The sequence below is a fragment of the Pristis pectinata genome, chromosome 4, assembly GCF_009764475.1.
Source record: "Pristis pectinata isolate sPriPec2 chromosome 4, sPriPec2.1.pri, whole genome shotgun sequence".
Taxonomy (NCBI): Eukaryota; Metazoa; Chordata; class Chondrichthyes; order Rhinopristiformes; family Pristidae; genus Pristis; species Pristis pectinata.
The window spans coordinates 25,298,307-25,442,485 of record NC_067408.1 but is presented as its reverse complement, the minus strand read 5'-3'; the positions used below and the strand labels follow the sequence as shown (position 1 = coordinate 25,442,485).

The 144,179-nt window shown below is 39.5% G+C and overlaps 4 protein-coding genes across 5 annotated transcripts; 2 read left to right on the top strand and 2 right to left on the bottom strand.

Moving 5' to 3' along the window:
* Positions 1 to 28,291: 28,291 nt before the first annotated feature.
* LOC127569177 (RYamide receptor-like) lies at positions 28,292 to 44,076 on the top strand. Its single transcript, XM_052013567.1, has 5 exons — positions 28,292 to 28,432; positions 35,414 to 35,647; positions 36,562 to 36,771; positions 38,117 to 38,324; positions 43,986 to 44,076. Exons 1-5 carry the CDS (start codon positions 28,292 to 28,294, stop codon positions 44,000 to 44,002), a joined length of 810 nt encoding a protein of 269 aa, XP_051869527.1. The 3' UTR covers positions 44,003 to 44,076.
* A 3,635-nt stretch (positions 44,077 to 47,711) lies between these two features.
* camlg (calcium modulating ligand) lies at positions 47,712 to 58,077 on the bottom strand. 2 transcript variants are annotated; one of them, XM_052014257.1, is made up of 4 exons: positions 57,682 to 58,074; positions 53,729 to 54,198; positions 50,009 to 50,074; positions 47,712 to 48,985 (listed from the first exon to the last, which is right to left on the bottom strand). In XM_052014257.1, the coding sequence occupies exons 1-4, from the start codon at positions 57,848 to 57,850 to the stop codon at positions 48,794 to 48,796; spliced, it is 897 nt and encodes a 298-aa protein (XP_051870217.1). In that variant the 5' UTR covers positions 57,851 to 58,074; the 3' UTR covers positions 47,712 to 48,793. The 2 variants fall into 2 exon arrangements, with proteins under 2 accessions (XP_051870217.1, XP_051870218.1); XM_052014258.1 differs by lacking the exon at positions 50,009 to 50,074 and having other exon boundaries at positions 57,682 to 58,077.
* A 13,865-nt stretch (positions 58,078 to 71,942) lies between these two features.
* Positions 71,943 to 122,088, bottom strand: sec24a (SEC24 homolog A, COPII coat complex component). The gene is made up of 23 exons (XM_052014364.1): positions 121,747 to 122,088; positions 115,063 to 115,653; positions 105,321 to 105,491; positions 103,119 to 103,196; positions 102,306 to 102,448; positions 101,130 to 101,311; positions 100,915 to 101,017; positions 100,492 to 100,618; positions 97,585 to 97,694; positions 96,168 to 96,280; positions 90,617 to 90,735; positions 89,402 to 89,457; positions 87,349 to 87,555; positions 86,976 to 87,099; positions 86,000 to 86,158; positions 85,571 to 85,744; positions 83,405 to 83,515; positions 82,349 to 82,533; positions 79,321 to 79,458; positions 79,131 to 79,235; positions 76,175 to 76,267; positions 75,821 to 75,924; positions 71,943 to 73,287 (listed from the first exon to the last, which is right to left on the bottom strand). Exons 1-23 carry the CDS (start codon positions 121,811 to 121,813, stop codon positions 73,173 to 73,175), a joined length of 3,375 nt encoding a protein of 1,124 aa, XP_051870324.1. The 5' UTR covers positions 121,814 to 122,088; the 3' UTR covers positions 71,943 to 73,172.
* A 1,810-nt stretch (positions 122,089 to 123,898) lies between these two features.
* sar1b (secretion associated, Ras related GTPase 1B) lies at positions 123,899 to 142,158 on the top strand. Its single transcript, XM_052014394.1, has 7 exons — positions 123,899 to 124,054; positions 132,067 to 132,154; positions 135,995 to 136,114; positions 137,828 to 137,893; positions 137,991 to 138,094; positions 140,074 to 140,205; positions 141,580 to 142,158. Exons 2-7 carry the CDS (start codon positions 132,085 to 132,087, stop codon positions 141,694 to 141,696), a joined length of 609 nt encoding a protein of 202 aa, XP_051870354.1. The 5' UTR covers positions 123,899 to 124,054; positions 132,067 to 132,084; the 3' UTR covers positions 141,697 to 142,158.
* Positions 142,159 to 144,179: the final 2,021 nt, after the last annotated feature.

Genomic DNA, 144,179 nt, shown 5'->3' with positions numbered 1-144,179 from the left:
AAGTGGATGCAGTGATAACAATTGTGCGAGATCAATACTTTATGTGATAAAGGTAGAGTTCTGTGGTTTTAATGCACAGGAAACATCTTTTTTTTAATAAGAGGATAACTATTGCTCTAGGTGTATGCAAAACCATTATTTATAGTTTTAATAGGAGAAGAAACAATATTGTGGAATTTAGTCTGTAGAATATGGGTAAAAAATCTTAATTCCATTTCAAACAGTATTTAGCTACAAATAAATGATCATGATTATAGCCATGTGAATTATGGATTATTATCATCAAAAACCTCAGGTAAATTTCAGAATGCCATTTACTCAATTACTGGGAATCTTTAGCTTCTGATTATAGGTTCAAGTTCATTACTGCAGCTTTGAGTGACCGATTTTATTTTTGTCACCTTTCATCTCACATCAAGAGATGAAAATGCTGATTGCATTCCTTTTGACAAATTATATGGCAATTTAAGATTATTAAAATCACCATCTATGGCCTCTGAAATAAAAGCAACATTTCTAGCAACACCTCCGCCTGGTCTTTACATCTGGCAGCAGTGCCTGAAACAAGAAAGGTTAAAAAACCATTGTTGCTAGTTGCAAATTGTAGTAGGATTATAGATTTTTGTATAAGAATTGAGAATAGGAAAGGCTTTTCTGTGATGTCCTTTATAGTTGTATATTCCAGTAAAATTCACTGCAAATAAGACATGCAAATAATCACCAATTCCAGAAGAAACAGATGGAAACATGCCCCTGGAAGCATGAAGGGCGATAAAGGAATAGCATGTGAAATGCATTTTGAACACTTTATTCAAACACATGCAGAAAAAAACAATACTCCTGAGTAATGAAATTAATGTTCAATGATTGGTGTTCTGTTTATACATCTGATCATTTATTTCTTTGTTGTTCTTCAAAGCAACATGACAATGAAATTTGCATTGTTTTTTCTAAGCACGTGTGAGGAAATCAGCACTTACGTGTCTAACATATGCTAATATTATGAAGGTGAGGCAATTCCTAGTGTACAATAAGATTTGGTGTCAGTGCTGCATTTTGGAGCACAACCCTCTTGCTTAAACCTTCTCTTAACTAACATCACAACCAGAGGAGGAAGAGCTTCCAACATTTCTTCCCCTCTTTCTCACCGCTGCCATTCAAAGGGATCATTCCCATTTACCGATTAATCTTCTGATTGATTTCCTCTGGCTGTCATATGTCTTGCACTTACAATTCTACTTTTAACTTGACATACTCTGCTAGGAGTTGTGTGGCAGGTGCTGAAGAACAAATGGCTTCTCCACAAACCATTTGTCCCAAAGATGGGTGCATCAGTAGCCGCTCCCCATGTAGTTTAATACAGCTGGGAGAATGAAAAGAGAGCACATAGGGCAGGACAACAGCTGGAAGTGGGAGCAAAAGTGCCAGAAATGGCCCTCAGCCCAGGTTTTTATGGAAATTCTCTAACCTAAACCACAATGAAGAACATTGTGTGACATATCTCTGCAACAAGGATGTCCTCAATGAAATCTGCTACTGGCACAATTGCAACCTTGACACAAACCAAGAACTGCATTACCAGTGGCTGTCAAGGTGACCATGACAATAAAGTTTTATTCATTTGGCTCTCTCTGGGCCAGAGCTAGAAATATATTCAATATCTTGCAGTCTGCCATCATGATTATATAAAGTGGGTCCCTAAACCTTGCTATTCAAAGGGAGTCAACTAATTCCATTCATTTTTGCCAAAATCCAACAGCCACCAAGAGCACATTGCTGTTCTAGGGTTACAGGGTTCCACCTGTCACAAAGAGATTGTGCAAACTACACACAGACAGCACCCAAGATCGAGATTGAACCTAGCTCACTGGAGCTGTGTGACTTCTGATACCCATCTATACTCCAGCTACTATAACTGAATGCCATTGAAACAATTGCCACAGGATCACCAAGAGCCTGCTGAAAAATGCCAAAGGGTTTCTGAAGATGCTACTTAGGACTCTGAGCCCCCGAGATGTCTTGCAGTACTCTCCAGAGAGATCTTTCAGCAGTGGGACAATGGAGATGAATGTTATGGAGGAAGCAGATAAACTGACAGAGTAGATGGCAGAAGATGATGATATTGGCAGACAACAATAAAAAAAGTTTACCATGGGCATACTGTCAGAGCCAACTGTATGGCTGGAGGTTCTCTTGACAAATCCACTTCAAAGGCTGTGTGCCCAGGCAGGGGAGAAATGACTGGGGAAAGGATAGTTTGTCTTAACACCACCTTGCTTTGGTGTTCAACTACCAAGGTCCCATGCCGAGATGTTACTAAGTAATCCCTATCTATGCTTCAATAGTGGTAGACTTCATCAGCCATTGTTTCTGAAAGCCATAACCAATGTGTACTGTCAAAGTAGCAATAAAGTTGTGCAAAGCTGACCACAAGGCCCTGAGCATTCCTTGGACATCTGTGCAGCACCAGCAAAGTATAGTGAGAGAATTGGTCATTTACCTTGGAAAAGATTCTTCGCCTTAAATTGTTCTGAACTAATGAAAGGTGCCAAAGTGATCTGTAGCTCTGCTCATAAGATTTTCTCAGCCTATCCAGTGAAATCATTTAGTCGAATCAAGTACCTTCATTCAGATTCTTCGAGAAGTGCTCTGATGCAAATTTCCACATCTGATACTGGATTATTATCCAAAAGATCTCATCACTGTACAGGTCAAGTTGGGAAGATTTTAATTCTGCAACTTCATATGCAGAATGGACCCAATAAAACAAGTGGCCTCCTGTTCTGTAACCATTCTGTGATGCTTGCCTGTTCTGGGTGGCATGATATGGTATCCATTATCTTCTCTTCCTCCTTTGTGGCAGAATTGTGTTATCCTGCAAGGTGGCATAGTCATAGACTCTACAAAGATAAAGATAAGAAGAGTATTGTAACGGTGATTGCAAGGCCCAAAACAGATACAGGGACAGAATGTCTATTGTTGTAAGGGATGGAGGCATGTTAAAGGTCCTCTAGATACTTCTGAACTTTCTATATGTATAACATCTCAGTTGCATTAGGGGTAACAATATATACAATCCAAAGCCAACCAGGATACCCTCCTCCAATCTACTAAACCTTTGGGATTGCAGGTGCTCCCCCTCTTTTGAGGCAGGCAGATGTTTTGGGTTATTTTATTCTGTCTGTGCTATAGAATAAAAGAGGGCCATTTACAGGCTGGGGCACATATAACAATTGACATTGGATTTCAAGAGAAAAATATTGTATATTTAATCATTATAATCAAAAATTAATAAGCTAAAGGCAATGTTGCCCACTCAAAACTTGCACTGGTATTTGTGAATACCGAATCTGACCTGTACTGGCATGAATAAACATGGATTAACCAGGCAATGAAGGTTCAGTGCTCCTGCTGAGGAGTGATCCAATTTCATGGGACCAATGTTCTCATCAAAATCAAAAAACTGCAGGTTTGATCTACAAGGGCAACAATAATTCCCCATCCCACTCCTACTTCGACCTCTCCGTCTTTGGCATTCTACACTGCTTTGAGAAAGCCTAACATAAACTCGAGGAACAGCACCGTATCTACTGTCTGGGTATGTTGCATCCCTCAGGACTCAACTCAATAATTTCAGATAACCAGCCTTTTCTGGCCGCTTTTAATACAAGGCCGTCCACCTGTAACATTTTTTTCTCTCTGAACAGTTGTCACTTGATCTGTTAAGTATTCCAGCATTCACTTTCTAGCAACTACCGCGCTCTGTTTCAATATGTTCTGTTGTTTTTTTCCACTCAACTGACCACATTCATCTTCTTTTATTTACACTTCTCAGGAAAGATCAGCAATGATTAACAAGCTCTCTTCCCTCTCTCTCAAACAGTACCAAAGCCATTGTGTCACCTGGATGGTTTTGGTCTCCACCCAACACAGACATTCTTTGTTCTCTCCACACTTCCTCCTATTTCAGTTCTGATAAAGGGCCATTGTTAATTTTGTTTTTCCATAGAACCATAGAAAACTACAGCACGGAAAACAGGCCATTCGGCCCTTCTAGTCTGTGCCGAAACATTATTCTGCTAGTCCCATTTACCTGCCCCCAGCCGATACCCCTCCAGACCTCTCTCGTCCATGTATCTATCCAATTTACTCTTACCATTTACCACATCAGATGGCAGCCCATTCCACACTCTCACCACTCTTTGAGTGAAGAAGTTCCCTCTAATGTTCCCCCTAAACCTTTCCCCTTTCACCTTAAAGCCATGTCCTCTCGTACTTACCTCTCCTAATCTAGGTGGAAAGAGCCTACTCGCATTCCCTCCACAGAAGCTGAGTTGCTCCAGCATTTAACACAAAATGCTGGAGGAACTCAGCAGGTAGGGAAGCATCTATGGAAGGAAGTGAACAGCTGATGTTTCAGGCTGAGACCCTTCATCAGAACCCTTCATCAGGTCTCGGCCTGAAACATCAACTATTCATTTACCTCCATAGATGCTGCCTCACCTGCTGAGTTACTCCAGCATTTTGTGTTCGTTGCTCCAGATTTCCAGCATCTGCAGTCTCTCTTGTGCCTCCAGCATTTTCTCTTTTTATTTCAGATTGTCCTTGGTTCTTCTCATTATCAATAGCAAACTCAGATTTAAAGAATAACCACTTAAGTGAGCTAATAGAGAGGTTCTGGAGTCCATGAACACATCAGAGTTACCTCTTTCAGTAGAATGTAGAGGAAAATAGAGGAAAAATGAAAACATGAATTCTATTTTCACATGTTCAAAAGCTTATTGGATGATAAGAGTAAGTGAAATTCACTTTATCAATGGTTTTCTCAGAAATTCTGCAGTGAACATTGATTTCACATTTTCATGATGTACTAACATTTTTGGTAAATTTAGCAAGACAAATTATAACTCAAATATACTCAAGGAAAGAAGCCAATTGTAATTATATATCTGAGTAACATTGCTGACATCAGAAAGTCAATTTTGGTATATTATTAAAATAATCTTGAATGACAATACACCAGAGAGTGAGTTCAGTAATGATGTCTGTAAGTGTGCAGTCTGCATTCATAAGTTTGATTAGACTAAATGTTGCAGCTTTTAACACTGTATTGTGAAAATATTATACAAATTACTAGAAAGGCTGTGTAAAATGTAATAGAATTTTTGATTCTTGAATAGGAATTAGGTTTGATTTGTGATGATTCATGCATAAAGTTCACCTGAAAATAAATTAATTTACTTCAAAACAAAAACATAGGTGGTGCCTGGAACATTATGAGCTAATTATGCAGGTGTTGATTGTCAAGAATGCAAGACTAAACAGAATCAGATTTTGCTTCTTAAGGACATACTTAATACAGGACCATTTTGTACTAATGCATCACTCTGCTAATAAGGAAAAATATTAATCCTGAATTGAGTTAAGAATGTATAGAAACTGCCAATAAGAGGGTGTTTCAATTACTCATCTGATAACATAAAAAGCAAAAATAAAACCAGCATGCAAATAATCTAAATAAATTGAATGCCATTGTGTTTTACCCAATTATAGGCAAAGCAAACACAAGAGGTAAAAGAATCGATGAAATGAAATTTATTCTGATAAGATATAATAATGGCAAATGCTAATTGTAGCTCTTAAAAGCTACTCTAACCATCAATACTGATTCCAATCAATCGAAAATGTTGCCAGCTATGAAACTAAGAATTTATAGGTTTATATCCCAGGATGGTGTGAGTACACCAGCTCCAGTGTTCCACATCACTAACAGTGCTCTAAGTGTGCACTCCCTGGTCATCCAGCAATGATTACGTCACAGTGATAACTCTCTAGCTCAAATGATTAGGGACAATTGCATTGAGCATGATGTTTTTGACATCTATTATAACACATGCTGCTGACTAAAAGATGATCTAAACCAGATTTTAAAAAATCTCCAACAATATCACAAGTATCAATTCACTTGGGCAGAAGTCCTTTCAAGGCTATAGCTTCATCCCAGGGATCAGATGACACTTATAAATGGTTCAAGCGCTTGGTTTTGAAATCTGTCAATCCAAAATGTTCTAGTCCGGTCTTACTTCTTTTATATTAAATGATCATTGAATATTTTAGTTAGATTGCAGCTTCTTAACTCTGTTTGGCTTCCCATCCTGCTCCCTGCCCACATCAGTTGCAACCTGGCTTGCAACTTCCTTATTTTACCTGCACATCCGCTAATCTTGACAGCTGATAAATATACATCAACCTTTATATACAGAATAAAGATAAAATGTAAGAATTTCACTAACTTATCAGTCACCTCCAATGGAACACTCCATCATTTCTTTTGAAAATTGGTATTTTATTGGTTGCTTCCTTTCTATAATGTCCAATGACCCAATATTAATGATGTAAAAGATTCACAAATTCCTTCCCTGGTTTCTTTCAGCACTCCAGAATAAATCTCAACTTTTTTCTAGAAAATGTTGCTTTTAAGACTTTTTGTGCATGTAGGTTTGGATTGTCCATTTGAGGAAGTCATAATACATATTTTGTTGTGAGCAATCATTCAGAATGATGAATAAAGTCACGTATCTTCTAACCCATTTGCACATTTCCTAGTTCTCTTCCCTTACTGCGTTCTTACTATCATGATCTATTTTTAAAAATTTCACCCTTGTATTTTCTCCTGGAAGAATTGAATTGTTACAGCATTGGAAGAAGGCCATTCAGACCTCTGCAACAGCAATCTACTCAGTCCCACACTCCAGCTTCAAATGATACCAAAAACATTTAATTCCATGTCAAATTTCATTTTCCAAGTGTCTACCCATTTCACCAGTCTGCTAATATCCTCTTGAAGTCTATCACTATCTTCCTTGCTGCTTACCTGTCTTCCAATATGTGGCATTACTGCAGAGCATCCTCCAACCTCAAAAATAACTATTCACTATAAGCCTTTGCTTTCTGTTTCCAAGACAGTTCTGTATCCACATTACTACTACCACTTTTATTTCACAGGCTTCTGTTTTGTTGTCTAGCTTATTGTGTGAAACTTCCAGAGTTGTGTTAAGAAAGGCCTCTCCATCCCTCCAGCCATTCTTTTAACATGTCTCACCACGTCCACGTATCAGTCCCAGTGAACCACATCCTCTTCTCCTTGAAGATTTTGCAGAAGAGATTATCCTTCTGTTGCGGTACTCTTCAACAGCCTCTCTTAATTCATCAATCGCTAGAAAAGCTTTCACGTCTTTTTTAACCCTCTTCTTACCTATTCCCAAGTCCAGTTACAATTCTTCCTTAAGAAAGTTTCATTGTCAAGTTTTTGGTAATTTTCAATTAAGTGTTTAATTTTGAGATGCTTTCATTTTGCAAAAAAGTAGCAGAAATGTGTTTCAAGATAATCAGAATAATGGCAAAAATTGTGGAGAATGTGGTATCTAAGCATTTCATAATTGTAACCGAACATTTTTGTTAACCACCAGAACTAATATTTTTCAGCTTGAAACATTCAGCATACATTTTGTAGGCCTGGTTAAACTTTAACACTCAGTAGCTCTTGTTGACATTTAATCTTTAAAGCACACTGGAGTTCCAAAATCAGCTAGTGGGACGAGGAAGGTTACAGCTTTTGTCCCCTTGAACGAACAGATTAGGTACAGCTATGATTTATTCTTCCATCAGCACTATGAAATCTGTGAATAAGTGATTTACCTGATGACTTTCATTTTATAGGTCACAGGACTGATAATTTTCATATCCAGCTGGCATGAAATTAATTCAAGCTAAGAAATAATTTGGCTGTGCAGCCCTGTTGTTGATCACCACCAGTGCTGGCCTGTTTCCTATATGGTGACTGACACTCATGCATGCAGTTATATCACCCAATGCACAATTCTTATGTCTCCATAATGTCTGCTAGTAGTAATTTGACACCAACAGTACCAAATTGGAGTTCAATACTCCAGCTAACACCAAACAGCCGAAGGCATGTTTAGCACTGGAAAGAACTTCCACCTTTTGCTATTTAAAAGGATCATCAACCAAGTGTAGGTCAGTTACTGATTAAATTCTGCTGAGTGTTGCTTCAATTCAATTGGTGCCTGCTGTTTCTAGTCTACAGGGGAAGGCTGTACATCTCGAATTGTCCTAGTACTGCTTAAAATAGAAAATCAAAATAGTTAGCAGGCGAAGGCAAGCAAGACAATACACAAAAGAACTCAGCAGGTCAGGTGGCATCCATGGAGTCGATGTTTCGGGCTGGAAAGGATCAGGACTGGAAAGGAAGAGGGCAGAAGCCAGGATAAGGTGAGAGGGAGGGGGAGGAGCACACACAGGCAGGTGAAAGGTGAGTTCAGGTGATAGGTGAGTCCAGGTGAGAGGGGGAAGGTTGGGGGAGGGGGAGACGATGTGAGAAGCTGAGAGGTGACAGTTACCGGAAGTTAGAGAAATCGATGTTGAGGACATGAGGTTGGAAACTCCCAAGGTGGAATATGTGTTGTTCCTCCAACCTGTTTGGCCTCAACATGGCAGTAGAGGAGGCCGTGGACAGACATGTCAGTATGGGAGTGGGATGTGGAATTGAAGTGAGTGGCCACCGGGAGGTCCTGGCTGTTGCGGCGGATGGAGTGAAGGTGCTCGACGAAGCAGTCACCCAATCTGCATCGGGTCTCACTGATGTAGAGGAGGCCGCACCGGGAGCACCGGATGCAATAAATGACACCCTCGGACTCACAGGTGAAGCGCTGCCTCACCTGGAAGGATTGTCTGTAACCCTGAAAGGTGGTGAGGGAGGAGGGGTAGGGACGGGTGTAGCACGTGGTGCAGTTGCAGGCATAAGTGCCACTGGGGTTATGGGTGGGGAGGGACAAGTGGACAAGGGAGTCGCAGAGAGAGCGGTCCCTGCGGAAAACAGAGAGGGGGTGAGGGGAAGATGTGTCTGGTGGTGGGATCCCGTTGGAGGTGGTAGAAGTTGCAGAGAATGATGTGTTGGATGCGAGGACTTGTGGGGTGGTAGGTGAGGACAAGGGAAACCCTGTCCCTGTTATGTCAGCGGGGGGAGGGGGTGAGGGCAGACGTGCAGGAAGTGGCGGAGATACAGGTAAAGGCAGCATTGATGGTGATGGAAGGGAAAACCCGGTCACTGAAAAAGGAGGACATTCTGATGTCCTAGAATGGAAAGCCTCATCATGGGAACAGATGTGGCGGAGGCAGAGGAACTGGGAGAAGGGGATGGTGCTCTTACAAGTGACAGGGTGGGAAGAGGTCTAGCTAAGGTAACTGTGGGAGTCCGTGGGTTTGTAGAAGATGTCTGCGGTTAATCTTTCTCCAGAGATGGAGACAGAGAGATCCAGAAAGGGGAGAGAGGTGTTTGAGATGGACCAAGTGAATCTGAGGGCAGGGTGGAAGTTGGAGGATGAAATTGACGAGCTCAGCACGGGTGCAGGAAGCAGCCCCAATGCAGTCGTCAATGTAGCGGAGAAAGAGTTGGAGGGAGTTACCGGTGTAGACTTGGAACATGGATTGTTCCATGTAGCAGCCTTTAGTAGGGAGACAGAGTTTCCATGATTTTGAGGATGTGATTTGTGCGTCAGCGTTGTGAGAAAGGTTCTTTTGGTATCCTAAAGATAAAGGTCTCGACACAGTCTTTGTAATTTAAAAATGGTTTATTAACAAAGACAAACGCGGGGACAGAATGAATGGGAACAAATGCACACTCGCACACTCTCAAGCAGGAGATCACGAATCTGGAGGAAAATCGTAACAGAGGGTGAGGCACACACACACACACACACACACACACACACACACACACAATAACTGGGTACAAATGATCAAGGAATAAACAATACAATGTTTGGACACCCTGATTCTGGACAAACATTGGCTCTTTGGTCTCGGGAGTCCTTAACTAACTGCCCTGAAGTAGTGCACAGCTTACCTCAACATCCTTGGAGACAGAAAAGAGAGAGAAAGCCAAACATACAGCACTTTTATGCTGCTGGGGGGCTGGGTAGACCAGCAAGGACAAAGGTGTTTAAACGGGCCAATAGTAGATGTGCCCAGGACAAAGGTGCTGGCACAGACCAATCCAAGTGGTCCAGCAAGGACAAAGGTGTTCACCTAGTGGGGTGGAGCCAAACCTTGATTGACAGTGGTGTCGTTTTCGGCCATGTGCTCAATGATGTCATCTCAGCCAGAGGGGTTAGTGTTGTCATAGTCACATGACACCCATGACCTTTTACACTACAGTCAGTGCACCAGCTTTTCCTTGCGAATAATATTAGGTGGACCCTGTAACTTTCAGACCTTGCAATTTGACAGAATTCTTTGTGAATCCTTATACATTTGTGACCAAAGATATTTTAACAACCTTTGTATGGGCCTGATGCAATGTGACAGTGACATAAGCTAATGGAGCCAGCTTTAAGTGCAATGTATGTGCTAGGAACCTCAAAGGTGGGGAAAAATTATTTTGATCTTCAAGCTGAATGAAAAAGAAAAAGGGGAATGATGACTTCAAGGCAGTGAGGTGGGCAGTATTGTTCCATGGCAGTGATTCAGCATCTAACGGTTTGTTCCTTTATGTGTGGTGCTTTGCCTGGTGTGCTTTGTAGGTCCATCAGTGAGAATGATAAAAGGCTAATTAGCTGTTCTCCTTCTCAGTGAGGAGGACAATTTATTCCTTTTCTGTCATGTGTGCCCACCATTCCACAAATTGGGTTTCCGTCTTTGAAATGCTATAACTTAAGGTGCAGGCATTGACTTCCACCAGCAGTCATCTAGCTTCATATTTTGTGCAAAAATGTGTGTTGCTGGTTTTATTTTCACTCTCACTGAAGAAGGCCTAAAGGAGACTTTGTAGAAGTTGTATTAAAGTTTTTGATAAGGTGAATGCAGCCTCTTGTGCCTCACAAACCCATTCATTCTACCAGTGATGGCTGCTAGAATTCCAACCATATAGCCTCTGCTTTTCTATCTACCTTTCCTCCTGAACTCAAAACCCAACTCTATGATCAAGCTCCTAATATAAGCGACGTGTGCTGGACATACAAACTAGTCTGGGTCATGCGTCTTTGTTTCTTCCAGCACTATGACATCCAAAATCAATTTTACCTGGTGTAAATAGTGTCAGCTATCATTTCTGGATAAAATCCTGCCAAGTGCAAAACTGGACTAGGTATTTCTGGTCACAGTCCAGGTCAGCTCTTCTGACTAATCCCCTCCATTGGATGCGGAACTAAGAACATCAACCATTGGGCAATGCAGTTTTCAACCCTCTGAGATAAATTTGACCTCAAGACTCCAGAATATGATAATCATTGAGCAGTCATGAGGAACACAACACACTTGCCATCAGTTAAGGAGCTGCTCTGCAGACATCAGGACCCTTTGCGAAGCAGCTCCAGAACTGACTACAGATTGTTGAAACAGTATCTGGGTTCCAGAGCGTGCTCCCGCAGGCAGGGGGCACTTGTTTCAGCAACGGACTGTGAAGCAAGTCATTGAAAAAGTGCTTCTGTGGCCACAACACTGGCAGCAGTTCATTGCAGGAAGCTTTGGGCTAGGCATTGCAGGTGACTCGGGGAGTGTTGGGCACCAGGGACAAGGAGGCACAGAATTCCCCATATGTGATGACCATACAACTGGAGTCTAAACTCTTCATTCTTGCACACTGTTGGATGCAGAATACAAACAGGGCAAAGGGCGAGTATGAGAAAAGATTTACACGTAACACAAAGAATATGGCCAAGGAATTGTTCCATTATACATTTTTTTTGTATTAAAACAATGCTGCAAGCTGCTGTAAAGCTGTTTCATGAAAATTTTATGAAGATAAAGAAGTTCAATTGCAACGTTCACTGAACAATGTTATCAGGTTTGTTTGTATAATGCTGCATTGAAACTGTCATTGTATTTTTCAAAATGGCATTTCCTACTGAAGTTTTGTAAACTCCTGCAGTTGTCAGCATGTAACCCAGTGGGTGTAAACTTTTCAGCCAGTTCTTAAACAGACGTACCACATGCAAGCAACACTCTTCCAGCCCCAGGTGAATGTTGCTACTGAATGAATAGACCTTGCAATGGTAGGTATAGGTGACAACTGGCAATAAGTGCTCTCCTGGGGTCAGAAGGACATGGACATGCTGGTGAAGAATAATAACTTGGGCTTGTTGCAAAGGAACTTTGAAGACCTTGCAGGTTACAAGCAGATAGGCCTTCTCATGTAAGATCACCCTTTCTTGAGAATGAGGCTCGGGTGACCTCCCAAATGCAGCAGAGAGTAGCAAACGGTGAGATGTGGTAGAGATCAGCAGCAGCAGCCTGGAAGGTGGGAGTTGTGACGCTGACTTCCATGGACAAAGTGGTCAAGACACAGGTAATATTGTTTCAGTAAACTTGGAAGCTCAAAGGAGGTAGTAAGAATAAAGAACGTAGTCCGAGTTTTGGCCTTTGAAATAGCATGGTTCAAGAGGAAGTATGGGCGATAAGACTTGGTTGTTCTGTGTATAATTTTCAAATCAGTGACATTGACAGTCTCACAATAAGCAAGTGTTGCACTATCATTGACATCACTTGGAGAAGTTTTACGGCAGGTATATCAAAAGTCCTACAGAAAAATGGAGGTGAAGTTCCTGACAGGCACTAAGACCCCAAAGATGTGTGCTGATGTGCACTGCTCCAGGTTAAGCCGATTTTCAACAGGACAGAGCTATGTTTTTCCTGGAGTTACAGGAATGAATTTCTAGCCCCATACATGTAGCAACCAATAGGGTAATTAGAGGAATGTTAGAGACCATAAATGAAACGTTGTGGTGGCAGAAGACATGGTCCAAGGAATAGCATCATTTTCAGAAAAGAGGAAGATTTAGTGTCAGAGGAAGATAGAGAATGTAGCAATATTGAAGGATAAAAGTAGATAGAAAGAATGTAATATAAGTCAGCATCACTCAAAGTTAATAAGTAATTGATCCACATCAGATACCTCTTAGGTTGCTGTGAGAAGTTAGGATGGAGTTAGCAGCAGCTCTGACGGCTTTTCAGTCTTTCTTGGATAGTAGAATTATGCCAGAGGATTAAGGGATTTCAAATGTTGCAACACTGTTTAGGAAAAGGGAGGGCAGTAAATGTGATAGGTTTAGCCCAATTAATCCAACATCAGGGTTGTGTAAACTACAGGCAACCTTTGAAGCAGTATGTCACAACCAACACAGGTTTGTTAAAGGAAAATTCTGTCTGACTAACCTGTTTGCATTTGTGGAGGAATTATTAGAGTGTTGATGAAGGTAGTACAGTAAATGGGTGTACAAGTGGCATTTAATAAAGTACCTCAACAATCAGAAATTTGGAGCAATAAGTTTTAAAGACGCAGTAATGATTTGGATGCAAAATTAACAAGGGATAGCAGGAAGAGCAATGTGGATGGCTTTTTTTTTCCTCACAGGTTCCACTCTCTGGCATTTTCCCCATAAACCATATCCCTGTATCAAAGTTCCTTCTATGAATGACTTTACAAACCAGCTGGGATTTCCTAAAAATCTGGTTGTTTCATAAGAACATAAGCAACAGGAGCAATAAGAGGTCATTCAGCGTCACAGTACTGTGGATTTGGAGGACTGAGCAGAGAAAGTGTTGATGGAATCTCTTCAGTGTCTTGAGCTGCTTGCTGTAGGTAGTTCAAGTCACAGAAGTGCCATCCAAATCCACTGGCAGGATAAGTTAACCAACATTAGTGGCCTCTTCCAGGTCAACATCCCAGCATAGAGAAGAGAATTACACTTGGGTTTCAAAATCTCCCTGAGAAAATGCAACCTTCCCACTGGGAATCCCTGGCCACTCAAAGTGAAGAAGCAACATTTAGGATGACACTGAGAACCTCGGCCATCCATCAAGAGCACACAGAAGCCCAGTATAAATGGTGGAAGAAGTGCAGCACCTTCTAAGCTGCCCACCTGTCCAATTAGACACTTCCTGTCCCATCTATTGTAGTCAGTGAGCTCCACATTGATCCTATCAGTCATCTGCAAAACTACAGTGGAATAAGTCAACTTCGATCCCAAGGGGCCACCTATGAAATAGAGTCATACAGCACAGAACCAGGCCCTTCTGCCCAACTGGTCCACGTCAATGAAGATGCCCATCCAAGCTAGTCCCATTTGCTCGCATTTGGCCCATATCCTTCTAAACCTTTCCTATCCATTTACCTGTCTTTTAGAAGTTGTTATTGTTTCCGCCTCAACCACTTTCTCTGGCAGCTCATTCCATATACCTACCACCCTCTGTGTAAAGAAAGAAAAGTTGCCCCTCAAGTTCCAATTAAATCTCTCCCCTCTCACCATAAACCTATGCCCTCTAGTTCTTGATTTCCCAAGCCTGTGAAAAAAAAGACTGAGTGCATTCACCCTATCTATGCCCCTCATGATTTTTTCACCTCTATAAGATCACCCCTCAGTCTCCTATGCTCCAAGGAAAAACATCCTAGCCTGTTCAACCTCTCCTTACAACTCAGTCTGTTGAGTATGGGCAACATCCTTGTAAATCTTTTCTGCATTCTTTCCAGTTTAATAACATCTTTCCTATAGCAAGATGACCAAAACTGAACACAATACTCCAAGTGTGGCCTCACCAGCTTCTTGTACAACTGCAACACAACATCCCAACTTCTATACTCAATGCCCTAACTGGTAAAGGCCAGTGGGTCAAAAGCCTTCACCATTCTGTCTACATGCAACTCTACTTTCAGGGAACTATGTGCATCAACTCTAAGGTCCCTCTGTTCTACAGCACTCTCCAGACACCTACCATTTACTGTGAAAGTCCTACCTTGATTTGACTTTCCAAGATGCAACACTTCACACTCATCTGAATTAAACTCCATTTGCCATTCCTCAGCCCACATACCCAGCTGATCAAGATCCCACTGTAATTCTTGATAACCATCTTCACTGTCTATGACACCACCTATTTTTGTGTCATCTGCAAATTTACTAACCATGCCTTGTAAATTTTCATCCAAGTCATTGATATAGACGACAAATAGCAATGGGCCTGGCACCGACCCCTGAGGAACACCACTAGTCACAGGTCTCAGAGAAACAACCTTCCACCATCACCCTCTGCTTCCTACCATCAAGTCAATTGTGTATCCAATTAGCCAACTCTCCCTGGATTCCTTGTGATCTAACCTTTCAGAGCAGTGTTCCATGTGGAGCCTTATCAAAGGCCTTACTAAAGTCCATATAGACCACATCTACTACCCTGCCCTCATTAACCTTCTTGTTCGCTTCATCAATCAAATTCATAAGACATGATCTCCCACGCACAAAGCCATACTGACTACAATAAGACAATGACCTTCCTATACTCACCCCATATTCATTGATTCCCTTAATATCCCATATCCTTAAATTACTGGTAGCCTTTTATTCCAGATTTAATTCATTATTTGATTTTAAGTTCCCCAGCTGCCATGCTGGGATTCAAACATGTCGTCAAATCAATATTCCTGGCTGCTGGACACTAGTCCAGTAATGTGACTCCATGCTACCATATCCAACAGAAGCATTGTGGCAAATGGCCATTTCTTTCAGGTCTTCGCTTTGTTTTGTCTACTTACTGTTCTTGCAAATCACCATGCCTCTGAAGTGTTAATTATGACAGCAACCTGACTCATGAAGTGACCAGTGTGGTGATAGTGCATTGGGAGAGCAATTCTGCAGCACTATCCTTCCATTAGTTAAATTGTGCTATCAGAGCATTTGCAGGCATTCTGTGCAACTTACTAAGCGTGAAATGGTGGTTTCCCTGTGCTTTGCATCAAATAGGGAGGAAAAGAGGGAACAAGAGTCTGCAGCAGGCTACATGCAGGCACCACCCGAAAATTTTGCCAAGCCGCAAAATCTAAAAACCACTGAAACCCTGCGATTGATGCATTTTCCTCCTAACCCTGTGACGGAGAAATTCCCACTGTTGGAACCTGACTTGCAGCCTATTTTTGTTTTACAGAGGCACTGACGCAACTGTGGCTGTGAAGGTGACAACAACATGCAACTTGTATACATCCGGATACTCACAACCAGTAGCTGGTGACAGTAGTGATAGTCAGACAGCAGTTCATTGCATTATCAAGCACCTCATAGATCTCTGGTTAAGTCAGTATCATCAATCAGATCCAAATAGATCAGAGAATTTTCTGCTTACCCACTTCTTACCATACCTCTTGCTCATATGCAGCCCAGAGGATGGGTATATTGCACACTAACAGTGGCTGCTCTAAACTTTGACTATTTTGACAACTGTTTAAAGCTTTGATCTGTGTGTTGAGGGATTCCTCATTAACCTCTCCGAATGTGCCACTTCCACTATTATTAGCAGAAATCTGTTCCAAATATTTTCATTTACTTCTATAAACTATGCTATTTTAAGAAGAAATTGAACCAGGAACATTTGTAATCCCATGGTTGTCACACAAAGTATTGAAAACATTGTTATGTTTTTCATTAATCATTTTTGCTGCATTATAAATTGACAAGACCACTTGTCAGCCACCAGACCCACTGAAGAGTGTCCCCTGATGCAAGTATTGTAATCAATCAAAGCCATGAGTTGCTCAACATGTCTCAACAGGGAAGCCCTACAGTTCTATGCTGATTAATTGTAGTGAAGCAAGAATTATTTTCACTAGATTTTCTTTTTATTTCTTCAGTGCAGTAGGGGATTGAAGTGAGATTAACTTAATGTCACTGTACTTGAGGGCAAATAGAACATAGAATAATAGAACAGCACAGCACAATACAGGCCCTTCGGCCCACCATGTTGTGCCGACCTTTAAACATCGCCTCAGACTATCGAACCCCTTCCTCCCACATATCCCTCTATTTTAAAATCCCCCATATACTTATCTAGTAATCTCTTGAATTTGACCACTGTACCTGCCTCCACCACCACCCCAGGCAGCGCATTCCATGCCCCAACCACTCTCTGGGTAAAATACCTCCCTCTGATATCTCCCTTGAACTTCCCACCCATTACTTTAAAGCCATGCCCTTTTGTATTGAGCATTGGTACCCTGGGAAAGAGGTGCTGGTTGTCCACTCTATTTATTTCTCTTAATATTTTGTACACCTCTATCATGTCTCCTCTCATCCTCCTTTTCTCCGAAGAGTAAAGCCCTAGCTCCCTCAGTCGTTCCTCATAATGCATACTCTCTAAACCAAATGATACTAATTTCAGATCACCGGTAAGAAGGGATTGTTTTAAATTTATTTTTTTTACTGTAATGAAAATAATTTTATTTGCAGTGTAACTGCACAAGTTGCCAGAATCATTAAGTATACTTCTGACAATGTTTGGACTCCAAGAGTATGATTTTCATTTTGAGTGCCTACAAATGGCTGGTGGGCATAGTGCATGTTGGTCTAGCTGAAGCTGGAAGTGTGTCATTTTTTGTTTTCATACCTTGTTCATATTAATTCAGTGAGCTGTGAGTATAAGTCTCTTCTGGAGTGTGGTACTCTGCTGAGGCATCTGATGTTGATGAGCCTGTAACTGCATCTTAAAGTGCTGGAGTGGGAACACCTGGAATAAAATGAAACACCAATTTTAAATAGTCAGCAACATTTTCACAATGCCTTCAGCACCACAGATATTAAAATGTGGAAATATGTAAGCCTCAAATACTTCCAGGCCATTGGCACTTTAAAAAATCTGTTATAACTGCAATCAACACTAACTGACTGCAGCAAGGGATGTTCTTAAGGGTTGCTTAAAATGGCTGTTTCCCAATCTCAATGGTTGATCAGAAATGGTGATCATGCAGGAAGAATTGAGAATCATGCAGAAGGTGACATTGATTAATATAATACTCATGAGGCTGAAAGCTGATAAGTATTGACGAGAATTCACCTGGAGTATTGTGCTGGTCTTCCCACCAAAGAAAGATATACTTGCAATAGCGGATGTATATCAAAGGTTCACCAGATTTATTCCTCTAACGTATTAGAAAGATAAATAGTGCATTGGTCTTTATAATGGGATACGAGAATAAAGCTACCTCAGTATAATTATATAGGGCCTTCCATCTGGAACATTGTGCACAATTTTTGTCTCCTTACCTAAAAAAGATGTACTTGCTGCACAGGGATTGGTGAGTATATTCACCGGACTGGCTCCTGGGATGGCAGGTTAGTCATATGAGGAGAAACTGTTAAAAAGTTTTACACAGTTGCAACACAACTTCCCAACCTTTATACTCAAGGTCCCGACTGATGAAAGCAAGCATGACATATGTCTTCTTTACCACCCTATTCACTTGTCTTGCTAATTTCAGGGAGCTAATGGTCTTGCACCCCAAGATCCTCCTGTACATCAATGCTCCTAAGGTCCTGCCATTGTACACCTTCCTCTTGCATCTAACCCCCAAAATGCAACACCTCATATTTGGCTGGATTAAACTCTATCTGCCATATCTCCACCCAACTTTCCAACTGATGTCCTGCTGTATCCTTTGACAACTTTCCTCACTATCCACAGCTCCACCATCCAATTTTCATGTCATCTGCAAAATTACTAATCAGACCCCCTACATTTTCATCCAGATCATTAGTATATATTACAAACTGACGTCCCAGCACTGATTCTTGCAGAACATACCTCCAGTCAGAACAATACATGAATGATAGAGAAATGGGAGGGAAGGGTTAGATAGATATTAGTGCAGGATAAAATGTCGGCACAACATTGTGGGCTGAAGGGCCTGTACTGTGCTGCAGTGTTCTATGTTCTGATACCCCTCTACCACCACCCTGTCTTCTATGACCAAGCCATACAGCCTCCCTGAGAGATATCACTGGGCAGCTTGACTTCTGACTAAGCTTTGTAAAATAATAATAATCAAGAGACTTTTACAGTGGAAGTAATTAAAGGTGTTAATGGAAGACTTGTGGGATTAGCTGACAGGAAAATGCTCTTGCTGGTACAAGCAGAGGCCCAGAAATTGCAGTGCTTGGTTCAGTACAGAGACAAAGGTCAAAAAGCTGCAAAAACAGGCTCAAGAGCTCAGCTTGGTTTCACAGAAAAAAAACATAATTCAGAGGCAATGGGAGGCAAGGTTTACTTTAAGTGCATAGAAACATTTTGGTTTTGCATGGCCTTTGTTCAGAAGGATACAAAATGAGCAAAATTCAAGTTGGGCTCAAGATCTGTATCAAATAGTTTCATAAAAAGGGAGCTGATAGACACCAGCTCAAGCACTATCTTTAAGGTAACAAGGATACGAATTGACAGAGATAATTAAATCCTCCAAGGACCGATGAATCATGCAATCTGATGCCTTAGTCTGGACACCAATTGCTCACAGCAGTCTCAATGAGTCAGGCCGAAATCTCCTATTTAATTTCTTGGGACGGTTGAACTGATTGATCACCTCCTGAGTAGTCCATTAGAAGGAAAGTGTCTGAAAGGATCAGGAATGATAGACTGAAAGGTTTATCTTCTTTGATATTCTATGATAAACCTCCCACTTTTAACAGCTAATGGCAAAAATCATAGTGAACGTAAGATCTGGAAGCAGGCAAAAGCAAGTTGTCCTCTCATGCCTTCTCCGCCATTCCATAAACTCATGGCTAATCTGTAACCTAGCACTATTCTCCTGCATTAACCCCTTATTCCTTGATTCCCTTAGTATACAAAAATCCATTGATCTCTGTCTGGACTATACTCAGCAAGTGAGCCATTATAGTCTTCTTGGGTAGAGAATTCAAAAGATTCCCAACCCCCTGAGTGTAGAAATTTTCTTCTTATCTCAGTGCTATGTGGCTAACCCCACTATTCTAAGACTGTGACCCCAGTTGTAGACATCCCAGCCTGGGAAAATCTCTTCACCGCAAATTTTGTATTTTTCAATGGGATCTAAACTCTAGAGATTACAAGCCTAATCTGCCCAATCTCTCCTCATAGGGCAAACCTCCCTCCCCATCCTAGGTTCACCTGACTGATTCCTTCGCTGCACTCCCATGAGACACAGTATAGTTTTGAGTACATTTCATTTGTGCGTCACTTTATCCTGATTTTCATTGATAACATGCTGATAATCAGATGACACTCTAATTTCAGAAACCTTCAAGAAGGAAAAAAGAAGAGACTGCTATTGGTGGGATTCCATAAAGAAACCCAAATCCACCAACATCAACATGGAGTCATACAACATCTCGCAAACCATGACAAATGAGACACATTTAATAATCCCAGATGCAGCCCACTACATTATTGTCATACTATATGCCTCGGCTACCTTTCTGTCACTGAGTGGGAATTTGCTGGTCATTTGGGTTTTGACCATGGGCTGCAGGACCAGAACAGATATCACAGTGTTCCTCATCAACCTCGCTGTGGCAGACCTGACCATGGCCATTTTTTGCATACCCCTCACATTTACAGAGGCCCTCTTGCAAAGGTGGCTTTTTGGGGAATTGCTCTGCCCTTTGGTTCGTTTTGCACAGGTAAGTGTTTTGCTTGAAAATATCAAATTCTGATTTCAAGAACTCTTTTGTTACTGGCTTTAAAAAAGCATAGTCCTTAAGTAAACATGATTTTGTTTGGGAAGTGGGACCTCTACAAGACAAGTGAGTCAATATTGTCATGACAACATCATACGTAAATGCAAAAATGAGTGCGTTGTTGTCTTCTTTCTTAAAAAGCACGAGGCAAGTTTTGTCAAGAATGATCATCACCATTAACACCCCTACTAAAGTAATGAAGCAGGGTGCTAGCATCAAATAAGCTTGTTTGATGTTGGCAACCTGCCACAACTGATTCTATGCCCTGCTATTAAGGGCTGAATTGAAAATTTTACTGTAATCCTTCAATTTAAATTTTCAAATTAATATTAGATAACATCAAAGTCAATACAAGAAATCAAGGCCGACAACATTTCAAGAATCCAAGTGGTTGGAATTTCTTTGACCCTCTCCTACACTGAAAATGAGACACAGGCACTGAACTGAGTATCACTTCTAAGTATCAGTCATACCAGCTTCAAGAAGTAGAGCAGTAGATGATCTACAAATGAAGTGATTTCCCTGTAGCACATCAACAAATTACCAACAGGACTTTTATACATTGACTTGAAACAAGTCCCCTTTGCACCATACAGATCACAAGATAGTCTCTGCTGAGTTAGCAGATCTTCCAAGGTCACATTTAAAACTCAATATTCATTGTCCTAGGCAAATGTGGAGAAAGTTTTTCATGGTTTCAGTTGGGACTGATCCCTTCACAATTCCATTTTCTTAAGTGACAGTGTAAACTACACATTATACTTGCACATGAAGAATAATGGACACTGCTATTGTCCATGAAGCTAAACACCATCTAGAAATTTATACATGCCCATTTCGGGACATGTAATTGCTGCACCTGATTAAGGTGCCTTGATATCAATAGGCCTGGTTTGTCTCAACAAGCTAGTGGGCAAAGAGTCAGTGAGAATCAGGTTGTTGCTGGTGTCATTATGTGGGCTTTAGGCAAATAGAGATGAAGGAGAAATAGCAGGTGGAGAGGAGTGGAGATGAGAAATAAGAGGTAGGGAGGTGAGAAGCTGAGCTGGCAGGAATTAGAAAGTATGGTTGGTGGGGAGGTTGGTGTGGGAGAGGTGTCAGCCCTCATACATTAAAGTAGGATTGGAACACACACTTCTACTTTATTTCGTTAATTTGCCTTGCAGATAACAGCCACCCCTCGGACTAGTTTTATCAGGTGTAGTTGGCACTGTTGTCTTTGCGTCAGATGTAACCAGAGAAAGGCCACTGAGCTGTCAAAGCCTGGATTAGGTTTGGCTTCCATACAAAGACATAATCTTTTCCCAATACAGTGAGCTACACATATCCAACAAGAGATATGTCTATACTTCCTGAGTACAATATTGGCTGCTTATCAGACTGGCAAATGCCTGAAAAGTAAGAGCAGCTCAACTAGATTTAAGACCCTATGTTTCTGGATAAAATAGAATAACATTCTCTAGGTAGAAAGAGAACATGGTTAGAATTTTTTAAGATATCAGCAGCATCTGCTTAATGAAAGTTAAAGCCCTCTGCATCCGTGACTGAATGTTAATCCACTGTCTGGTTCATTGACTTCCCACAGTGAACTCAGATTAATAGTTGCATTTCTATTGAGATTAATCCGGTTTCCAGATTCGGCAAAGCTCAATAACTCTGTTAAGCCAATCCCTGCATTAATAACTGAATTTAAATTCCACATACCTGTGGGCTCCATAATTTGCCATTAACCCATTCCACAGATTATCTTCAAACAATAATTTGAAAATGAGCAAAGTTAAGGCCATTTGTATATCTGCAAATGCTTAAATGTGTGAAAAGAAATAAAAATATATTATTGTTCACCTTTTCATCTGTTTCCTACAACATAAAAGACATCTTTTCTTGTATCATTTACATTCCCTTCACTCCTCACCTCCTCTATTTTCTCTCTGTTTGGCATGAAGAATTTCTCTCCCATTAACAAGATTTTTGAGCACTGACTACAGCATTGCTTTGAGTTGTCTGTAAATTACCATCTATCACCATTCAAGCATATATTCATTACCATTTCCACACACATCTTGCTCACCATTTTAGGAGTCTGTAGTGCTCAATATGGGAGAATGATAGTTACTTCAGAAAGAAATAAATAACAATTGGAGTAAGAGGCTCAAAACCTCATCTAGGAACATTAAGCTCAATGTAATTTTCAATTGTGCATTGACTTGTTTCAGTTCAAAAACATATACAACACATGCATATAATGCTGGAAACCATATCTCAGTGACTGAAAGAGAGGGAATATCTTATTTGCAAGACTTTATGGTAAAACTCACTCTGAGAAGCACAATCTCTCTGATCTTGGTGTCATCCCACTCTAATATAAATACAGAATTCTTTTTGATTAAAATGCCTCTCTTCACTTCTCGGTCTCCCAGCTAATAAAAAGTGACAACAGTCATTAAAGTCATGTGCTAATTTGCAAGGGAACCTTCACATTGACTGCAGCATTTCAAGGCAGCAGCCCACTATCACTTTCTGAAGAGCAATTAGAGATGGGCAACAATTGGTAGTGATAATCACATCCTGAAAATAATGAACAAAAGGGAGATCCTTGCAAAAGACTTCTGAAAGGCTCGTGCATACATTGCATGCTGATTGATGTTGCTAATCTGTGCTTAATGTCACTGCTACACTATTTATTATATTGGGTATGTAGTGAAGAAGTAGACTGTGCCCACACAGAAGGAAGCAAACCCACTTGAGCCCCTTGACTGGACAAGTTTGAGTTTCACCTATAGGTTACATGTGACAGCTTTCCCCCAAGCTGTCCCCTACACCTCCAAACCCTCGTTCACCGATCAGATTGTGTGTCTGACCACTCTTCAGCAGCTGATTGATCTGAACCAAGTCTCAAGAGCCTGATATCACCCCCTTCCCTTCTCCCCGCTGATATCCAACCTTCTACCCAAACTTGGGCTCCTCTGCTCTGCAATGCTCTCAGCCCTGCTGGCAACCTATACCCATGACAAACCTCCCTCCCTTCAAACACTCCATCATCGAAAAATGAGTGAAGGAAAGGTCGGTAGTAAGGAAGGCAAATGCAATGTTAGCATTCATTTCAACAGGACTAGAAGATAAAAGGAATGCTGAGGCTTTCTGAGGCATTGGTCGGACCACATTTGGAGTATTGTGAGAGTTTTGGGCCCCATATCTAAGGAAGGATGCGCTGGCATTGGACAGGGTCCAGAAGAGGTTTAAAAGAATGATCCCAGGAATGAAAGGGTTAATGTATGAGGAGCATTTGATGGTTCTGGGCCCGTACTCGCTGGAGTTTAGAAGGATGGGGGGGGGGGGGGTATCTCATTGAAAACTACCGAATATTGAAAGGCCTGGAGAGAGTGGATATGGGGAGGATGTTTCCAGTAGTGGGAGAGTCTAGGACCAGAGGGCACAGGCTCAGAATAGAAGGACATCCCTTTAGAACAGAGATGAGGAGGAATTCCTTTAGCCGGAGGGTGTTGAATCTGTGGAATTCATTGCCACGGACGACTGTGAAGGCCAAGTCATTGGGTATATTTAAAGCAGAGTTTGATAGGTTCTTGAATAGTAAGGGTGTTAAAGGTTACGGGGAGAAGCCAGGAGAACGGGCTTGAGAGGGAAAAATAAATCAGCCATGATCAAATGGCGGAGCAGGCTTGAAGGGCTGAATGGACTAATTCTGCCCCTATGTCTTGTGGACTCTCATGGGTTAATTACTTCAGGCTGGTTCCATATAACCTCAGCAAATGGCTCTAAAAATACTGTTATCCCACCATGTACAATCAAATTTATATGCATGAAAATAAAAAAACAGCTGATTTTATAAATCTAAAATAAAATGCTGGAAATACACAGTGGGTCAGGCAGCATCTGTGGAAAGAGAAACAGAATTAACATTTCAGGTTGAAGACCTGGAAAAGATAGAAATTAGTTTTAAGTTCCAGAAATGGTGTGGATGAGAAGGATAGGACAAAGGAAATGTCTCCCATAGGATGAGGTCAGGGTTGCCACGAGGATAAACTGTTGATGAAGTAACCTGGTTGATAGATTAATTAGAGTGGTTTGAGAGAGAGAAAATACAAAGAAGCAAGATCTGTGAGATGCAGTGGGTTAGAGAGAAAAAACACAAACAAAGGAACATGAAAACTGCAAAATACAGAGCTGTAGGAAGTGCCCAGTAGGTCAGGCCATGGTAGTGGAGAGAGTAAAACTGACCCAATATAACAGATGGATACCCTGCAGTAGAACTGGTCAGTTCTGACACAAAAGCAAAGAAAATGAGCTGTTGAATTCAATATCAAATCCGATAAACTTCAATATGCCCAAATGGTAGAGGAGATGTTGTTCCTCATGCTTACATTGGGCCTTGTTATAACAGTGCAGGAGGCCACAGGCAGATGAGTCAGAGTGGGAGTGTGATGGAGATTTAAAGTGGCAGACAACAGGAAGCTCAGGGTCAGCCCTCAGACTCAACACAATTACCCCACAAATCAGTCACCAATCTGGGTTTGGTTTCTCCAACACAGAGGAGATCACTTCGTGAGCACCAAATGCACATAAGATTGGATGAAGTGTAGGTGCATTGCTGCTTCAACTGAAAGGATTGTTCGGTCCTTGGATGGTGAGAAGCTGTTAATCTATTCCCTGAGGTGGAGATAGAGATCAAAAAGGGAAGTGTAAACCAAAGACGGACCGCGTGAAGGGGAGAAGAGGTGGAAACTGACTGTAAAGTAAATGAGATTTTTGAGTTCTCTGTGAGTGCAGGTCAGACAGCAGCTGTGGAGAGAAAACAGATTTCACATTCTTACCTTTCATCCAACATCTTCATTTACTCATGTACCCTATTAATTTCAGCAGGGCCTTGGGTATTTCCAGCCTCATTGGCACACGACAGCCAGCATGCCCCATTGAGAGTGACTGCTGTTGCTGCCACCTTTTCAGTTTGGAAGTTAGTCTGACGGACGGTTACTTGCTGCCGTCGAGCTGGTGGTCATTCAACTTCCCACTTGTCAATTCCTCACCATGCCACTGGGAGCAAGGAATCTTCCGGCCTTTGCATCAGTGAGTGAGCCCTGCCCCTAGGCTCTGCCAAGATCTTTCAGTGCAAAGAACCACTGAGAAGCTGAGGTATCTGGCTGTGTGAGAATAGGTGAAGGACTGGCTCCGTCTCAGACAATGCGAGATGGGGTTGGGGATGAGCTTGGGGAAACTATACCACTGTCACACAACTCACTCTGATCAACTTTTGAAAATCCTACCTTTTGTTGTCTCCTCTGCCTTGTATTTTTTTTACTTCAGTTGTTTTCCTTTTAATTGTGTATCGCAATGTTAGCATTAAAAGTCCAAACCCTTGCTCAGTTTTCTTAACAGTGTTACTTCATTCTATTTAGCCCTACTTCTAAATATTGCTGCTGTAGTTTTTTAAAATCTGTTATGGAAAATTAATAATCACCTAAGTATCCATCAGCACCTTTACATTATCAGAGACTTTTTCGCATGAATCTCTCTTAAGCGCCTTCTGAAATAGTTGATGGGCTCTATCTCAGCAGCTATGTGGCTATGAATTGCAAGTTCTAACCATACTTTATCTAAAAAGACTTTTCAAAAAATTCCCATTTATTTCTTCTCATAATTACCTTGATTAGTGTCCTCCCTTTAGTGGTGTGCTGAACAATGGAAACAACCTGCTATATTTGTCCCATTGTACCCCTTCCTAAACCTGAAGCCTTGTCATTAAACACAAACTCATCACTTTAGTGAAGGAAGAGCCTCATCTCCTTAGATCTCCAGTTAATATTGCATCTTTTTCATTGGATTTATAACTCTCCCTATAACAGTGTGCACAGTACTATACAAGATAAGTCAGTTAAGTTTTACGTGAATGCAGTATCCCCAGAGTATACAGAGATAATTGCCATGAAAATCAAGATAGGTACAAGTGATGGAAACTAACCATCTATGTAACAGATATACCAGTGTCTTGGTGTTTCTTATATAAATTCTAAGTAGAATTGTTTGAGATGTGTGTTGGGAGTTGCACTGGTTTGGATGTTAGGAGGTCTATTTCTGAATTCCATCTGAACTTAAACATAATTTAGAAAGAGGCTGAAACAGAGTGCATGGGATGCTTCAAACTGTGGAAAAATGGGGAAGAAAATCTAGTTTTTGGGTCAGTTTTTAAGGTCTGCTGAAAATCTGGAAAGCCACAAGATCAGTGATGAAATAAAAAAGACTTTAGAAAAGTACTGGTTGGTCTCAAACCAGCTTTTTGCTACTTTGTTGCAAATTCCATTGGACGTCCATCAGATTCCCAGCAGAATTACCATGGGATTTTGATAAGAATCCTGAGGAATTTTGGGGTCTACATTTTAACGGAGCTAGCAGGATGGACAGACAACCACACAACTCTTAAGAGGCAATTTAAATATTATAATGAGGCTGCACAACTCATTCCCAGGTTCAATTCCGGCCACTGCCTGTAAGGAGTTTGTACGTTTTCTCCGTGTCTGTGTGGGTTTCCTCCGGGTGCTCCGGCTTCCTCCCACATTCTAAAGACGTACTGGTTAGGAAGTTGTGGGCATGCTATGTTGGCGCCAGAAGCGTGGCGACACTTGCGGGCTGCCCTCAGGACACTCTACGCAAAGGGTGCATTTCACTGTGTGTTTCAATGTACATGTGACTAATAAAGATATCATATCATTTTAGTTTTATTCTCAGCCAGCTGAGATTTCAGGACTTTATGAAATACAATAAAGGTGAGGGCTCCTGGATCCAGTTTACCTTCTTCAATGAGCTTCCATCCTTTGACAATGGACAAACCTTCCAGCCTTCTCAGCCTGTGCCTTCTGATCTCAGTCACTAACCCTGCTCCCTTCCTAAAGCTTCTTACCTTGCATTTGGTCTCTAATCTTCTTTGGGCTCTGGACCCCATTTGGCCTTTAATGTTCCACCCTCTTTCTTTAGAGTGCTGTCTCCTTGAACACTCAGGGCTTTCATGCTGGCTGCCTGTATCTGCTAAATAAGGAGAAAAATTTCTAATCGGATCCTGTCATTGAATTCATTGAGACTTGAGGGAAGCCCATACACTTGCCTTCCTGCCTCTGAATTAATATCCAGCCCTGTGGTCCAGTGTAGTACTTTGTTCCCATAGCAATCCTGGACATATTATGTAAATTTTGCAAAGAGAGGCTCAGCATAATATCTCACTTAACATCAGCATGAACTGAGTATGGGGATAGTGCATCTTTTCACAACATTCACAACTTTTTTTTTGTCATTAATGGCCAAGAAAGGTCGTAACGCCGCCAATATAATGCATTGATTTCTGCATGTGATTCTATAATGTGCTCTCCTGCTGAGTGAAGCTCCACTATTAGCTGTCAAGAACATGAATTATATTCTTAAACCTCTCTGTCTCTCTTCCCTCCCTTAACATTTTCTCAAAAACCTAATATCTTTGACCAAGTTTTAGATCACTGCCGTAATATCGCCTTTACTGGCTTGCTATCAAATTTTGTTTGAAAAACAATTTTGTGAAGTTCCTCAGAATGTTTTATGATGTCAAAGTTAATATATAAATAAAAATTGTTATTGCAAAATTTATTTTTAAATGTTGATCCTTTACGTAATTAATAAACTCTTTAGCTGCAGCTTTAATGTGATTAATGGTTTTACCTCGACTATTCTTTGCCTAGGTTCTCTCTGTGTCTGTCAGTATATATACCCTCATGACCATTGGTGTTGACCGTTATTATGCTGTTTGCCATCCCCTGAAGTCTCGCATGGGTCGTTCCCGAAGTAAGATATTAATCGCTGTGATTTGGATGGTGTCTTTCAGCATTGCATCTGTGCAGTTACTTGTATCAAGGGTAAGTGAGGAAGTACTGAATCCTTATTTCAATAAAAGCTTGCAATTCTAAAGATTCTCCAATTCAGGGGCCCAGAAAATCCCTGGTATGTTCCAAACCAGTTTCCTGCCATTTCTCCTTGAGGATTCTGTCTGAGGATTTTGCTGGAAATCAAAGGAGTTTCAGAGCAAGCATTTGCAATCGGTAACAAGTATATTTGCAGTAGTGCTATTTGCATGCAAAATTTAATAGTGATGGTGTATTAACTGCAAAGTCATTACTGAAATGTTGCCATGGTAATTTACTATTAATAGTAAATCAAACAGCTTGTCAACAAACTTTGTCAGTAATTACTTTAATCAATTGCAATCTGAAAGCTCTTCCCTGAACATGCAAGTGTTGGAGATACAGTTCACAATGAGTTTGCTGATTTTAGCCAAGGTGCAGAGGGGCAATAATTGGTCATAAGAGACTAATGCATTCAGAGGGAAAAATATCAAGCAGAAACTTAAGCTAGAAGAACCAATGTTGGGTGCGGAATGATTAGGCAGGGGGTGATGCTGTTTCCCTCTGTGCTTGACCAGCAAGGTAGCACTTTAGCCCCCATTTTGATGAGATAAAAAAAGCATCACTGAGATTCAGAATTTAAAATTCAGGGGCTAAGCCTGACAATGTTTTAAGCAATCAGGTCAACTCTTAATCCAAAAGATGACGACAAGGGTAAATTAATTTTTAATCCATATTGGTCAAGCAAAGTAGGTTTCTAAGATCACTACCAACCTTGTCTAGGTTTATTTTTATCAGAGAGCCATTCTGCCAGGTGCCTGATGGCAACATCCTTGTCATACTCGCTCACTCTGCCTAGCAGCACCATGTGATTAGAGTCATGCAGTCATACAGCATGGAAACAGGCCATTCAGCCCATCACATCCATTCAGACCAGATTTAAGATTCTAGAACAGCTTCCTCCCCACAGCTATCAGACTCCTGAACCAATTACCTGTTTCACACCCCCTTTCAGTGGTGCTGCCACATACTCTTAATTAGAACATAGAACACCACAGCACAGTACAGGCCCTTCGGCCCACAATGTTGTGCTGACATTTTATCCTGCTCTAAGATTTATCTAACCCTTCCCTCCCACATAGCCCCCTATTTTTCTATCATTCATGTGTCTATCTAAGAATCTCTTAAATGTCCCTAATGTACCTGCCCCCACAACCTCTGCCAGCAGTCACTCCCACGCACCCACCACTTTGTGTAAAAAAACTTACCCCTGACATCCCCCTTATACTTTCCTCCAATCACCTTAAAATTATGTCCCCTCGTGTTAGCCATTGTCGCACTGGGAAAAAGTCTCTGACTGTCCACTCGATCTATGCCCCTTATCATTTTGTACACCTCTATCAAGTCACCTCTCATCCTCCTCCTCTCCAAAGAGAAAAGCCCTAACTCGCTCAACCTATCGTCATAAGACATGCTCTCCAATTCAGGCAACATCCTAGTAAATCTCTTCTGCACCCTCTCTAAAGCTTCCACATCCTTCCTATAATGAGGCGACTAGAACTGAACACAATACTCCAAGTGTGGTCTGACCAGAGTTCTATAGAGCTGCAACCTCACCTCGCAGCTCTTGAACTCAATACCCCGACTAATGAAGGCTGACACTCCATACGCCTTCTTAACAACCCTATCGACCTGCGTGGCAACCTTGAGGGATCTATGGACGTGGACCCCAAGATCCCTCTGTTCCTCCACACTGCTAAGAGTCCTGCCATTAACCTTGTATTCTGCCTTCAAATTCGATCTCTCGAAGTGTATCACTTCACGCTTATCCGGGTTGAACTCCATCTGCCACTTCTCAGCCCAGCTCTGCATTCTATCAATATCCTGTTTTAATCTACAGCAACCTTCTACACTATCCACATCACCACCAACCTTTGTATCATCAGCAAACTTACTAACCCACCCTTCCACATCCTCATCCAAGTCATTTATAAAAATCACAAAGAGCAGGGGAACAGATCCCTGCGGAACACCACTGGTCACCGACCTCCAGGCAGAATACGCTCCATCTACCACCACCCTCTGTCTTCTATGGGCGAGCCAATTCTGAATCCACCCAGCCAAGTTTACCTGGATCCTATGCTTCCTGACTTTCTGAATAAGCCTTTCATTAAGAACCTTATCAAAATCCTTACTAAAATCCATGTACATCACATCCACTGCTCTACCTTCATCAGTGTGCTTTGTCACATCCTCAAAGAATTCAATCAGACTCGTGAGGATCTACCTCTCTTGGTTGTTCTGCTATTGTCACTTCGGTATCTTTTTTTTTGCACTACCTCAGATTGCACTACAATCTTTGCACTATTCTGCTGTTTTGCACTGTATTTATTATTACCATGTATAGTGTTTCCTACATGAGCCATAGGAACAAGGAATTTCATAGTGTATATGATAATAATCTAATCTAATGAAGGACAGTAACAGCCCTTGGGGAAACATAGACAAGTGGAGAAATTAACTTTGAAGACTGAAATAATATAGTTTGCTTGAAAGAATGAGGAGAGACAACATAAACAAAATGACACAGTTTTAAAAGGGGTGCAGGAGCAGAGCATGTACAAGCACAAATCATTGCAAGTGGCAGGACAAGTTAAGAGGCTGTTAAAAAGGATGAAATACTCAGCTTTATTAATGAAGGCATAGAGTATAAAATCAAGTAGGTTTTGGAACATGCTGTTAGGCCAAACCAGAAATGTCATGTTCAGTATTGAACATCAGGCTTTAAAAAGTATTTCAAGGCCTTGGAGAGTTGGAACAAACTTTATTTATGTTGAGAACAAAAGATTGTTCTTTTTAGAGTAGTGAAATTTAAGAGAGGATTTAATACGGGAGTTCAAATCCTGATTGTTTCGCTAGGGTAAATAAAGAAAAATGGTTTCTATTGAGAGAAGAGTTGGAACCTGAAGATTCAGATTTAAGCCATTGGCAGAAGAACTGAACACATCACGATGAAACTTTTTTTTGCAATGACTTGTGATCGGGAAATCATTCTCTAAAAGGCTGACAGAAGCAGATTCAATGGCAATGTTCAGAACAAAGTGCCTGACGAGAAAACCAATTAGCATGAAGGACTGATCCATGAATGTTAGATCTGTTAGAATGAACAATTTGAGCTCTATCTAAATTATGGATTTAAACTTTAAATTTAGCCCTTAAGGCATTGCAGCTCACACTTGCATAACCCACAGAGAAAGGAAACTTGGCATGTCACAGAGGCTCCAAAGACTCAGAACTTGAAATATTTAACACTTGAAGGCAGAAGGACAAACTGATTTTGCAAGAGAGGGTGGCTTTATATCTTCAAGCCTATCACTAATCCCCTAAATGTCAAATTCTAAGAACAAACTTCAGATGTGATTGATTGAATAGAAGTGATCTCCCAATCTGACTAGAAGTTCGGAAATGTTTCAAAGAGATAAAGAACCTGCTGTTGAAACAGCAGCATTCATCTGACCAGTTTGTAGTCTGGGATCATCGATAATAAGGTTAATGAATGTCATAGAATCATATACTGTAGCATAGAAACATGTCTTTCAGCCCAATGAATTCTCACCAAGTATCAAGCACCCATTGATACTAATCCCATTTTATTCTCCCCACATTCCCATCAATTCATTTCAGACTCTACCACTCATCTATACCGGCTAATTAACCTAAAACCCAAATGTTTTGGCTAATATAGGCGGAAACCAGGGTATCCGAGGAAACCCACGTGGTTACAGAGAGAAGGTGCAAACTCCATACACTCAGGACCAGAGGTCAGGATTGACCCTGGGTTGCTGGAGCTGTCAGGCAATGGATCTTTGAAGTGGTGATGGCTGTGAGACTGTCATTTCCAGCACTGCTTTTGATATAGATGAACTATATCACTTGTTGATACATTTAATCTAAAACAAGGGTCTTAGGTCTAAACAAAACAAATTACCAAGGTATGAAGTGTGGTAATTCAGGAAACTAAATGAATACGTTTGACAGTAGGGGAGCAATGGGTAACATTTAAAGAATTAACAGAGGGTTTACAGTTAATAAATATCTCTTTGAGGCACAAAAGCCCAACAGGAAAAATGACCCAGTCTTAGCTAAAAAGAAGTTAAAAATTATATTAGATCAAAGGAAAGGACATAATGTCAGTAAGACCAGTAAGCTGAAGACTTGAGAAATTTTCAGATTTCAGCAAAGTAGGACAAAGAAACTGATAAGGGAATATAGAATATAAGAATAATATAGTGAGAAACAAATAAACTGTAAAAGCTTTGAAAGGTATGTATAAAAGAAAAGATTTGCAAAGGTTAATGTGGACCCCTTACAGACTGAGATAATAGAAGTCACATTGGCAAATAAGGAAATGGCAGAGAAAGCAAACAAATATCTTGGATCTGTCTTTACAGAAGATGACATAGAAAACCTCCTGGAAACAGGGGAGAACAAGTCTAGTGTGAACGAGGAGCTCAGGGAAATTAGCATCAGTGAATTAATAAATTAATATATAAATTAATGGAACTAAAGCCGGATAAATCCCCAGGACCTGATGGGGTGTCAAGAACCAGGGGTCAGAGTCTCAATGAATGGGACTGAGATGAGAAGAAATGAGGTGAGAAGAAATTTCTTCATCCAGAGGGTGGTGAATCTTTGGAATTTTCTACTCAAGAAGGCTGTGGAACATCAGTGGTTGTGTATATTCACAAAAATTGGTGGTGTTGTAGATAGCGAGGAAGATTGTCTAAGGCTACAGAAGAATTTGGATCAGATGGAAAGTTGACCAGAGCATTGGCAGCTGAAGTTTAATCCTAACAAGTGTGAGGTGATGTACTTTGGGAAGTCAAATAGGGGTAGAATATAAACAGTAATTTTTAGGGCTCTAAGGAATGTTGATGAACAGAAAGACCTTGCACTTCAAGTCCATAGTTCCCTGAAGGTTGTGAAGAGTGTATGTGGCATGCCTGCCTTCATAGGTCAGGCATTGAGTATAAAAGTTGAGAGGTTATGTTATAATGTTTTGTGTGTAGTTCTGGTTGCCACAGTATAGGAAGGATGTGACTGCACAGGAAGAGTGCAGAGGAGATTCACCAGGATGTCGCCTGGACTGGAAGGCATCGAGTTATGGGGAGAGATTGAATAGGCTGGGCTTGTTTTCCCTGGAGCAAAGAGGCCTGAGGGGTGATTTGATAGATTTATATAAAATTAAGGGAGGCATAGATAGGGTAGATGGTCAGAATCTTTTTCCTGTGGTGGGGATATCAAAAACCAGAGCATAGTTTAAGGTGAGAAGAAAGAATTATAGAAGCAATCTGAGGGGAACGTTTTTTTTAAAGATCAGGGTGGTTGATATCTGGAATGCACTGCTAGAGGAGGGAGTGTAATCAGATAAGATCACTACTTCAAAAAAGGCATTTACTCAGGTACTTGAATTGGCAAAGCATTGAAGGATACGGACCTAATGTGGGCAAATAGGATTAGTGTACACAGCTAAAATAGTTGGCATGGATGTGGTGTGCCAAAGGCCCTGTTTCTGTGCTGCATGACTCTATAACTCAAAGAACGTGTGACAAAGATCTATACAATTTTGGATATAAAGACATATTGGGGTTATTGCAGGTAAGTGATCAGCCATAATCTTGTGTGCTATAGGTGGTGTAAAGGGCAGAATGTCTATTCCTATTTCCATTTATGATAATGAACAACAAAGTACATGAAGTATAAACCTACAAACCTTTATGTGGTCAGGCTCACATGCAAGTCTTTTCAGGTTGTCCCTTGGAATTGGGAATGACTTGGTTCCACTCCAGTTCTACATTCTGGGTTGACTGGTGAGTCTAGTGAGGAATTTTCAGGCTTTACCATGGATGGGGCAGGAGGTACTCTAGGTGGATGTGTGGGTGAACCTTCAGCAGTATTTTGCCTGGCTTGCACATGCTCCCAAAGAGATTCAAGCTTCTCACAGTAACTTCCTGGATTTTCCTTCTCCATTTTGAGCAGTCACTGAAGAGGGATTCACAAGTTGGTGGATGATTGGCTGAACAATTTCCTATTCATCCTGTAGATTAGTTCTGCAAGTGAAGAACTCACAAGTAGGGTGGAATATTGTGGTGAGAAAGACTGAGAAGAGGATTGAAACAGTGACAAGAACCAATTTTCCTGGATCCTTTCTGCTCCGCTAGGGCTTTGCATTGGAATATGGGGAGCAGGTCAGATGGGGCTGATTCCTAGCCTTAGAACTGAAAAAGCCGTTCCTTTTCATGTCTGGCTTTGACGTTCCCAGGACACCCTTGGGGCCTCCAGTCTTAGGAGAGGCCTAATGTCAGACCTATTGTTCCTTCCTCAAGGCCTCTGTGTGTAGGCAACCTTGAGCAGCTATACAAAATAGTGGGTATGAGTGGTCAGCATTTTCCCCTCCCACCACATTGTATCAGCACTCAGGGTCTATACCTATTGTAAGCACAGTTCCTACACTGCCCCGACAAAAGTCCTGGAAATCACAAGGCGGTGTAAAGACTGCAGAAAATCACAATCACTAATTTCTGTTGAGCAGAGTCAAAGATCAGGAAAATCAGCCCCTCTAGAATGAACACACAATCAGCAGAAGACAGGAGATTGTATCTGTTTGGTAATGATTTTGTCAAGATAAATATTTCTGTGATAATTCTATTTATCTTCATTCCACTGGTTTTCAGTAACTTTATGACAAGAATACTTAAATGCACCTCTATATTGTCCCAAATTTTTTATAGACACTGGAAAATATGATTGTACATGTCCAAAGCTTTGCATTTCTATTGCCAGGTTGCCTAATTTTTCACTGGATAAATTCATGTCATTGGCAATAAATAATTTAATTTCATAGAATAACTTGAGATTTTACATTACTAAAAATGGTTTGAGTTAAGAAACATTATCTAAAATGTGATTTAAAATGTGTTATGTTTTTTATGTCAGGTTAAGTACATGAACCTGGAAAGTGAACCTGAAATGATCTGTTTCGAAACTGGTTGGCCCAGCAATACTTACCGGAAGGTCTACACACTCTTCCTGCTAATTTTCACTTACATGTTACCCTTACTCATCCTCACCATAACTTACTGGAATGTGGGTATGAGGCTATGGGGTCGGAGACCACCTGGAAACATGGACAAAAACAGAGAAGCTCAGCAAGACAAATCAAAACGGAAGGTAAAATCATATAAGTCACAACCCAGGTAAAGGAATGATAATACAGTATGCTTACTATATGCCCATATATTTTGGTTTAGAAAAGCAATAAATAAAGCATCGGCTACATTGGATGCATTATCCAGCAGCTACAGTTGTTCCTGAAAAGGCACTTTTTCTGTTTTGATGATTTCCAAAGTAAATAAGTGAAAATCAAGGGTATATTTCTATAGTTGTTTCTACCCATGGTAGCATTCTACCGTGGAGGTTGGACTTTGCTCAGGCAGTTACGTATGTTATGAGAAAGGTCCCTGGTAATTGAGCTTAACTCAGATGGGCCAGTAGTGAGGTCCTGTAAATGGTCATTCAGTCAGTACTAGGGACTGGGAGAAGCCTACTTTCATTCAACTTTTATGTCTTTATGTCTTGCACTGTACTGCCACCACAAAACAAGAAATTTCACAACATATGTCAGTGATAATAAACCTGATTCTGATTTTGCCCCAGTACATGTCAATAAAGGTGAGTGTAATAAATGGTCTTTCTCATTCTGCTCTAACACTTGACCAATTTCCATCAGCACAACTGTAGTCCATTCCAACCCTGGCATAGCTGATGACACCAACACAAACATGAAATCTGTATCAATTGCTGAAATAAATTTGATCCTATCTCTACACACTTAAACCAACAGTTTTCTTAGGAGTACATCTGCCTTACCACCAAAATTTTTGATGGAGTTTTAGAAGAAACCTTATTTGTACACATAAACAGAACACACATCAACTGGCTGAGAGCAGTTTTCAAGAAGTCCCAGATGCAGAAGAATGTGTTGAAATAAAAGATTATAATCAATATGAAGTAAAGCTTATTGTTTTGCTATTTAAGATGAGTAAATTGGGATAAATTGTAAAATCTATTATAAATTCTTTCAGGTAATCAAGATGCTGTTTATCATAGTGGCTGTTTTTGCTCTTTGCTGGCTACCATTTCATATCTTCAGTGTTACATACGAGTTCAATCCAGCTGTGCTGCCAAATGATCCCATGGACATCACTGCCCTTTACTTCTTCTCCCACTACCTGGCCATGTCACATAGTTTCTGGAACCCACTCATTTATGGATTCTACAATGATAATTTCAGGGTATGTTGGTATTTGACATAATTTGTTTGCATTTAGAACCACATGTTACACAATGGAAAAGTGGCTGTTAACCTTTAAACCTTTAAATTGTGGATGCTTTTCAACTCATATAAGGAAACAGTGGAAGCAGCAAAGACTGTTCAAAGGAGATAGATTTCCTTCAGAAAAATAAGATAGAGATATTTATTTATTAGTCACAGGTACATCAAAACGCACAGTGAAATGCATCTTTTTGTGTTACTGAGAATGTGCTGAGGGCAGCCCACAAGTGTCACCACTCTTCCGGCGCCTACATACCATACCCACAGCTCCTAACCTGTACGTCTTTGGAATGTGGGAGGAAACCGGAGCACCCGGAGGAAACCTACGCAGACACGGGGAGGACGTACAAACTCCTTACTGACAGCAGCATAATTGAACCCGGGTCACTGGTGCTGTAATAGCGTTACGCTAACCACTACACTACCGTGCCGCCAAATAATTCTTTGATAATTTGAGACATGGGTTATGGTTAATGTAATACAGATCTCAGAGGAATGGTTGATTTATCAATGGATAATTAAAAAAAAATACATCCAAGCCTGCACCCTTTGGACTTAAAGTGAGATGAGAAACACTCCAGGAAACAATTAGGTTATGTTTTATTGGGAGAAGGACATCAACAATGGTCATAAGGTTGAACAGATTGACATTTGTAAATGTAAGGTGCTTAATGGAGCATCAAAAGCTATTTAGGGAAGTTTAAAAGTGCAGATAAAAGGGTATTAGGAAAGTATTTTCTTCAGGAGAAACAGAATTAAATGGGTTTGGAAATGGGTATGGAGTAGTTGGGTAGTGGGCGATTCAAAGTAGTTAGAACTGCCCTTAATCAACATGATGGGAGTAAAGAAGTCATGTGAAATGGCATGATGGAAGGTAGCTGTGAATATGGGTAAGAGGTTTTGGGTTAAAGAATGGCAGGTGGATTACTGAAATCACCATGGATAAGGCATTCAGAGACAAAGTACCACAGATTCTAAAAATCTAAAACCCAACTGGAATCAAATCTTAATACTCCACAGCTCTGTCAGCATCTGCAGAGATGGAAACATAGATAATGTTTTGGGTTACTGACTTCACCAGAATTGGAAAGTTTTACAAATATAGTAGGTTTTAAGGAAGCATAGAGGCAGGAAAATACTGAGAGGAGAGAAAAACAATAGGGAAAATCCCAGTGAATGATCAGCTCAACTTTTACCTCACTAAAGTTGCAGGGTCAGATCTGCAGTTTTCCACAAGTATAAATTGTTAATCCTGGTAATGTACATGGGATCTAATATAACAGCAGAATTCTTTATGTCCCCAGGCTGACCTGCAAAGATTGTGCGTTCGTTTCAATCCATCCAGGTGCTGCCCTCACATGTATGGAGATAACCTTTCAACCTACAGCGACTCCGACATCTTTAGGAAAGAGAACACCATAAGTGTACGTCTGAGCTCAATGGAAAGTTGTAGATCCCTGGTCTCCAAGAAACAACCCATTGTTACCACTTCTCGATCAGTCCAAATTCATGGTTAGTATTGCAAAAAAAGCACTATATTCTCAGTGTGTTAGAGTAAATTTGAAGTTTGATCATGTACATGATCAAAGGAGATAATGCACATAGTTAAGAAGAGGAAGGATTTAGAATGCATCAAGAATTGCTTCCTAATTGAATGTTTCCAGAATAACAATGAAAGAAACTGCTTTAATTCTAAAATAAAATCAGGGAAATTACAGATTGAGAGTTGGAGAACAATTGGAAAATAGTCACCACAACATGGTTAGGTTCAATGAAGAACAGAAAAGGGACAATAGATTAAAAAATAAAAGAATCAAAGTGGAAAAGAATTGACCAGAATCCATTGGACTTAAAATGTTGAGAAATAATCTGTGGAAAATCTTCAAATATCAGTTCTATGGCATACAAAATAAATCATTTCCAAAGGATAGAGAAGATGTATTAAAGAACAGTTGTGTGGATCAATGGGGAGAGATAAACTAAGCCATGGTGTTAGAGCTGTAGAGTACAAAAGGTTAAGTGTATCATTCTGCTTTTATGAATCACTGATTAGGCCTCATAGAGTATTTTTTCCAATTGTGCTAAAATGGAAAATTAGTGCCTACACAGATTGCTTGAGACAAATAGCCTATATCTGTGGTGCAATTTCTATGTAGTTTTTCTATAAATTGGCTTCATTCTGTGTAGGTACTCTTTCAAGTCTAACTCTGCCTATTGTTCAATGTAAAAATATAGAAAAACCAACTTCTTTTCAAATCAAAATGAAGAGTTAGCTGAGCATCTCAAATGATACTCAGTGGACAAATCACATGCTGCATTCAATATCATGCTTAATATAGCAAATCCTTATCAGTGCAAGAAAATAAACTTGTTCTAGCTTTGCACTGGGATGTGGTAGTACAAAGGAAGAGTACTTTTCAGTTTACCTTACTGTTATACTTGTAAAGTAAAACCTCACCATTCGAGAGAGAATTAAAGGCACCCAAACAGTAGACTGGTGAACAATGCAGAAATGCAACACCTGCCCTTTTACCTCTTCCCTCCCTTCCCACCATCTTGGGACCCAAACAGTCCTTTCAGGTGAAGCAGTCACTCACTTGCCTTCTTCCAATCTTGGGTACTGCTCATGGTGTGATCTCCACTACATTGACAAGAACAAATGCAGATTGTAGCTCACTTTCTCTGTCTGTATCAAAGCTGGCCAGTTTACTGTCGGCCATCCATCATCTGTAATACCGGTTCAGATTTTCTCTCTCCATTATCACTGCACAATGTGCTGGGCATTTTCTACAGTTCTGCATTTGTGTTCTCTCTTTCTAACTGCCTTCATCTGTAGCTTTTATGTTCCTTTGTTCATGTTCCATCTCTCTAACCTCCCTCATTAACCCATCAACCAGATGCCTCAATCTACAGTTTATCCCCACAGCAACCCTGGCCTCACTCTATCAGAGATGTTCCTGTTCTCTTATCCTCCATTCTTCATCTTCTCTGCAACTTAAAACTTGTTTTCTCTCTTTCCCAGTTCTGACAGAGTGTCTTCAACCTGAAACATTAACTCTGCGTCTATCTCCATAAATGCTGCCTAACTTGCTGAGAGATTCCAGCAATTTCTGTTTTTATTTCAGACTATTGAACTGGTACCACTTGAGTGCTACAGCAGAAGTTCAGCACTGCATGGACCAGGCAAACTGCAAGATACTTTTTCCACCACAATTCCAGTGACCACTGCTTTCCTCACATATTGTGATTTTCAATGACAAATCTACTTGGTATTGACACACTAAGAACAGATTGCACTTGAGCACTGAGAATTTCTGACATGCAGTGATGATAATGACAGATGAGGACAATAGAACAAGAACTACTACTCTGCAGCCAATGTGCCCGTTTTGCTTTGTGCAATGATCTGCAATCTCTCAACACTAGAAAAGTAATATTGCTATGATTCATATCAAGCCTTCTATTATTTCAGAATTAATGCCTTGTTGCATTTGTGTAGATAGAGTTGAAACAGGTTATTTTGATTATCCTTTTACCTTAAGATGATGCAGTCACTGAAAACACTCTCTCTCACCTTTTGAATCTATTTTTTTCCAATTTATATCAGGTAAGTTGGTTGGAGGTCCACTCACTCAGTCTATTGAAGGTTGTAACCAAACTCCTGAGATGAGAATGCTGACAGCTAACCAATCACGTTTTTTTTTATTTTGTACCATTAGTTACCAAGTACAGGACAGAAAAAACTGTTACAGGACAGAAAAAACTGTTACCAAGTACAGGACAGAAAAAACTGTTACAGGACAGAAAAAACTGTTACCAAGTACAGGACAGAAAAAACAAAATACTGGCCTGTGAAGAAATAATGTCAACCCTTCACACAGCTATATAAAAGACATGTTAGATTTGTCATAATTCAAGAAAATAACACACAATATTCTGCATTATGTTATTGTTTTCCCTTGTACTACCTCAATGTACTGATGTGATGAAATGATCTGTATGGATCGCATGCAAAACAAAGTTTTTCACTGTACCTCGGTACATGTGACAATAATAAACCAATTTACCAAATCGTAATTTGAATTCCGTCAGTCTAGTCAAGAGAAACAGTAAGAACCAAATAACGTTTCTTACAAGCAAAGGCATTCAAATGAGATGCTTTAGAATGAAGTGGTATTTGTGGTGTCAAGTTATCTCCTTGCAGCTGTGAATAAGTTATTTTTAGTATTATTTAATTGATGATTTACTCATGTTTGCAGAACTTGCATTAATTAATCAGTAATATTTGCTGAATAAATGTAAATTACTTGCACTAAAACTTAGAAACAGAATGGGGGTTGCATTTTACTGGTAATAAGGCACATGATTTTGATTTGTAATTATTAGAAGAGTATTTCACCTATTCGCCTTTATATTTTCCCTCCTTTTTTTTCTTTTGACTTATTCTTTCAAGTTATGACCATCACAAATGTGTGATTGTTTGATGATGCCAACTGCACAGTACATCTGCACTTTTTTGATTTGAGAGAGACTTAACTGTCAATCAGCAAGAAACAAAGCTCAGAAATGTCAACATGTGACTAGAGGTACTAATAGAATTTAACCAATATAATTGATCAGTCTACTAATACAGATTATTGATAATCTTCATGAGGTTTATCCTGCACATTGAAGTATTCTTGTCATAGAAACATTAAAGTTGAATGGGGTAACCCTTTCAATGCCTTGAGCCTGTTCGACCATTCAATGAGATCACAACAATGATCTAAGTCCATATAATTGCCACTGCATCTTGTGCTTTAGTCAATGCTGCATGCACTCTAAGGCCAATATTACCTTCCTACAGTGTGATGGCCAGAACTGTGCACAGAATTCTGGATGTAGTTGATTGGGTATTTTGAGTTCAACTAAAACTCTTGTTCATCTCTCAACTCTCATCTTGTTCTCCTCGCCCCTCTATGCTTGCTGGCCTCTTGGTCCAACACGGTCTCAAATAAAATGCTCATCATGTTCAAATCGTTTCATGGTCTCACCATTCCACATATCTGTATGCCCTACCATACCTCCTGCCCTAAAACTTCCTTCTCCATTTCTGGCCTCTTCTGCATCCACGATTTCCTTTGCCCAAAAACTGGCACCACACTTTTAGATGTCTGGGGCCCAAGCTCTGGAATTCCATCCTAAACCAATCCACCCCTAATTCTCCATTAATGCATTCTTTAAAATCTACTTCATTGACAATGCTTTTGGTCACCTGTCCTTTTATCCAAATGCAATGTGTATAAATGTTTGTCTGATAACTGAGGCGTCTTATCCAGCTTACGTAGAAATTGGTGTGCAAGATGAATATTGGTGCCTCGACCAAGGCTCCATGACATTATTATCCTATTAGTCTGAAGAGGATTGGAACCTGATGTGCTTCACAATTCCTTGTTTTTAAGCTATAAAATGACAAGTTAAACTAGGTCCAAAATAATTTCCAGATAGAACAAAAAACAAGGACAGTCAGGGAACAGATACTCCAAAATGACAATCAAAAACTCTACTTTGTAGACATCTGAATTTTACGTTTTGGAGACTTGAATTTGGTGAAATGCAAATAACCAAAAAATATGATTTTTGTAAGTTAATCAGGGCTACATTATAATTGAAGTTTCTACCTTCTAATATCCTTGATTAATTTCCTTAACCTTCCTGAATTTACTTCCATTTGGTGCCTTGTCAGAGCTTTCTAGGAGATCCATATACATCTCATCCATATCATTTCACCTTCAAATGCCTGTCACCTCTTCAAAAAAATCTTCACTTTAACACACTATCAGTCACCTCAACCCTTATAGTTTCACTTTCACTCAACTCAGAAAGTTACTTGTTCAAGTTCTATATCGGGACTTGAACACATAATCAAAGCTGACACTTCGGTGGAGTACATTGCCCATGATATCTATAGGAGGAAAAGACTCCATTTGCCTTTTCAAATGAGCACGAAAGATTCAATGGCACTTTTGAATGAGCTGTTCCCCTGGTATTCCAGCCAAAATGTATCCCTCAACTAGCCCTACCAATTGGTAATTTATCATGTTTGGTGTTTGTGGAATTATATTCACAAATTGGATTCCACTTTTGCCTATGGAAAAATGCCAGTGCTTCAACAGTAATTCTTTGGCTATGAGACACTTGGGGATCCAAAGATCTGAAGGATGATTTGTAAGTATTCAGACTTTGGAATTCTCTCTCTAAATTCGACTCTACCATCCCACAAATTCTCACCACCATTGCATACTTTTGATAAGATCACCTTTTGACCAGGACTTTTCTCATTTCTTCATTATCATAATTCAGTTTCCATCCCTTTTATTTTCTCTCCTTGTCAACAACCTATGTTAAAAGATTAAAAATAAATGCAAGCTGCAAATATTAGAAAAAAAGCAAGACAGCATTAGTACAATTGAATCTAGAGGTTCCAAAAGGAGCCATGTGAAGGTGATTGATTTTCCAGAAAGGACAGTGCTTATTTGCCTTGACCCAACAATAAATACATCTTTCCCAAACTCTACTTAAGGGAAATAAAAATGTCATTCACTATTATGATATTGCCATTTCACCCCATCAATCAACCTTGTAGCCTGAGTGAGATTATTCTGGTCTCTTAGTGGCCTTCTGATAATGCTTGAGAAAGTGGATGAAACAGTCCTATGGTAATTTCTTATAAAACCCAAGGCAGAACAGCAAAAATGTGGTGTCATAATATGGTCAATTAGAGCCCATTGTCCCAGCCAAATGAACCTTACTTGCTTTTAATTATATTCTCAGGTTTAAGAGAGGTGATCTTAATGAAATGTATAAAATAACTGCTTGATAGATTTGATGCTGAGAGACACTTTTCCTAGGCCTAGTTTCTCTAAGGAGACTCATGGGCTCAAGGTAAGATATCAATTAAGATGAGGAGAATTTTTTTCATAAGGTTTTCATAAGGTTTGAAAAGCCTTGCAATTTTCCAACTTAAATAGCTCCAAGTGCAACATCCAAGAGGAAGAGATCAATAATGAGAAAAGGACAACGAATTCAAGAAGAGTTAGAATATCAGCAGTGATCATATTGAATGGCCAAATCCTACTTAGCTTTTTCTGTTAATAAATCTTCTTTAATTGCTATATTTTTGTTTTCTTACAGCTACTTCTGTGATGTAACATGCAAATTGAATGCAACCAGTTGTCCAGGTTCCCAAATGATGCTTTACATGTAGAATGTAATTTGGTACCAGGTGAACATAATCCTAGCAGAGACCAATTGCTAATTTTGTATATAGTAATAAAAAATACATGTGGAATACACAAAGGAAAGACAACCGGGAAATCCGGGTCTTTTAAGTAATTCAAGTCGAAAGAAACCAGCTCAATGCCAAGATTGTTAAAATAGTAACCTGCTTTGATAGAGAATAGCTGTCCTTTTTACACTTGGCTACGGGCAAGATCAAATTGTATTAATTCAAAATGTGGGTAAAATCTCAACACATTCTGTATATTTGTTATCCATTCCTGACCTTAAAAATCTCATTTTGCTGTATAAAATACATTTCTTTTCAGTGTTTGTTGAATGAAAAGATGTACAAAATAAAAATACCAAACATCAGTAAGTGTAGTCTGTGTATAATTACTGAGCTCTTTGCATTTGTAAATACTGAAAATAATTACCCAAAATAAGCCACATGACTTCAATTTAAGAGTTCTGGCAACAGGATGTATTGACATCAAAGTATAGTTTTGTTTCACACTGGCAACAATATTTATAGCATACCAAACTTGGTTTAAAAATAAATATATTTGTCACCTTGGCTAGGCTGCAAAGTCTAATATCTAAAAAACAAAGATAATTTGTGATAAAATAATTCTATTACATATTTTGCAGATGCATTTCCACTTCTTTCAAAATGATGGACTTGCAATTACAACAGAAACATGTGAGAAAATAGCAATGTTTTAGTTAATTAGCTCCATTACAGTACTACTTTTTTTTAAACTAATGGTTGAATTCAAAAGTGAGATGCATAATTTTATCCACAACTTTATTACACTTAAATTTAGTATGCAAAGGCTTGTGGCAAACTAGTCTCAGCATAAGAAAAATCATCTAAACAGGACTCTTACTTTCTATCAACTCCCTATGCAAAGGATACATTTCAAAGCTTTCCCAACGTCAATCTTAAAGTTCAAGAAGGTGCATGAAGCTCCCTTTGGCCCTTTCACAACAATGTGAAATTAAATCTCCTTTTATAGGACTGTAGAGGTCAATGTTGGCAGTCATACTGGTAGAATGGAAACTTGACCTTTAAAAAAATGTTCATCAAGATGGGCTGTGAAATCACCTTTCCATTGAAATAACTGCCTTTTCATTTTTAAAAGTCTTTTCCAATGGATAAACAAATGACATCATTTGGTAAATTAGCTGATGTTACTGGTGGGTGCCATTATTGTCAATGGAAGAAAATTTCCTTTGCTAAGGAAATGGATGCCTAATCCCTGCAAGAATGTGGATGAGTATATTTAGTAAAGACAACATTTCGATTCCACAAATCTGTACTTTGTAAAATGTGGCACCTCATTGGATCAATTTTAAAATTCTAGGCATACTGCACGCATCAATTCCTCATTTACCCTAGTATTTAAGTACTCAACAAGTATGTAAAATATTTAAAAACCACAATTGTTGCTAAATTTTCATTACTTTTAACCTGTTCCTAAAACTCTCCCAATTCCAAGGCTCACTACTCTTCTTGGTAACCTTTGGTCATATTGAGTAACAGGAAAAAGCATAAAGTTTGGGATAGTGATTAGATAGCTCAAGGAGAAGTGCCAATCAAGTCATTTGTAAACCATTGGGATTGTTGCAACAAAGGCTGAAAACTTGAAAGGTGAAAACATTTAACGTTAAATATTTGTATAATCTGATATCCAGCTACTGCTTATCCACAAATATGCTATTTAATAGATTTCAATACTTTAATGAAATTCTGATTGTGCACAAACTGTCCTCAGCAGGCTTATACTATTTGACAAAACTGCAAACTGCAATGTGCATCCTATATGCTTTTTAAAGCAGAAACACTTTTCAGTCTGTTCAGAATCATTTAATAACTAAAGATAAAATTGCAACCAATAATGAATAAGTAACAAATGTTTGGATTTTGGCCAACCAAGAATACTTCCACTTTATGGGCTGGACAATACTGGAACCAGACCACTTCCCAACTTCTTCTGGATGTGGAAAGCCAAGCAAGTGAATCCTCTGCACTTGAAGTGCCTGACAAGGTGAAGCAGGATCCAAGCAATAAATGAGTCTCAAGTACCACACTGCTAATATTCTACCCCTGAACAACCAGACAACCTTTGGCAATTGAAGGCCTTTGAACTGTTTTTAAATGTCTGTGACTGTCAGAGACACAAACTATTTAACACAAAATGAAATGTTTTAAAATGAAGTGGCATTTGTGGTAATTTAATACAAAAAACAAATTTAAACAAAAATACCCTAAAACTATGTTAAAATGTCACAATATTTATAGAGTAAAATAACAAACATTTACCTGCAATAATTTTTTTCGACATAATGAGTGATCCCATACAAATGCATGTGCAAACCCCAAGTATAACGTGCAGGCATTGGTTGTCAAGCGCTTATGCTGCTGGGCTCAATGGCAAGTGCAGTGGCAGAGGTGGAGGTCAGATAAATCCAGGTTTAGCCTTCAATCCATTTTGGATTTCTGAAGTCCAAACAGCTGGCAGATCCCTAGAGAATTTTTGGCTGTCAGTCAACTCTATTCAGCCCTAATAACCAATCCCATATAAAACTCAATGCACGCTGTTATAATTGGACCCAATGCATTCCTTAATGTCGGTTGAACTGTTAGGAAGGCTCCCAAATTGCTCAGCTGGTAATTTCATTGTGTAACTGTGCAAAAAAGATCAATAAGTTGCAAGTATTTTTACTCTCCATTTGTAAATTAGCTGATCTGAACTGTGATGGCTTTATAGGCAGGTCAAAAAAGTAAAGAGGAAGAAAGAATATCCACTGGGTATTCTTAACTGGGAAATTACTGCATTGAGAAACATGGTCAGCTGTGATCACCCAAAGAAACAAAAAGTTGTCACCTTTTTTCCAAATGAGAGATAAAGAACAATAATTTTAAAAAATCCAATTTTGGGACAATGGAATATCAAAAATTTGGTAACAGTTTCTCTTAGAGTAATGGGAAACGATAACATGGGGTGCAAATTACACTAAATACTCATTGTCATTCACCAAATTCAGCCAAAGCAATAGGTGCAGGCACAGCAGTTGGTTTTTTGACTTGAGTAAAGAATGATTTAAAATAAAAATTTGAATAACCTGAAGGAGTGACAATAGCAAAGTGAAAATGCAATGCTACTACAGTGATTCTTGGCCGAACTGCTAAGGGTTCATTCAAGGATACACAGCCTCTTACATGCCAGTGGTCCTACAATGTACTTAAAAAAAAATGACAGCTCTCCTTCACTTCACAATTGGTTTTCTCGTGAGCTGTTCATCACTTCCACTCATCAGTTTTAGCAACACTGGATCTCTCAGAGTTCCATCTTACTGAACAAAATCTCTTCCTGCACAGCAGCTTCACCAAGATGTTTTTTAAAGCTAGAAGCATAAATGAACACTATTTTCTTTTCAATACCTCTTTATGGTAACAGTGCACAATTTAACCAGCTAACAATTTCTCCTTGAAATGTTTAACGCAAGGAAGACTGAACTTGATATGATGCCTCAATCAAATTAATCTTTAGTACGTCTTCCAGTATTAAACAACAGGAGACAACTTAGAAAACAACAATGGACATCCAGTCAAAAGGAAAATGAAACTGATTTGAATTATATAACAAGATTTTATTCAGGATTCCAGCATTTAGCTCATCATAACGTGACATACTCAGCAGCCACTAAAATAGAGAGGGAGAGAAAAAGAGGCATTTTTCCCTTCACAAACTACGCAAGCACCCAGTGTATAGAGGGAAAAAAGAAATCACTTGTGTTCTTGTACATCACCACCTTGTTGATTCATCCTGCCCTTTTGCTGGAGGGCAGCACAGATTAAACAGGGTTGAATAATGTATCACCTTACACTACAAAGTCACATAAATGCAAAACCTTAGTGTCGGTTATCAAATAACCTTTTATACTAGCGGCATAGTTTTATTGGATAGATTTACACAAATAATTAGACTAAATATGTAAATTGTTATGTACCTAATTTTTAATGGATTTTGAATTGCACAATAAAGACATTCACTCTGCTCTTCAATGGCTTACAGAAAACACAAAATCTAATATAAATACAAAACCTGGGTCAAATAATTTAATCACAGTATGCCACAATGAAAGAATAACAAACTCACTGGACAGCGAATTCTTTCCAGTCAAACACAGTCCCAAATAGTGGAAACAGATCTCAGATAAGTAGACTATCAAGCAGTCATTAGTAGTGTCAACTTTCCAAAACAAAAAGATACACTTGTGTGATAAAGGCTTTGTTGTACTCTGTACTTTAAGTTACAGTACCTTTTGCATTATCAAATGGCTTATGATAATCATACCGATTATGAATATACAGATGAGGTCCTTGATGTATTCTCAACTTTTTTTTAAATTAGTAGTAACAAACTACTTGATGCCAAACTTTGCAAAAATGAATTAAAGGAAAAATGTTTCTTGAAGTTCTTTCATTATAGTTTTCCAACCACATAACTTATTTTTGTCTTTGAATTTTATTTTTCCTTCAACTATTATATTTGAGTGAAGTGACTCAGGTGGGGAAAAACAACTGAGAGCCTGCAACAGCCTGAAAGATTAGTGCCTGTTAAGTCTAAGGGAATGAATGGCACAGACAGTGCATACTGCAAAGTTAGATGAAAAAGCTTTTTCTCATTTCCTTTCCCCTCCTGTGCTGAATAAAGTCAAGGCAAATCAACTCCAAGAAAGACAAGGATTTCATGGGAAAAGATAAAGGTGAAGAAATAGACACAAAGATCTGCAAATACATCTCCCATTTTTCCATATGTATCCATTGAGCGATTGATGACTTCAGCAGGAATTCCCGACAAAAGCAGAGCCGCAGTCAATACGGTTGTCTTTACCTTCTTCTCACTCTATAAGGAGCAGAATTACAGTTATCAGTATTTTGTCTCTTTATGCAAAACATTTTGTAATTCTAGCAGTTAATCAAGTTTCTGATGGAAAGGTAAAATATGACCCTATTGGTCCAAGTTGACATGCCACCAAAACACTAAAGTGAATGGCAGCATTAACCTCAACAAACTGCTTCTATTAGGGTAATTATTCATCCTCAGTGTCACACTAAGCAGACAATATAACAACAGGACGATGCTCATTCATGGGAATGCTATGCATTTATAGAAAAAATATTAATTAAAAGTTATATATTTTGTGAAATCAGTAGCTTTGAAAGTTATAAAGATAATGCACAAGAATGCAAGAGTGGCATATGAGGTAGAACACCAAAATGAGAAAGCTCTCAAGTAAGAGAAAATCAATCACTCACTGACACACAATAGTGGATTATTGTTAATTTCTTCAGCAACTTTTTTTTTAAGCGTTGTTTTTACTCATTCTGAAATGGAACTGCTATTTTTGGCTGCAGTAATTAGAAAAAAATGCTTAAAACAATATTTTCTTTTTTAAAAACTATCTGGAATTTAATCAACTGATATGGCAGATGTATCCTGGTACACAAATGAGTCACAGAACAGTTCATTATGTGAAAGATGATTTCATAAATTATCTTCAAATGAGTTGCAGCTAAAGAATGCTAAAGATACCTAATGCACATTATAACATTATTTTTTCAAGAACTGGACAGATACAAATCAATCCTAGATTACTGAAGTTAACACTAGTAAGATGCTTTAAAAATGATCGTGTAAAGAATTAGATGACACAAGTTACACACTATCCACTTCTGCCACAACGTGTCTATTTTTGCAACAAATTGGAAGTTAGAACTCTATCCAATCAGAAATCCAAACTAATTTCAGGCCTCGTTCTAGGATACTTTGCTATTGGTTTCATGCTTCATTGGAGTTGTTTTTAAAGACCCAACCTACTAAATTCAGGTCAAGCATAAATTATATTATCGAAGAATTAAATCTTACCTTCGGAAAGTACTTTGATAGGCCAATATATGCAAGTTGAAGAGTCAGAAAGGGAGCAAAAATGGCCTGCAAAATATTTTTAGAGAAGATTAATTAGGGGAAAGGCTGCATGTGGGGCTAAGTTGTAATGGATTTGTAAAAGTTATTCAAGTGAATGGTGCATCATAAATTGTAAAATTTCAGAAACACTGGCTCGGATTTTGCAGTAGGTGAAAATGCTGCCAGCAGATGCTGTCATGTGTAGTGTAATGCAGAAATTTCCAACATGCTGGAAGACTATGCTTCTTTGCAGTGCAAGTTTTATCAGCTCCACAAAGTCCAAGAGATGCAGAGCTGGAAGTTTAGAAACTTCAGACACACTACTGCAGCACACCATCAATGAAAAAAAAGTCCACAAACCTAAATATTAAATATTTCCTTTTCCATGGTCAGGATATTGCCTAAGAATTTCCAACATTTTGTTCGCATTCTCAGTTCAATAAATGCTATATACGTTAATAAATGAAAACAAGAAAAATATCTTGGTTATATTAGGAAGATTTATATTTAAAATGTCAGAGACCATGAAGAGTAGAGGAAGAGGAACAAAATTATAAAAGTTAATATTTCTATCCAAACCCATTTTTCATATCCTCTGCGAAGCAGTATTTTATACATGGGCTACATCTAATGGTAACTACAATGATTCACAATTCATTTCAAAGGAATTATGATGATATCTAGTGGCCTGTCATATTATCTGCTACTTACGTGACAAATGGTTACAAGCCAAAGAGCATATAAATTAGGAGCAGTACCTCTCAAACCCACTATACCAGTCAATAAGATCATGGATAAGCTCAATTCTGCATTTCCATCAAGAAATATTCAAAAACTCTGATTCTACCCCCCCTTTGAGGAAGAAATTTCCAAAGATTTGAGACCCTCAAAAAACTTATAAATATTCAACCCTTTGTTTTTAAACAATGACTCTAGTTCAAGACTCTCCCACAAGAGGAAAGATCCTCTGCATAGCCACTGTCTGTTGTGAAAACCTGCATTTCCTATACTCTGACTGGGTATTTAGATCATCAGCTCCTAATTATAGAAACTGCAGTGTGGAGGACAAGGATGAGAGTGCACTTATGTTAGAGTTTTGACATACATAACTGTGCAATACTACCCACCTGCCAATTTCACATTCAGTGCTCTAATCACTGCGTCTGAGTAATTCTGCATAACTACACAAAATTTACTCCCTCGATAACCATAAGAACATAATAGGTTACATATTGCAATTTTCATTCTCAAAATGTTAACTGAGCAGTTTCTGGATCTTAAAAGATGTTCAAAGAATCCATTCATACCAAACTGTTTTCAGAGGATTAATCAAACTTCAAAGAAATAATTGAGTACGCCAGTTAACTCCTGTTGGTGAGAGAAATTTACAGTTTGATGTGGACCCAGTCATTTATATGTGCAAGGTTTTCTCTAACAGTCTAATTGTTAGGACATTCATTTGGTATTAAGAGAGTCGTTCAAAAAAAAGTTCAGATTAGCAGCTAAATATTATGACAGTAAACAATGCCATGAAACATCTATAAAAATGATTTTCTAAACAATTCTGATAAATGATCCTTTATTTTAGACAATTTGTGCTTGCTGTTTCTATAGACCACACAGAAATGAACTAAAAAACTAGTTAAAAAATTTCAGTACATCAGTGCACAAAAGCACTATCTCAGAATGGCAAGGCATTCATTGCAGCTCTTATCCACCTTTCATTTAAGCTGTCATCTCTCGTATATTCTTCCACCCAGTATTTTTAATGACAGAAATAATTCATTCAATGAATTCATTCAATGCACTGTCATCCTTGACATCTGGCACTGTAAACAACAGTGTTCACTATACATATAACCAATTAGTTCCCTTATTCCAAATGGTATCATCAGTTCTCAACTACGTCAACGTGAGCAACTTTTGTTTTTACTTATAACATAAGTTACTGGGGTGTGCCTTGACTTCCTAGCAGCCTTTTAATCTAAAGTTTCTGGGAAAAAAAAACAGGTTTGACTTGACAATGATTGCTTGATCTTTCTGTTATTTTCATTCACAATGGTTTCTGCCTCTCACTTTAAGCTATCCAAAACTAGTGTTTTTTATCCCCCCTCATACAATACATTCTAGAGAAATAGGACATTATTGAAGACAGAATCTTCTGTCAGTTATAAAACCAGTGAAATCCTTTGGCAGCCACCAACATCTTTCTTCCTGGAGCTCACTGATAACTGAGAAGCAACACTCTCCTGGAGATGGCAAGAGGCTGTAAATATTTTAAAAGTTAAAACTTGGACTTCTTTACATGACATTTGTACAATTGAGAATGATGGCTTTGGATTATGTTTCACCCGGGCAACAGTTTTACTCTCTGCAAAATATATTATGCTGTTATAATGAAACTGTGCTCCTTAAAGCCACAAACAATTTCTGTTAATTAAAAAATGGATGAGCTCATGCAAAGTTTAATTCTTATTAAATTGCATTTTTATTAATGTAGCGTCATATTATAAAACTAAACATTATTTTTCCTTACATTCATCTCTTATAAAACTAAGAAATCCCAACTCAACAAATAGTAACTTTACCCATCAACAAACAACAAGCAGAAATAAAAACCAACCATGAAGCTCAAAAAAATCTCAATTCAAAAATTATATTGGCAAGAATATTTTGAAAACTAAATCAAGTCGTTTAATGTAGTTTTTCTTAAAAAAACAGATAATATCAATAGATGAGAAATTTCTTTCTGAAAATAACGCTAACAATATAAATGCCTTGATTTTACCATTAATGATGAAGATAAGTTCGTTGCTGAACTTAAAGAAAGCTGTTCACAATGGCCTAACCGTCCTTGGAAACGGGGAACTCCATGTTGCAATGTCAGTTGTTCCAAGGCAAGTTTATTGTGTGTTGCTTAGAAGGCATGTCGTTAGGAAGTTGACTGAGCATTGAATCACATGGAAAAATTCTCACAAAGCATACCAGAAGGCACGAAAAGATCTACATAAAGTAGCTTCCCCCACAAAAAAAAGGCATGAAAGTTTGCCAAGCAGTTACTTTAGCTTAGTGAGACATTGAAAACAAACCTCAGGTAACAAATCTTAACTTGTGCAAAGTAATTAAATAATTTGTAATAAAGCATCTGGCAGATAGAGAGTAATGAATGTTCAGAATCTATGCCTGCACAAAGTCTGATCCAGGAGTCCAGGTATACCTCTGGCATTCCTATAAAGTGATGAGAACCAGGGACTGTTGTGAAGCAATGGTGCACAACTCTCCATGTACACAACTTCAATGTAAATGAATAAATGATACAAAAATCAAAAAAGGCTGATCTTCAGTAGTTGTCTCAGATGCGTGGTGAAGGAAGTTACGTTTCAGTTGAGTAGAGCCTTGGCCAAATTCCTTCTGCAAAACTGCATCCAGTCCTGCCTATTTTAATATTTATTAACTGACAATCAATTACAAAACTTTTGCTTCACTGCCTCACTGGGAATTTTATTTCCTTCCTTCTTCGCAAAAGCCGGGCATGCATCTTTCAGCAACTGTGATAGCATATTCTTTCATTTACTAAGGAATGACACAGATGTTTTGCAAGCATATATTAAAAATATCAAAAAAAAATTCCATATTAAAATGCATAAGAATTTTACACCAGAAACCATATGCAGTACTCACCAGGTATTTGCATACAAAGATTCTAACCATTAAGGCTAGAAGAGCACTACCCACTAAGCGGAAAACCCGGAATGTGCCAAACTCTTCAGCTTCACCTCCATTCTCCTGACCAGGCTTCTCATTCATCAGTTGATTTCTAAGTTTCATAGCTTCATCAAATCGTGATATATACTGCTCAATACCACGACGGGGAGCACGCTGAACCTGCTCTAGCGGCACATCTGATTTTCCTAGGTCCCGATTTCTTGGGCCCAAATCATTGTCAGCCTCATTAGCTTTGTTAAATGAGTCTTTTCTGTCTGCAGAATATGGCCCTTGACTCTCTGTTCCATTAGTATAATGGATGGATGTCACTGAACTATCAGTTTCATCAGGAATTCCTGGGGTTCTTTTGGAAAAGCTCGAAGTCAGCAGAGATTCTGTTTTCTCCAGTTCATATGGTGGAAGGGAGTCTGCTCGGTTCCCCTCTTCTGCATATAAAGAAACAGGAAAAGATTGTAGTTATCTTTCAAGTACGCATAATTAAATAAACATTCAAAATGTATGAAAAAAATTCACTGAAACTGAACTTTTAAAGTTAGCATGTCATAAGATTACTTCCAATTCTAGGCCCTCATTTTCACCTCAATAGCTTATGTTGAATCTGATGAAGAGCTTCTGGAAGTTCATATATCATACACACTTTGTTTCTGTTACAGAACAGCTGCCCACATTTACGCACAATATTCATATTTAGTAGACACATGAGAGAATGCAGATGCTGGAAATGCTTTGAGTGTGTTGCTTCATATTTAGTACATGTCTTTTTATTGAGAAGAGCAGGACATTACAAAATTTAAATTTATTATCTTTGTATTTTCACTTCTTTACTAAAGATCCACAATACAATTATTTGAGCACAACTATTTTTGAATATGAATTTCCCATTCAACCTGAATAATGGTGCAGATTAATTCAAAGTTGCTATCTGGTTCCATGGAAAAGAGTTTCTGCCAGCTCACTGCATTAAATAAATCAAGGGAACTGGTAACTTGTTAAGACATTACAAGCTAAGTAATGTCTCTGTCAATTTGGACCAATCTTAGAAGTTCAGCCAAATACACATTTGTGCAATCTTTCTTTCAAGTCAGATTGATTATTGTATGATGCGCCCTACTATATTAATATGCTTGCCTATAACCTGGGAAAAGCACCCGTTACTGCAGTTTTACACGTTATTCACTATTAAAAAGCACTGTGACTGGAGTTAATCTGCCTGCTTGGAATACAAGGTGAGAATTTTGTTTAAAAAAAACCTTTATCAGTTACCAAAGAGATTCTCATGTCAGGCTGGAATGGATTTTATTGCACAACCTCAAGGTAAAAGCGCAGTGTGCTAAATCAGTAATGGTAAAAATATATAAAGTACACCATCCTAGGTGTATAGTTTTAGCCTGGATAGTAAAATTGTAAAACTATTCTACATCATCTTTACATGCATTATGCTCCTTGAGCCCAGAATCAAACACTTGCACTGGCAAGAAAATCTTAGGTTAATCTACTGGGCTCTGGCATTTTAGAGAGAGGGGTCTAAGGAGGAGAAAAATAACAGGAGATTAAAAAAAATCAGAACACATAAAGGTCAGCAAATATATATATTTAATCAGCAATAGGAAAGGGTGGGTAAATAAGATTGACCGCTACTCATAAGTAGAATAAAGACCATAAAAACTAAAATGATGTGGTGTTTCAATGTTGAAAGAAAGAAAGAATAACTGTACCACTTGTGTTAGGAGGAATACATGTAAAAAGGTAACTATAGGCACAGATCACTCAGCAAAGAAAAGGCAGTTATGATATTTCTGGTATGTATGTTTCAGGCATGAAGATCACATTTAGTATAACATTTAAAACAGATTGATTTTCTTGTTTTGATTGGCCAACTGGTTCCAGCACACAATTTCATACTAGATTTCAAAGTGTTTGGTTTTTCTTCATTAGTACCAAACTTTGCCCACATGGTTTAAGCCAACAAACAGTTATTGGTTGGAAACTATAAAACTGAGCAAAGCACTAATTACAAGATGATTTATAATCCCAAATTGCATTAGTCACAGGTTTTAATAAAAACAGGGATTGTATAGTATTGTCAGGGATAGTGATTTATCAAAATTAGAGTAGCTTGTGATGTAGAATTTAGATCCACTGAGAAAAGTGCCAGAGACAGAGAGGTGTGGTCTGAAAGCACCAGGAAAGGACTGTATCAAAGCTAGGGGCACTGAACAGTTCTGACAGAGGACATTGCAGATGTGAAAGAATTCACTGTTGCCCTGCAGTCTTACAGTAGAAGACATATTTAGAATCCACAGAGTTAATGATAAAGAGAATCCAGGGAAATTTACCATGTCCTTATTTTTAAATGAAAATAAGATACATCATTGTATCCTTAAGTGTCAAAAAGCATTTATTTCAACTAGCAAAAGATTTCTAACTATGTGTTGCCAATACAAAACAACTGCAATACCCTCCAATCTATTATAGTACAGTGATATTTAAAAAATAGCAAACTCTCAGATGTTTATAATTCATACTATTGCTCGAGTACAAGATCTTCCAAATTAATTTTTTTCCCCACTTAGGAAGGGAATATGCTCATAGCCTTTACTGAACTTGTGTAATCAATGAGGTAACAGACAATCAGAATTTAAATTAAGGCATCATCTTCAAACCATCATCCTGCATTCATCCTATCCTCCCTCTCAACTTTTCAACCTAATCCCTTCACGTTCTCAAGGCATGGATAAATGATCTACACACCTGGGTTTCACAAGAGCAGTTGAGAAACTCCAAATGTGATCAAGATCTCAAAATTCTTGATCTTTCTTTTAAGCGTGCAAATGGGCTCCAACCATCGCTCTCATTTATCTTAGTCTGGCATTGGGTATTCACAAGATCACAAGACAAGGGAGCAGAAGTAGGCCATTCAGCCCATCGAGTCTGCTCCAAAGAAAAGAAAGGGAAAAAGAAAAAAGGGAAAAAGAAAAAAGGGAAAAAGAAAAAAAAACAGAAATGGGGGAAAAAAGTCTGCTCTATGAGCTAAAGGAAAAAAAAACACTATTCCTTTCTAGCCCCAATTTCCAGCCTTATCCCCATAACCCTTGATACCTTGACTAATTAGATACCTATCTATCTCCTCCTTAAACGCCTCCAATGATTGGGCCTCCACTACTGTACGTGTCAAAGAATTCCATAAATTCACTACCCTCTGGCTAAAGAAATTTCTCCTCATCTCTGTTTTAAACTTGTACCCTCTAATTCTAAGATTGTGCCCTCTGGTCTTGGACTCACCCACCATGGGAAACAGCTTGGCCACATCTACTCTGTCCAGTCCTTTCAACATTCTAAATGTTTCTATGAGGTCCCCTCTCATCCTTCTGTACTCCAGTGAGTACCGTTCAAGAGCCGACAAACGCTCATCATATATGTTAACTCCAATACTTCACCCCGTTTTCACAAAAACGTTCAATCCAATCTTCCTAACCCGGCACAACAAACAATCTGCTGGAAGAACTCAGCAGGTCGAGCAGCACCTGCGGAGGACAGGAATTGTCGACGCTCCGGGCCGACACCCCGATGCAGGAACAGACGCTGCTCAACCAGCAGATTGGGCGTTGCTCCGGGTTCCAGGATCTGCAGTCTCCGCCGCCCTTCGCCCGACATCTCGGGTGCGGTGATCGCACCTAAACGCTCTCTCAAAAGAGTGGGTGTGTTTTATTGTTTTTGCACCATTGGTTTGCCATTAACTGGATCACTGGTTGCGCCTGCTGGTTCTGTTTATTTGAATAGCTGGAGTGGGGGCGGCGGAGGGAGCTCCCGGTTGCCCAGCGACGGCCGGTGATCGCCGCTCAGCCGGTTGCCAAGGGACCGGGACCCGGGACCAGGCCGCACGCCCTACTCCCACCCACCTCACTCACCCGCCCCGTTTTTGTTGAAGCCCATTATTCGGTTCAGCCGATCCTCTGAGTTCAGGAGCAGCTTCCTCCGACGGAGCTCGGCCCTCCTCCGTGCCGAACTCATCTTTTTCTGCTCGTCGCCACCGTTGAGCACGTTGCTGCCGCCGCCGCCGCCGCCGCCGCTCTCCATCACTCCCGACTGCAAGGCCGGCGCCGCCTTGTGAGCCGGGGCGCCCGGCGATGACGTCACACAAAGCCACCGTCGGGGAGCGAGTGGTCTTTGGGGTTCAGTCTGGACATCACCTCGGGTGAGGGTTTAAAACTGAACCACTCACGTTGTCACAAATATTCCTTTCATTTCAATTTATTTGCAAGCTCAATGCAGTGGAGTCTGTTCCACGGTGCCAGCTCTTGAAAGCTAAAGCGACGCCCACTCCTAAACAAAGGCTGGTACTCTGTCCACGTCCAAAACACCAGCACAAGTTCCATAATCCAACGGTGGGTGGGCTTCACATTAAACCGCTACTTACAATGGGGTCAAATAAATAACTAGATGAAAACCTGCGGGAGAATTCAAAAGCCAAAATAAAAAGATGGTGCATTTTTGGGTGGGTCCCCAGAAACAATGCTCACTTGGAAATGTTTTTACTTAAGTAGTAATGTATTTTTATTGATATTAATTACAATGTGTAAAAGTGCTTAATGTATTTTGAAGAAAGCCAAAAAACAAAAGGAACATTTGGATTTTCATCAGACCAACATCACTTACTAAAAATATATTTTAATCAGTTTCTCACAGTATATCCAGCTGTCTATCACTCCAGTTAACAAAATCACACTGCTTTCATCACACACCTTGAACAAACATTTGCAAAATCAGTGCTGTTAATAATCTATTCCTAGATCCAAATCCCGTGTTAGTTCAGGAATATTTGTTCCCCACCCCTCAAGCTGTTTTTCACTCGCTCTCTGATCATGCTGTCGTGTCTACTCCCATGACTGAAGTTTGGGTAACCTTGGATCTAGAGTGAAAGGGATCTAGAGTGAAAGCAATATAGATTGAACAATTTCTCACTTGTCTTGTTAATTGACTCTATTCCAGCACAAAGTTTATTGAAGGTGAGGTGCAACATTGTGGAGAAACTGATTGAGAAAACAACAGACTGCATCGGGATTGGGTCTGTTTTGCACCTATTGATTGGGATCATGGATTTCATACCATCATGGAGCAGACATTGGAGGGAGAGTATTTTTCCTCAGGTACCTTGCAGTATCAATTTCTTCCTTAAAAACTGAGCTAAAATAATTATTTCTCTGCTATTCCTTTACTCTTAAATATAGAATGGTCCCTAAGGTCTCAATGACCTCACATTTTCATTGGCTATACATTTTTGCCTATAACAGCCTTTGCTGTTTCATTTTGAATTTAAATCTTCTTTTATCTTTCCTTTCAACCACTTTAATGTCCCCCATAAGCTTCCGCCATCACTGGAACTCTCTTCGTGCTTTTTTTTTAAAATCTTCCTTACATTTATCATACCCCGTTCTCTGAAATCTCATTTATACTTTCATCTCTGTTTATCCCTAAAAGAACCCCTTTTACTCCAAGTCACAATTACTGAGCTTGGCCACATTGATCTCATGTTAAAATATTGCCCAATGCTGGCAACCTACTTGAGTTGCAATTTCTTCCAACCAGTAGATTTTCACCAAGTCCTCTTGCCATTAGATATACAGTTAAAAAGAAAAATACTACTTCGGGCTAATGGGCACAAGTAAGGTATAGTGGAGGGCATTTGGGTCAAAATAATTGTATGACAAAATGGACAAACAAATATATTTCATGGAAGAGAAGATAGAAAACATGGCAAAAGTGGAGAACAAGGCCAGACTGAAAGAGGAGCTCAAAAAATTAGCATGTCAGAAAACATGTATTGTTGAAATTAGTAGGATTGAAAGGCAGTACATTCCAGGACTGCTGACCTGCATCGCAGGGTTTTGAAAGAGATGGCAATGCAGATAAATGCACTTGAAAATAAAGATAGGATTTGGTAGAGTCAACATGGATTTATGAAAAATAATGTTTTGATATATGTTAGTATATGTTGGATCTAAAAGTGCCTGTTGCCAAACAAAAGATTATTAAATAAATTGAAGCACACGAATGTGGAGGTAAAATACTGGCAAGGATTGAGGATTGATAAAGAGACAAAGTATAGAAAGAAATTAGTTACCTTTAGGTTGGAAGGCTGTAACCAGTGGAATGCACTTGAGTCCCAACTTTTCACAATCTATATCAATGATTAGGATGAGGAAATCCAAGTTTGCTGATGATTCAAAACAAGGTTATAGTGTGTGTTGTGAGGAAGATGCAAAGAGGCTTCATGGGATATGGATGGGTTAATTGAATAGGCAAGAACGTGGCAGAAGAAGAGTAGAATAGCTTCCTCCAATTATTTAGAGCCCAGGTGAGATCACGCCTGCAGTATAGTTCTCTGTTCCTAAGGAAGGATACACTTGCAGCGAAGCAAGTGCAGTGAAGGTTCACCAGACTGATTCGTGAGATGGTGGGTTTGTTCCTTCTGAGCGGCATCATTCAACAGTTACCTAAAAGCTTCTAGGAGAGATGTCACAGTTTAAAAAAAACTGTTTTAATATAGGATAACATCTTTGCAGGTAAATTACATCATAAAAATAATATTCACAGATTTGATTGATACTTGATGTAATTATCATAGATATAAACTGGCTTTATAAATATATGTGGGTCATGCGCACAGTCTTACCTGTCATTGATAAAATTTCTATTCAATGAATTTGCTTGAAGCTTCATTCATACAAAGCTCACCAATGATAATAGGGGCAGGTATCCTATATCTTACTCAAGAGAAAATTGTTTATAATTGCAGATCTTTTTCTTTGAAGGATGCTTTGGCAGGGTTCCTTGCATAGCACCAGTGTAACTTGATTTTGTGTGTGATTGAGGTTCTACTCAACGATTCTGGTGTTTTGCAGATAGAATTTGCAAATGCAATATCCAAAAAAATTGATACATAATTCTATGCAATCAAACACTTCACTATTTAATCAATGACCTAAACTAATGTCTGTCTAATTGGCAATAAAATAAAACTACAAAGGAGAACTTTTTTCTGCTTGCAGTTCCCTAAACAACTGGATAATGAACTGGATAATCTAGGCATAATTTGCCTATTTATTTTTCAACTCCTCTCTTCACTATCAACAATGGAACATGGAGTAAATCTGATCTATGATAATAAACTGGTATTTTTTATACTTTCTCATACAAACCTGGACCTATAGCTGTAGAGCTCCAAAAATGTTTAAGTATTTTGAAAGAACCTAGTAGTAGTATTATGGAACTCATGCAAGCAAAATTACAATGTACAGATTGATTGATTATTAACACTCTTAGTTCAATAGATTTATCATAGGTCTCAATTTCCTTGCAATGCCATACTCATTGCATTGGAAAAACACTGCATTTCATGTGAATTCCAATAATTGTTGAATTCCAGATATCAGGAACGACCTTATGAGAGATTGAGAAAAAAGGCATTTCCAGACAGGAGGAAGTGGAGAGTGGGAAGAAATATATTCAGGGATTACACTTTTCTTTTAGAACTATTCTCCAGACCAATTTTCTAATGGGTCTGTACTTGGTACAATATAGGATTATAGTTTACTCTCTCATCGTGATCCCATTATACTATGGAAGGGTTTTTTGATGCCCAGGTCCTCCTGCAAGGAATGGAATGGAATTGTTTCCAGACATCAAATTGCATTTGCAGTAATGACATTAAGTCCAAATACTTTTCAAAGGTCAGCAATGAGCCTGGGAACTTTGCACAAATTCTGGACAACCTTTCAGGTCAATAACCTGTTAATGATAATCAGATACTAAGATACAGAAAAAGGGCGCAGGGAGGAGAGAACAAAAGTGAAAGTCTGTGATAGGATGGATGGATTAAATGGATAAAGAATGATGGTTCTAGGTGAAATAGGGTTGTAGTACTCTGGAGTTACTGTAAAAAAAAGGAAATCACTTTTGAATTTATAATAGTATTTCAGATGTTAGAAACTGAAATAAAAAACAGAAAATGCCAGAAATGAAGATTGTGTGAAATTGTTGAACTCTGTACTGAGTTAATAATGTGCCTGGTCAGAAGATGAGCTGCTGTCCTTGAACCTGTATTGAGCTTCTTTAGAAGCATGCAGGAGCCCTAGGTCAGAGCAGAATAGGCAGCATGATAATGTCAGAATAAAATTGGTAATAATTTATGAATGAAATCACAGCACCACTATGAATGTCCTGCCAAAGTTTGTCCAGTTCTTTAAGCAACTGACAAGAATGAAGGAGACACAAGAGACTGCAGATGCTGAAATCTGGAGCAACAAACAATCTGCTGGAAGAACTCAGTGGGTCAAGCAGCATCTGTGCTGAAAAATGAAGGTTTCATCTACATGTTAGCTCAATTAGTTTTGGAGTTAAATTCATGGGGCTGGAGTTAAAATGGTGCTTAGAATTTCTTGTATAAGCATAATTATATGCAATTCTATATCTATCCAGACATTGATTTTCCTAGTCTATATACACTAATGTTACAGAGGTGATAAAATATCTATAGAGCTCTATCCATTTGTGACGTCTCCAGTGCTTGCAAATTAATATCCAGTCCACTTTTTTAAAAAAAAGGGAATCCATTTATTGCACTATTGTTGTGGTGCATATCGAAGATTCTTTGTGCTGCAACAATGCTTCTCAACATCTACAAGCCCATAATTCAAGATCCTCACACACTTTAAACTATTAAATAAAGTAGACTACACCCTCTTGTGGCTTAATACATTATTACAGTGTTCTGGTCACTAGCAAAACTGCACTGTTCAATTAGAATCAGGTTTATTATCACTGAGTTATACGTCATGAGATTTGTTGTTTTGCAGCAGCAGCATAGTAGAAAGACATAAAATTACTATAAATTACAAAATAAATAGTGCAAATAAAGGGAATAACAAGGTAGTGTTCATGGACCATTCAGAAATCTGATGGCGGAGGGGAAGAAACCGTCGCCAAGTTGCTGAGTGTGGGCTTCAGGCTCCCACTTTTGCAGATGTGCTCAACAGTGGGGAGGGTTGTGCCTGTGATGGAGCTGGCTGAGTCTACAACCCTCTGCAGCCTCGAAGCAGAGCTGCTGGCGTGCCTTCTCATGATTGCGTCAATGTATTGGGCCCAGGATAGCTCCTCCGAGATGTTGATGCCCAGGAACTTGAAGCTTTTCACCCTTTCCACCACTGACTCCTCCATGAGGACTGGTGTACTCTCCCGACTTCCTCTTCCTGAAGTCCACAATTAATTTCTTGGTCTTGCTGACACTGTGTGAGGTTGTTGTGGTGACACCACTCAATCAGCCACTCTCTTACTCCTGTACACTTCCTTGTCGCCATCTGAGATTCTACCAACAACAGTGGTGTCATCGGTGAATTTATAAGTGGTGTTTGAGCTGTGTTTGGCCACACAGTCATGAATGTAGAGTGAGTAGAGCAGTGGGCTAAGCACACATCCTTGAGGGATGCCTGTGTTGATTGTCAGTGAGGAGATGTTGTTACCGATCCACACTGACTTTGGCTTCCGTAGGTCGTACATGGACTTCTTATAAGATTCTGGATTGCTGGTCTTGAACACCACAGATCTAGCCTTCAGCAGACTGCGAATCTCCTGGTTCACCCAGGGCTTCTGGCTTGGGAAAACTCGGTATGTTCTCGAAGGCACACACTCATCCACGCAGGTCTTGATGAAGTTGGTGATGGCCGTAGCGTGTTCATTCAGATCTGCAGATAAATCCCCAAATATGGTCCAGTCCACTGATTCAAAATAGCCTTGTAAATGCTCCCCCGCCTCCCTTGACCATACCTTTGCAGTCCTCAGTCTCTGCCTATGTTCCTGGAGTAGAAGTATAGCCAGGTGATCGGACTTGCCAAAGTGCGGGTGGGGGATGGCACAGTAAGTGTAACAGTGATCGAGTGCATTGGCTCCTCTGGTTCTGCAGATGATACGTTGGTGGTAGTTGGTCAGAGACTTCAAGCTATCAGGAACACATCAGGGTGCATCGTCTTGTGACTGTTGTGGCTCCTCTAGTGTATCAGCTTGACATTTGCCAGGGGTGGAATATACACTGCTACCAGGATGATGGCAGAGAACTCCCTGGGCACATTCAAAAAATGTTTGTAGGTCTTTTTTTTTCATTTGTTCAAAGTGAAATGGAAAATACTCATTTTCAGCATTTAGTTTTAAGCACATGCCATTCAGACTAAGTAAAGATGAACTTAAGAATCCCTCTTATAGAACATTACAGCACAGTACAGGCCTTTTGATGTTGTGCCGACATTTTATCCTACTCTAAGGATCTATCTAACCCTTCCCTCCCACATAGGCACATGAATGTTAGAAAAATGGAGGGCTAAGAGTCTCTTAAATGTCCCTAATGTATCTGCCTCCACCACCTCTGCCTGCAGTGCATTCCAATGCACCCACCACTGTGCAAAAAAAAAACTTACCTGACATCCCCCCCATATCTTCCTCCAATCACCTTAAAATTATGCCCCCTCGTGTTAGCCATTTTTGCCCTGGGGAAAAAAGTCTTTGGCTGTCCACTCAATCTTTGCCTCTTATCATCTTGTACACCTCTATCAAGTCACCTCTCATCCTCCTTCGCTCCAAAGAGAAAAGCCCAAGCTTGCTCAACCTATCCTCATAAGACATGCTCTCCAATCCAGGCAGCATGCTAGTAAATCTCCTCTACACCCTCTAAAGCTTCCACATCCTTCCTATAATGAGGCGACCAGAACTGAACAATACTCCGTCTTGTCTAACCAGAGTTTTATGGAGCTGCAACATTACCTGGCCACTCTTGAACGCAATACACTAACTAATGAAGGCCAACACACCATACCCCTTCTCAACAACCCTATCGACCTGCACAGCAACCTTGAGTGGACCCAAAGATCGCTGTTCCTCCACACTGCTAAGAGTCCTGCCATTAACCTTGTATTCTGCCTTCAAATTTGATCTTCTAAAGTGTATCACTTCACCATGTTGAAAGCCATCTGCCACTTCTCAGCCCAGCTCTGCATCCCATCAGTGCCCTGTTGTAACCTACTGCAACCTTCTACGCTATCCACAACACCACCAACCTTTGTCTCATCTGAAAATTTACTAACCCACCCTTCCACATCCTCATCCAAGTCATTTATAAAAATCACAAAGAGTGGGGGTCCCAGAACAGATCCCTGCAGAACATCACTGGTCACCGACCTCCAGGCAGAATACGCTCCATCTACAACCAGCCTCCGTCTTCTATGGCGAGTCGGTTCTGAATCCACACGGCCAAGTTTCCCTGGATCCCATGCCTCCTGACTTCCTGAATGAACTTTCTATGAGGAACCTTATCAAACGCCTTAATAAAATCCACGTACACCACATCCACTGCTCTACCTTCAATGTGCTTTATCACATCCTCAAAGAATTCAGTCAGGCTCTGAGGCACGACCTGCCCCTCACAAAGCCATGCTGACTGTCCCTAATCAGCCTCTTGCTTCTCCAAATGCCCATAAATCCTATTTCTAAGAATCTTCTGCAGTAATTTGCCCACTGCTGAAGTAAGACTCACTGGCCTGCAATTCCCAGGGTTACCCCTACTCCCCATCTTGAACAAAGGAACATTTGCCACTCTCCAATCACCTGGCACTGCATCCTCACAGGCTACAAGGAGTAAAGATCATCGCCGCAGGTACAGCAATCTCTTCCCTCACTTCCTGTAGAACCTTGGATATATCCCATCCAGCCCCGGTGACTTATCTATCCTAATGTTTTTCAAAAGTTCCAGCTCATCCTCTTTCCTCATATCGACATGCTCTAGCATATCAGCCTGTATGCCATCCTCACAAATATCAAGGTCTCTCTCATTGGTGAATACTGAAGCAAAAGTATTCATTAAGGACCTCCCCTACCTCTTCTGACTCCAGGCACATTTCTTTTATTCCTGATCGATCCTACCCTCACTCTAGTCATCCTCCTATTCTTCACATATGCATAGAACGCCTTGGGGTTTTTCTTAATCCTACTCAGCATGGCCTTCTCGTGCCTCCTTCTAACTTTCCTAAATCCATTCTTAAGTTCCTTCCTGGCTACCTTTTAACTCTTCAGAGGCCTGTCTGATCCTTGCTTTCTAAATCTTAGATAAGCTTCTTTCTTCCTCTTGAAAAGACATTCTGTCTCTTGTCAACCATGGTTCCTTCACTCTACCATCCTTACCCTGCCTCAATGGGACAAACCTATGCAGAACACCATGCAAGTACTCCCTAAACAACCTCCATATTTCCATTGTGCACTTCCCCAAGAACATCTGTTCCCAATTTACACTCCCAAATTCCTGCCTAATAGCATCATAATTCCCCCCCCCCCCAGTTAAATACTTCCCCTTATCATCTGCTCCTATCCCTCTCCAAGGCTTTGGCATAGGTCAGGGAGTTGTGGTCACTGTCTCCAAAATGCTATCCCACCAAGATCTGAAACCTGATCAGGGTCATTGCCTAGTACCAGGTCCAGTATGGCCTCTCCACATACTGTGTCAGGAATCCTTCCTGGACACACCAAACAAACTCTGCCCCATCTATCCCCTTTACACTAAGGAGGTGCCAATCAATACTAGGGAAGTTGAAATCACCCATGATAACAACCCTGTTATTTTTGCACCTTTCCCAAATCTACCTCCTGATCTGCTCCTCAGTGTCTCTGCTATTTTGGGGGGGGGGGGGGGGGGTGGTCTGTAGAATACTCCCAATAGAGTGATCGCTCCCTTCCTGTTTCAGACATCCACCCACACTCACTCAGTAGATGATCCCTCCAGGACATCCTCCCTTTCTACCGGTGGGGGAGTGACTTGCTGATCAGTGATACTCTCCCTGATCAGCAAGTCACTCCCCCACCTCTTTTACCTCCATCTCTGTCCCTTTTGAAACAGCTAAACCCCAGAATATCCAGCAGCCATTCTTGCCCTTGCGACAGCCGTCTCTGTAATGTCCATGATGTCATAATTCCATGTAATTACCCATGCTCAAGGTTCATCACCCTTGTTCGATACTTCTTGCATTAGACACACACTTCAGCCTATCCAACTGCCTGCAACTTTGCCCTTTCAACTGCCTATCCTTCCTCAGTCTTTCTACATGCTGCATCTACTTGCACACTAAATGCACCAACCTGACCAATCGCTTGGGTTCCTATCCCCCTGCCAAACTAGTTTAAAAACTCTTTCCCGACAGCTCTAGCAACCTGTCCACAAAAATATTGGTCTCCCTCCAGTTCAGGTGCAACCCGTCCCCTTTGTACAGATCGTACCTTCCCCAGAAGAGATCCCAATGATCCACAAATCTGAAACCCTGCCTCAGCTCCTCAGCCACACATTCATCTGCCAAACCAACTTATGCTTACTCTCCTCACTGGCACATGGCACAGGCAGCAATCCAGAGATTACTACCCTTGAGGTCCTGTTTTTCAGCTTCCTACCTGGCTCCCTATATTCCCTCTTCAGGATCTCATCTCTTTTCCTACCCATGTCATTGGTACCAATATGTACCACGGCTTCTGGCTGTTTGCCCTCCCCCTTCAGAATGCTGTGAACCCAGAGATGTCCCTGACCCTGGCACCCAGGAGGCAACATACCATCCAGGATTCTCACATCCACAGAATCTCCTGTCTGCCCCCCACCCCCACCGCATTACTACTGGTCTCCTCTTCTGCCCCCTTCCCTTCTGCGCCACACAACCAGGCTCAGTGCCAGAGACCCGGTCACTGCAGCTTTCCCCTGGTAGGTCATCCCCAGCAGTATCCAAAGCGGTATACCTGTTATTCAGGTGAATGGCCACAGGTGCACTCTGCACTACCTGCCTATTCTCCTGACAGTCATCCAGCTACCTGCCTCCTGCAACTCAGGAGCGACTGCCTCCCTGCAGCTCTCATCTATTAACTCCTCGTTCTCCCATAGGAGCCAAAGGTCATCCAGCTGCAACTCCAGTTCCTTAACACTGTCTCTAAGAAGCTGCAGCTGGATGCACCTCGTGCAGATGTAGTTATCAGGGAGACTGGAGGTCTCCCAGAGCTCCCACATCTCACAAGATGAACACATCACAGACCCATTCTAACTACTCTAGCCTGGCACTAAAGAAAAAAACAATCAAAGAAAGAAACTTACTGGAGACTTACCTTAGCTTCTGCCTCCTCTCACCAAAGCCTCAAGTGCTCCACTCTAACCCTGGCCCACTCCAACAATCCCACTCCAAACGTCTGCTTATACCTACCTTCCTTTTATTGGCTGCTGTTAATTGGCCAAATCAACTATTACAATTTGCAAATATGCCTCTTTTAAACTCTTGCAAGGTTAAACTCATAAGCACACGCAAAGACTCACCTCTTTTCAAAGCTCCCGCTCCAAAACTCTCCTTACGGACAAAAGGGCAAGTTAAAACCATCCACCTCAGCAAAATTATTAACCTCATTTTCTACCCAGCAACTTGGAATGAGATTGAAATCTGTAATTTGTTGTGTGTTCAAAGCCAACTCAAATGCTGAAGTTGTATCTTATACATGCTGTGATATCCCAACTGGAAAAAATCACCCAAATGGGTGGCACAATGGCAGAGTAAGTTAGCGCCACTGACTCTCAACCCCAGGGACCCAGGTTTGATCCTGGAGTCCCTGTGTGGAGCTTGCACATTCACCCTATGGCTACAAGTCCTCTGTGTATTATTTGTTAATAATTTGAATTAATAATTTGTGTATTAACAGTGGACAATATACTCAAGTATCCCAATAGGATTCATTACCCAGAGGTTTACAGTTGAAAAGTAGAACTGCCATGTTGAACTTGTACAGAATCTTGGCTGGACCAACTCTAAATGTATTTCGACATATAATACCTTGAAACGAGTCGTTTATGAATGCCAATGAGTTCACAAATATTCAATTTGAACAACAGCTTTGACAGCCTGTGAGCATGGGTCAGAACCTAACTGGCTGTCAGGACCATTCTGTGAGCATAACCTGCCACCACTATAGAGCCTCTCTTATCAGCTGGGAGCTGTGCCACTGACTGAACATAGAGATACAATGCAAGAAAAACCATACCCCAAAGACAGGTGACCAGTGAATTCAGGCAGCTTGCAGCAGAATTACCACCATTCCCCATTAAATGTTTCTCTTTTCAGAAACGTTTCTTGTTCTAAACGTATGGTAATATCCTTCAAGTATCACTATACATTTAAACAGCTGAAGGCCATTCTGCCCAACATGTTTATATTTGTGCTTATACACCACACAAACTTCATGTAACTTCAGCACTATTTTCTTCCATTCCTTTCTCATTGCACACAGATTAGTCCAGTAGGGAATTCAAGAGTAAATTTATAATTAGTAAGCTTCCAATGCTATAAATGATCACCCCGTGGTCCTATAGTAGCAATGTTATCAACATTAGTGGTTTTGCTCACAAGTAGAAACATACCCTCCACTTGCTGTTTTGTATTCTCTCAACCTCCAAGACCTCTTGTTTATCCACAAGAATCCCAGTCTCTAATCTTTTCTGGGCAGCTGCAAGCTCTCAGTTGTAGATTATTCTAAGAAATCCTTTCTAGAATATAGATACAGATATTGAGACCATGTTCAGAACAAGATTCTGCACAAGCTTAACAATGATAACAAATTTCAATTGTACACTTCCAGTAATGAATCCTACTGGAATTCAAATTTATCTGTATCATCCATTAACTACTTGAGATGATTTCAAAACAATCATTGAATGTGTACAGTATGTAGTAACACCATTAAAATACCAATATCACAAAATGGAGTTAAGATGGCCCATTTGCTTATAAAGGAAATAATGCTGAAACTAGGCTAACAAACCTCAGAAGCCACATCCTTACATTGGATAATGAAGTCAAGCATTTCATTCTTGGTACTATCAGCCCATCACTTGCATGCTTAAATCTGAGTAATGCTGCAAATCATTACCTGTCATCTTAAAACTTAAGTACTTCATACTTTGCTCAATATTCTATGCACCATTTCTATGAACCATTCCTACTACAATATCTATCACCATGATTTTCAGTGCAAGGATCCCAAAGAAGATTTTTAAAAAATGTGCCTCCGATGATGAAAATCAACCCAACTTTTGATAAATGTTAAATTCATGTAGATTCTACAGAGCTTAAAAATAATAATTTTTAAGCCAAAAATCGCACTGTATCCATGAACGCTGTTCTATCTGCTCTAACCCCAATGGGCAATTAGTGTTACAGGAATCCCATTGACTCAGTATTATCCTAATCCAATCCCATAACTCCACTCAATATCTTTCAAGTATAACTGATACCCTCTTAAATATAGAACTGACACCAAACCAATGGGTAACAATGAAATGTTACAGGAGTAGCCCAAGGAATTACTTACAGTAATCAGATATAATGACCTAGAAATTCTACACAAGCTTTTCAGCATTATGCAATAGTCATTTAAATCCCATTTGTACACTTGACATGTTTCTGTAAAACACAAGGTGGTCCTTGATGCACATTACATGCAAATACGTGGAAACCTTTACAGAGATATAGTTCCATGGTGACCAGAGTCAGGACTCAAATATTCCAGGGCACTTGACATGTAAATAGATGGAAAAGGAGGGGCTTGCCCTCATAAGAAAAGGATACAAAGATTGGAGATAATGTCCTTTGCTAAGGAGAGAAGGTAGAATCATTGGGTGTAGTTAAGAACTAAGGGACAAAACATCACAAGTCATTTACAGGTCTCTCTATTGTGGCATTAAAACAGGAAAGATTTCTTACGCACTCCCCTCAATGACAACTGATGAATCTATCACCAAGTGCAAAAAAACCTATAACTTTTCAGATAATTGTATTGCTTATTATTTTAAAATACATTAACAGCTAACAGATTAAAATAAAAATTACATCTTTAGTTGGTAAAAGTAACATCTCCCTACCAAAAGATCCTGAAATCTAACCCTCCTCAAATCTGTAAAATATAGCAGCAATATAGTGATCAAATCAATTGAACGAAATGCTGAAGCACAATTAAAAGGTGGACACAATTGATAATTTATTAACAGTTAGCAAGTTAATGTTTCCCAAAAAATGGGTTACTTTAGTAAATAAAATTTTGTATGAAGAGCTCCCTCAAGCACGTTAGATCATGTAGCCCATAGGAAAGGTACTTAATTCAGTTCTCAGGACATGCCCAGATCTGTTGAGCAATTCCTATTCAAAAAGATCCTAGAATGCTCTTTTTAAAGTAGTGTACTCAAAAGTTCAAATCTCAGTCAGTTTTTCCACATAACTTGGCTCAATTAAATGTGGACTTCATGTATTGTTGTATAGGGGGAATTTCCATAAAAGAGTCACATATCAAATCTCAATGGCAAATTTAAACTCTGAAGCATGACTTCATTCTATGAGAATAATAAGCATTGTTAAGTATCAAGTCTCAATTCCCTGCAACATAAATGCTACAGCTGCACTAAAATTTTTCCTCTGGAATCAAAAACAATCCTGAATACATGAAATGGACTTTTACCATTTCAGTTCAAATCTTAAGCCACAGAAATCCAACTTTCCCATTAGTAGCCCAACACTTTCTGTTGCTCTCAATTATCAAGGTTAAATTTGTGACACATCTTGCCAGAGTAAAGTAATTGCTCCCAGTGTTGTGTTAATCCACTCAATATACAAAACTGTTCAGAAAGACAAAAGATCCCTGGTGGCATTTTACTCCAATCTGATACATGTGTTTATTTGGAGAACAGCTGGTCAGAAAACTATTAATTAGGCATGTCTGGATGTAGTTACAATCTTGTGAGCCATTTCAATACCAGGAACATATGGTCTGAACATTTTCTTTTTCCACTTTTGTCACCTGGCATTCTTCAGTCACCAGCAAATTAGGCAGTGCATTGAATGGTTCTCATGATCCTTCACTGCAAGTTCTCTCCCACATTCACCTCCCACAAAAAAAATTCCTCAAATCCATTACAAATGGCCCTTTTGTTCAATAATTTTTTTTAAAGATTAAAAGCAAACTGGTGAGTGAAAGATTATATTCTCCTCTGCACTCAAAATTTCATCCCTTCTCAAGAAACATCTAAATTGCTGAACACATCAACAATCAAGTTCTCAATATTAGACACTTTAGAGAATTAGCATTTAATTTGTTACAATTTTATACACTACTTTACAAAATGCAATTTACTATTTACAGATTACATTTCATAGTGTATGGACTTTCAAATTGATATTTGTGGTCCCAGATACTGTTACAGGAGGTTTTGCAGCATTAATTTTGTTCACTAATTTAAACAATTCTGTAATAAAAAGCCTGTCTGCAAAATACACACGTTCCAATGATTTCAAAAGTGTTTGTTCTATTCAAGTAGAAATATCAGACATGGCAGGTAATGTTACAATCTCTGCCTATTAGCATTAGGATCATTCAAACTTAAGTATCAAGACAAATTTAAAAAGGTGACGCACATGATACTCCAAGCACAAAGATGTGATAATATTAGCAATACAGCAACATCAATATAAATCACACTTTACCATATGTTGTGAATTACATAAATAAGTCACTTTTGCATAAATCTGTATTTTCCTAGTAAAAAAAGCAGGAGAAACTAGAAAAATATACCAATTTAGGATAATGTTACACTGAATGTAATCATACCTAGCGGTTTCAAGACCGGATGTAATGATACAGGAGAAGCAAATGTTATAACGTTAAGCCCAAAGTCTAAAAACTGCTTTATCAGCACATATGATTACAAACAATGACTTCAAGTCTGCCCGATCTCTAAGTTGCCAGCTGTGAAGAGCACATATACAGTTAAGTGATAAAATTCCATTGTTACATATTTGAATTCTTTACAAGCATCTCTGTATATTATGTCTCATCTTTGAGGGAGGAACAGACATTCAACCATTGCTTGATTTGAAATCAGAATTTACACCAAACTCTACATCGTGATGACTTCCTCTAGTTTCCACAGCTTTTACAAAGAGAATATTTAAACCATGCTATTACTCAGTGTGGTATTTAAAAACAGTTCCACACTCCCAACAGTAGAAACCCAAATCATGAACAGAACCTCGGTTTTCACAACTATATGTAGCTAAGTTTTACTAGGTAAATCTTCAAATGCTATTAACATAAAATGGCTTAGTTCTATTTATATTTGTGATCCATCTATTAAATGTTTCCACACTGTGCAGAAAATGTAGACTGCCTCAATGAAAGCTAGAATGTGATTTACAAGGATACCAATATTTAATTATTTCATTAAGCATATATAAATACTGGTACTTCCTTGTACCAACAAGAGCCATCTCCACACAACTGAAGCATGCATTTCTTCTGTGGATCACTTATTCACTTGTTGTTGTACATGAAGTAGGAATTCATAATAAGACAATGCTGATTCTGTTCTATCTTCAATCATATTCTGTAGGAAACTAGTCTTAACAGGAGTCTCATCCCTATAACATGGAAAGAACGAAAAAAAACAGTTATGAAAATTGCAAAAAATTCACGCAAAAAAGTTCAATTTGGGTCACTAATCTGATAAATGTTTATTGTTTCTAAACCACTGGAACAAGTGACTGGAGAAAATCTAAAGAAACTAATATCAGAAGAACAAGAACAACATCCAGCAGTTTTTGGTTCACTTAGCTTATCTGCTGTTCTGGTAGTAACACAATGCAAGTACATATATGTGCACAAAAATGAAAATAACTATGTATTTTTAAATGATTCAACCTCCATAAAATTGGGATTTGAACACTAAACTGCAGCACGATTCAGTTTTGCTTTGTTTGATAATTTTAGGAATTCCAAATCAACGACACTGAATCAAAAGTGCAGTAGAAGTGTAAGGGATATATGCAGTGTATAGCATTAAAATGCATTCTACGAATATTGCCCAGAATTGTTCCTTTTGAAAATGTAAACTTGTTGAATTTTCAGTTACTCTGAAGTGGGAATTGTGAACATCACAAATACAACAAAAAGATGCTTCTGTGTAAAAGAAATGATACAGGGCACAGAGCTACTTTTATCGTCTTCTTGAGAGTAGCTTATTGATAATACAAATGCAAAGGAAAATTCCATTCCTCAGAGCACTCACTTCCAAACAAAGCGAACATGCTTCCTCCGTATCACCGATTATTCCCCTTCACCAAAATATTCAATGCATCAGCTATGAGAAATTTCTTTCTGCATTATTTCAAAACTCTGCATTTAACAAATACCTATCTTAGGTACACCGATGAATTATTGAAAACATTGGCACAAGTTAACACAATTTGTTCATTTACCTTTAAGTCTGAAGCATGGGTGATTCTGGAAAAAATCCCCAGTGTTCCTAACATAGGTTGATGACATGCTACCTCTCTACTATTAACCTAACTCCAATGCCAGATAACACTTGTACCTTAAAAGGCTGAGCGTTGCTCTTTCGATAGCCACTAGGTCCTCCCTTGCTCTTTAGTACAGTTATATAATTAGTCATACTTTCACTTAACTCTGTAAACACACTCTCTCTAGTAAATTGTCCAATTCTCTTTTGAATGTTACGAATAAAAATATTCAAATAAGTCAATGTCAACACTTAAAATTCAACTTAAAACTTAAGACTCAAGTCCACTTCCAAATAGGATTCCAAGGCTTTCCTACTGGGAGAAGAAATCCAGTCTATTCTGTGGCCAGAGAGACAGAAAATGTAAAAGGAGATTAGAGGTCTCAACTTTGTAGCGGAAATTGGAAGTGTTGTGGCCAAGTTACTTGTTCCCAAATAATCTATTCTACATGAGTGCTGAACTAAAAATTGTAAAATTTAACTGCAGGGTCTGATGGAACTGTAGTATGGTCCAAGCATTTCTAACTGCTCTACTGAGTCTCCAGAGGAGTATTACAAATGTAGTAACTGGTGCTGACATCTCGGAACTGGGATAAATGGGCAAGCCAAATTTTGACACCAAACACTAACCAGATGATCCATGATGAGAACACATGCAAATATCTACTAGGCAAATTTAGGTTGGATGCACATCCATTCTCCCTCTTCGCCAGTTATCCACCACCAGAATGTGTTAGGTGCAACACCCATCCAGACTTGCTTCAGACTTCAGGGCCGAACACTGCCTTCAACAATTTCATAACAGCCTTCCAGTTTGTACTGGAATCAACCAGTTGCTGGGGCGGGGATGGGGAGTAAGGAGGGGGCAGAGGGATGGTCAACAGCCTGGGGCATTAGTGCTAAGTTTTCTCCACAGATGCTACCTTTTCCAGCATTCTCCTTTTAGATTTCCAGCAACTATTAATGTTCTCTCTCTCTCAGTTGCGGGTAAAGCTTCTTTCCCTCTCCCTTCTGTTCTCCCTCTATTTACATCTCCTCCAGAAAGATGTGCTGCATTAACAAACCTTCATCACCATCTCTTTGTCAACACCAATGTATGACATGTTCTTTTGATCTCCATCCTACATTCTTTGTTCTGAACCTCCCTTCCCTGCAGTTTAAACACAACCAGTTTTCTAAATTTCCAGGTTCTGATGAAGGGTTATCGACCTGAAATGTTTCTCTGACCAGCGATACTTTCTAACCCGTTCTTTATTTCCAGCATTTAAGATAAAATTTCTTTATTAGTCACATGTATATTGAAACACAGTGAAATGCATCTTTGCGTAGGATGTTCTGGGGGCAGCTTGCAAGTGTCACCACAGCGGCCGGAATTGAACCTGGGTCGCTGGCACTGTAATAGCGTTATACTAACCGCTACACTACCATGCCTGTCTATTTTTAATTTTATTCTATTTTTAATCATGGAAAACATTTCTGCTGGAGGGAAACAGAGCTGGGGGTCATAAAAGTCACTAATAAACCCAATAGAGAATACAAGACAAACTATTTGTAGTGGTAAGGATATGGAAAACAATATTGGCTTGGACCTGTTTAGCTAAATGGTCTTTTTCTGTGCTGCAGTATCAGCACGTATGGAAAACTGCATTACTTACTTAACTACTTGAAGTACAGGGTAAAACGGCCTTTGATCCCGCAACCAAGAAAGGAAGGCTCTGGTACGTTCCGATTCAGCAGTATCCAGTTCAGGAAGCTGTGTCTTTTTAAGTGAATTATGAACATTATTAATAGGGAAAAAATTCACATTCAATGACACAATTCTGATATAATCAAAAACCAGTGGGAAAAAATAAGTTGTTTTGACATTCTCATAAAAATTTAAATCTAGGAAATTAGAGCCACAAATCAATGTTGACTGTCAACATAAGTAGGTGTAGTTATTTATTTTGATTTTCATTGCTGTAAATCAAAGGCAAATTGTGAAAGTATGAGAAAAATGCTTGACCTACCATGTTTTGTGGTATTGAAGCATAATTAGAAGCACCAAGAACTTGACTGATGAAGTGCGAGCAACAATTTTTTCCAACCCAAAGGAGGAAAGCCTGAAAGACAGGAGATCTTATTTTGCCCTTCGTACATTAAAGATAAAAATTGAAGCCAACAATATATTAAATTATCAATTGAAAACGTCCTTTAATTAAATAAGCTTGGAGCAATTTTAAGTTTAAATATTCAAAGTAAATAAAAGCTAATTGCCAAAGACTATATAGAAAATGCAAATAATCTCATCTGTGCAACAAAGTGAGGAGATTTGAGTTGAGACACTTTGTCCAAGGAAATTGCAAACAAAATTGCATAGTACATCTCAGAAAATAGTTTCAACTAACCACAATGAATTGTTTTGTGCAAGTGCATCTCTCAACTTGATTAGCAATAAAAATCTACTTAAAGTCACACTCAGAACTTAAAACTGCAGTCATAAAAGTGAAAATCCTGCAAACTAAAACCCAACATTTTCTTTAACAATGTCTGCAGACCAAGAGCAATTACCAAGAAAGCCAAAATGTTATCATTAATTTCATTAGCGATCTGGATAAACTGCAGCTGTTACCCAAATTTCATTGGCAATATTTAGAATTCCCTCTAAACTATGATGCATCAATTGTGCCTTTTAATCTGTTTTAAACAAAGTAGATAAGGAAACTAGCATAACACCACTAAACATTTTCGGTGAATTGGAAAAACCTATTAGCAACAACGTGGCTAAGTATGAGCTGATTAAGCATAAGCACTGATCTGTGGCAAGTCTTAACCAGGTGAGTTGAACTTTCTGACCAGATAATTAGCAGGGTGGGCAGTTAAGGTTTCCCACAGCACCTGAAAAGATCAGTGGCAGAAATAAGAATGCACAGATTCAGAAGTTACCCTGAGACATGGGTGAGTATTTGGTTGGGAAGTAGAAGGAAAGTTGAGATATGGAGAGTACATCAGTGATTTTCACAGAAATCAGTGCTGGGGCCTTAGCTTTTCACCATTTAAAACAAAGGAACGCAAGAAGTTGGAGCAGGAGTGGGCTACCTGGCCCTTTGAGTCTGCTCCATATTGATCAAGATCATGGCCAATTTACCACAATGTTAATGATATGCCATATCATTTTTGTTCCCTTAATATCCAGAAATTTACCAGTCTTCTGTTTTGAATGAACTCAATGATAATGTCCACAGCCCTGAGGTAGAGAATTCCAAAGATTCATCATTCTAAGTGTGAAGTAATTTCACCTCATCCCAGTCCTGAATGGCTTATCCCATATTGTGACACTCAAACCCCCTGGTGCTACAGCCAGAGCAAACAACCTCCCTGGCAACCATCCATTTCACCCCTTAAAATATTGTATGTTTTCAATCAGATCACATTTTTCTAAAGTCTGGATAAAGGAGGGGTAAGTCCAGTCGATCTCTCCTCATAAAAGAGCCAGCATCCCAGGAACCAGTTTAGTGACTTTTTAAATGCAGTCCCTCTTTGGTAACTGTCTACTATTGTGCAAATTACATTCAATATGTCAAAGCTATAGATATAGAAATAGAAAAAGGCAGTTGCATATCCAAATCAGTGCTGGGGCCTTAGCTTTTCACCATTTAAAACATAGGAATGCAAGAAGTTGGAGCAGGAGTGGGCTACCAGCAACCCTAAGCAGGAAAATACAGTAAGTTACGTAGATGGTAGTGGGAAGTAGGAAAGGCACGTTGGCAGGTTAAGTGAGAAGGGAAAAATAAAGACATATAGTTTTCAGCTAATAGTTTTTACTCATGTGCCAAAAGAATGAGAGGAAAACAGAAGCAATTTTGGTGACCAAGTGCTAAAAGTGAATGACAAGCAGCAAAGTAATCAAAAAGTGAAATGGAATTTTGGGTGATGGAATACAATGATACAAGTTGATCCCTCTGCATCCTAACACAACTGCCTGTAAGAAAATAAAGCTGTAGAGGGAGGATGGAGATAGCATGGGTATGGAACAAGTTCACTACAATTATTACAGGGGTTAAAAGATTAAATTATTAAAATCATGCTGCACAGACCACCCTGCATTCCCCTCAAGTTGCACAACTTAAGTAATGTGTGTTTAAAAAGTAAAGGTCATCACAGATCAACTATTTTTAATGATGGGTGCAATGCAAAACACAAGGCATTATAAAATTTAAACTAGGGCATTTAGAATTGAAGCATCCTTTTTACATATCATGAAATATGGAACTCTTCCCAAAAAGCTACAGAAACTTTGCTAATCAAAATGCCAAGACTTAAATCAACAGCTTTTTAGGTAGGCAAGAGCGTAAAGGAATCAAGAGCAAAGATGCGTAAATGGAGCATATGTATACACAATAGCAAGGGGTTAAATATGTTACTAACAGGCTGTGTAACTTAGATCAAGCAAACATTAGAAACAACAAACAGAAAAATTAAAAGAACAACTTGAGATTCTATTAATACTTTCATTCAAATAAAAAGTTGAATTAAACACCTTAGTTTGACAGAACAGCAAAGTTACTCACCCACTCATGAAATTGTACATGAATGGCCAATTTTTCACACCACTAAATTTGGCTATTTCCATTATCCTACCACATCACCTAACCCCTAACATACTTAACAACATATTATAATCTGCTTAACACATCAACATTCCAACTAAATATTCTGCCATGTACAGACGTGTCCAGGAAAATTTCATTTTATCCCCTGCAAACATGAGGTTTGCATTTTCAGAATAAAGCTATAATGGAAGTATATCTGCAAAAACACTTTTACATTTAGTGCCTAGCCTCTCAATTAGAAGGTCCTATGAAGTCTGTACTTTTCCAAGAAATGGTATACCATCAAAATCTAAAAATCAACCACAATAAGAAATAAAATTAAATTGTAAATACAGGCTGACCCAAAATCGATTTATATAACAAAGTCACTTACAGAACCAGCATCCATTAAGAAGGCGCCATCCCTATTTAGTTTCTCTACAGACAGTTGAAGAATCGGTGGCTGAGGTATAGTTTTATCATTAACGTTAATGGATCCCTGCAAAAGAAAAATGCATTAAACAATGGTTCATCAAATCACTTAATACTCTGCTTCAAAAGAATTAGTACAAACTGCAGCCTACCTCATCTGACAGATTATCAATCCTGTACAGATTTGGATGAATCATGAGGATGAGGTAAGACACGGGTTGGTATTTCACTTCACACATGGAAAACACACGGTCATCCAGCCTTGTGCTAGTTCCAGTTCTGAAAGCTTTCTGCAATATAGAGAAGTCATTAAGCGTGTACTGCTGGAGGATAAAACCACAAGTGAAAATACATTTTGATAAGCAACATTTCAACACTCTCTAGTAAAATTAGCTTCAATGTCCGTAAAATCAAGTCTAATTATGCTAGTATTTCCACATGAAAAGTTGAAACTTAGACCGGCAGTACTAAAACTGGCATCTCTATGTAGAGATGAATCCATTTCCAAATCAAGCAAGAAGCACAAGAAGAAAATATGAGATGATGGTTAAAATAATAGTTTGTAAGAACCTCCATGAGTATTTGCATAAATAATATTCCCATTTTCTGTTTTGGAATAGTTTGAATGTGCATTCATCAAATTATTTGATGTCTTTTTTAAAAAAAAATTGGAGTACCAAGACTAAGCAGCTCCCACTGCAAAATATTCTTTAAAACTTTGGAGGAGCAAATAGTAGTTAGAATTGGAATATTATTGTCAATTGTACTAAGGTAGTGAAAAACTTGCATACCATTCAGACAGATCAATTCATTACACAGTGCTTTGAGGTAGTACAAGGCAAAACAAGAATGCAGAGTAAAGTGTCACAGCTACAGAGAAACTGCAGTGTAGGCAGACAACAAGGTGCAAGGTCATAACAAGGGAGATTGTGAGGTCAAGGGACAATCTTGTCGTACTAGGGAACCGTTCAATAGTCTCATAACAGCAAGATAGAAGCTGTCCTTAAGCCTGGTTGTATGCGTTTTCAGGCTTTTGGATCTTCTACCTGATGGGAGAGGGGAGAAGAGAAAACATCCAGGGTGGGTAGGGTCTTTGATTATGCTGGCTGCTTTACCAGGGCAGCGAGAAGTATGGATAAAGTCCATGGAGGGGATGCTGGTTTCCGTGAAGTACTGAGCTGTGTCCACAACTTTCTGCAGTTTCATGCAGTCCCGAGCAGAGCAGTTGCCATACCAAGCTGTGATGCATCCAGATAGGATGCTTTCCATGGTGCACCGATAAAAGTTGGTTCGCGTTAAGGGGAACATGCCAAATTTCTTTAGCCTCCTGAGGAAATAGAGGCACTGGTGAGCTTTCTCAGCTGTGGCAGCTATGTGGCTGGACCAGGACAGGCTGTTGGTGATGTTCACTCCCAGGAACTTGAAGCTGTCAACCCTCTCAACTTCAGCACCATCGATGTAGACAGGTGCATGTACACCGCCCCCTTTCCTGAAGTCATTGACCAGCTTCTTTGATTTTGCTGACATTGAAGGAAAGGTTGTTGTCATGACACCATGGCACTAAGCTCTCCATCTCCTTCCTGTACTCCAACTCATTATTTGAGATACAGCCCACTACAGTGGTATCATTTGCAAACTTGTAGATGGCGTTAAAGTAGAATTTGCCCATGCAGTCATAAGAATATAGGGAGTAGGGGGCCAAGAGCACAGCCTCATGGGACATCTGTGTTGAGAATAATCGTGCTGGAGGTGTTGCTGCCTATCATCACTGATTGCGGTCTGTTGGTCAAGAAGTCAAGGATCCAGTTGCAGAGGGAGGTGTTGAGTCCCAGGTCTGAGTTTGGTGATGAGTTTGCTTGGAATTAAAGTCTTGAAGGTGGAGCTGTAGTCAATAAACAATAGTATAACGTAGGTGTCTTTTACTGTGTAGATTCTCCAGAGATGAGTGTGGGGCCAGGGAGATGGCATCCACTGTAGACCTGTTTCAACAGTATTCAAATTGGAGTAGGTCGAGGTTCTCTGGGAGGCTGGAGCTAATGCATGCCATGACCAGCCTCTCGAAGCACTTCACGGTGGTGGATGTCAGAGCCACCAGGCGGTAGTCATTAAAGCACATTACCTTGTTTTTCTTAGGTACCGGGATGACAGTGCTCTTCTTAAAGCAGGTGGGAACCTCAGATTGAAGCATGGAGAGGTTAAAAATGTCGGCAAATACCCCTGCCAGCTGATCTGCACAGGATCCAAGGACACGACCAGGGACACCATCCAGGCCAGATGCTTTCTGCGGGTTCACTCTTCAGGAAGACTATCTTACGTCCTCAACATTGACCATGGATTCAGGTTCATTGGAGGTTGTTGGGGTGGGTGGTGACTTACCAATCCCCTTCTGTTCAAAACGTGCATAGAATGCGTTAATCTCATCAAGAAGGGATGCGCTGTTGTTGACAATGCTGCCGACTTAATTCTGTAGCCCATTATAGCATGTAAACCCTGCCACAACTGACGGCTGCTCTGGGACTGATATTGTCTCTTGGCATCTTTACAAAGGTTGTATCTCAATTTCTTGTGAAACTCAGGGTCACCTGATTTGAATGCTGCAGTCCTAGACTTCACAAGGGAGTTGCCTTCATTTACTGATCATTTAGTCCAGTGAACAGAATTCCTGAAGGTGTCTACTATTTGGACACTTCATATTAAGGGCTGAATGCACTATTAAGCGTTTCATAACAATCTGGTGTCCAAGCACCAAACTAATTGAATTTTAAGATTTGTAACAAACCGAGTTGGAGGGATGAAGGAAGGGATTAAAGATGTCAGCAAAATGATTTCAGACTCCCCATGGAGGACTTTGAAATTAACACCAAAGCAGCTCCACCATTAAACAAATTCTTCAGTGTTTGAGACCTAGAGAACCTGCAAGACTTGTGTTTTTTTTCTATGAACTATGCTAAACATATGGTGTACACAGAATGAACTCTTTGCATATGCATCAAATGCATGGAAGACTTAGGTTTTCCAGGAGGTATATTTTACGTGCACAAAGTATCCCATCAGGTTTTAGATAAAATCTACTTGTGCCCCACACAAAGATGTTGATGTACGTTATGTTTAAAAAGAATGTTTTGACATCTAATGTCAGGAAAGAAACATGGGTATTTAGAAGAAAAAGATATTCCATACCTGTTTCAGTAGAGCTAGCACATAGAGAGGAAACAGCCGTAATGAGAAGGGAGCAATTACACCTGGCTGTTGTTGCTGCTGCTGGCTTAAAACAGCTGTACGATAAGTAGCAAGTGAATCTATCACAGCATTAACCAAAGCATCTCTGGCATCACTCAAGCTCGATGAAATAGATCGGTCAACAGCTAAATTAAGAAAAAGGCAAAACACGATCATATTCAAAACTGAACTCTTGCATCACCCTGCACAAGTTAGATACACATGCTCTAGTTTCTATTGTAACATTCAAGTGTTCAAAAATTAAATTGCACTGCTAGGGTTTAAATTGTTCTACAAAATGATACTGTTTTCTATAACTACTTGTTCTTTACTTAAATAGGCTCTCAAGATGGCTCCAAAAGGGTAGTTCTCAATTACTAATTTCAGACCAACTGTCCGCAGAAGGACACAAGAAAAATACTGACACTTCTAAGAGATAGTGCAAGAAAGTAGCACAATCCCATTTCCAGTCATCAGCACCCTCACAGATGGAGAATTCTAAAAGGCTCACTACCCTCTGGGAGAAGAAATTTCTTCTCGTCTCAGTCCTGAATGCCTTATTTGAGACTCAGCCAAACAACTCAGCCAAGGGCAACATCCTTCCCAGATCTGGCCTGTCAAGCCACATAGTGGCAAGCTGAGGCAGTCTGCATGCAAATACTCAATAACTCATTGCATAATCTGATAGTCAAGATGTTGAAAGACTGGCAAGTAGTTGGTACAGCAGTAACAGGTGGTAGTGTCGTAGACAAAAATTATCTGCCTGCACATCAGAGAAATGGTCTGTAGGGGCATGATTACTTGGAATGAGAAACAAGGGGCAACATTTAACAAAAATAAAAACCACAGGTTGGGTACGTAGACATGCATTTTATTTTAATTTCATAAATTGATATATTCTACAAAAAGATCCGCAACTAACCTGTCTAAACAGGAGAATCTGCATTCACGTGCACAGTGAAAACAAAAACATGCAACTCCTCAAACAACAAACTTTGAGAGAGTTTAAACACTTACCCATGCTGGCCAGCAAGCAAGTAACAGATTGAACATCAGCTCCTGCATAGACATCTGCAAGTGAACTCACAACTGGCAGACACATGGTATGAACCCGAATGCGACGTTCACCTGTAATGTGACAAGACACAGCTTTGAGATTTTATATTTTAATGCATATCAAAATGAGTTGGTTACAAAATGGCAGCACATGAACACTAAACAAGAGCCAGACTGGACTGGTATTCTCTCTCACCAAGCTTCGATACCCGTTATTCCTTGAATCTTGCCTCAGCAAGGAACCTTAGGGAAGTGTGGCGATGAGATGAGGGCAACAAATTCAAAAGGGGGAGTAAAAATGTTTAAGTTAGATTTGAAATTGTATATTAAACTTCCAAGCCCCAAGAAGGTATTACAAGAAGCTATTAAAGTTTAAAGAATATGGAAAATAGGAAAGAGTGCAAAAAACACAAGAAATAGGAATGGGAAGCATATAAAAATTGGACTGAATACTAGTCAATAACGAACAAAGTGGGAATACAGAGCAACTCTTCAGTAGTATTAAGTGGCTAGCAATGTCCCATCTGGTTTTGTTCCAGGACCACTTCTATTCAATGGGTGCAATGACTTGAATATGCACAATGCCACACCAAAATCAAATTTATTTGTGCACTAGATATTAACTGTGTCTTGCATGTAGAGAGGAAGCTGCCTTTGTGAAGGGAGCCATTGCACCTGGCTGTTGTTGCACCCAGGCCAACCCTCCACTTATGGAACAATTGAGATTAACCACCTGAAGGATAATGCTGCTTGACAGTACATCCAAGCCGAGGTAAGCAAAAGGAATGAGATTGAAATGTACATAAAACAGCTGTGCAAGGTAACAAGACTTCTTAGAAATGAAACTGGGGTTCAATTTCTAAAAACTGGAGAAATGAAAATCAGAAGTCATGATAAACTTGGTGAGGCTACTCAAAATAGTTCTACATATGTGGGGGTGTTGAAGACCAAAAGCAAAACCATAACCAATAAATCCAACAGAGCAAATACTGTTAAAGAATTCCAAATATCATATAGCAGTTCACTTAAGCTAACTATCTACGTTAAAGAAAATAAAACAGGAAGAGTGCAAGAATACAAGAACAAAGGAAAATAGGAGCAAGAGTAGGCCACTGGACACTTGAAGCCTGCCCAGCCATTCAATATGATTATGGCTGTTAAGCCTCATATCCTCTTCTATGCCAGTACCCCAGAACCCTCAAATCTCTGATCTTTCAAAAATGTATCTATTTCATCTTTGAATACACCATTGATCTAGCCCACGAGCCTCTGGGGAAGAAACTCCAGAAATTCACAACCCTCTGGGAGGAGAGCTCAACATTACGAGGAGCTGATGAAGCAAACAGTACAGATTGATTTAAGGGAACAACAGATTTACAGAGGAAAATGATGATTAAGATTAGACTGAGAAGGGCAATAGAGAGCTTGTACAAAGCATAATTACAGATGTAGCAACACAAAATGCTGGAGGAACTCAGTGGATCAGGAGGGAAATGGGCAGTCGACATTTTGGGTCAAGACCCTTCATCAGGACTGGAAAGCAAAAGTGGAGAAGCCAGTATAAAAGGGTAGGGGGAGAGGGTGGAGCAAGAGCTGGTGAGCGATAGGTGAATCCAGGTGAGAGGGGGAAGATGCAAGAAGCTGGGAGGTGATAAGAGGAAATGACAAAGGGCTGAAGATGGAATCAGATAGGAGAGGACAGTGGACCATGGAATGAAAGGGAAGGTGGTGAGGCGGGGGAAGAGAACTGGAGGGAGGAACTTGGGATGGGAAGATTGAGAGGGTGGCGGAGGGGAAAGAGAAGGGGTTATAGGGGCCGGTAGGATAAGGGAAGATGGGGGGGGGGGGGGGGGGGGGGGGGGGAAAGAGTGGGAGGGAGGGAAGGATAGAGGGGAGTGGTAACTGGAAGTTAGAGAAATTGATGTTCGTGCCATCAGAATGGAGACTACCAATGTGGAAAATGAGATGTTGTTCCTCTAATCTGCGCCTAGCCTCAATTTAACTAAATGGTCTGCTTCTGTGATCTAAATTCTATTCTAGTGAATACAGCAATAAATCAAAGTAAATTCCGATAATACAGGTATGAGATTCCACACATTTATAGCCAGTATTTTTGTTTGTCCACACCTTTACTTGAAGTATACAATAGGGCAGCTTGAAATGAGACAAGCTGCACATCCACCAGATTCTCCTCTATTGACATCTGTACTGCAAACCCAGCATCAGGATTTATGTTGGGCAGTGACAGCAAGTCTGTAGAACGCACAAAGAAGTTTCCATGGAAAGTATGGATGGCAAGGCCTGAAGAGAGAAGAAGAACAAGAACAAAAGGTTATTACTTCATTTTCCAAATGGCAACATTTTTGAAATTAGATTCTAGAATCTAGATTCCAGCATCTACAGTCCTTTGTTTCTCTGAAATTATTAAACTGTTTTCAGGCCATGTCCCATAGCAAAATCTGTTCAAAAGAGGAAGAACTCCTCAATATCCCAAAAGTAGTTGTAGTTTACAACCTTTTGATTTCCTGCAGCTGAAGGTTCTAATTGGTGACTTGCCTTTTGTGCAACGTATCCTCATGACTGCTTCAAAGCCAATCTTTCTAGTCAAGTAACGCTTTAAGTCCTTTTGAAATTTCTCCACCTGAACAAGATTGTGTTTGTGATGATACGATGGGTAACAGTAAATGCAACCAGCTGAGAATTTTGAAATACAAGCTGAAAAACATGAGCAAATCGTCAAATTTGGAGAAGCACAATAGCACATAAATTACTTATGTTTCCCTCCTAAATAACTTGCACTAATGTAACTTTTTTTTAAAAGAATATAGTGAAATATTCTAGAATACTTCACAGAACATAATGTCAGCAAATGCCATATGGCCAAACATATTGGGATGGATGACTAAAAGTTTGGAAAATCATGTAGATTTTAATGGAATGTTTTAAGAAAAAGATAGGTCTTAGAAGGCAATTCCACAGCCTGGAACTAAGCCCCTGATGTCACTGCAAGGGCAAAGCGAGTGATCCATGCACAAGAAGCTGGGGTGGAAGAATGGATGGCTCTTGCACAGTTGTAGGAACAGATGGAAAAAAGGGATGGAGAGGTTTGAACTTGAAGAGAATGTTAAAACTGACCGGGGCTAATACAGGTAAGTAAACATTGGGCCAATTGGTGAATACTGTAGGAGAAAACAGTCAAGAATTTTAGATATTTTAAAATTGAGGGGGATATGAAATGAATGGCCAGGCAACTCAGCATTGGAATAATTGAATCTGAAAGTAACAAAAACACAGTTGAGGGCACCAAAAGCAAACAACAAAAGGCAGTGGTAGAGATAGGTGTTACTGCATAATTTGAAATAAGCAATTTTTGTGACAGGAGGCAACTAAAAGCCAATTAAAAGTATCAAAAAAGTTGCAGTGAATAAGAGGGCATTTAGAATGAAGCACAAGTTGACACAATACCAATTCCATTGGCACAAGTACAGCAATTAGAGTCTAACTTTCTACATTGAACACTAGTCTTACTTACCCAGAGATGCCAGGTCAGAATACTGGCCATTCAACATAAATAGGTCTACTGCAATCTGTTGCCCTGAACAATCCAGGGCAAGTTTCTTGTAGAAATCAATCGCTGGAGAAAGGTGCTGGACGTCCTTAAAGTATTTAACAAAGTGTATTTTAGAAATCATGTTTTAAGACATTTAGTGTTTACATGTGCAATCAGATTAAATTAAATGCAGAGTAAATATTCCACATTTTTCATTTAAAAATATTCATGCATCCTCACAGTTTGACAATCAAGAACCAATTGTAACAAATGCAATTCATATTTTAACTATAACATTAGTTTGGGAGAAACACCACCGCCTGATGAAATATTGGGAAGACAACCAGCAACCTACCTTTATGCTAGATCTCTGATTGGGATCTTCCCTGGACTTTAGAGCACCTACACCTAATGAAGGTAACTGCGTTTGGAAGACAGAGGCACGACCACCAGTTGGGGACATCAACTTGTATGCAGCCTGTAGCGCAGGACCTAGGGCACTTTGAGTCTCCAATGTATTGATGAACATTTGTGGCAAGTTTCTTAACAAGTCTTGGATCAACTGAAATAAAATAGAAAAATATAACAACTGCTTCAGGTTCAAGTTCACATGTTAAATAAATTGAAGCAATCCTGGCTGTCTTTAATCCCGTATATAATAAATGGTTTCTCATTATTGAAATTTGACAAATGACTGTTCCACAACTAGCTCATACTTGGCTCAGGATTTATTAACTATCTCCTAGAAATGGATGAAAAAAGATAATTTCTATAATTTTATTTTCCAACATACAAAAAGATAAAAGGCAAGGAAAAGTATATTACATCCAAAATCCAAATAGTGCTTATATTTTGGTCAACTGGGTATCAAAGTCATTGAAACAATCTGAATTAATAAAGGTGTTTTAATTTATCCATTTATAGAGTCCACACTTGCCTTATACAAGGACAATCTTTACCCAAGTCAAGAGAAATTAATAGAACATAGAACGGTATAGCACTGGACAGGCCATTTGGGCCACAATACTGTACCGATCTTGATGCCAATTTCTACCAAATCTCCTGCTCCTATTTATTATCTATATCCCTCCATTCTTTTCATATTCACGTGTCTATCTAAAAGCCTCAAATTCCACCAAACTGCCTGATTCCACGACTACCCCAGTAACCCATTCCAGGCACCTCTGCGTAAAAAACATGCACCTCACGTCGCCTTTAAATTTTCCCCCCTAACCTTAAAAACATGCCTGCTGGTGTTTGACATTTCTACCCTGGGGAACAGATTCTAACTGTCTACCCTACCTATGCCTTTCATAATTTTAAACACCTCTAATCAGGTCTCCCCTCAGCCTGCAATGCTCTAATGAGATCAACCCAAGTATGTACAACCTATCCTTATAAAATGAAGTCAGCTAAGGGCCCCAAGTACTGAAGTTTAGCAATGACAGCTCCACAAATTAACAACTTGGATCACAGGGAAATTTTCCATTGCCAGACTAGCAAGATTCACCCTTTCAATGGTATAGCCATTTGGCAAGATACTTGAAACTGGGATGAATAAAAAAATGCTGGGTTACATAACAATCAGCCCAGTTGATTATCAACAATGAACTACAATATGACGGATCTTCCTGGGTTAAGTGAAAATAGAAAAAAGGATGTTGGAAATCTGAAACAATGCCGGAAAAACTCAGCAAGTCAGGCTTGATGAAGATCTGAAATGTCATCTTGTTTCTCCTTTCACACTGCTGCCCAATTTGCTGATTGATTCCAGCATTTTCTGCTTTTATTTTTAGATTTCCAGCATCAGTTGGTTTTGGATTTTCATTAGATTTCAATTTAATTTCAAATTTTCCATCAATATGCACCTGAATAAGTTGTTTATTGTCTTAACCTCGTGACACCAGGTTAAAGTTTGGATACTCATCCTACTAATCAGTTAAAAGATTCCCAGGAACAATATAGCTCTCCATAACTTTTCAAATGTTTTACGATCACAGGTTAAATAACCATTTCTTATAGAAACCAAATCCATCATATACATGTGGAGCTCTCACTGCAACTAATTAGAATAAACAAACCATAAACATCTATGCACACATTCCGTCATCCCCTAGTAATTCACGTGTTACCCGTTGCAGAAGGTCAAATTTTATCATCCAAATCTACTGTGATTGTGATGGACATGCATCAAACAAGTCCAATGTTGTGTTCCAGGCTTAATAATTAACAAGTTCTGCAACCAAATTCTTGTGAGCGTGGTTGCAGTTGTGTCAAAGTCCAATGATCAACAGTTTCATGACATGTTGCAGAATACCTTTGGCATCATCATAGCCTTCTCAATTTGTATAATTCCACTGTATTTTTGTAGTTTGTTCAATACAAATATATCACACTACAATATTTACCTCTTTGCTTTCATTCAGGTTCACCAACAAGTTGTCTGGTGTTGGTATAAAGACATCTGCAAAAGGCAAACAATATTTCTGGATTATCAATGAAGAATTTTCAGCTTGGAACACTTTTCACCCCAATATCACATACTTATGAATATGCCCAGCTGTTGACCCTCTGCCTGTTGCATCAAAAGAACAGAAGAAGCTGCATACAAGTTAGACCTACCCAACTAACTAGACATCAGGATTTCTACAGAAACATGGAAATTCTAGCATTAGCACTGGCATACGTTTCATCAACCAGATGTGTGGAGCTCCAGATGCAGCTGATCAGGATGTCCAACAAACCTCAAACATTCGTGTGTTCTCAGTTAGCCTTCAGACAATAGATAGAGGAGGTCAGATTTCACCAACAAAATCTTTTTTTTAAAATGCGGCGGACAAATCAAGATTGCTTTTAGAAGGCTTAGCTATGTGCATGGTTCACAACAATGCAGATATGGCTCCCAAAAGCTTGATCAAAGATTGATGAAAAGATGGAAAGACAGGAATTTTGCAGATTCCAGAACTTGGGAGCCAAGACATCTGAAGGGTCTTAAGGAACGAAGTTCAGAAGAAATTCATTGTAGGGTTGAGGATTACAAGGATAAGCTTTGTTGGGATTTCTTTTTTAAAATTAGGCTATAAAGCTGATGCATCGATAAAGGTTAACAAGGGGAACCTTATTGGCAGATGGAATCTGGTGCAAGAGATATTCGCTTTTGAGTAATGTGGAGATTGGAAGCATGGCTACAAAAGCAATGTTTGGAGGTGACCAGAGAAAAGGGTGATTGAAGTGCATCAACAAGTTCAAACAGATGCAGAGCTGGAAACACTCAAGTTCAGTCAGAGGCAATGACATGGAGCAAGAGGAGCAAAAACAGTTTACTTCATGCACACAGGTAATGGTTCTGGTTTTTCAAAGATGTGATAGATTTTGATGGATCAACCAAGAATGGAAGTCATCCCACTTGATAGCATTCAAATTTTCCCAAATGAATTCTTTCAGGATTTGAGGGTCTTTGCAGAGGTAAAATTACCACCTGCATTTCAGATGTTGCAGTTACCATGAAATTCATGCTAATTGTGATGTTCCACAAGCAAATACACTTTATACAAAATAGGTATCTGGTTACACAGAATGTTATTACAAGCCATACTATCAAAAGCTATCTGTAAAAAACATACCTTCTATATCAGAAACAACCATCATTTGAGGCTGTGACAGGCCTTCTTGAAGATTGTAGAAATGAATGGTACTATCAAATGTAATAAAACCTATCCTTGTACGAGAATCACCAGGTAACCTGAAATTCAAAACAAAGCCAAGTCACTCAGGATCTATCCTTACTGGCATTGATACTTGCTGGTGAAGAAACTAATCCATTTAAAGATCAATGTAAGCACTTTCTATTTTATGTAACTTGCCCTCATCTTTTGTACCATCAAAAGGAAACACAATTGTATGGCAAACAGTACTGTGGAATTTATAAAGGGAAATGAAATGAAACTACTTAGTTCATCTTCTGAACTCTGTTCATTTCTTTTGAATGAAATCTACACAAAACAACTGCAGAGAATCAAGTTATTTTGAATATTTAAATTATAAAAATGTACCAGGCTTTCAGTGACATAGGACAAATTGTGTCAACTATTTCCCAATGCTTCCAATTGGAGCTGCCAGCCTTCCACTGTTAGAAGTGAAATTAAATCCCTGACTTTCACATGCAAGTTCAATAAAAAAGGCCCCCAAATCACCTCAGAGTTGGTGCAGGATTAGAGACCCCATAGATTTTAAAATGGGGATTGTAAGACAAATATTTATGGGAAAGAAGGGAATGCAAATAGAGAGTACAGAAGAGATTCACCTGGATTTTGCCTGGAATGGAGGGCTGTAGTTCTAAGGAGATTGAGTTTATTCCTACTTGAATGCAGGGCACAGAGGTCACCATGTAGAGGTTTATAAAATTATGAAGGGCAGATGGGATAAATAGTCAGAGTCTTTTTCCCAGGGCAAGGGCATGTAGAAGTAGAGGGCACATGTTGTTACTTGGAACGAGTTGCTAGAGGAGGTTGCAAAGGCAGAAACCATTACAATGTTTAAAAGGCATTTTTACAGGTAGTTAGATAAGAAAGCTGTAGAGGAATAGGGGCCTAATGCAGGCAAATGAGATTAGTGCAGATAGATATCATGGTTGATGTGGACAAGGTGGGCCAAAAGAGTCCACTTCTTCACTCTGGAATTCTATGATTCAAATTACATAAAGTTACTTTCTTTTAGCTTCATGTTTTAAGTGTGTTTAATTCTATACAAAATTGCCTTCTCATTTATTATAAATTCAAGTTTTTTTAAAAAATAGTTTCTGAATGACAGAAGATATCTAAATAGTATCAAAACTAGTGACAACTTTTACAGCTGGTAAAACCCGACCCCTCTCCATATCTGGCCTGTAGGTCAGGTGTCAGCAGACAACAGGAAGTGCTTCCAAGTGAGAGAACCAATCCAGCATGATGCAGCCATAGAACACTACAGCACAGAAAACAGGCCATTCGGCCCTTCTAGTCTGTGCCAAAACTGTATTCCGCTAGTCCCACCTACCTGCATCCAGTCCAAAACCCTCCAGACCTCTCCCGTCCATGTATCTATCCAATTTATTCTTAAATCTCAAGAGTGAGCATGCATTTACTACATCAAATGGCAGCCCATTCCACACTCCCACCACTCTTGAGTGAAGAAGTTCCCCCTAAACTTTTCCCCTTTCACCCTAAAGCCATGTCCTCTCGTACTTATCTCTACTAATCTAGGTGGAAAGAGCCTACTCACATTAACTCTGTCTATACCCCCCATAATTTTGTAAACCTCTATCAACTCTCCTCTCATTCTTCTGTGCTCCAAGGAATAAAGTCCTAACCTGTTCAATCTTTCCCTGTAACTCAACTCCTGAAGACCCAGCAACATTCTAGTAAATCTCCTCTGCACTCTTCCAATCTTACAAATATCCTTCCTATAGTTAGGTGACCAGAACTGCACACAATACTCCAAATTTGGCCTCACCAATGTCTTGTACAACCTCACCATAACATCCCAACTCCTATACTCAAAACTTTGATTTAAGAATGCCAGGATGCCAAAAGCCTTCTTTACAACCCTGTCTACCTGCAACACCACTTTCAGGGAATTATGTATCTGAGCTCTCAGATCCCTTTGTTCCTCTGCACTCCTCAGTGCCCTACCATTTACTGTGTATGTCCTACCTTGATTTGTCCTTCCAAAATGCAATACCTCACACTTGTCTGCATTAAATTCCATCTGCCATTTTCTGGCCCATTCTTCCAGTTGGTTCAGATCCCTCTGCAAGCTTTGAAAGCCTTCCTTGCTGTCCACTATGCCTCCAATCTTAGTATCATCAGCAAACTTGCTGATCCAATTTACCACATTATCATCTAGATCATTGATATAGACAACAAAGAACAATGGCCCCAGCACAGATCCCTGAGGCACACCACTAGTCACAGGCCTCCAGTCTGAGAAATAGTCATTCACTACCACTCTGTCTTCTCCCACACAGCCAATTTTGAATCCAGTTTACAACCCTTCCATGGATACCTAGTGTCTGAACCTTCTGAACTCACCTCCCATGTGGGACCTTGTCAAAGGCCTTACTAAAGTCCATGTAGACAACATCCACAGCCTTTCCATCATCTACTTTCTTGGTAACCTCCTCAAAAAACTCTACAAGATTCATTAAACACGATCTACCATGCACAAAGCCATGCTGACTATCCTTAATCAGTCCTTGGCTATCCAAATACTTGGATATCCGATCTCTCAGAACACCTTCCAATAATTTACCCACTACTGATGTCAGGGTCACTGGCCTGTAATTACCTGGTTTACTTTTAGATCCTTTTTTAAACAATGAAACTACATGAGCTACCCTCCAGTCCTCCGGCACTGCACCTGTGGCTAAGGACATTTTAAATATATCTGCCAGGGCCCCCGCAATTTCTATACTAGTCTCTCTCAATGTCCAAGGAAATATCTTATCAGGCCTGGGGGATTTATCTACCTTTATTCGCTGTGAGGCAGCAAGCACCTCCTCCTCTTTAATCTCTAGATGTTCCATGACCCTATTGCCTGTTTCCCTTCCTTCCATATCCACTATGCCAGTTTCCTGAGTAAATACTGATGCAAAAAAACTGTTTAAGATCTTCCCCATCCCGAGACTCCACACATAGACGACCACGCTGATCTTCTAGGGGCCCAATTTTGTCCCTTACTATCCTTTTACTCCTAATATACTTGCAGAAACCCTTCGGGTTCACCTTCACATTATCTGCCAAAGCAACCTCATGTCTTCTTTTTGCCTTCCTGATTTCCTTTTTTAGTATTTTCTTACTTTTTCTATACTCTTCAAGTACCTCATTTGTTCCTAGTTGCCTATACCTGCTATACACCCCTCTCTTTTTCTTAATCAGATCGCCAATATCCCTTGAAAACCAAGGTTCCCTATGCCTTTAATCCTGGCAGGAACATGCAAACTCTGCACTCTTAAAATTGCACCTTTGAAGGCCTTCCACTTACTGAGCACATCCTTGCCAGAAAACAACATCCCAATCCACTCTTCCTAGATCCTTTCTCATTTCCACAAAATTGGCTTTTCTCCAATTTAGAACCTCAACCCAAGGACCAGACCTGTCCTTATCCATAATTAACTTGAAACTAATGACATTATGGTCACTGGACCCAAAATGCTCACCTACACATACTTCTGTCACCTGACCTGCCTGGTTCCCTAATAGCAGATCAAGTATTGCATTCTCTCTCATTGGTACCTCTATATATTGATTTAGAAAACTTTCCTGAACACATATTACATATGCCTATATTACATTTACAGGATGAACAGCAGTCAATAGAGTAGGAATGTGTCTTTGGTAGTGCAACAAAATAGCCAGTAATGGATCGCCTCAATTCTACAGCTGTCAATGGATCTAAATATCAGGTTGCATTCATAACAGAATGCAATCCAAAAAATATTTGTGTCATCACTCCACTTAAATTTCTAACTCAAATGTTCCTTATTCAGTGGGCTCTGGTTGTAATTGCTGCAGAATTTTAGAAGTAGGTGAATAGAGAGGAACATTCCCATTCAGAGAAGTATTCAGCAACAACCATTTGACAATCCGATCTAGCAATAGCTTCTACATATTCTTGGGTGCCGAAATTCTGACATTTGGATGGCATACAATATAGCAGAAGTCTTGTGTGCCTTACATCCCCAAACTAAACATTAACAGCTAGTTTCAATCCCATGTATTGCAATTCAGCAGAAACATGGTGAAAAGTGAATTTGACACAAAAAATTTGGAAATGAATAGGAATCCTGAAAAAAAAATCCACCTGAAACACGAGCTCTGTTTCTCTTCCCACAGACGCTGCTTGCCCTGCTGAGTATTTCCAGCATATTTTATTTTTATTTCAGAATCCTGAAGAACCCAAGTAGGATTTATCTCCACCAAAAAACCCTAACTTCATTAGCATACAACCTGGAATGTGCTCCTCAGTTCCAAATCATAAGTGAAAACAGAAGTGCACCTATTATAAAACCCAATTTGTGAGACTGCAATCCAACAGGGAGCACACATAACATGTTGCTTGCCCTTCTCCCAAAACATTCGACATCAAATAATTTGGCAGAATGTACCTTGGAGTTATTTATATACTTGTTACAAATTCATTCAGGGATTAATAATAGACAAGCAAAAGGAAATTTATTAGTACAGAACAAAAGCCAAAGAATCCATTCACTATGGAATGTAAGACAAGATCCAACACCTCTGCAGGAATTGCTTTGATCACATGGAAGAAGCCAGGGAATGCACTGAAGGATGTAGCACTTAGGAATTCTAACATGAATGATTGATAGGACTCACCTAAGGTAACATCAAATCAGTAATGCAAGGGTTGGAGTGTTTGACAGAAGATTGCCTACAGTGACAACACTATAGACAGTCAGAATGGAGTTAACTGGGTTAATTCCTTTGCCAATCAAGTTTGGTAACATCACGGCTGCATGTGACTAAGAATGACTTTACACAATTTGTTTGCAACTGCCCTCCACTAACTACATTTTTCTGGATAGTTTTGAAGCTCTTATTTAGAGAAGCTGTAGTTTTTTTCCCTCCACTCATTAAAGATTGTTTTCCTGTGCATTGACTTTGCTGTAGCATGGACCGTTTGCTGCGTGTCATGTGCCCCAGCCCATCTCCCAACCGTTTTAACATCTTCAATCAACAATTGGTACTTCTGAAAACATGGATACATCTCTCTCTAGAAGGGGCATAAAAAAAATCCTTGATGCCCAGAAGCAGCATTTTTTCAAATAATTTGAGACTGGATCAAACTTGGCAGCAAGATGTATTAACATTAAAAGATTAGACTAAGCTTGGAGTCTTCAGCAAAAATCTGAAACTTGAAAATAATGAATTACTTGCTATTCTATTAAATATACTAAAAACACCTTTTGCTACTCACTAAAAACTCCTAGTTTCTATGCCATGAAATCTGAAAATTAGTACCATTCCCAATCCTTTGGTTCACAACACATCCACATATGTATTTATAAACAGACACCATACAAATCTGACTATCAAGTATTCCAATAGTGAGGCAAATCTTTCTTTTAAAAGAATTTTTTATAAAAAGAGGTGGCAAAGGGAAGGGTGGTAATCTTACGTGTCAAGATTATCCAATAACAACTGGCAGACAGTATTTAAATATCCAGACTCTATTGCATTATGGGAGACATCCAAGATGTAAAGGTAGACTGCAGGTTGTGGCGGTCGCAGCTAAGATAGATAGAAATATTGATAGGTTAGAAAAAGTGATCACGTAATGAAACAAGTTCACAAGACCTGTAAATGGAAATTGTGAATTTGATAAATAAACCATGCTATTGGAACCAAACACTACCACTGGTTTGTTTTCCTTAAAATAACGTCACTAGTGTATCAGACTGCATAAAGTCAAAACGTTCAAAAAGAATTTTAAAAATGCCAATATTTATCTGTCAGCCAATATCACTAAAATAAAATGCCTATGCCTGCGTCACAACTGAACAGAATATTGGTGTGCAAGCTAAAAGTACATGCTGGATACTCATTAGAACAAACCAGAATTAATGCCCTGTAAACATTAGCTCTGTTTCTATCCTCACAGACGTTATCAAGCCTGCTGAAAATTGACACCTTTTGTTTTTGTTTTATTTCAGAATTCCAGTTCCCTAGCATATTTTGCTTTTGTATTGTGGGGGGAAAAAATAAAGCCACAGACAAAACATTTAAACTATTATAGGCATTTTAAGATCACATGGAATTCAATACTGCTTCCTTATGAACAACATTGCCTAGAAAATCTAATATATTCATTAAGTTAATCAGTCTTATTGCATCAAAATGTATTTGAAACTACTACAACATGTGTACAGTCCTCCTCCCAAAATCTGGACTTGGAAGCTTTAAAGGCTTGAGTAAGGTGGGGAAGAGGGAAGGAGGAGAACGAGAATTTGAGAAGCAGGCACAAGGTCAGATGTGGAAAATCAGAGTGGGGCTTCACATGAAGGCAGTAAAAATGAGGGTGTCAAAGGCCAAACATCAGTAGATGTTCAGGGGAACAAAGGAAGGGAGGGATAGAAGGATTTTGTTAAAATCCATAAGCCTCCCATGTTGGCACTGGAGGATTACAAACATTGTTCTGGGGAGGCTTCCCTAGAACACCCCCAGAATAACTTAATCCAAGGTCTCCTATAACACTCCAAAAAGAGCACTACAAAGAGAATGATATCATGCAGGTCCCTGTTGTGCAAATTTTGCTGGGGTTATGATGATTAGCCTAAATAGGAATTGCTCAGTCAAAATTTCCAATTGGTGTGATTTGATCCATAAAATTACAAACTCCATTTACTCAGAAATAAAATTAACTTTCAGTCATGGAATAGCAGCATTATGGAATACAATTTCATACCCGCTATGTTTCATCAACAAAAATGGGTTCAACCAGCATCATTAGAAAATCTGTGCAGAGATGATAGTAATGTAAGTTATTACCCCAGACATGACAGCGCCTCAAAAAAATATACAAAAGGTGTGCTCACCATGTATTCTGAAGGAGCAATGAACTCTATAGTTGCACTTTGAACTTCAGGTCGTTTATGTGGTTCTCCATATGATCGTGTCACAGGGTTATACATGAATTCTTCAGGAACTAAGCATCAGTGGAACATTTTTAGAAATTATTTTCAAATTGCAAGGAAGTAGAAAATATCTTTCAAACATGCAAATTTGTGCACAGCTATACAAGGATGTTACAGGTAGTTTTTGGAAGATTTAAGTAGACTATAGGTTGTACATCAACTTCCGAGATAATCTATTCAGAAATAGATAAACACCTGCATCCTGACCCAGCTCAACCTCACGTCCATCTCCAATGGGTGGCAACAATTCATTTTCCACAATGGCCATCATGTGCCCACCAGTAAACAATTTTCAAATGAAACTACAAAATAATCATCTAGCACAAAGAATTTCATTTAGGCCACTAGGCCAAACATCATTAAAAGGAGCCCCCAACTCCAGCTTCATCCTGGATTTGCATCTTTCTATAGATAGTCTCCAGTCTCCTGACATCCTGCATCTCAAATTGACCTACTCCACAAGACCCAATTCCTGTTCTTTCACTATTTCCCCCACTGCTGACCATCAAGCCTCCCATGCAGACTTGTTAATTTATACTCCCACTGAAGTACTGTACTCCTCTTCAAATTTGCCACCTTATGTCAAACTACTGTTCCATATCCAGTCCCTTCCTAAAGCCCCCAAACACATTACTGACTCCTAAATTGGAACCAAATTTTCTAGAAATCCAGTTTTTGATTCCCTCCAATCAAATGTTAACATGCTGCTCAGCTAACAGAAAGGTGGCAAATGGAATTAAATCCAGAGAGATGAAATAAAATGCATTTGGAGGCTAAACAAGGGAACATGCAGTAAATAGCAATATTGAAGTGCAGAGGAATAGAAAAACCTCGTGGGTGCCCATGAATCCCTGAAGGAAAACGGGTAACCGTATGCATCAAAGTGGCAAAATCAATCATTTTCTTTTATTGAATGACATATACAAGGATGAAGAATGTATGCTAGAATATGCAAATACTAGCAAGGCCGCAGCTAGAGTGCAGTGTGTACTTCTCATCATTATAAGATGGGAAGGATAGTACACCAAAAGGGTGCAGAGAAGATTGGCAAGGACAATAAATTTCAATGATACCATGACAATCAGATGTCTGCCTCTGCCACAACAAACCCCTTAACTCGCCTGCATCCTTCAGCCACACCAACTCCCTAAACTTCTCCTCCACAGTCCAGTTGGTATTGCTGTACTCACCTAGTTCCAATTCTCCTCTGGCCATGTTGCAGCCCAAAACAGTCATATGCAATGACTTCTCTTTTTGCTTTGCATCATTACATTGGGAGCCTCTCATTGATCTATATCCACCCAACCCCCCCCCACCATTTCTCAACTGCATGCCATAGCACATGATAAAGACAAAATCAGTTCCTTCCAACATAACATTGGTAAGACCAAAGCCACAAACTCTTTCCATACCAATAAAATAATGCATTCCCCACCCCCTTCCTACTGTTAAAAGTTGATCCAGAATACTGGGTATCACATTTAAGACAGATCACATTTACACCTTCACCAAGGTGATTGTTTCTACTTACACAACACTGGCAAACTCAGCTGTTGCATCATCTGCCACTGAAATTCTCACCCATTCTTTTGCTAATTCTGGATCTGATTATTCCAACACAAGCAAAGGAACATTTCACCTTCCCTCCTCCATAAACTTCAGCCCATCCAAATTTCTGTTACGATATCCCAAATCACATCAAGCCCCATTACATAGGACTCTCATCTCAATGTCTTCCGTTGGCTCCTGGGTAAACAATGCCTCAGTTATTAAAATTTTCATCTTAGCATTCAGATCCCTCCATGGCTTCATCCCTCCTCACTTCTATTTTCTTTTAGTTAAGCAGCCCATATGATTTCCAACTCTGGCCTCTTGTATTTCCTCAATATCAAACACTCCCTGCAGCCATTCCTTCAAATTCAAAAGGACCCAAGCCTCTATTCTCTTCAGATGTCTTTAAGACATTCCTTTAAACATAGCTCAGTCAAATTTTGTTTGACAACATTCCTATGACATGCTCAAGATGATGTTAAATATGTGATACAAATGCAAATTGGAGTGAAGGATCTTGCAAGGCTGTCTTTCTCCAGTGAAAAATTTGACATTAGTGTGACAGCATTCACCATGTGGCTTAATCGACATATCTAACCACCTAACTCCAAGTACAACTTCTCGTGTACAAAGCTGCTTTCAAATGTAGCTCAGTTTCAGGATTTTCAGAAGAAAAAGGTTGCTAAGGATCATTGATGAGCCTTTTAATGCTCCAGTCCTCCAACCCAAGATGGCTATGGAGCTTGCTACTTTCAAGTGTTGAAAAGAAAAACTGACTTGCAGGTGGTGAAAAGGAGCAAAAGGATGGACCCAGAATTTGTTAAACCAAGACTGTATCACCTTATTGAAATGATAAAAAATTTCATAATCATTTGAAGGGGAAAACTGCAATACAAGTTCCTCAACTAGTGCCAAAAATAATCAACTTGCTGCATGAATCCTTTACTGCTGTATTGAAAGTAATATGCTCAGACATAGGAGTCCACTTTTAATATAATCCATTTTGATACAAAGCAGTTTCTTTTTCCATCAATGTTATTTCCATTGTCCATACACCCTCCTTCTGCTACACAACTGCATCTGAAGCAATTCTAAAAATCTGACTAAATCTCCCTTCAACTAACCAGTTATATCTTTGAAGTCCACACAACAGCTGCATTGACATCTTTCCACTTCTCTGTAAATCACCATTAGATTTTGTTTTTGAAAGATTCTTTTTAAAATTAATTGAAACTTATGAAGCTTTGCTGAACCTACCATCATTAACTCGATAGCACAAGTTACATTTCCATCTTCTTTGGTCCAGAAAGTTAACAAAAGGATTTATGTAAGTTCTGCAAGAACGACATCTCACAATGGTACTCGATGTAACCACAGGCAATTGCTGTAACAAAACGCATAACAATAAGCAACCAAAGATGTGGGCACACAAATTGAAAGGAAAATTATACAAATGAAAACATTTACAGTAAAAGAGTTATAAAAATTAAAACATTAGACTAATCCAGCATACTCAACCATCAAGTGCTGGCAAGCCTCCTTTACCACGTGCTCCTGATCTGAACCATATTGTTATGGGAAGGTGATCAAGCTATGTCTTACCTCGCAAGGAGTCCGATTAAAAAAATTTAAAATACTTTGTTTTCCAAAACAGCCTAAACATTATTAGTTTCCTCTTACCGATAGATCTCTGAATGGATGCAGTTGTAATCCTAAAGGAAGCTTAGCTTTGCTCAATAAAGACTGAGTTTGAGGGATGTTGGTCAATGTGCACCTGAACACTCTAAAATAGAGAGAAATTCAAAATCACTTGAGCAGAAATGAACATGGAGAGATTTTGAAATTGTCAATTACATTAACTCAACACAAGAATATATTGAAAACTCCAAACTTACTCTGGATTGCAGTTCAGTTTCTGTAGATCTTTGTGCAGGTTTGGTTGAGGAGCTTTGACTGGAGTTGAAGGCAGAATATTTCTGTCTTGCAGGAGATTCAGAGGTCGTACTCCTTCTGATTGGTGGCCCTGCTGGAGACTAAGCCCACCCATGCCACTCATTATTTGATTAAAATGCGGAGCCTAAAGGGAACAAGTTTTGGTATGAGGATATAGACTGGCAGAGATAACAAACATAGATTCATTATTTTGAAACAGACTTTTCCACCCACTTTTTCCAAATACGTGAAATTTCACTAAGTTTTTCTTGGTCTGCATTGAATTTTGTTTCACATCTACCCTAAAGCACCAGCTTATCTTAATGTTTCTTAATAATACACTCAAATATGCAATTCATTCAACTGAGCTACCAACATTGTGAATATATCTCCAAAAAAAAAAGACAAATTCTCCAACCTGGTCACAAGCAAGCTTGAGGAGATCAAGAATCCCAATTTAGTGAAATTACTGAAGATCAATAATCCCAAAGAAAAAAAATTCTAAGATTGCAAGACCTCAAAAGAATGTTATGGCAAAAGAGAGGGCATTTTGGTATTAATCTTGAAGACACAATTATATAGATTTTAATGAGCATTATCAATGAACCTTCAATAATCCTGGGGTAGCTTATAAAATCAGTTAAGGCAGCAAATGGAGATTGCTTCAAAACAAACCTCATTTGCGCATGATTTCTGCAGTAATGCAAGGATGGATTGATGCCACTGCCTGGAGGGCTGGACCCAAGCAAAGACCAAATGCTCCTAATAAGGAAAATTTGTTGTGTGCGTGCGTGCGTAAAATTTTCCCCCTTATTTTCCACACAAGCAAGATCATAAGCAACCTGCTCCCGTGACGTTATTGGTTCTCAAAAGGAATAAATAGGATAAAGATTTTTCCATGTACCCCCCCCTTCAGCTTGGTTGCACCTCAACTTGAGCTTCCATCATGATCAAGATAGTGCCAGCAGGAACCTATGTCCCACTAGCCCATGATCTTGCACCAACTTCGATGAGAAGATTCTAGGTTCTCCAAGTATCAGTAGTCAAACCTTACTCTGATGGTCTTTGACACATCTAATGACACACATTTGTCACTAAATGAAAGAGCAAGTGCAGACTAGAATCTCCACCTTAAATACCTGAGAAAATTGTGATCCTGCTGCATCTGGCATCTGGCTACCAGGAATTCCAGGGCCAGCTAAGTTTTGGTATCCAGGGGGCATTGAGGGATAAGGGTGGCCAAGTGTTCCTCTGGTCTTAAGAGGTTGTTGAAGTGGCTGCACTGTAGGGAAACAAAACAAAATCAAGTAGTTAAATTGTACTTCAAAACGTAACAAACAGAACACTAACATTCAACTTAGAGATAAGATGAGCTCTGCAGCATTTCTTGCTAATGAAATATAGTTTCTCTAGGGGTAAAAACAAATCATCCCAAGCCAAACTCAGGTTAAAATCAGTACAGGAAGTCCCCGGGTTACGAACGTGTTCCGTTTCTAAGACTGTTCGTAACCCGATTTAGTATGTAACTCGGAACAGTGTCCGCACATGCGCACTTGGGCTGGGGATTGCGGCCGCGCATGGCCCCAGCTACACATACGCACTTGGCCCAGGGTTCCCCAGCCATATATGCACACTTGGCCCGGGGTTGGACCAAAGAAGGTGTACCGCCGCCGTGGCAGGATCGGGGGCCGGGCCCGCTTATGAACAGACCATGAGGGCTGGTTCGTAAGTATGGGCGTTCATAAGTCGGGGACTTCCTGTATACTGTATCGTAATGTATAGTTCACAGCAAGGTCTCTTATAATTGTAAATATGCTCTTGTATGTAGATTAGTAACTGTCAGAGTAGAGTCTTGCATTTACTGAGTGCACTATAAACAGCTTCATTTGATAATCAGCTCCTGTTCTCTTTCCAAAGAACAGTGCAAACATATTATGGCTAATTTCACTTACTAATTTTACCACCTCCTTCCAAAGTATCATAGTTGTCAAAAGCTTCTGATTGATCACCAGATGATCCAGAGTTAAATCCTGCAAGATATAGAATAATTCCATCAAAATTAAATTCACAATAAGCATACTAAAACTATTACACTGCAATCACTATTTTTAAAATATTTCTGTAGTTTTCATAACACTTCAGTCTTGGTCATAGTCTTCTGCAACTGCCAAGATGTCTACATTCTTCCAATTCTCACCTCATGAGCATTCCTGATTTATCACTCCCACTAGTGCCAACCAAGTCTTCAAGCACCAAATCCTGCTACTCTGGACTTCTTTTGCTAAACCTCTCCACCTCTTTCTTTCCTTACAATGCTCCTTAAAGCCTACATCGATCATCAATTCTTTGGACACTAATTCTAATATTAGTGAGTGTTGGACTGACATTTTTTAATATGTGATAATGTTGCAAAGTTGTATGTGAAACCAATCCAGCTAATTGCCACACAATCAGACTACTGTCAAAGTGGTGCAATGTGTTGTGGACAGTGCTAACAAGCACTCTTCAAAAACCTGCCCAGGTTGGGTTTTGCCAAAATCACTTGACTCCCGACCTCATCATAGCCTTGGGCAAAATAGGAATCAAAGAGTCAAATTCCAGAGGCAAGGAGAATGTGATTGCCCTTGACGTCAAGGCAGTATTTGACCATCAAGTCAAATGAATCCAAGCAGAAGATACTCCAGTGATTGAAGTCATGCCTGGCATAAAGTAATATGGCTGTGGTTGCTAGAGATCAATAATTCCAGGGCCAGGGTATTGCTGCAGGACTTCAAGGCCGCCCATGCCCGATCATCTTAAACTGCTCCATTAATGACATTGTCATCAAGTGGGGTTGCTTCTTTTGGCAACTGTTCAATTCCATTCTCAACTCCATTAAACAAACTGTAACTGTGTGCAGCAAAACCTACTCCAGATTCAAACATGGGTAAACAAGTGGCAAGTAATATTCACACCACAAAACTGCAAGATGCTGACAGTCTCTGAGAATGGAGAATCTACCCTTGAAATCTACTAACATCACCACCGTGAACGTGCTGATCGACACCACTCACCAGAAATTCAACTTGACCAGCAACATAAATACTGTGGCTACAAGAGCAGATTAGAGGGTGGAGATCAGCAACTCACGCAAAATCCTGAAGCCTTTCCATAATCTGCAAAGCAGTCAGGAGCATGACAGCAGTGTCTTCGATTTGCCTGGATAAGCACAGCTCCAACACTCAAGCAACTCAGCACTGCCCAGGAAAAAGCAGCCCACCTCACTACACACCACCCTTCATAATAAAAATTCATTCCTTTATCATTGGCATGTGGCTGCAGTATGTACCATCTACAAAATATACAGCAATTAACTTTGATCAGCTACTCCAAAATCCATAACCTCTACCACTAAGGACATGGGAAGGCATATTGGAAACACTATCACCAGCAGGAACCCCTCGACTCAAATGTGGAAATAGGCTGACATTCCTTTACCACTGGGTCCAAATCCTGGAACTCCCTACCTAACAGCATTATGAAAGAATCTTTATGAGAAGGACTGTAGCAGTTAAGGAAGATGAACTGCATAAAATGACATTCTAAATCTAACACTGTTACATTTAACTACTTCCCATACATATAGCTTCAAGAAATTTCAAAAATATCTTAAAAACAAAACTCTCAACTATTTTGCATTCTTTAAGCTTGAAATCAATTTTTACTGGCTCCAGAGAAATAAATGTGCCACATATGCTTTTGAAGCTTAGCTTCTGGTTTGAGGTAAACAAAAATTTGATCAGTATTAATTTCTATTTACACTAAAACTGCAATAATCCACTATTCAGAAGTCCCAATGGTTTGGCATCCAGTACACCAGTGCCCCATTTCCCCATGCTAACTTTAACTTACCTGGCTCACTAATATACCACTGTGCATCATCTAAAAAAGAATTAAAAAAATGGTTGGGGTATTAATAGGAGTTAACATCCAACAGTCTGGATAATCTGGTCGTCCAGCACCACTAAAGTTCTGAGCTGCCAGATTTATTCTGTTGCATTTGGGTTCTATCTACATTCATATATAAAATGACTTAGCAGGTGTTCACTGATATGTCTGTGCACCAGTACTCTATAATTAAATGAAAACCACGTACTGTTCTTCAGAAGTTTTACCTTCAGAGTCTCTTGAAATATTCTGAGCCAGTGGTACATCGTGATTAGTGTTCGCCAGAGGTTGAGATGGTCTGATCAAAGGAGGGCCTCCACTTGGAGGGGGACCCAGAGGCGCCCTGCCTGGTTGATACATGTTGTGTGATGGTTGACTGACTGGTGGATGAACTGATCCTGCAGACAATGAAATAACCATTAACTCAAGATCTTTGGTTACACATACAAGCTTATACTCCATTTCACAAAGCTAAAATGTTATTCCACAAAATATTGTGGACCTAGAGCAAAATCCCAAAGAATACCTGTAAAAAAAACTCACAAGTTTTCATATAGTATATTTTTGGCTGTATATTTTCTATGTGGGTTAGCCAAAACTCCAAGGAAAATTCATTCAACATTGACTAAAATTTCTGCCCAGTCATGCCATGAGAAACCAAGGGACTTTTCAAATTAAACTTTTAAAAACAGCTGAAGGAAATAAATTCCCCCTTCCTCAAAAGCTTAATGGGTACAGCTGTCCGCAAGACTCAGAAATGCTGTATTCATCCCAAAAGCCTTTGGGAATATTAATGTTCAAAATCATTGCTGGGGTGAAACACATTCATCAGTCTTTTAAAATGCTGATAAACACAGAATTATTCCCAAGAAAACACCTTGGCAAAATTCTGGTCAAAACAAATGGAGTTTTGCAGAATGAAAGACAACCTCATCGAAGTGTACAAAATTCTTAATGAACCACTTGGGGTAGATGCAGAGTTGATATTTTCTGTGGCTGGGGTATCAAGAATCAATTGTCACAGCCTCAAGATAAGGGGACACCATGTTGGAGGCCTTGATCTTTCAGCACCCTTTTCTTCTGTCAGCTGCAGGTATCACTGGTACTTCAGAGGTGGTGGTGAATTTTGTCATCAATGTCTACCTTCGCTGAGCAGTGGTTCCTAAAACATGAAAAAAAAATCCACATTTCCCAGGTCTCACCATGGCTCTTGACAGTTGGGGTGTGATGTGCAAAAGGGCAGGATGCTGGAAGACCTTCAAGATTGGGGTCGCTATCAGGCAGAGAAGAAGAAATTTCTTCTGCAATGAACATTTGGCATTTTCTACCCAAAAGGAACCTCAGTCACTGAGTATATTCAGGACTTTTATATATTAGGGGATTTAACGTTAATGCAGGGAAGTGGAGCTTTACTTGAATCAGGTTGCAACCTGTGCCCAGGCAAATGGAGTGACGGGGTGTTAGTTAAAATAAAGTGCAATGGGAGTAGGTGGTAGATGCACGGTTACAGGAAATATAGAAAAACAGTGACATTTCAGGGTAACAAAGTGAGTAACATTAACCAGTGGCAGGAAGGAACAGAGCGTACAAACATAAAAGTGCACCTACAACTAGAATCAGGATTTTTAATAAAAGCACTACTGAAGGCAGCTCATTATCTGAACACACACTACGTTTACAATACTGATAAATTATCATAGTAGAAACAAGCTGATATGATCTACAAGGGCAAGGATGCAAGATGACCAAGATTGGGAACTAAATATTCTAGAGCAAATGACATTTCCTAGGGATAGAAAAAAAATGATTGTTGGGTTAGCTCCATTAATAAGGAATGAGATCAGTAAAGCAGCAAATTGTCTGAAAAAAAATTACCTTGGCTCACAAGGTTAAGCTGTGACATCAGTTTCAGTGGAGGTAAGAAACAGCAAGGGAAAAAGTGGCATTTGTGGAAGTAATCTGTACGCCTTTTAACAGTAGCTATACTGTAGTTCAGTGTAAACCAAGAAATAATGGGGCTGCAAGAAAACAATAATCGTGGGTAACTTTAATCTATGTAAAATGGCAAAGGTAACCTCAAGGTCAGAGAATATTTGGACCAGTTTTTCTTGGGATAATACATTCTGGAACCAGCTATTTCAGATCAGTTTATGTACAGCGAGACTAGATTAATGATTTCAGAGTAAGTGATCCTCAGGGGAAGAGTGAGAGCGAGAGCGAGATCTTAAAATGAAATTTCAGATTAGGTTTGAGAGTGAGAAACTTGGGTCTGAAGCAAGTGGCTGAACTTTAAAAAAGATAAATTGGCTAAAGTGGACAGGCAAAATTAATTAAAAAGGGCAGAGAACATTGACTTGAGGATTTCGTGATCTGGAATACAGATGTATTCCATTGAGAATTAAAGTAGTAGATAACTAAGCAAGTTAAAAATGATAGCAAATTGAAAAAAAAAGTCATATTATGTTTCAAAGGTTAATAATTGGCCAGATTTGGAAAACTTTAAGAAGGTTCACAAAAAAAATTTGTATGAAGTCTTGCAAAAAGTCTGAAAATAGATTAGCTTAGTTATGGTAGATTTGGGCCTATTAGTGGACATGACTATGGACTAATAATTGCAAATATGGCAACAGCAGACTTTAAATATGAGGTGCTTCCAATGTCTTCTGCCTTGAAGACAATACAAAATATTTGTTCAAAGGCCAAACAAACTACCAAAGGGGAAGTACTTGGCTAATTTACAGGATTAAAGGCCAACATCCCTTAGACATAATGAGCTATGTCCTAGAGCATTAAAAGTGGCTACAGAGAAAGAGGATGCACTAGTTATGATTTTCCAAACTTCCCTGAATAAGAAGGGCCCCGGCACATTCTTGGGGTTGGGGGGGGGGGGGGGACAGAAAGCAGTACACTATAGACCAGTTAGTCTGTCAATGTGAAATCGCTGGGACTCATTATTAAAGGAAATATTAGCAGGACATTCAGAAAAATCAGTGAAACCATGCTGACCCTTCTTAATTGCAGGAAATGATGAAAGGGCAATTATGTTCAAATAAATTTATTATTGTTAACAATGTAACAGCAGGGGTGGAAAGGAGAACTAGTAGATGCAGTGTTAGATTTGCCAAAGGCACTTAGTAAGTTTCAAACTGGAAAGCCACAACTCATGGGATGCCACAGGGATCATGCTGGCGCTTGCAACCTTAGTGACTTAGACCAAAGCGTGTACTATGGCTAAGTTTGCTGAAGGCACAAAGATAGGTGGGAAAGCAAATTGTGACAAGAATGAAGAGAGTTCCAGGTAGGTTAAACAAGTGGGGGTTAAAAAAATATAGAAAACAGAGTACAGTGAGATCCCTCAAAGTTGTCACGCAAGTTGATAGGGTGGTTAAGGCGGCGTGTGGGGCGCTGGTCTTCATTAGTCAGGGGACTGAGTTCAAGAGCCACGACATAATGTTGCAGCTCTATAAAACTCTGGTTAGACCACACTTGTAGAATTGTGTTCAGTTCTGGTCACCTTGTTGTAGGAAGGATGTGGAAGCTTTAGAAAGGGTGCAGAGGAGATTCACCAGGATGCTGTCTGGATTAGAGAACATGTCTTTCTGAGGAAAGGTTGAGCAAGCTAGGGCTTTTCTCTTTGCAGTGACGCAGGATGAGAGGCGACTTCATAGGGGTGTACAAGATTAGGAGGGGCATAGGTGGCGAGTGGACAGCCAACATCTTTTTCCCCAGAGTGGCAATGGTCGATGCCAGAGGACATCAGTTTAAGGTCAGAGGAAGAAAGTTTAGGGGAGGTGTCAGAGGTAGGCTTCTTTTTTTTGTAAACACAGTAGTGGGTACCTGGAAAGCACTGCCGTGGGTGGTGGTAGAGGCCGATACAATAGGGACATTTAAAAGACTCTTAGATAGGCACATGGATGCAAGAAAAATGGAGGGCTATGGGCTGTGTAGGAGGGAAGAATTGGATTGATCATGGAGTAGGTTTATATAGGTTGTCACAACAAGGGCCTGTACTGTGCTGCACTGTTCTATGTTGTGTTCCAAAGCCAGTCTTGATCAATTCATTTGCAAAAGCCAGTCACAATGGACTAAGAAAATCCTAGGCATTTACTTACTGGTCTGTTGAGTAAATGGATCTTAGGTGTGCCTGTAAGAATCAGCGCACAAGTAATTTGGGTGGGGATGATTGGAGGGACAAAAGCCAACATTCTCAGCCAGTCACCAAACAATGACTCTTACTGGGTGACGTTAAGAAAAGGTATTCCAGCAGGAGTCATTGTGTGGTGACTGGCTAAATAACTAGGTTTTTACCTGAAGAATGGATCCATACTGTGTATATCTCATCATGCTCCACTGCTTTAAAAAGGAAACAACAGAGTAAAGGGGTTCCATCTGACAATGATCTGGAATGGTTTAATCTTGCAGTACTTTCTTTAACATAGCCATCCTTGCCCAATTTTAAAAAAACTACATTTTCCTTAAAAAAAATCACTCAGTTAACTGAACCCCCAAAGGGAATGTTAACACAGGGAATACTTTCATCATTACATGGTCTACAATTACACTTTGTGGAAAGAGGTGTAGCTAATTATCATTGGTCACAATTCTGTTCACTTTACCATTGGGCAGTTGCCAAACTATCCATTTCTTCAAGGCTCACTAATAATCATCCCTCTCTACTCCAACTTTACTAATTGCATCTAGAAACTATTCTTTGAGTACCCAAAATCTGCAACAAACCACAGAACACCAAGTTTGCAAGATGGGTGGCCACCAATAGATAATTTACTTGCTTCCTCACAGCAATCATCGCAATTACCAACTTTCATTAAGTGGCTTAAAAAGATATCAGCAAAACCACTTCATTGTGCAAATGTCAATAGCTCTTTGTTTGAACTTATCATCAGATTATTTATCTGCAATGTTTAATAATTATCAAGATAATTCACAGCTCATCATTATTAATTTTCAGTTTAAAAAAATCATTGTTCCGAGCACAAATCATTTCTTTCCAGATTTCCAATATTTCAAAGTAACTATATGACAAATATTCACCTATATCCAATATGGACATAATTATAAAGGTCACTAAATTTAGTGCATTATTGCCTATTCCCAATCTCTCATTAGCAAATTCTTCCCAAACAAAAATACAGCAGTGAAACATTAAGGATAACCAGATCCTCTCTTGATAGACAAATCCAACATTGGCTGATCTTCACATTTGCTATCATGCACCGAAGAGTCATTTTTTCCCCCCAGTGTATCCATTTTTCATGGATTGCCCATGTTTAAATGTTCTTCCAAAGGAGGTGGCAAGCTGCCATGTTCAACTGCTCCAATTCTTTGACATCAAGGTATTCCCAATGCTGCTGGGAAAGGCCAGTATTTAGATGTAGTACAATGAAACAAAGGTGCTGCGTTTCTAATTCAGGATGGTGTGTGACTGGCAGGGGAGGGGGGGCCTGCAAATGGTGGTGTTCCTATGCTCCTAAGGCCCTTGCCCTTCATAAGGTAGGGGTTGCACATTCCAACGTAGTTGAAGCAGGTTAGGCAAGTAAAATGTAGTACATTTTCCAGATGGTGCTTGCAAAAATAGACTGCAACTGTGCACCAGTGGAGGAAATGAATGCTCAGGACACCAATCAAGTGGACTGCTTTGTCCTAGATAATGTTGAGCTTGACTATCATTGGTGCTGCAGTCATCCAGGAAAAAGTAGAGTGTATTCCATCACATTCTAAATTGTGCCTGGCCATTAGTGGAAAAGCTGCAAGATGTTGGAAGGTGAGCAATTTACAAAAGGAACCCCAGCTTGCTCTTGTAATTACGATTTATGAATGTGGCTGGTCAGTCATATTTCTGGCTAATGGTGACCCCAGATGGGTCCCCAGTGGGGGATTCAATGATGGCAATGTTGCCAATCAAGAATGTGGTTAGATTCTCTCCAGTTGGAGATAGTCAATGCCTGCCACTTCAGGCACTGATTTTTAAATGCCTTAATGTTTCCTAGGTCATGGTTCATTTGCTGAGATGTTGGAAATGGGATTAAACATTGTTTGGTAATGCCTGTACATCCCCACTTCTGGTGATGGAAGTCACTGATTATGCAACTGAACAAGGTTGGGATTAAAATAATGCACTGAGGACAGCCTGTATCTGGGATCATTGACTCCATAACGGCTCTCATCTTCCTTTGTGTGAGGCAAGGCTCCAAGCATTTAAGGATTTTCCACTCAATGCCAATTAAGCAGGACTCCTGGATGTCACACTTGATCAACTGCTGCCTTGTTGTCAAGGGCAAGACACTACCGACAAAACTCACTGCAGTTGCTCACTGAGGCCACTCTGACAACACCTCCCAAACCTATGACCTTGAAGGAGAACAAGGGCAACAAATTCAAGGAACAGACTTGCAGATTGATGCCCAAGTCACAAACTAACCCCATTTGGAAATTTTTTGCCATTCCTTCACTTAGATTCTGGAACTTGCTACTCAACAACATTATTGGAGTACCATCACCAGGAAGACAGCAACAGTTCAAAAAGATGTGTCATTACCTTCCTTTCAAGGGCAATTAAGATGGACAAAATATAGCTTTGACAGCAACACCACTTTCTTGAAAAATAAATGCTGAACAAACATACATGGTACTACCGGGATATTTTTATTCCTCCTCCCAAGGAAATGCATTGCATTACAGAATGGGTAATGGATTCCAGGGTCTTGTGATGTAAATCAACACAAGTAGTTTTAAACTGCCCAATTAGAAATGGGGAATACAATACATCAACCCAGGGTCATTTGGGTTATGGTGAATTAGCCATAGTATCATGCAACAGATGCACTGCCAACATTAAGAGGCCAGAAGCATGCATATGGCAAAGAGAGAGATCAAGCTCCCAAATATGAACAGTACAATATATCAAGAAACCAAGAAAAATTTGCAATCAAAGGTGATCCTTCCAACTGCATAATTAAGGCAACCTAAACTAATTAACTTCTACATCTAAAATTTAGCGTCAATTACAACAAAAACTAGTAATTTGTTTTCTAGGCAAATATGCCAAAAGTGTGGCAACACATGTGGGCTGCCCCCAAAACATTCTACGCAAAGATGCATTTCATTGTGTGTTTTGATGTACGTGACTAGTAGAGAAATCTTATCTCAGTAAACGATATTAAAAGCCTAATGGATGGATTCAGTGCAACAATCTCAACCTGATTTTGAACTGCAATAGACACATGCTGAACTTAAACTAAAAATTAAATAAAGGTTACTAGCCTGTATGGAAGATATGACCATCCAAAACACATCCACATCTTAGACAACTATTTGTCTCTCTTTTGCTAACAAGTTATGGAAACAAAATTCAATCTCAAACAAGCTACAAATCAAAACGATACATTAGAACATGCATATTCCACGTACAGACATTCATGAATTGTTTCTACGTAGGTTATGGATTAACTTTAGGATCAGGAACTCATGTCAATATGTGTACATCTCTAGATGCGCACTAAGAAACTTAGCTGGTGAAGTTACATTTACTATTTTTTCCCCAATTGGTATCACAAGCAAGTTTTGAATTCTATAACTGGTCAAGATGAGGAACAACAACTTGCATTATAAAAACATGGATCTGACATACATACTGCTTCCCTGAAGCAATGAATCCTAATGCAGAGGTGTTTTTATTGGACTAATCACACAAGATCAATTTGCTAGTCTATCCTTGAGCAACTCGCTAGTTCCACCCACTGGTACTCTAGCCATAGCTTTGCAGATTTTTCTCCAGCATATTTATCAAATTCGCTCTTGAAGGCCATCACCAAATCTGCAAGTGAGCTCTTCCAAATTCCAACTACATGCTGTATAAAAATGTTTTTCCTTATTTCACTCTTAATTCCTTTCACTTTATACCTTGACCTCAAGTTCTTGATCCCTCCAATGAAAATAGCTTTCCACTATCCATCTTCCCCAAAACATTGACCATTTTATATACTTCTACCAAATCTCCCCTCAGCCTCCTCTCCAAAGGAATGAGACCCAGCTTCTTCAACCTATCCTTGCAATAGTAATCACTCATCCCAGGAACCATTTTCTGATCCCTCACATTCTTCCAACAAATGTAATGAGTTGAGGTTGGACCAGTGTTTTATAAAGATTCAGCATACTTACTTGCAGTGTTACAATGACGTCCACGCGAGCTTGATGAACAGTCTCATATTCCATTTGGGCACATTGCAATTTTCTGCATTTAATACTGAATTCTACAACTTCAGATATTGGATTTCTGTCTGTTGGGTCAGTCATTCATTAATGATATTGGCTCAGCTTGTTTGTTCCCCTGCCCCTTTTTATTTCTCTGCAAGTGAGGTCATGCCCAGCCTGACCTGCCTGATATATATTTTTGCTCTGCATTTTATAATTCAAAATTCTTTTCTCTATGTTCTCACTCTCTAACTACTTCCATTCACCCACTGACCAGAGAACTTCGGTTACAGCTCACCGTCAGTCATCCTAGTTTTACCCCAGAGTCATCCCCTCCCCCACTCGCTACAGCTTGAGTGTCTTTTCTCTTCTTCCCAGTTCTGACGAAGGGTCTTTGACCAAAAGCATTCTCACAGATATGACCTGACTTGCTGAACATTTCCAACATATTCTGTTTTTAATGTCACATTTCATACAGAATTAGAACTTGTGCTTGCATCCCCAAGTCTAGATCATTAATACGGGGTGGGGGGGGGGGGTTTACATTCTTAGAAAATGACGATTCTGCGATTTTCTGTTGAGAAAAATAAATTTTGGGTTGATTTATTTACTTTTTTCTCCACACACACAAAAATCCACGAGAGTGAATTTTATTCCATATCTGAAGTTTTCATGTAGCGATTTGTGAATTCTAAGGGCAAATTTCCGTAACCCAAAGGGTTGTAATATGAGGGTCAAAAAGCACTTACTGTAAATAAAGCAACCTAAATTATTAAACCACAAGGACTTTTTTTATTCAGTCTAATATTCACTCATTAAAAGCAGCATTGTGGAAAGATAAAAACCATTCCAGACCCTTCCATTAGAACACTGTGACACAGCTGCCTGCTGGTAATCAAAGGTGGTCAATACTCATCTCCAACATCAGCAAGCTTCCATCGCTATCGGTCATAGGAACATAGATGCAACAATTCACTTTCGACTGGTAAGCAAGTCTGTGAGCAGTACAGCACAATACTACTTTGTGACAAAGTTACAAGCCACATAATTCAGGATATAGCTACAGTCAGCATTTTGCACTGTTTCAATTCCTTTAAATTTCTGCTTCAAATTAAGTACTTAGAAGGGAAGTTGTCTTTTTTAAATACTCTGCAGAGTTTTTATTAAATAATCTTTAAATAAAGAAACAGACCCATTTCATAAAGTCATGGAAAAAGTTAGTTATTGCTTGAACTGGGGGAGGCTTGAGACCATGACCACATCATGCTTAGATCATTTGTAAAGACATTAACTGTATTTAAAACCAAACTGATCTGCCCTCTCGAAAAGCTTTACCAGCAAATGTGAAAATCCTCTGAGCAGCAAGATTAATGTGTATTTAGTAAATACACTGCATTATTATTATTAAATGATTGATCCCTCAACTTCACTTTGAAGAAATTCCATTCATCTATCAAATAATGCTTGGACACACAACTTGACAACAAAAACAAGAAAACAGGAGAAGTAGGCACCCAGCCCCTCAAACCTGTCACACCATTCAATTTGATTATGGTTTATCCAACCCGTCAGGAATTATACTGCATTTTAATTCTAAAGCAAAATTACATAACTATTTGAGAGATGGAGACATCTCCATAACCAAAAACAGCATCAACCCCAAAAGGAACAACTACAAATATCTTCAGTACACCTCTTTATTACTAGCCACATCATTGATACTTTGCATTGAAAAATAATGCACACATTTTATCTTACCTTGGTTTGCATAATTCTGAGTAGTAGGTCTTCCAGCCATATTACCATACTGATTGGCCAGTGCTGGCTTTGGACCTGGCATTCCATAGACGGTGGAGATGGGCACTGGAGGCATATGCCCCTGGCCAATTCCTTCAGTTGAAACATGATTTTTTTGCATCCCTGCTGGGGGTTGGCTAACAGGATGGGATTGTTGTGGAGGACCAAACTGCCAGTTTGATTGTGGAAGGACTGAGGCTCTAGGTGGAACACTGTCAGCAGGCTGTGGTGCAAATGAACTTTGAGAAGGCAGTGGCATTCTTGAGTAAGATCCTGGATATGCAGCCAAAGAAGCACTCTGTACACCAGCAGAGTTCCCCTTCTGTAACAGGTTAGCATTTAGTGGAGGTCTGCTGACAGTCTGTCCGACACTCTGAAAATTACCAACAGGCTGAAGATTTTGTTGATATTCATAATTATATTGTTCAATAGGAACCTGTGGAAAGTTCTTTGCTGGCAATTGTTGCACATGCGGTGTTTGAGGAACCACATTATACCCTTGATCAGTGGGAACTGAAGAATTTTGATTCATCAATTGATTTGGACCAGGACCTGAGAAAAGATAACATACAGATGTTAGAACACCATCCTTATATTTACAAAATATATCTAGATATACTTAAATCCATAAAAGAGAAATTTCTTGTGTAATCTTATTTACCTCAGTAAAACTTGAAATTAAGATATTAAAGATAAAGAAAGACGTGGATTTTAGTTTGATAGCAGCTCAGCAGAATATCAATCACAACTAAAATATATTGTAAAGCGGCGCAAGTTAAGATAGCGGCTTTATACGAGTAGAGTCCAATTCACAAAAATATTAAATTTTTTAATTAATTGATCAAAAGAGCATATCCTCAACTATATCTTGTAAAACTCAAAAGTATACTTTTCTGTCACCTACAAAAACTAAGCTAAGGATACTCCAATAAAACTTTACTCTCTCAATCCTGCACAAAGAGAAGACACCTCTTAAAAGAAACACCAAAATGCAGTTATCAGCTAATATAAAAATGTAATTTTTTAATCTGTTGGTGACAACACCGACCTTTATGGCAGAAACAAGGATATGCCACATTACATTGAAGCCAGAATATTAATGAAGCCAATTCAAGATTTGGAAATACTTAAATGATACATCACAAATAGCTTACATATCTATTTATAATCTTGGTTTTCTAACTAATAAGTGACTGCAATACAAATTCCAGTTTGAAATAAACAGACATGGTGTACAGTGAAAACTGAGATGCCAGAGATAATTGAAAAAAAATCCTAAAAGTTAACACAGCCTCCCTCAGTTGTCTTTAATTCAAAACCACGTGGCTCCAATAGTTATTTGAATGTTGGAGATTTTGAACATCACAAACTGCATTAAAAAAACTCCTTTGTATATCGAGTGATGAAATACCATGTGTTTAAAGGTACTTGCATTGGAGACATTAAAAATTCAGTGATATTTATGGCACAAATTGAAACAGAATTATAAGATATTCTCAGCATGACAAACACCAACCCCTCTAAAATATATCTGGAAAGCTTGGGCTCATCAAATCAACACGGCTTAAACATCGAATCAGTTGGGTACAAATCTAATCAATGATCTTCACATTAAGTGTCATATTTACCAGGCCTTCAGTAAATCAGTAACTGTCAAACTGCAGTTTTTTTTAAATCTTTCACCAATTTTCTCTGTGCAAAGAGAAATGTTCCCTTTAATGTTATTCACATGAACACAAGTTAATTTCTTGCCTTCTACAAAATGCCATTTCTTGAATACAAGCCTACACAGTAAGAATACATAATACTTAAGCTCATGTGATGCCCACATAAGTACACTTTAGGGACAGTAAATTACACAATAATCAGAGGTAATGACTTTGGTCAACTTTCCCTTCCCAAGTGTTGCAGCTAAATTTGCACACTATGGGCCAAAACTTGGATCTTCCTCTATGGAAACAAGTGAGCCACAAAGAAATTAAATTTTTAATCTCCCTTTTCACACCTGAGCAATCAAACTTGCGTTTGGTAAGGTGAAGAGAAAAATAAAACTTCATTACCAAGCTATCCCAAAAAGATTTCCACAAGTGAAACTTAGACAATAATTGCCATTTTTGAAGCCTCACTGGGTTTCCAAAACAAAGGCATGGATAGGTTTCCTATCAAGACTAAAAGACGATGCACTGAAGTTTCAACGTTTCTTATGTAAAATTTAGAAATATAGATAATTTGATGCCCATGAGTTTAACTATATTATACTACCATTCCTGGTTTGTCTGCAATATTTATCCAGAAAAATATTATTATAAAACAGAAATCGACTTAAGGCTAATAAAAAAAAAACAAGATTTCCATCTATTTCTTTTTTTCCAGTAACACGAGTTTGCATCTCAATCAAAAATAAGGACAGCACGTGAAAGTGCTCTCAAAGGCAAGGCCGTGCAGTCATTCAAAGGTGGTGGGAGGTCTAGAATGATTGTTTTTCCCATCAACTTAAAGTACTAAAAACTAAAATACTGAGAAGCTTATTTTAATACAGAAGGCCAGTCACTCCATATTAGTGGTAGGATACCATCAAAATCATGTTTGATTATGTTACATTGCTCTCCCTCCGAGTTCTGAAAATTTCATTTTAAGTTTTGACTTTTAATGATTCTTTTTAGCTCTGTGAACATGGCTATCATTTTCAAATCCAATGGAAAAGCTATTACAGTGTTGGCAGTCTTCAATATTAAGGCATGTTGAGAAAATGGTGAAAAAAAAGTTGTGTGAATCTTAGTTATCCATTCATAGCACCATAATCCTCAAATACATTTATTGGAAATACATACATGTAAAGCTCTGGCACTTTAAGTATTGCCTATGCATGTGTCACAAGGTTATTTGGCAAATGGATAGATTAAAGAAGCAGTTATTTTGCTAAAGAAGAAAACCCAAGGTTAGAAATTAAAACCATTGCATGCTGTCCACTTAATTTCACTATTTTACAGTAATTTATAGTCAAAAAAGTATAGTAAAAACAAAACCACTTACTAAGACCCTTCAAAACTTCAAACCCATATTTCCCAGTGGATTTAGTCTAAATCAACCCTAGTCCCACATTGTTTGGTACTCAATACTATCAAGGAGACTTAATAGGAAGCTGCATTGCCTGTATAACCCACAACAGAGTAGCAGAATAAGAGAGAAGGTAACCTTGCACTTTTGCACAGCCTTTGACATTGCTAGATCATGTCAAAATGGTTTGCAGGCAGTGAAATACATCAGAAATATTGTTTCGATCGTAAAGCACAAAAAGAAATGGGAGTGCAATGAGCTTTGTCTTTACTATTTTAAATGACCAAGTATCCACGACTGACTGAGGTGGAATTCCAAAGGCTCACAGTCCTTGAGAGGAAATATTTGGTCCTATAATGGTCCACTCTTCATTTTGTGACTACTAGTTCTAGACTCTAGCTGGGGGAAATATCTGATCACTGAAAGCCTCAACTACTTCCTATGCTTTAATGGGATTATCTCCTATTCTACCAAATTTAAATAAAACAGGCCTGAGCTACCCACTCTCTCCAGACAGGACAACAGAGTGAGGCCCAAATCTTTGTTGCAAACCCAATTCTAAAGCAAAATACCGCATAGGGTGAATGTCTGAAATAATAACAAATTAATGCTGTTAATACTCAGCAAGTCAGGCAGCGTCAGTGGAGAGGAGCAAAGTTAATGTTTTAGATCAATGACCTTTCATCAAAACTATCCTGCCATTTTCGATTACAGATCATCAGCCCAAAATCTGAACTGTTTCCACCTGCACAGATGCTACATGACCTGCTGAATATGGCCAGCAGTTTGTGCTTTAATCCAAGGGAAATATTTTCTTCCTTAGACAATGAGACCAAAACTGGACACTAGAAATGGGCATTGGGCTCACCAAGTCACTATCACCAAGACTGCTTTCCTTTTGCACAAATGCATTATATAGATAAATGTAATAGTCAATTTGCATAGAGCAAGGTACACAGCTGATAATGTGAAATGCAATCAAATAATCTATTTTTTTGGTATGATAATTGTTGGCAAGACACCAAAAGTTTTAGTTGTCTTCTTTGACTAACTCCATGGGATTTTATCTTAACTTTACTCAGCCAAGCTAATATTTAAATAAACTGGAAACAGCTACTTGAAGATAAATCTGCATTAAAGCACAATGAGATCTTTCGGAAAGAGACAGAGCAAACATTTCAAATTCTAGGTTGGTAATGCTCACATGAAAAACCTTGGAATATTTTTGCAATGTTACATGGTGATATACAAATGGAAGTTATGTAAATTCTCTCCCACCTGGAGAGACAGCAACAGACAAACTTACTGATGAGCTTTATACACTTTGACATTTGCTAAAAACCATCAGGTGAGACAAAAATAAATGGAGAAATGAAGTTAACGTTTCAAACTAATGACTTTTTATTATCTTCAGATTTTTCATTAATATCCTATTCAAACCTTACAACAATACTTCAAAAATTCCTTTCTAGAAATATGAGAGTTTTAGAGGTATTCATGTGCTTATGAGGAATAGTAAGACCTGCGAGTTAAAAGGATATGGATTCATATCCTGCTTCACAGATTTGCTCTCATGATCCAAGACGATAACTAGGACAGTAATGGAGTGCTGTACCCTCAAAGATTTGTTCTGTACTCTTAAGTTTTGAATAAGATCTTAAACCAAGTTTACACCTGCCCCCCCCCCATGTAAACAGTAAAAAAAAAGGCAGCGAAGGAAACCATTTAGACTGAGTGTCCATATCAGGCAAACAAAAGTTAAATATTGTATTTTTAATTCTTTATATTTGTAAAAAGAAAGTTCTGTCAAATTTAAGAGTATTTTTCAACATCTGGGGAACTCCACTTCTGATGAAAGATAATTTTGACCTGAAATGTTAACTTTCATCTTTCCACAGATGCTGCTCCAGAGTATTTCTCAGTTTTTCATTTTTTTTATTGCATTGAAACAATCAAGTCTGGAGACAAGAGGCAGAGGTTAACAGCCGAGTTGATGCAAGACTAGTCAGACACTTAGAGACAGAAATGAACAAATGTTAGCAATGACACTGGTGATATACAGCCCAAAACACAATGAGTATCATTATCACACCAAGGTTCTGAACTTGCTGAAACTGTACTAGGTCATCATCCAGGAGAGGATGAGGTTGATGCCTTTGCCCTTTCCAATGTGTTGTTGAGTGCAAAATCCTACTCATTCAGAACTGGATGTTAAACAGTCAACTTAGATGTAGTGGAGAAATCATAAGCAGTCATAATGAGAGAAAACCATATCAGTGTAATTTTTTTTTACAAAATACTGTGATTAATGAATTTAAATAAAGTGAGAAAATATGCATGAATGACCATCTGAACTAAAATTAGGAGGGTATATTTAGAGTTGATCAAGTGTCCAGTCTGAGAAATTCTGAGACTTTCCATTAGTCAGCATTGACCAAATGAATCTCACACTTTGGGTGACAAGAGAGGTACCGAAGTATATTAGCTTTCCTTTCTCAGTGAACCAAGAAAATAAAAAAAAACTGCTGATGCTTGAAATCTTAAATAACATTTGGCTTGCTGAGTTTTTCCAGCATTTTCTGTTTTCATTGTATTCCAACAATTGTTATTCATAATAAAACTGTGTCAATAGGCACCCCCCCCATGACAAGTTTAATAACCTCAAAGCTATAAATATTCAGGCAAGGGAAAAATGTATGGCGAAATGGACTGAACATATCAAAGCAATGAGTTTTCATTAATCTTGAAATAGATCTCTTGAACTTTCAAAACCCCCTTTCTAGGGTCACGGAAAGTAAAATCCTGCTCTTGACATGTATTCACCACCGTTCAAGATGGAAGTTGAATACTCTGGGGGAATTGCAGAACTTAGAAAACTGGGACAGTTTCAAATAATCATGAGACAGTCTGCGACAGAGTCAGTGGCAAACGAGCATAAAGCACTTGGAATTACGAACACCAACTAGTAATAGGTATCAGTAATAAAAGAGACGAGTAAAGAATTAAATAATTCAAGCTAACAACGGTTCAGTTGGAGTCAGAGAAGCGAGGTTAATGCCCAGCGACTGTGAAAGATTGCAAACCTTCAAGGGGCAGGAAATCGGGGCGTCACCGAGCCGCACTGACACGTTGACAGCACCGGGATCGCCGCGGTGAACAGAGATCGGTTGTGGGGGGAGGAACGGGGAATCGATCGGGGGAAAGATCAATCGGGGGGGGGGTGGGGGTAATAAAGAGAGATCGATCAGGGAAAACAAGTGGGGGGGGGAATAAAACCAACCGGGGGAGGGGGGCAGAGGGGCTGGCCGCGGGGGGAGGGCGGGACATCGGTCAATGCGGCCGTCCGGAGGGAGCCGCCCGGGGATAAATCGAGAAACCCAGCGGCCCCCGATAATCGGGGTTGCCGGCGAGCCGAGCGTGGGGCCCGGGCAGTCCCCGGCCAAGTGTCGGGGGGGAGGGGGGTTGTAGTCCCAGGTCGCCCACCTCCATCCAGGCCCCGGCTATAGGCCGGCACCTGTATCCTCGGGGCCTCCTCCAACCACGGGCCCGCACTTTCCGCTGCCCCCGCTTTGCTCCTCTCGCACTCACCGTTGAGACAAGGCCGCGCGGCCCTGGCCAGGTGCGGGCTGTTGTAGCCGGCGCTGGCCCCCGACATGGCTGCACGGCGCGGCACGACACAGCGCGGGAGGTCCGGTCGGGTCGGGGGAGCGGGGCTTAGGCCGCGGCCGCAGGCTGCTCCGTGACGCCCGAGCCTGCGATTATGACTCAGACACTCGGCTGTGACGCCGCCCGATTATGACGCTGCCCTCCGAAGGTCCCGCGCACAGTCCGACGGTGACGCTGCCCTCCGAAGACCGCGCGCGCCGCCCGATTGTGACGCCGTCCTCCGAAGGCCGCGCGCGCCGCCCCGGTTGTGACGCTATCCTCCGAAGGCCGTGCGTGCGCGCCGCCGCCGCTGCCCGGTTACGACGCCGTCCTCCGAAGGCCACGTGCGCGCCGCCGCCCGATGGTGACGCTATCCTCCGAAGGTCCCGCGTGCGTGCGCGCCGCCGCCGCCGATTGTGACGCCGTCCTCCGTAGGCCGCGCATGCGCACCACCCTCCAGCTCCCGATCACATCAACACCCACTCGGACCCAAATTCAAGCGCTGACCTCCCGCGCAAGCGCAGTCAGTACACGTGGCATTTCCGGCGTGACACCCTAAAGCGAGGTAAGGGAAACAAAACGCGTCACCGGGTCAAACCGTGAGCACTGTTCTCGGTTCCCTTGACTGCGCTCCCGTCTGACCGAGCTCGTTGACTGGGAATGAACTCACTGATTATAGAAGCTCGGCTTTCCCCAACCCCTGAACTCGTAAATGCACTACAGGTCTCAGTTAGCCGGTTCAGGAGATCGCAGGCGTGAGACTCTGCCTGTGGTACCGGTTACACGATGGCACGTACCATTGCGCCCCCGTGTCACTCAGGAAAAACAAAATGAGCAAATTGAACCATTTTATTTCATTTTACAATAAATCTGTTTAATTAGTTTTCACTAACAGTGAATCGCAACTTAAATCTTAGTTTTCACAACTTTTTTACACCAACTAGTAATATTTAAATAATTCAAGCTAACAAGGGTTCAGTTGGAGTCAGAGAAGCGAGGTTAATGCCCAACGATTGTGAAAGATTGCAAACCTTCAAGGGGCAGGAAATCGGGGCGTCACCGAGCTGCACAACACAGCTGTCTCCCACCCGGGATGTTTACTTCGTTCAGTCAGTTGTTTGTTAATCACAAAAACACCACTACGATTCTCTGATTCTACATATCCACAGTGCTTCAGATTAACTATATTAATGCGGGGATACTGCTTTCGCCAGTTTACCAATGCAGGGTATTGGTACTGCATCACCAAGCCCGTCGTAATAAATTGACTTGTTGGCATATTTCCATTATCAAATATGGGACTGGCAAACGATGTTTACAAATACTACAATCCCGCACAGCGATCGTCTCCTGTTATGTTTTCTATATTTCTGTGACTATTGGTAACTGTCCCGATAAATTGCTGCCAAGTTCAGCTAAAACTAAGGGCAGTTTGGCATGTGAGCGGATATTTACCAAGAATTAATCTGATATTATTATAATTTCAAGAACAAATTCTTGCATTTGTGTAATTGGTGCAAAATCAGAAAACGCTGGAGATGCTCAGCTGTCAGCAGCAATAGACCTTCTTAGCGTTTCTCTGCCCACTTTGCTGCAAGGACCCTTTATTACAACGGTTCCCGGAATATGACACAATTCCTTAATATAAGGATGCTTTTTCGCAATAGTCCAAGGTTATGTACAGCCTGTATTCTGTTATGTTGGCATGTGTGCTGATTCATATGTTTTCATAATTTCTGCCATGCGTTGCCAAAACACGAAAGTTATTTTTCCAAAGTATTCTATTGTGAAGATCATGTTACCAGACACATGATGCAGATTGCAACCCGCCTAGATTTACTGTGGTTAAGAAGGATTTGTGTTTTCATTCAAGCAAATCAAAGATTTCACTGAAGTCTCAGGATTAAACTCGCCCAATAAACAGCGAATCGTATTGCCTGTGGCTTTGAATTACTGTTCTGGTACACCTACTGCGATGAAATTGGTTTACACTCTTTCCCATGCTGGAGTCTCGCCTGGGGGGGATGCTAACGCCGTGCCCCTTCCAAGCTGAGCTGAGCTGAGCTGGGCTGAGCTGAGAGCAACGTGGCAGCCGGTCCCGGGGCGGGGAATTGTTACTGGGTTGCACGGAGCGGAAGTGAAGCTGCCGCTATTATTGTGTCGTGGCTCTGACGGCGCCGAGGCAGAAGGCGAGTGCAGGCAGCCGACCGTCGGACACCGAGCCCCGGCCCCTCCCGCTGACGCTCTCCGGGTGAGTTCAATCCCGCCTCGCTTTACCCGGAGGTGTGATCCCCCCCCCCCCCGACCCGGCTTCCCCTCGGGGCAACGGATCCCCGGCCTTCCCTTCGGGTCCAGGGCTACCCCCCCCCCCGGTCTGACTGGCTCCCCTCTGGGCCCCGGACCCCCGGCCTGACTTTACCCGGAGGAGGTGTGTGATCTTCCCGTTCCCCCCCCCCCTTACCCGACCCGGCCTCACCTCGGGGCAACGGATCCCCGGCCTTCCCTCCGGGCCCCGGACCCCCGCCTGTCCGGCTTCCCTCCGGGCCCCCGGTCTTTTGTCTGGGCCCCGGAGCCCCGGCCTCCTGCATCGGCCCCGGTCTCCCCCTGTCGTCCCCTGGGCTTCGCCGGTTCAACTGCTCGAGGCCTTGTCAAACCGGAGAATCAGATGAGTGAAAGGAACCGGGAGTTTCTTCTTTTGTGGAGGGCTGCGGCTCACGGTTTAATACAAGGGTCTGAAATCACACCGAAGGTGCATTCTCATCGCAACTCTACAATAACACGTCCCAGGCCGTCCTTTTCTGATGTTAAAGAGATGGAAACCAAAATGTAGATTATTTTGGGGGGGGTTGTGTGCGCCGCCGCTCGGGACTTTGTTGCCCAGCTGCTTTCTTACTTAGCTTCCGTTGTTGGTATCGTGTTCCGGCCTTTCTTACTTTACAATTTGGTTTGAATATTGACAGAAACAGAAATCCAGCACTTATGAAAAACTATATGTGTTTGCAGGAATTTAACAAACGTGCTGTCAGCCGTGACGTTTCTTGTGCAGGTGCAGTAAAATCTACAGGAAAATTGTATTTAAATTTTAATCGGGTATTTGTTTGCAGCGTCGTCTAAACTGCCAATTTTGCTAATTCAAACCAAATTCAATACCGAGGCAGGTTTTTCAGCTTTTAAATTTGGCTGTTGACGTAGGGTTTTCAGACTAAGGTGGATTTTTTAATGGTAATGACAAACAATTAATGATGAATTATGGATGATTATTTAACAATAATATCCCAGTGCAGGCTCTTGACCCAAAATGCCAATTTACACCTATTGCCTCCACAGATGCTGCTTGACCCACTGAGTTCCTTCAGCGTTCTGTATTTTTGTTCAGATTCCAGCATCTGCAGTCTCTTGTCTGGTGGTGCCAACTGTGGGATTACTGAAAGGATGGATGTAAAAGAACAAGGGATCTTCAAGGCTATATGCGGTGCTGGTTACTGTATTGATATTGTGGAGTAAGAGTTGGAGAGAATGCAGATAAACAGAATTCAAAATTAGTTATTCAATTTTTGCTCTGCCTTTGAAACCCAGTTTAGTAAATGAACTGCATTGTTTTTTCCTTTGAGCATGCAGAGAAAGGCATCACTTGACATGCCAGTGAGTCATACAGACTAGAGAAAAAAGGATATTTGTACTTTTCCAGAGTTAATGATCCACTATCAAATGACCATATGGTTTTGATAATGGTCAGTATGTTCTGAAAGAAAAGATTATACTGCTTTTGCTAAAGGTGTAATTTTGTTCTTGGCTCATCCCAGATTTGTTTTATGTCCTTGTCCCTATTGATTCACTTCATTCAATTAACTTCAAACCTTTTTAATAGAGAAAAATCTTGTTTCTTTTGTAATTATTCAGTGACTGTTACCAATATCTTTAGTGAGTGTAAATTTGTAGTTGGCTGTGATGCTCGTTGAGTTTGACTAACTCACCAAGATTCATTAGTAGGCTCATGTACATACAACCATTTGTAGCCATGTTTAGTTCTGTGCATAAAGGTGTACTGGAGCAGTTCATGGGAACTTGTTTACCTGGCTGTTCATACAGCTCTACCCCAGACTGATCATTTATTCCTCATTTTGTACATTTAACAAACAAACCTGAGAGTTTCTTTTTGATCAAAATGAAAGAGGTCAAGAGTAATTTTTGAACCAAATCATGTGAAAGCAGATGAGAAGTGAGTATTTGCACGTATTTACGTTCATCCTCAGTGCTAATCTGTGCTGTTATTTGGCATCTTGTCAAAATATTCTATGTACTGCATCAGGAGCCAATTCATAGTAACAAAGTAACTGAATCTCCCTTTGGGATGCCTCTTAGGTCACACTTATCATCTTTTCAGGACTAGCTGTTCCCTAAGAAGGATAGTTAAACTGTAAACAGTGCACATCACTGTGTGGGAAAGATTTGTTTTGCCTGTTCAAGTATATCAGAGTAATTCGGTGTGCAGAGTCCAAGAATTTACCTGGCATGTGTGTTCTGCCATGTGTGCATGTTGTTGACCTTTGGTTTCTCCACATGCAATAAATATCTGTTCTGGGTTGTGTAATAAATATTCATTGCCCAATCATTTCAATTAACACTGTAAGGGCTGTTTTTTTTGGATAACGCAGTGTGGGTAATGGGCTTTCAGATGGATAAGTTTTGTTTAGTCATGATATTGCTGCCCAAAAGTCAATTGTGCAATAGGTTTATTTGGAATCATAAAATCTTTCCACCACAGGAGGAGGCCATTCAGCCTCATCTTCTGTGCCAACTGCTTGTGAAGCAATCGATTCAGTCCCATTCCCCCACTACTTCTTTGTATCCCCACAAATTATGCTCCTTCCAGTTCCTATTCAAATCCCACTTGAAAGTCCTGTGACTTCACCACTTTGTAAGCAGCAAATTCCACATTGTAATCACTCATTGAGTATATACATCATTTTCCTCACATTCCCCAAGCTTATTTGCCCAATATTTTGAACCTCTGTACCTGGCTTCTTGGGAATTTCTTTCTATATATCCTGTTTAAACTTGTTATCTATAGACACTTTTGTTCAATCTTGTTTCAGTCTACTTTGCACTGAGGAGAATTGCCCATTTCTAGTCAAGCCTTGAAGCTGAAATCTCTCATCCCTGCAACCACTAATAAATCTCTGGGATCTTCACATCCTTTGTAAAGTGTGATGACCAGAATTGATAACGGTACTCCAGTTGAGGCTTAACTGTTGTTTTAAAAAGACTCAACCTAACCGAATTGTTTTGGTGAAGTAAAAAAGTAACTTGGCATTTTAATCTAAAAGAACTGGGAACGAGCTTTGCACATGAAATAGATATAAATTATAGGAACTTGCATTTATTCGGCATCTTTAATGTAAGAAAACATCCCAAGGTGCTTCACAAGAGGCAAAAAAGGATGTTGAGCTGTCGGAGGAAGCACTGGGAGTGATGGCTAAAGGAATGATTAAAGAGGTGGATTTTAAGGAGAGGGAATATGACGAGTTGATGAGTGTTAGGATAGGAATTTTAGCGTAGGGCTCACATGAGGGAAGCCATGGAAATATGTCTGAAGAAGTTCATGTGCCTCATTCTTTGAAGCCTCCTTGCCTCCCCCCAGTGGAATCTGTTTACATCATCTATATGTGACAATGTGCCCAGCTTTACAGTGATCATGTCAGAAGCTGTTGTGCATTTCAGCAGAATTGAATTAAGTTAACGCTGACCATTCCAGGTTCAACAGGGTTAACTCTAATTTTGGGACCCAGCGATTGATAATGAGAGGGGAGGAGGTAGTGTTCAGATATTAATGTGGAAATCATAAGGCAAGATGTGAGTTGTGCTTCTACCCAAAACAATTTAGTTGAGTTATATATTCAAGTTCACAATACAGATTTATTAGTTGTGAGGAGGGGGTAAAGGGATATTGACAGATTCAGTGATTGGCCAAGGAGATTCACAAAGGAATGTTAGGTGGATAACTGCGGTTACTTTTTTTTGATGGTAAGATTAATAAAGCAGCGCTTTTGTTGATTGATCAACTTGGGAAATTATTCGTCCTTGAATAATAGCAATTTGGCGAGGTGCTGGAGTTGTGTCTGTGTAACCATCCTTAAACAGGTGAGAAAATTTACAAAGCAAGTGCAGTATCTATATTGATTTGAATGAACAAGTCAACTTTGTACTGTTATCTAACTTCAGCCAGGATGTTGGTGGATTTGCCTCCGCCCGTTGATAGAAGTAATTCCTTAGTAGATGTGACACCTTGTGGTGTTCTTCCCAACTAGGTGAATTCTTGCCTTGCCTGTTGTTATTAAGGTTTGTGCCAAGTAAAGCCAGAAGCCAAAGCGCATTCTGAACAGGAACTGGAAAAAAGGGGCATTTTTGTGCTTCACGGTCGTAGACTCTACTGGCACGTACTTGGGCCCAGGTTGTTCACTGTAGTTGAAGTTAAAGTTTGAGTGCTTTGTTGTAAATAAAGGCATAAATCTTTGTGATAAAATAGCATATTATTTTTATTGAATATTAGTTGAAGTAATGTAAACACTATGTGTATCTTGGCAAATTGCTGTGGGGGTGAGTCCTCTTTCATTTTGTCCCCGGAACAGTAATTATTTTGCTGAAATTATATGACATTTTTTCATTGGCAGCTTTCATTGACCCAGCAAACAAAAGAAAGAAAACTGTAGTTTTAGTATTATTACCAATTTCCATGCACAGGGACAGAACAATTCAAAAGAGCTACTTTATCTATTTCTCAAGAAAAATACCTTTTGCATGTTTTTGATTACATTCCCAATTGACATATACTTTTGGTGTGTGCAGAATAAGTTCAGGTTGTCTTGTCTTGAAATTTAAAGGTGAATTGAAAAGTAAACTACATCCTCAGTGTGCCTTTATTGTGGATTTTCATCCACAGGCAAGCAGTGATCTATAGTTTTACAATGCTTGATTTCTGTGTTGGTCTTTGGTCTTTCAGAATCTCTAGTTTGTTTTGAGTACTGTAGCAGACCTATGTATTTTGGTGCAGTGGCAAATTTGATTCCTTTGATCCTAGGAGTTGAGTGGGCTTCTGAAAATCAGATCAGATAACAAGCTCTTAAAACTAAAATATCAAATGGAAATTGACTACAAGTATCCAACATCCATTCTGGAATTGTATAGCTTAGTTGCCTAGTGAAGTTGTTTGTTTTCTATTCTTTAGTTTTTCTGTGAATTAGTTTCCTTCCTTTCTCCTCTTCAAAATAGAAGATATGTGATTTGGCTTCCAATGTATGAGATTTTATCTGGTATCATTCCTGTAAGACCAGAGAAGGAACGTTAATGTTTTATAAGATTATGTGGTTTTTAATGCCAAGACTATACGTGGCATTCCAAAACTTGCACTTTCTTGTTAGTATATGTTTGACCAGAAGCTGGAACCACTTCAATTAGCAGCTGTGATTAAGATCAGTTATGTGATTTCCCATCACCAGTCTAGCTGTCATAATGTAATGACCCAGGATTGAAATCTTTACATTTTACCTGACTCAAGATTGCACTGCAACACATTTATTAGGGGATAGAGAGTGCATTACATTAGTGGCTGCTGATGTATCAGAGCATGGCACCCTCCCAGAAATTCTGTTCATTTAGAAGGCTCACACCATGTGCTATTTGCTCAATTAAATTAAGAATGCCAGATTTAAATGCAAAATCAGTTGACTTGCTAATGTAATGCAGGCTTTAATTTGTGCAGGCTTAGGGAGCTTATCATAATGGAAAAAGTTACCAGTTTTAACTGTTAGCAAACCTGACCAGCTGAATGATGATGAAATAAAAGTATTTATTAATACTGCTTGGTAGCTTTCTTCAAAAGTAGAATTTGAAAGATTGAAAGTACTAATAAATTTGCTGTTTATATTCGTTAGCATTTAAAGTTACTACTTCCCCCAAAGATCATTACCTCCATGATGAACATTTTTCACATTCTATTACAGTAGGATGAAGAAGCTGATGCTGTGTGCACAGCATCAATCTCCTGTCACTCTGGCTGAGTTCATGGCAGCCATCACAACTGGATCCAATCGTATATTTGCCTAACATCTCTACACCCCTTCAGAAGGATCATGAACTAGTATCAGGGAAGAAACCAGTTTCACACGGCCTTAGGGGCACCTACTCCCTTTGAGAGAAATTCATTCAACAGTTGTTCTTTCTGGTCTAAGCAATCTAGATCCACATGATATTGTGAACTTGCCCATAGCGATATTCTGTAGAAGGCTTTATGAGCCAAAGCATTTTCTCATTTCATTGCTATGTTCCTGAGGGTCTAGTTGTGAACAAACCATCTGGTAATATAAAATCTCAATTGGGACAGGCACTAGAGACCTGCACTTGGGCTTTAAACATGTTTTTTTAAGTTGCCACAATTCATGATGTTCCTGTATATTTGGCCACACAGATTTTTCATAGGTGGCTACTTGGGATTGAGATGACTCCACTCCAGTTCTCTGTGTTCTGTGGCTGATGAGGCCAATATGAGAATAACACCCTCTTCCACAGATGGGGCAGGAGGTTCTTGATGGCAAGGGTGGCTGGGTAGTTTGTGAGGTGTACTCCTAACAATTATGCTGGGCTTCTCTGTGCACCCAACATATAGGCATAATTTCTCAGTGCCATCCTTCTCCACTTTGAGTAGTCATGGGCCAGGGATTTCCAGGAGTCAATGGGGATATGGGACTTTCTCAAAGGTTCTGAGAGCATACTTGAATCTTTTCCTATGTCTGGTAATCTCTTCTCAAGACAGCGTTCAGAATAGCATGTTCGTTTCAAGAATCTATTTTTAGATTAATAAAAATACAAAGCTATGCACATGGAAGTTCCAGATTTATCTACCTATCCCTCTTACCCAAGCTAGAATGGCAGCACAACACCTGACTCTGTATCATGAGGCTAGAAGAGGCAGTGACATTTACCAAAAAGAAATGTACCTAAATAACCCATGGTCATAATTGGTCCACAAAAAACCACATTCAGAAATAGACAATGCCATAAGAACATATAAATGGTGATTCTATTTAACAGCGAGGAAAGAATTGGGATTAGGACAGAATGTGACTCCAGCATTCATGCATCAAAATAGTTATCAGAAATCCAGATGAGGACTGAAAACCAAATGTTGGTTATAATGGGAATACTAGATTGTGTATACTCTTGTTTCTGCTGCTTTTCCAGACTCCTTTTCTGATTATGCCCATACTAAGCCTCCCCTGGGCTTGCTATACCTGAATACTCTCTTCTCTGAATTTATCTTGTCCATAAGACCAACCTCTCTCTCTCATGAATCCTTGACTCCATGTAACAGTTCTCTCTTCTTGGGTACTGACCTGTTCCAGATTTTCCATTGAAGTAACTTCTATAAAAACACCATCTCAACTCTTCTGTCCTGAAAACCACTGTCATATTCAAAACTCCATTTTCTCTCAAGTCCTTGAGCGTATTGTCCACTCCCAAATCCATTTTTGATGTTCCTGCAATTTATTGATTTCCAAGCAAGTTTTCTTTTGCTCTCGTTGTACACAGCAGTCCTACCTAAATTGACACAGTCTGTAACTGTGCATTATGCCTTCTCAGCTGCTCTGCCAAAGTCTCCAACACAGTTTATTGCACTACTCTCATACTATGCATTTCCAGCTTAACGCAACAATCCTTGTTGGTTTCACTCATTGTTAACCAGGATATATCTTTTGACAGCTATTCTTTCTGCTTTTGAAGTTATGGCTTAATGCATTCATGTCTTCAGGAATGATTGAAGAGTGTAAATGGCAATCAGTACTCTACATGGTCTGTTGGAAGAGATGAGTTTGATTTGCCAAATGTCTTTTCATGTACTTTTAATGAACTAAGCAATTTGGAGCTTAATATCTACTTGACAACATTGAGGAAATGTTGAAGATTTACAAATACAAAACGGATATAAGCTTTTCAGCACATGCAGTCAATGGTTGTAGTTAACTAGAAATAGGAATGATTCCAGGGTTTACGCTGAGATGGATGAAAACACACTTGTCTCTTTAAGTAAAAGACCTGTAAGAAAATAATTCATTTTTCCTGTTTTAGGACAAGCTTGGAACTAAAGCGTTTTAAATATTCTAGTTCAGTTTTCAAAATCTGGAATATTGTTTGATTATTGCTGAAACTTCAATTATTATACCCTGATATGCTCTCTAAAACACTTCTGCATTCTTTTTTGCTTTTCAGATTTTGTAAGACCCGGATATGACCTCCTTTTTTGAATGGATTTATAGTGGTTTCACTAATAGTTTTTGTAGTGCACTTCAGTTTCTAGGTAAGATTTCCTCTTTATTTAAGCTTAGTTTCTGGTAAGTTCAAAAATAGAATAGAGTCATTGTATATGATTTATGGTTTTAAATGTTATCATTTGTTGTGTGGCCATTCATCCCCATTGATGCCTCTGTTCTCCCTGTCATTTCAGAAAAATATTCTCAGAATTGCCAAATTCAGTGTTCCATTAGCATTTAAAGTTTTTTAAAAGTTGTTGGCAGAAAAACTCAGCGGGTCAAGCTGAAACATTAACACTGCTTTACTCTCCAGAGGTGCTGTTTGGCCTGTTAAGTATTTCCAGCTTTTTCATTTCAGATTTCCAGTATGTGCAGTGTTTCACTTTTGGAGACACAAGAAATTCTGCAGATGCTGGAATCTGGAGCAACACACACTAAGAGCTGGAGGAACTCAGCAGGTCAGGCAGCGTCTATGGAGAGAAATAAACAGTCGACATTTCGGATTGAGGCCCTTCATCGGGACTGGAAAGGAAGAGGGCAGAAGCCAGAATAAAAAGTTCAGGGGGTGTTGGAGGGGGGGAGGGGGAGGAGCACGCAGGCAGGTGATAGGTGAGTCCAGGTGAGAGGGGGGAGATGTAAGATGCTGAGAGGTGATAGGTAGAAGAGGCAAAGGGCAGAAGAAGAAGGAATCCATCCAGTAGGAGAGGGTGGTGGACTAGGGATTAAAGGGAAGGAGGTGGGGAATAGATGGGCAGGTCATGATGGAAGGGGAAAGAGGAGGAGGGAGGGGACCACAGGAATGAGGGGAGGAGGGAGGAAAAAAAGGGATGGAGAAGAGGGGAGGGGTTACCGGAAGTTAGAGAAATCGATGTTGCAGCCGTCAGGTTGGAGACTACCAAAGTGGAATATGAGGTGGTGTTCCTCCAGCCTATGTCTGGCCTCAGTGTGGCAGTAGAGGATGCCATAGACATGTCAGTATGGGAGTGGGATGTGGAATTGAAGTGGGTGGCCACCAGGAGATCCTTGCTTTTGTGGCGGACAGGGTGAAGGTGCTTGACAAAGTGGTCACCCAATCTGCGTCGGGTCTCGCCATGCAGAGGAGGCTGCACTGGGAGCACCGGATGCAATAAATGACACCCTCAGATTCACGAGTGAAGCGGTGCCTGACCTGGAAGGGCCCTGAATGGTGGTGAGAGAAGAGTTGGGACGGGTGTAGCACTTAGTGCGGTTGCAGGGATAAGTGCTGGGAGGGTCATCTGTGGGGAGAGACAAATGGACAAGGGAGTCACAGAGAGAGTGGTCCCTGTGGAAAGAGTGGGGGAGGGGAAGATGGGCCTGGTGGTGGGATCCCGTTGGAGGTGGCAGAAGTCACGAAGAATGATGTGCTGGATGTGGAGGCTCGTGGGGTGGTAGGTGAGGACAAGGGGACCCCTGTCCCTGTTGTGTTTGGGGGGGGGAAGGGGGGGGTTGAGGGCAGAAGTGCGGGAAATGGAGAAGATGTGGGTGAGGGCAGCATTGATGATGGTGGAAGGGAAATGCCGTTTACTGAAAAAGGAGAACAGATGTCCTGGAGTGGAAAGCCTCATCATGGGAACAGATGTGGTGGAGAAACTGGGAGAAGGGGATGGCATCCTTGTAAGTGACGGGGTAGGAAGAGATGTAGTCAAGGTAACTGGGAGTCAGTGGGTTTGTAAACGATGTCTGTGGTTAGTCTGTCTTCAGAGATGGAGACACTTTTGGATCTGTTTTGTGTAATTGTTGGTAATATTGTTCTTAACATGGGATGATCTTCTCTGGTTATCCAACCTCTTGACATGTAGAAATCTGGATATTTGATGGTCCAAGATCCCTCTAGATTCTCAGAACAAATTACCTTAGAGGGACAGTCAGAAATGTCTGAAGAGTAATATGAAAATAGAAATATTACCTGCTATTCTTGCAGAGTCAATTGATAATTTTTTTATCTTAAAGCTTGAGTATTTTTGCTGGATGTCCATTGATACCCTTTGTTAGAGAGGATCCTGACTAGATTAGCTTACATATGTAGAATACTGTATATTTATGCAAAGTCGGGTATTGATGTGCCTTTACCAACACACTGCTGGAGCAAAGAAAACAGACTTGCCATAGAATACGGAGGTAAGACCAGCTGATTTCCTGTACTGATGTAACCAGAGAAAAGATGATCCTATTATTCTAGGTTATATATTTAGGGATATGGAAGTATAATTTGTTTTCCAATCAGTCCTAATTGTTTTTTATTATTTTTAAAGCTGTTATAAACAGCTGCCAACCTAAAAGATCTCACACTGTTAGTGATGTAACACCATGGAAGATCAGCTGTTTATAAGTCATTCATACTACATTACTATAACTAGTAGCAGTGTACAGTTTATTAATAAACAGATTTTATAATATATGTAAGTGTTTACTATGCTGGTAGAGTTACCGTTAACTTTGGGAGCTGGTATATTTTCCCTCAGTGGACAAGAAGCTTATAGTTTTTGAACGTTACCTCTGTGCATTGTTGGGAGATTTCCTTTGCTTTAAAGCTCATGGGAAAGCATTTACTTATAAATTGTGTTTAAAATTAAAATTGTGCTGCTAAGCATTTCAATATTTCTTTGAAGTCTGCTTATTGAGAAAGTTAATCTGACGAAAAATACAACAAAACTTCAGGCTTTAAATTTAAAAATGCAAATCACATACTCTCAAGACAACCCTTTGGTGCTATATTGCTTGGAAAACAGATGTACACCATTATAATGGGGAACTGTAATCAACTGTGTGAAAAAGCTGTTTGACTCATTGTAGCTCTTGCCTCTTATCTAGCACCCACATCACACATCCATGTGTAGTTAGGGTGAAGACATGAGACTGCAGTTGCTGGAATCTGGAGTAAAAAACAAATTGCTGGAGGAACTCAGCGGGTCAAGCAGCAACTGTGGAGGGAAATTGGCAGTTGAAGTTACAGGTCAAAATCCTTCATCTGGACTGCTCGATATTTCTGACTTAGTTGCAGTCCAGATGAAGGGTCTCAACCTGAAATGTCAACTGTCCATTTCCCTCCACAGATGCTGCCCGACCTGCTGAGTTCCTCCAGAAATTTTGTTTTATTTGCTCTAGTTAGGGTGACACGGGAAAGCTCCCCTATCTGTAAAGGACTAGGAATGAAGTCAGATTCACCTAACTACGTCCCCTGAACGGTCCAGTAGGAATTAATGAGACTGCAACAAGGAAGAATGTTAACATACAATCAGCAGATGTGTAGCACTAAAGTCGAATGGAATCCTGTGATGTTATGTAACTAGCATTTAAAATGCATTTTGATTTTGAGTCTCTACATTTAAAATAAAATCAAGTCCTCAGTTAATCTGTTTATCTGTTGTCATCAATACTATCTAATACTGTAATTCCAAATTTCTTGTCACCACTTCCAAGTCAGTGCACTTATTGTGCGTTTACCTATTATTCTTGCCAAATGAGAAACCCTGGTCTCTAAATTAGTCACCTGTTCGAGGTGACTAATGTAGCAGGTTAGCACAACTCACAAAAAAGCCATCTTGGCAAACAAAAATGTTTGCAGATCTGTCATTGGACATTTTGGTTAATAGTAGGCTGCTTGGTGAAAAGTGCAAAATATCTTTTGTGGTACATTGCGGAATAGAATTGTATTTGTTTACAAATAATCAAGTAGTTCAGTAATCTGTACCAAAGGGCCCTGTCATACTGAGTCACTTTGTTCTATATTCATCCAAGATTTTGTTTTACATAGTTTTGAAATGAGTAAGTGTGTGTTTGTCTGTGAAAGAGAGACACGTGTTACTGCACTTTTCACTCCTAGCATGTTTTTGTTATATGTTGAGATGCTTGTTTTCTTGTTCCAGGACTGTACAAGAAATCAGGAAAATTAGTATTTCTAGGACTGGACAATGCTGGAAAGACTACACTGTTGCACATGCTCAAAGATGATAGATTGGCACAGCATGTGCCAACGCTACATCCAAGTAAGTTGTTCATTCACCAAGATTTCATCATCTTAGGATGATAGCAAGAAATCATTGATTTATTTGTTTTCTTTTGATTCGTATTATGCTATTCAAATGTCTTTATTGCAGGATGGTGCTCAATAAAAGGGGAGGTCATAGAGGTAATAGTGACAGAAAATGTGGCTGTGCTTAAGTGAATGTCACCAATTCAGAATGGCATGATCCTAGTTTCTTTGGGAAGTGGAATAGAAGATATAGAAGGACTTCCTTTAATCATCCAGTTCTCCTTAGGTAAAGGAGAAATGCCAGAGGATGAAAAAATAGTAAAATCATACCAGGAACTTGGGGATGACTCTGATAAATGAATGCTGTTATAGATATGATAAAGGCTTGTTTTTGAGTAATCTGATTGTATTTTCTGATGGTGTAATAGAGATGATTGATGAAGGAATTTATATACATTTTATTAAGGATAGTTGGCAAAACGGAGGACCATGGAATTAAAAGGTCACTAGCAGCATGGGTAGAAAATTGTCTTAAAGGCTGAAAATAGTAGTGAATGGTTACTTTTCAGACTGAAGGATGGGCAGTGTGTTCCCTGGGTCAATGCTAGGAGCAAGTTTTTTTTGTGGCTACTAATGACTTGGGCACAAGTTTATAGGGTAATGTTTCCAAATTTACAAATGACGCAGCTTAAAAGTATGGCAGACAGGAAGGAGGATAGTAATAGACTGCAAGAAGACATAGGCTGGCTGAATTTGCAGATGTCCGAGATGAAATTTAATATAGAAAACTGAAATGAAGCACTTTGGTGTGAAGAGTAAGAAAAGTCTATACAGATTAAATGTCTCGGTTCTAATGGGTTTACAAGATGATAGGGACAGTTATACGTGTGCACAATTCCTTGAAAGTGAAAGGGCATGTTGAAAGAGTGGTTAATAAAGTACTCTGGTGTCCTGGGTTTCATAAATAGAAGAATAAAAGGCATTACGTTGAACCTGTACCAAACACTAGTTAGGCCACAACTGGAGCATCAAGTCCAATACTGGTCCAAAGACTTTAGAAAGAATGTGATGGTCCAAAAGATGGTGCCTAAAAGTTTGATTCCAGGGAAGAGGGATTGCAGCTCTGGGTGGTTCTCCTAGGACCAAAGAAGGTTTGAGAAGAGACTTTATGGGAGGAGATTTGTACAGAATTGTGACTGTTAGAAACTGTTTCAAGGACTAAGGACACATTTAAAATTTTGGACAAATGGTACACAAGATGAACCTAACTATTCAAGGCATGGTTAGGATCTGGAATTGTGGCTTGAACAATAAGTGAACGGTCACTTGAAAGAATAGTTTGCTCGACTATGGTGAAAGAGCTGGGGATGGGATTGTTGATCTAGAGGCCGAATGGTCTCCTGTGCCAATACACTGTATTGTGTGCTTATACATATATCACTCATAAAACATTATAATATTTGACAATCAAGAATAAAACAACAAGAATTGTGTTGGTGTATATTTTTGCAATGTTTCTGCACAGAATATAGCTGTTAAAGTAGTCCCAAATGGAATACTCAGTAATTTGAAATCATAACTTACTACCTTTATTGTGTACGTCAAAGTACAGATTGTTACCCATGTTTTAAATGGATTGTGCACTATCACTAAACGTAGTTACATAATTTTTCAATCAGTACGAGAACATTTCCAGAAAAATAATCACTGCTTTGTTTCTATGTAGCCTCGGAAGAGCTGACAATTGCTGGGATGACTTTTACTACTTTTGATCTGGGTGGCCATGCACAAGGTATAGGTCTATTTGTAATGTCTATTGGCAAAAGCAAAATGCCATTGCAACTTTTATGTTGTTCTCATTTTCTTTTTGTCCTTTACTTTTTTCAAAGCCCGCCGAGTCTGGAAAAACTACCTCCCTGCTATCAATGCCATTGTCTTCCTGGTTGATTGTGCAGACTTCGAACGTCTGGCAGAATCTAAAGCAGAGCTTGATGTAAGCAAGTTTAGTTAGAATATCTATCTGTATCTAAGATAAAAGAGTTACAGTAACAACAACAAAGTAAAACATGCCGATGCATTTTGCAGGAGTATTTTCAAACAATATGTCTGTGTACTATGTAAGAAGATATTAGAGTACTTGGTCAAATGTCTTAAGGAGCATGTTATAAGAGAAAAGAAAAGTAGGGATGGGGAGATGCACAAAAAGCACTGGAGGAACTCAGTGGGTCAGGCAGCACCTATGAAGGGAAATGGGCAATCGACGTCTTGGATCAAGACCCTTCATCTGGACTGAATGGGAAGATGTTTAAGAGAAAAGATTCCACAATTTGAGGCCTGGTATTTGAAAGCATAGCACCCAACGGTGGACCAATTACCTTTCAGAATGAGGAAGAGGCCAGAATCGAAGAGCTTGGGCATCTCAAAGTGCTGTAAGAGATTACAAATGGAAATCAGTCGAGGTATGGAGAGATTTGAGAATAAGGGTGAATATTTTAATATTGAGATATTTCTTCACAAGGGCCAATGTACATCATCAAGCATATAGCTACATCTCGGGTATGTGGCTGTCCGTGAAACAGCCGTGGATCTTTAGGTACAACGAGGTGTTAGAGTTATTGTGTTCTAAAGCATCTGCAGCTGGTTTCACTATTTTTACAGGACAGTGTTTTACAGATCCTGCAGGCTGGTGAGCAGCTCATGGTGCAAGTTAGAGACTTGTATTGACAGGAGGAGGGAGCCCAGCAAGTAGTAGGTTGGAACACTCAAGTTCAGAGTTACGGGTAGCAATCAAGGTTTCAGCAGCAGATGAACTAAGGCAATTCAACTGTGGGAATATGCAGTCATGGAATGTGTCATTCACGTCTTAAAGTCAGATATCCTATCATAGTTTAAAATGATCTGGTTCACTTTCTTCTTGTTGTCAAAAAGTGGGACGAAGTCAGAGGCTGGGAAAGAAAATTTGGCAGGGACTAAATGCAAAGGCTACAAACTTCCCAATATTTAATTGGAAGAAGTTTCTGGTATTTAATTTGAGGAAATTTCTGGTCATGCAGTATCACAATTCATAGTTGGTGGAGTTCAAAAGAGGTGTTGGTTATGTTACATGATAAAATGTATCTAAATGAAGTATTTAAGTGTTGATCCATAACTAGACCTGATCCATAACTAGACCTGATCCAATCCTCACCCAGCTTATTAAAGTATGTGCACCTGTTAATTGAAAGTGATTGGAAATGGGAAACAGGTGACTTTTGCCCTTTGTGGGAACAGTGGTCTCTTTTTCCTTTCCCCTTCAACCTAAACCAAGGATCGATCAAAGAGTGCAATGAAGACTGAACTGGCAATGTATTGAGAATAATACTTTTAAAGACCAAATATAGTAACAGGTTAGAATAGAGGAGCAGTGTAGTTTAAATATATAAATCATATGGACCAAACTTTATAATACAAATGGCAGTAGAGAATGCTCCTCTTAAGATGTTAGACTTTTGAGTAATAGATGATGGTTCCCAGTATTTCCAACTGCCAAGCATCTCCAATTGAATTTACTCCAGCTCACAATCTTGCAGCTCAAAGCAGAGTTGAATGCTGGTTGACACATCTAGCAGGCAGAGAGGTTTGGTGCAGGAGTTTAAGAATAATTGGCTTTTTGAGATTTGACCAGAAATCAGTGATAAGGGCTGTTGCATTTGTAACAGAATTGGCATAAGATGTTAATGATCTTATTTGATACAAGATTACGTTCCCACCTTTCCTGAAATTATTAAAAGATAAATTGGATTATTGGCATGTTTCTAAAGGGAATTTAACTGCCTATCAATTATGAAGTGAAGTAGATTTTACAAATAAGGTAAATAATTGTATTAAGAGAAAGATGGGATTTTATATGTACCTCAATGTGTATGTGTGCACACCTGTGTACATGACACAAGAATAAGTCTTGTTAATAAATTGTATTTCTACTCTCTATAGGCACTAATGACAGATGAAACTGTTGGAAATGTGCCTATTCTCATCCTTGGTAACAAGATTGACCGACCTGAGGCAATCAGTGAAGAAAAGTTCAGAGAGCTGTTCGGACTGTACGGGCAGACAACAGGAAAGGTAAGACTCGTTCTTACAAATGGCTAAGTGAAATAATCAAACGCCAATAATCATTATTATCATGAAAGTGGGTCTCTTCCTGTTTGTGTTTGGACCTCTAAGCAACTAATTTGTATTTGAATTGAATCAATAAGAAATATTCTTTGGACATTTAAAAAAGCTATAAAGAAAATGGATGTTGAACAAAATAATGGGAAATTAGATAAGTAGATTTTGAGAAGCATCTTGGGGGTGGAGGAAGTGGAAGTAAGTTGAAGAAGTGGAGCTGGTTAAGGAAGAAAATTGGTATATAGGTGGTTGAAAACACAATTAGTGGGCGGGAGTGGAGTGAGCAGTACTGCAAAAGAACATTATGGTGGTGAGAAATCAAATGGGAGAGGCTTTCCTTTTGTATCTTCTGAAGATGTATCCTATAATTCTTGACTCGCATGTACCTTGTTTAGGGATTCTGCCAGTACTAAAGCTTTGACCTGGTGTTTTGTTTTAGTGAATATCTTTCTGGGTAATTACCAATCGTTTACTAAATGGCTCCCTATTGTAACCTGGGTAACATTGGGAACATGGCAGATGAGATGTGTTGTAATGAGGTATATATTTTGTATAACATGTCTTTTGATACTCGCTGTTATAATTTGACCACTTGATTGGATGGCCAAAAAGCATAAAATTTCCTCTGTAGGCGGTTGCTGTCTACTTTCTTGGACCATCTCTTTTCAGTATTATGTTTACTACCTTTTTAAAGTCATTTTGACACATACTTTCAATGGATTTTTATACCAGATGATATTCTGTGTCATCCATCCAACGGTGTTCTTGCTGACCTGCATTGACTTCCAGTCCAACAACACAATATATTTAAGATTTTATCCATGTGTTTAAATGCTTCCATGGCTTTACAGCTTGTTATTTCTGTAATCTCTTCCAGTCTTGGGCGCCTGAGAACGTTGCACCAATTTTGATTTCTTATTTATTTTTGTTCATCTCTCCTTTTGGAGTCATGCCTTCAGCTGTCAGGGTGTTAAGCACTGAAATGTTTTCATAAGCTGCTGAGATTTTCATCTTTTTTCAAGTCCCTTGAAACACACCATTTTGTCACCTGTCCTGATGTTTTGTTTCGTGTCTCCATGTTAAATTTTTGTCTCATAATGATTCCATGGTGCATTGGTACACCTTTACTTTGATTATAAGTGCAAGTAGATTTTTGAGACGGTGGTTGGACAGATAGGAGAAGCAAAGAAACTTTTTATTTTGAATTTTTTGTGCTGGTGTTTTATTCTCAATGCAACTAAATCTGCATTAGTGAAAGTGTGAATGTTATCAAAATTGATTAAACGTATTTTCTTTTTTCTGTCTCATACCCACCTGGTCATACAGGGAAATATTTCCATGAAGGAGCTTAATGCACGACCACTAGAAGTCTTCATGTGCAGTGTCCTAAAGAGACAAGGTTATGGAGAAGGTTTCCGTTGGCTAGCCCAGTACATAGACTGAAGCTGATTTTTGAGAAGGAGATCAGTCAGAGACTGAAGACTCATCTACCACCATACAACAACTTGAACCTAATAGACATTTTCTGGATATATGTTTGGTTATAAAGTTTGATGTTTTTCTAGAAGAATATCAATAACATTGGCTATGCTTAAAAAAAATCATCTGTATGTACGAAGCCTCAAAGAAAAGTTCTTAAACAATTTGTATGTTTGAAGTTACAATATGATAACACTCTAATTTCAGTGGATAAGATACTTGTTTCCTTATTTGATTTATTACATTAACCAAACCATCAATCTGTACAGTTTTGGACAGAGTGTGTACTTAGACAAAAATAGCCTCTGAATGCACTTTTTAACAGGAAAGCAACGTACATGTGAGCGGTATTTAATGATCATGTAAAATTTTTTATGTACTATTTTTGAAATTGTTTGGTTCAATAAATTTAGATCGTGTAACCACCTATCCTTTTAGTATCTGAAGAAGACAAATATTTTTAGAAAAACTTCAATTTAGTAATACCTACTGCATGATGCCTTAACATTTTCAAGTGTCCCTGAGCACCATGTATTAAATTAAACTGTAACCAATTTATTCCTTGCTTGAGAAATAGATAAACCAAATGCTTATTCCGTATCTATTTCTGTTATTCTAATGAGAACTGTGCAGAATGTAAGCACAGCTAATTTTTATTTAAAGCTTTAAATTATATCCACTTCATAGAATAATATGAAAAGCACCAATAAATTATACATGCATGAATTAATCCCACTTGAGAAATGTTAGGATTTATTAAAACAATTAATTTATACTTTGTTAATTTTTTGGTGATGTAGCAACTTGACTTGGTTTTGGAAGAATTCTTTGAGCGTCTACTGTTCTTAATTATTCGGTTTTTGTTTGAATGCCAGGGCAGACACAACTAGAAATACAAGCTAGCATCATCTCCATTCTGCTAAATAATGGTTTGGAGATTAAGATAATGTCACCTTTACAAATTATTGTTCCACTGTAAGAATTATTCAGCATGACAACAACCCTCAGATTGCCAGTTCAAAAGCGCTTAATAGCATGAGCAAAAAAAAACAATAAACCTCATCTGTTCAGTGTTATTAAACCTTGTTTTAGATGCACTTTCTAATGCCTCTTTTTAGCTAAATAGCCAGATAACCCTGACCATGTAGCAGTTGAATTGTCAGCAGGTGCAAGTATTGAATCACTTCCTGGAGAAGAGGAGGGGGTGGATCTGAGAACTGGTAGAAGTACTCTCGATGGCATGGTTTGTGAGTAGAATAGTAAACTCCATTCCCAAATGAGGAGCTTGCAATTTTTGTTTAGGGAGGTTTCAGCCAAAAGATGACATGTTGAAACAATTTTACAGGTTTAATCAGGTTAATTGGCAGTGAAAAAATTAATAAAATTTCTTGTAGTAGAACTTGAGATTTAAAAAAATAGCTGCAGATACAGAAACACATAATGATGAGATTGTGTTTGCATCCTACTGAAGTGGATATTTATAAAATGCAAGGTTTGATAGTACCTGTTACAAAATTGTTCTGTTGTGGAAGCTACATAGTAGGTCTTCATTTCTGTTCTTGCCTGGTTTCTGCACACATGCATCTTCCATTTAGTGATTATCAGTTAATGACCAGAACCTTGACTGCTTTTAATTCACCTCTGCTTGAGAAAGATGGAAGCCATTTTTGTAGCCATGCTATTGCATTTCAGGCTACCCCATAGGCACTGAATCTTCGATTTTGCTTGGTTTTTACAACTCAAAGTTACATGTTGAGTAAGCATGCAATGTCTCCAGTAATTTTCTGCTACAAACAGGTTCATTAAAGAATTTCCACTACAGGAGGAGAGTGGGGGGTGGGAGAGGAGGGGGTGCCTTCCTCTAATCTGTGTATTTTACATGATTTGTTTCATGGAAAAATGTTCCATTAACAATCTGTCCCTCAAAAAGCCATCAGCGCTTGATGTAGGTTTCAGAATATTAGAATACAAACAAATAATTCTACGTCCAGATGTAAACCAGACAGCCTAGTGTGTAGATAAACAGAAAATGAAATTCAATTTAGTTTGATGTGGGGAAATTTGAAACCAATTAGGAAGATAAATTGTTTTTGGTAGCGGAGAGAGATCTAGGAATACAGATCTCTCCGATCAGTAGAAGTAACAATAGAGGTTGATAAGGTGTTAAATTATAAGTAAAGTAATTTCTAGAGGAATAGAATACAAAAATCGTGGCTAAATCACATTTGATAAGCTATCATTCCTATTGCAGTACTACAGAAAGAATATTAAAGTATGGGAGAAAATGTAGAAAAGATACAAGTGTACTTGAATAGAGAGGATGCATCTTTTTAGTTCTTTGGAAAAGCAAACAATAACAAAGGGGTTTGAGTGGGAACATTTGAAGATACTTGCACTGGGTAAGTCCTGAACTAGTAGGCATAAACATAAGACAGTTCTAGCAAATA

Coding starts and splice junctions, on each gene's coding strand:
- sar1b (XM_052014394.1), top strand. CDS start 132,085: ATGACCTCCTTTTTTGAATGGATTTATAGTGGTTTCACTAATAGTTTT. Junction 132,155..135,994: donor TAGTGCACTTCAGTTTCTAG/GTAAGATTTCCT, acceptor TTCTTGTTCCAG/GACTGTACAAGAAATCAGGA. Junction 136,115..137,827: donor TGTGCCAACGCTACATCCAA/GTAAGTTGTTCA, acceptor GTTTCTATGTAG/CCTCGGAAGAGCTGACAATT.
- LOC127569177 (XM_052013567.1), top strand. CDS start 28,292: ATGACCATTGGTGTTGACCGTTATTATGCTGTTTGCCATCCCCTGAAG. Junction 28,433..35,413: donor TGCAGTTACTTGTATCAAGG/GTAAGTGAGGAA, acceptor TTTTTATGTCAG/GTTAAGTACATGAACCTGGA. Junction 35,648..36,561: donor AAGACAAATCAAAACGGAAG/GTAAAATCATAT, acceptor AAATTCTTTCAG/GTAATCAAGATGCTGTTTAT.
- camlg (XM_052014257.1), bottom strand. CDS start 57,850: ATGGAGAGCGGCGGCGGCGGCGGCGGCGGCAGCAACGTGCTCAACGGT. Junction 54,199..57,681: donor CTTCAACAAAAACGGGGCGG/GTGAGTGAGGTG, acceptor CTTTATATGCAG/AAGAGGGGAACCGAGCAGAC. Junction 50,075..53,728: donor TCTTTGTATGCAAATACCTG/GTGAGTACTGCA, acceptor AATATTTTGCAG/GCCATTTTTGCTCCCTTTCT.
- sec24a (XM_052014364.1), bottom strand. CDS start 121,813: ATGTCGGGGGCCAGCGCCGGCTACAACAGCCCGCACCTGGCCAGGGCC. Junction 90,736..96,167: donor TTATTGGATAATCTTGACAC/GTAAGATTACCA, acceptor TTTGAATTTCAG/GTTACCTGGTGATTCTCGTA. Junction 87,100..87,348: donor ATCAGAGATCTAGCATAAAG/GTAGGTTGCTGG, acceptor AAATACTTTAAG/GACGTCCAGCACCTTTCTCC.